At 42.2% G+C, this 144179-nt stretch overlaps 4 protein-coding genes across 10 annotated transcripts; 2 read left to right on the top strand and 2 right to left on the bottom strand.

The window, feature by feature from the left end:
* Positions 1-39301: 39301 nt before the first annotated feature.
* GNE (glucosamine (UDP-N-acetyl)-2-epimerase/N-acetylmannosamine kinase) lies at positions 39302-74158 on the top strand. 5 transcript variants are annotated; one of them, XM_021533868.2, is made up of 12 exons: positions 39302-39374; positions 53166-53374; positions 55729-56180; positions 57152-57304; positions 57754-57966; positions 58200-58287; positions 64788-64998; positions 67330-67459; positions 69198-69419; positions 70279-70461; positions 71033-71149; positions 71829-74158. In XM_021533868.2, exons 1-12 carry the CDS (start codon positions 39324-39326, stop codon positions 72062-72064), a joined length of 2265 nt encoding a protein of 754 aa, XP_021389543.1. In that variant the 5' UTR covers positions 39302-39323; the 3' UTR covers positions 72065-74158. The 5 variants fall into 5 exon arrangements, with proteins under 5 accessions (XP_021389543.1, XP_021389544.1, XP_021389546.1 ...); XM_021533869.3 differs by lacking the exon at positions 39302-39374 and adding an exon at positions 49719-49759; XM_021533871.3 differs by lacking the exon at positions 39302-39374 and adding an exon at positions 49759-49798.
* Positions 74159-77780: 3622 nt separating this feature from the next.
* Positions 77781-92339, bottom strand: CLTA (clathrin light chain A). Of its 3 annotated transcripts, XM_021533865.1 has the most exons (7): positions 92066-92339; positions 85352-85389; positions 83336-83453; positions 81873-81984; positions 80472-80525; positions 79267-79302; positions 77781-78224 (listed from the first exon to the last, which is right to left on the bottom strand). In XM_021533865.1, the coding sequence occupies exons 1-7, from the start codon at positions 92274-92276 to the stop codon at positions 78053-78055; spliced, it is 741 nt and encodes a 246-aa protein (XP_021389540.1). In that variant the 5' UTR covers positions 92277-92339; the 3' UTR covers positions 77781-78052. The 3 variants fall into 3 exon arrangements, with proteins under 3 accessions (XP_021389540.1, XP_021389541.1, XP_021389542.1); XM_021533866.1 differs by lacking the exon at positions 79267-79302; XM_021533867.3 differs by lacking the exons at positions 79267-79302; positions 80472-80525.
* Positions 92340-108135: 15796 nt separating this feature from the next.
* On the top strand, positions 108136-117480 carry NANS (N-acetylneuraminate synthase). Its single transcript, XM_021533864.2, has 6 exons — positions 108136-108328; positions 109609-109824; positions 112924-113023; positions 113278-113432; positions 114432-114698; positions 115739-117480. The coding sequence occupies exons 1-6, from the start codon at positions 108197-108199 to the stop codon at positions 115946-115948; spliced, it is 1080 nt and encodes a 359-aa protein (XP_021389539.1). The 5' UTR covers positions 108136-108196; the 3' UTR covers positions 115949-117480.
* Positions 117481-118300: 820 nt separating this feature from the next.
* TRIM14 (tripartite motif containing 14) lies at positions 118301-142175 on the bottom strand. Its single transcript, XM_077790187.1, has 7 exons — positions 142083-142175; positions 128025-128216; positions 123696-123791; positions 122574-122807; positions 121413-121575; positions 120255-120347; positions 118301-119226 (listed from the first exon to the last, which is right to left on the bottom strand). The coding sequence occupies exons 1-7, from the start codon at positions 142173-142175 to the stop codon at positions 118691-118693; spliced, it is 1407 nt and encodes a 468-aa protein (XP_077646313.1). The 3' UTR covers positions 118301-118690.
* Between the last annotated feature and the right edge of the window lie 2004 nt (positions 142176-144179).

The raw sequence follows: 144179 nt of genomic DNA, 5'->3' as shown, positions 1-144179 counted from the left end.
TGCACCCATGGTAGAGCTTTTGCTAGACTTGGAAAAGGATTTTCTAATGGCAATAACAATGAGAGTCAAACACTGCCTGCCTGACAAAGGATGATTCCCATTAGAAAAGGTAGAAAGAGAACATTAAACAAACAGCTGTCAGCACTGCTTTAGAAAGAATCAATTCTGCCTTGGAAAGCTACAGGCTAAATCAGCTCTTGTCAGAACTTATAGACCAAGTATCAGTCATCCCATCCACATGCCTTTTGACATTATAAGGTAGATCAGGACCTGTATTTCACACTGGGATGGCTGCTTGGTGGGATCTTAGTGTGTTCTGTGCGTGTTCTGTGCATGCACACGCAGGAGCAAAATGCTTTCACAGCACACCAGCCCAGACAATAAAGCCCTGATGCAGCCTCATCTTGTGGCACTGTGGGACTATAATTTTGATTTGCGTGGCCAGCATCAAGCCAGGCACTCTCAGGCTTCCCTCCATAGTGCTTGCCTTACCTCTGGAGCCTCCCATGCCAAACTCAGGGGGCAGAGCACATTGTTGTGATATCTCCACTGCAGTCCCATACCCTGTCTCTTACCATCCCATGCCCATAGCCCTCCTCTTCACAATATTCTCTGTCTCCATTCCCCAAGGGTTCGGCTGTCATGCCAAATATGGTTTTCTCTACACTTCATAATTATATTAGTGATTAAACCACAAAAAGCTAAGAAAAAGTAAAATAAAAAAAATAGCATCTGGTAAGTCAGAAAAATTCCTGTTACAACTGAATTGAGTGAAATAAACTGCAGGCAGACCTCTTTAAGCTGAGGTGAAGTAAGCCTGACTGTAACTTACTGCCAAAGGCTAGGAGCAATGGCAATACCAGCTTATAGGACTACACAGTAGTGGAGTACAGCAAAGTTCCTCAATACACCTCTTCAATCAGAAGGTCATCTGTCCCAGAATCTCATCTCATATGATGGCCAGAAATGTGTATCTGCAGACTAATTCAAATCCAAAGGAAATAAACCATCCTTTCCCAGAATATTCTTTCCATCTCCTAAATTGTATTGCCTAGGCTTCCAGCAGTAAAATCTACATTTGATTTCCAGCAAAATAATCTATATCTCCTAGGGCTGCTGGCATGAACATCCTCTTTCAGTGGAGGAAAGAAAATAGCTAAGGAGCAATCTCAAATTTAGTACTTATATTTCTTTAAGGAATGGAAAATAATCTGTGTCACTTTCCTGTGTCAGGGAGGTCATTGAAAGAGGACCTATTTGGAGTTCTTCTACTGCTTTTTTCTATGTTGTTTTATATGTATATACCTAGACAGTGCCAGGAGCAGCACACAGGCTCTTTGCTGGATTTAACTCATGTGCAGTTTGAGGACAGAGTGCTCGCAACAGGCAGCAACATCTCAGCAGAGAAGATAAGAAGAAATAGCCAGGGCCTATATTTCACTGTCAATCTGCAGATGTTTGCAGAATAACCAAAGTCTTTGAAGATCCCAGGCTGCTGAAGTCCCAATCGCCTCCTCTTTTTTCAAAGCACATTGAATGCTTCAAAATTTGCTTTCAGAGAGAATTGCTCTGTGTGACTCAAATCACAAATGACCTGAATGCTTCTCATTTTGGAATTTCGTTCTCAGGCAACAAATTATGTCCTGGGAGGAACACAGCTTTTAATTCTTATAAAAGCAACTTGATACAGTCCATGAATGAAGTGTTTCATATCCAAAGAAATTTCATATATCAACCCAAGTATCAAAAAATCACAACCATAGCAGGATGTTAATGCCCTCAATATAAAAATACAATACGGTGTGGTGGTTGTCATGGTGACTTTCCATCACACTGGGCACTTGCAGCAACTTGAGAATGATTCAGAAGTTGAAATGTAAGGTGCTGTTTCGGAGGAAGATATTCTTTAAAACACTTTTTCTTTGTGTTAAATAAATTCCCTTTTTTCAGATTGTCTATTCTGATTTACTGTTGTGGCTTAAAGTAATAGAACAAATGTACTTGAATCCTATCTCTTGGTTTTTTTGTAAAGAAGAAAATCCCCTCTTTATGCTTCCTGCCACCAGAGCTCGTCTTCCTGAGTCTATGAGTTTTCACGAAGTTTGCCTTGTGAAAAGACTTCGGGGACTTCTTGTATTTCTTACCTGCAACATAAAAATTTATTACATTGTTCAGTTGAAGAATACTAAAGCATAACAAAAAATAGTTGCTTTTGAAGGAATTGTCAAGATTTTTTGAGTTGGAAAAGTAAGAGGACCCAGGGCACAAACTATTATTTCCCTTCAGAAAAAAGGACAGGGATTTGTGTACAGTGGTGCTAGGAATCAACATACCAGTTTCAACTGTGCTCTAAGGGTGAGCTTAGAACTAATCCAGATTTCTGTAATAATGCATCTCCTTGAAAAATTCACAAAGTTGTTAGGTGTTCTCTAAAGAATTTCACTGAAGATATGTGTCTTTCTGTGTTACCAGAAGTCTCCAAAGGGTGACTTTGTTTCCTGACTGGACACTGCAGGATGGCTAAAGCTAATGTTGAAGAAGAGGTTTATGCCAAGTCCAAGTTTGCATAGCTATGGCTTAACAATTGTGTGTTTGTATGAGAGTCACAAGTATGGGCGAGGCTGCCACCAGGACACAAATACAGCATAGGAATCTCTCACTAAATATAGGATTTAGGATCAATGTTTCCCAGCTGTCAAGGAAAATATTTAATGCAGGTAGCTCGGGGTACAGCTGCAGTGGGAGCTACAGATGGAGCTCTGGGTGGGTGCTCGTGGCAAAAGGACAGGAATTGCCAGCCCTTGTCACAACAAACAGCACAGGGACCTGTAGCACCAGCCAGAAAACCAGACACTGAGGCACTGCAGGAGCTGAAGACTCTGTAGGAAGAGGTCAGACTTTCACACACACAGACTACGAGGTATTAAAAGCTCAGGATTTCCTTTGTTTGGGGTCCCTCCTTGGAGGCACCAGTTTGAACTGTGATTCTTTTGCTGCACAAGCATCAATTTCAGAATCTAAAGGTCAGAAACTTTGCTGTGGGAAATGTGGGGTCAAGCCAGTAAGGAAATCATGTCCAGCTGTATGAATGAGGCAGGAGGGGTTGTAAGGAGTCAAATAAGCCAGCTATTATGTCACTGGAGGCACCAATTGCTCGGTTTCAGCTCAGGTGGTGAAAGCCTGACTGCCAGAGTGGCCAGTGGATGGTTAGTCAGGGAAGTTTCCTTTAAAAAGACAGTGGTAATCTGATGTTTTATGTCCCAACACTTCTGTATAAAAAGGTAGGCTTTCCCATGGTGTGGAGCAATGAGTGGGAAAAGGAGAGCCTCACCTTGTGCTGTTTCTCTCAGTGCTGTGTGACCAGGGCAGAGATGAAAGGAAAGATGAGGCTGAGTCCTTCACAGAGTTGTCATTCTGTTCCTGAAGACATCTCCAACACCCATGTTCTTTCCTGGCAGGGATGAACTCAAGGACGTACAACAGGTTGTCAGCATGTGTGGGAGCAGCTGTTTCCCAAAATATCCCCAAACTAAAACACTCACGCTTTAGCTGCCTTGGCACTTGACTTGTCAAGATGAAATCATCCAAGGAGATTATTCAGGCTCCTCACAGGAAGGGGGAAATAAACCTCTCCAGTTGCAAAAGGGAAGCTAAGGGAATCACCCTCCCACAAAGAAGTATCTCACAGCATAAAGGGTGGGATGGAAGGAAATGAGGTCACCACAGACTTTCCATACTGTCTTGAGCCCTGGCTCAGAGCACTGGTTGTTTTACCAGTAGCAAAGTCACAAACTGGTGTCAGGATCACACTTACCTGGGGAGTGATTTGCCAGGTCCAGCATTTTGCTCTGAGTAGTGCTTGAATATGAAACAGCGGGGACATAAGCCAGTCAGGAGCCAGACTCAGTCAGAGATCATAAGAACTCAGCAGAAAAGAGATAATATCACTGCAGAAAAAAGCTTCCAATTCAGTAGGAATTGAACAGTGACCAGTACTACAGAATCACAGAATCACCAAGGTTGGAAGAAATGTCCAAGATTATCTGTCCAATCATCAATCTGGCACTACCATTATCATCCCAAGCCATATTCAGATGCCAGAAGTGCCACATCCAGATGCCACCTGAACACTTACAGAGAAAGTAGCACCACCACCTGCCTGTGCAATCTATTCCAACACCTAACTACCTTCAATAAAAAAAAAAATTCTAGTATCTAATCTGAACCTCCTGAGATGCAACTTTAAGAGCATTTCCTCCTGCCCTTTCACTTGAGACCTGGCAGAAGAGACTGACAGCCTTGCTGAAACCTCTTTCAGATAGCTGTAGAGAGCAGTAAAGTCCCCCCTCAGCCTCCTCCAGGATAAACATTCTCTGGTCCCTCAGCTGCTCCTCATGAAACATATTCCCTAGATTCTTTACCATCTTTGTTGCCCTTCTCTGGACATACTGCAGGACCTCAATGTCCTTCTCAAAGTTCAGGGCCCCGAACAGGAGGCAGACTTGAGGTGTGGCTTCACCAGTTCTGGGTACAGGGGACAATCAGCTCTGCTCCTGCTGGCCACACTACTGCTGGTACAGACCAGGATGCCACTGGCCCTCTTGGTGCCCTGGGCACACTGCTGGCTCAAGCCCAGGACCTGTTCAGGCAATTCACCCTGTGGAACATCGTACCATGGCCTTGGCACAAAGATCCAGCCTGTCCAGATCCCTCTGCAGAGCCTTCCTGCCCTCTGGCAGAGCAACACTCCCACACACCTTGATGTCACCTGCAAACTGACTGAGGGGGCACCCAATCCCCTCATCCAGATCATCAGTAAAGATATTAGACAGGACTGTTCCCAGTACTGAGCCCTGGGGAGCAGCAGAAGTGACCAGCCCCACCAGGATTTAGCTCCATTCACCGCCACTCTCTGGGCCTGGACTTCCAGCCAGAGTTCCACCCAGGGAAGAGTGCACCCATCCAAGCTATGAATGGATTGTTTCTCTGGGAGAAAGCTGGAGGAGGCAGTGCCAAAGACTCTGCTGAATTCCACACAGAGAGCATACACAATCTTTCCCTCATCCACTAAGGAGGTCCCTTTGTCATAGAAGGAGACCAGGTTGGTCAAGCAGGACCTGCCTTTCCTAAATCCCATGGGCCCACTTCTCAAGCTTGTCCATGTCCCTCCAGATGGCATTCCATCTTTTAGGATTTTCAACATTATTCAGCTTGGTGCCACCTGCAAATTTGCTGAGGATGTACACTATTCCTTTGTCTGTGCTGTTAGTGATATTAAATAGTGCTGGTACTGGGATGGATCCCTGAGGGACATTATATGAGGCCAGATCTCTGCAGGTGTACCTTCCAAGGCTACAAAACAAGGCACACAAGGGCATTTCACAGATCATCAAAATCAATCCAGCTATCATGGGAAAGCACACTACTGAATCCTTTTGTCATTTTACAGAAGGGAAATGAGCCTTATGTCATCTTTCACCATTTTTCACTGACAAACTAAAAATCACAAGACAGTGCAGAGATAACAGAGTAGCTTGGCTCAAGGCCTACATCACAGTCAAAACTATCAGAGTCTGGAATTATGAGATCATGTGTCAAAATTTGGGCTTAAAAGAAACTACCCATTTACTTCTTACTTTCCTCTGCCATCACAAAAACTGACTCCTTTGTTCAATCAGCAAAAAGCACTCTTTAAAACACACAGATAATTAGAATCAGGAGGTTAGGCTGGGTTTATGTCATGGATAACCACTTCAGCTTTGAGTCCCAATCTCTATCAGCTTAATGTGCTTGTGAAATCGCAGCCAATGTTTTATCTCATACAATAAAAGTCTGTACAAGAAAGACAAAAAAGACAGAATTAGAGTATCTACAAAATTAGAGTATCTAGAACAGCTAGATTTTAGAACATCAATTCACTTCCACAAAATCAAGTGCCAATTTCACACAACTCCAAGATCAAAGCTGTGTGAGGAAGCACAGAGCTGAACAAGGCTATCACAAAGGCAGTGAATGTCCTCTAAATAACTACTTAGATCATCACCAAAATTCCCAATCTGCTGTGTTCAACTTATTCAAACTCTACCTTCACATGTAAAGTGAGAGCAAGGGATCATACAACAAAGGTTTTGATAAACTCTTTCTTGGACTTCATAAATTTTGATAACTCTTCAGTCATGCAAACTACATGCAGCACTTCTAACCATGCATCCTTAGCCTCTACAGGTAAGTTTACCCTAGTTCATAAATGAGTTATGAAATGACTTTTCAACACACTGCTTTTTAGCTTTATCAGATAGTCTATGCTAAAGAAAGATATCTTTTTCTTCTCCATTTCGTCATGGCAGTTTTCATTAAATAATTTAATTCTATTGTAGCACTGTGTTCTGAGTATCCCTTGCTTGTTGGAAATTTTCTCTTTAATGCAGGGAAATATAGGTAGTTTTTGTTGTTTCTGACTTTCCTGTAGGATTTAAATATCTGTGAGTAGTGGTTTCATTACACTGCCCTTAGCCAGGAGAATATATGAGGAGAAATAATATCTTTAGCTTGACCACAAGCTAAAAGGAAAGGGAAGGTTTTGGGACAAATCCATCTTCACATTACAATAGTCATTTCAGGAGATAGACCACAACAGAGACAAGAAAGGGAGAGACAGAGAGGGAAAAGGTAAGAGGAGAAAGAGAATAGAAAATGAGGGGTCAAAGAGTCGTGATATGCTGACAGGATGATAGAAACACAGGTTAGAAAAAGTGAAAAAGTGAAGAGAGAACATCAAGCTGTGAAGGAAGAGAAAAGAAGATAGCAGACAGAGAGATCAAGGCTGGGAGAGAGGATGAGACAAAAAATTGATACACCACAGCAAATACTTTGATATTCCCTTTCCATCAAGTAATGTCATCTCTGTAATTTGCCCACATTCCTTCACAAATGCCTGAGAGTTTATTTGTTATTCTAGTTATTTCTCTATATATCAGCAATTTTCTACAACAAATTTTGTGTAAACCTATTAAAGTTCAACCTATTTTTTTCCATAAATACTCCTGATCAGCCTTCAAACTCTATTTGTGGAGATTTATTTTTACTCCTATATTCAATGATCTATTTATAGATTGCTTTCTTTTCAGAGATCAAGCATGCGTATCATCTGAAATTCTCATAAACTCCATTCAGTCTATTACTCTTATAAACACTATTTCAGTCACCTGAGAAAAAAAATCAAATATTCCTACTGGGCCTTCAGGACTGACCAAAGAAGGCTGTGAATATCTACAGTGAATCAAGATGAAGTACAAAAAATACAGAAGAACATGCCAAAATAATGAGGTTTTCATTATCACTTCACAGATAATTCATAAACTAGAGTGGGGGGAGGGAATAAGTTTACTTTATTATATAGATTTTACACTATAAATAGTTAATTACTCATATCTGGAAAATACAGTTCTGGCAGAGAGATATAACAGGCAGATATTAAAGAGTGTTAGAAGGAATATCAGCACCCTCTATGGAGCATAGCAAATAATTCAGAGTAAATATTATAGTGGATGAAATTTATTTTATTTTTCTGTTTGCAAATTGCTTTGAACAGCTTATAGGTAATTACAGTTAAAGTCATGTTCTGCCCATCTAGCCCAGTAATAGTGATGGCTTTTTAGGTCTGAGATTTTTCTTCTTTTTTCCACAGTAAACAGAGATATTGAGGAATTTGTTTTGGGGTCTGGGTTTTTTCAAAATATAATCGTATGATTTTTAAAGCTATTTTAGACTGTAAAACAATATATTCAATAAATATTTTAATCTGCCAGGGTTACTAACCTGAAGCATGGCAAGAGTGACCACAGACCTATGAGGCAAGGGTCAAGAGCTGTGTTTGTAAACAGGCTTGCCAGCCTAGTAAGGAGTGCTTTAAACCCCCAAAGCTTCACCATCAAAGACTCCTAATACCACTGGATGACTTTAACCTCCTTGATGTGTGCTTAAACAGCAACACTGCTGGTGGTAAAAAACCACAATATATGCAACATGTGCTGAAGGCAACTTCTGATACATGTGGCTAATGACCTGATGGAGAAAAAATGCCCTGCTCAACCTTCAACTTCCAAACAACGTTAAACAAATTACATTCGAGGAGTTTGAGGGCATTCTTAGGCTGCAGCATACAAGGTCCTAAGAGGAATGAATAAGATAAAGAGAAGAAACACAATCCTGGACATGAGAAAAATAGAATTTGACCTGTTCAGGGACCTGCTTGGAAGAATCCCAAAGGAAGTTGCCCTGGAGGTTAAAGGAGCTTGGGAGAAGTGTTTGAGAATTTTTCCCAGGAAAGCCTTTGGCCAAAAGCACCTTCCAGCATCTCAGCCCTTTCTCTTCCTCCTTCTGGTATTCAAACAGAAGAGGTAGGGATGGAAGGGACCACAGTGAGACATCTGGTCAGACCTCCCTGCTCAAGGCTCAAGCAGGGTCATCCAAGAGGACATTGCACAAGATTTCATGCAGACAGTTCTTGATTATTTCCAGGGAGGGAGACTCCACAGCCCCTCTGGGAAGCCTAGTCCAGTGCATTGTCACCTGCACAGTAAGGATCGCCTTCTCATGTTCAAGTGGAACTTCCCGTGCATCAGTTTCTGCCTGTTGCCTCTTGTCCTATTCCTTGGCACCTCTCAGAAGAGCCTGGCTCCACCCTCATGGCACCCTCCCTTCAGACACTGGTAGACATTGATGAGATCGTCTCTCAGTCTTCTTTTCTGGAGGCTGAACAGGCCCAACTCTCTCAGCCTTTCCACCAGAGCAGAGATGCTTCAGCCCCTTAATCATCTCTGTTTCCTCAGCTGGATCTACTCCAGAAGTTTCATGTCTCTCTTGTACTCAGGAGCCCAAAATTGGGCACAGACTGAAGATGAATATTTATTGTGCTTAAGATCTGTCTGATGTCTCTATGTAGAAATACAAGATGAACAAATATGATTCTCCTTATGATTTAAGTGAAAACAAGAACAAAGAAACAAGTTTGCCTGTTGCCTCTCTACACCAGTAAGTGATAAACCATTTATTGTTCCTTGTAATATAAAACCAGAAGAAACTGTCATCTAAAGACCATTTAAGCCTGAGGCAGGAGGCAGCCTGGGGGGCAGCAACAAAATATTTTTAGATAGCGAGTTTCAGCAGCTGGGGTGTTGAATATATCGCCAGTATGCCACCAGCTTCATCAGTGTTAAAAGTACCCATTCCAGCTTCCTCTCAAGCAGTGAGAAACTCCTCTCTATGGATGACTAGGAATAAGAGGAATTGTGACCAAAGAAGAAGATACCTATGCAACATGTACAAGCCAGATGGACATACTGGAAAGAGTCAAAAAAAGGTCCATTAAGGTAATTTAGAAATTGTGTCATGCGTCATGTGAGGGAAGTCTGAACAAGCTGGGACTGTTCAGCCTGGAGAAGAGACGCTTTGAGGATGTTATCAATGTGAATAAATACCTCAAGAGAGGACTACAGATGACAGAGCAAAGCTCTATTCAGTGATGCTGATAGGACAAAAGACAATGGACACAATTTAAAATATATTACATTCTACTACACACAAGAGCATATTTTTCAGCTGTGAGGTGGCTCAACCACAGGGACTGGTTGTCCAGAAAATTTGGAATCTCAGGCCCTGAAGCTCTTCAAAATCTCACTGGACACAGTCCTGGAAAACCTGCTTCAACTGGCATTGCTTAGGCAGAGGTGTTGGAGTGGAAGTGATGTGCAAAAGTTCCTTGAAAAGGTGTAGACTAGGGAAACTGCACAGAATCTGCCAGCTTAGACCGTAATTTTGTAGACATAACAATTTGCTTGTACATAACAATTTTCCCAAAGTGAAAAGGAAAAGGGATAAAATCTACTGATGATCAGATGATTTGTAGTTAAATACTTGCCTGCTAATGCAAGGATAAGTTGGTCTCTGAACAGTATAGTGTACCTCCTGTCTTTCTCAAGGTTTGCCAAAATATTCCGGGCAGCTCTGTGGTACATTGCTCCAAATTGCCACCATTTAAATCTTTTGCTTCTTTCTGGGGATTATAAACTGTGTACAGGCACTCTAGGGTAGTCACTTCCTTTGCACACATCCTGTTGCTAGATCTGACCTTTCATCTTCCAGAAACGTTTTGTTCTTATATAGCCTACAGCAGGCACTTGATTCCACACTTCCCAGGTGACCAAAGAAATTTGTTGTTCACATTTCTTCTTCAATAGCTGAGAGAGGTGACAAGGAGCTGAAGGAGTCTGCTGAGCTTGTGAGTGTCATGTTACTGCATCCTGTATTTAATGTACCTGTAAATGTACCAAGGGCAGGAAGGAAAGCAGATGAAGGTGGAATTCGCCTGGGAAGTATTTTCCAAATTTATTTAATGGCCACCGGTGTCACTTCTACTCTGCCAGAGATGATTGCCTGCACAGTAACCATAATCGGTAATTCTAGTTTTGAAATTCAGCTGTGCTCATGTTGTCTCTGCTAAAGAGAACAAGAAACAGGCAATTCAGGGACTTCTGCACCTGCTGCAAGCAGATACTGCAGCATATCAGCATGCAAAACACAGTCCCCACACAATGATAAGGACAGAAACATTTGTTAGAAAAGCATCCACTCACTTTTTATAATATTTTTACCATCAGATTAAAATAACATGCCTTTAGATAGCAAATAGAATAAATTATTCAAGAATCAGACCATTCTTTTTAAAACAAGCATTTTGTTATAGCTTATTGCAAACTACTGTGGTTCTGTTATATTTTAGGAAGTTTGTTACATCTTTTCTCTGCCTCAGTGGAATACACTTCTTTATTTAACCAAGCAGCGTTTGCTCTTCTTTTACTAAGCCTCTTTTGTTTTCTCACCCAAAGTATGCCCCTATTTTATTTTTTAACTGTTGCAAAAACATTAATGTGTGTGTAGCATTACTTACTTTACATTTTGATTGCTAAGCTGTTGAATATAAGAAAAGATGCATGGCAAACACAGCACAATCATCAAAAAATCTACAGGTCTCATTATTGCTATGGCAACTACACATTTAACCTAAGGTCCAAAATTGAAACTTCCCAGCCAAGAAAACAAGTTAAAAGGATCCCATCCCTGGCTTTTCTGCAGTTCTCCAGAGAGTTCCATCAATTTCTGTGAATTCCATCTATTCTGTGAATAGATTAACAATGGTCACTCAGGTTCGCACAGCACATTCCCTCAGTCTTCACATCTGTGTCCATGAGCTAAAAATAATAAGTATTATTGGTCTGTTTTCCAGTATTTCATGATGTGCAGAATAAACATCTGTTAACAATCCTGTTAAAGCATTACTAGTAGCATTACTCTCTTTTGCAAGGCAACAACCTAGTTTATTAATTAGGTTCAAGGCATGCCACAAGTATCAACTGAGGCAACTAAACAACTAAAAAATCTTTTTGTAGGGTTTCAGAGTTTGGCCTCAGAGTACAGTCAGGACTAAATATCAGCATCACATTTATTTCAACTATGTCATAGTATCGAATTAGTTAGAGTTTCAAGACTGGGATGAATCATGGTAAAATGACCAAAAGCACATGAACCTTCTGCTTTTCCTGGAATGCCTTTCCATGCCCTGTCATCACATAGTAGAAATATGTTTTCAGGCAGACTTACTGCATTGATTTTTTTGGTAACATATGAGGGAGGAGTAAGACTACACCAGGCAGAAGCATTACAATAAATGCCAGTTCCACTTAGGTCAACCCCTGTGTTTTCTCCTTTTGAATCATTAGCATAATTAAGGTAAAAACATACAGGAGCATTTATAGAGCCTGGTACATCTAGCTCTTGAGGCTGCAGTGAGAGAGCAGGGAAGTTACTTTTCTCATGCCTCTATCAGTATTTCCAGGTACCATCCCACAGACTGGCCAGCATTAGACTGCCCTGATCCCAAACACCACGATGATCTACCCTTACCTGGAGTACAATCACTGGAACTGTATAATTTGTTCTGTTTGTCCTCCAACAAAGGAATGCCAGCCAGACATGATTGAAATGGATCACTAGGACTGGTCATGGATATACAAAGGGTAGATTGGTTAATTGCTGTGGCTAATGTGAGCTAAAAAATTGGTCTTTGGTTGTGGGAACCATGCCCCATTCAACATCCTCAAAAATTCACTGAGAATGACAAAAAAGGCTTCATATGTTTGGACTTAACCCATAGTAGCTGATTACCAAACTAAAATTGTGATGCCTTCAAGTCTTCATCCCTTCTACAATAGGTTTGATGTTCTTTGCAGGTAGCCAATGAGCTCCTGTGGATAGAGAAACACAACCAAAACCTCACCCCCTTGTTAGCAAAAGCACAGGGCCTAGCCATTGTCTGCTCTGCAAGTCTTTAGCATCATGGGAACACCTTTTTTCACTTGCTGTTTTGTTATCAAATCTGGAAATATTTAAGGAATTTAAAACAAATGTTTCTTTGTCCAATTGTTTCTGAGATGTTAGACTAAGGGGATCCCTCCTTTTGTCTTTAAGAAGCGTGTTCTTTAAAATGGCATGTGTTCATTCCACAGCAGCTTGACCTGCTGAGGAATGAGGTACACCAGATAAGTGATGTCACCCCAACAATGAAAAAAGGTTTTCATTAATTGTGAAACATATGCTGCACCATTATCAGTTTTCACTATTTTACGGACTTTCAAAGTAGCAACAGTTCACATGTGCTAATGGCATCTCTTCCCTTTTTCTCCTTATGAGTGGAGGCAACAAAAATTTGGAATATGTGTCAACTGATACATGCACATATTTTAAGGTGCTAAAAGAGGAAATGTGTGTAACATCCATCTGTCAAATTTCATTGGCACTTAATTTTTTTTTCATTTGTACTTATTGTAGTAGGTAAAGGTGTTAAGCCAAACAATCAGGGCAAGAATGAACAATTTGTTTAGCTTGAAAAAAAAATAAAGATTAAATTGTTTACTTAAAGTTTTTGCATTCTGGTGATAAACGTCATGTGACAACTTTGTTTGTGTAATTTGATTCAGAATTGTTGCCATCATTGTCAGAGCATCAGCAGCCACAGGTTTTAATTCCTTTGCTCTTTCTTTGGGCACTGCTTCCTCACATGACCTTCCTCTCCACAGTCAAAGAATTTAATTGCTGCCCAAGCCACTTGTAGCTGTTGAGCCAAAGCAGCTGCCAACAGATCTGCTCTGTATTGTTCTGTACCAATATGTGCACAGGTCTTGATAAAGTCAGTTATTGTAAATATCAGGTTTGTTTCTGATTGGTCCAATTGCCTTTTGACAGTCAGTATTAGCATTTTCATAGGCTAAGGATTTCAATAAAGCTTCTGCTGTAGCTTGTAATTCAACTTGCCTGTTCACAGCTGTTTGCAAACAAGCAATAAAAGTGATGTAATGCTCTCAGAGTCCTTGCCTTATGGTGAAAAGCCCAGGCTCAGTCTTATTAACATCTGGCACTCTTCTCAGAGCTTTCAAAATGAGCCCCCTCACTTGCTTAAATGTTTCTGGGGGCATTCTTATTTGATCCCTTATAGATGCCTGAGCTCCCATCCCTGCCAGGGGATCTCTTGTTATTTCAGCATTATGAGTGTTCATATTTGTCAGTGCCTGTTCTTAATATACATTTTGGTATTCAGACCAGTCAATTGAATACTGTCCTGGTGTCATAAGAAATCTAAATAAAGCTTTCCAATTAGCAGGTATCATTATACAGCTTTCTGCAATAGATTCTGCAAGTCCCATCATATAGGAAGATTGGAGACCTTTTTCACTTATAGACTTCTTTAACTCCTGAGCCATATCATAAGAAATTTCATTACAAGGATGCTTGTTGTGATAAATTGAGCAGTTCAACATCCCCTTGATCGATCACTTGTTTTTCACAAGTATCTCAAAGGTGGCTCAGAGAACAGCAAAGCTTCATTATCAGTCCCACAGGACAGAGGTTTAATTGCTGTTTTAGCAGTTTTGTGTCACTAGATGGTGGTGCAGCCATAGCTTTCATTGCCTGTGGTTTTACAGTAGCTTCAAATTATAGTCTTTCATTTATGGAATCACCCTCTGGTTCCTCCTCATTAATTCCCTCCTTCATTTGCAAAACTACTGGATCATGACACAAAAGTGGTGATGTTGACTCGGAAGAAGTATCTGCTGACAGATGTACTGTGGGCCGATCAATTTCATCCAAATCATGAAAAGATTGTAGTGCAAAATAAACAATTTGCCATGTAATAAATTTATCAGGATTAACCTCATGGTTCTCTGATTGATGAGTCTTTAAAGAATTACCCACTTGCTTCCAGTTTTCAAGGTTATACAATTCCTTTACTTCATACCACAGACAGTTAGCCTTCACCACATAAAAAATTGCATAAGCTTTCTTTCTTGAATTCTATACGCTTGCTCCCTTGTGATACATAATAAACAGTTTTTATGAATGCTTTCTAATTTAATTATGTTATTCCACATCCTATATATATAAATATATATATTAGATAGATAGATAGATACATAGATAGATACATACATACATAGATAGATAATAGAAAGATAAATAGATCAGAGTTTTGTTTGTTTGCTTGCTTGCTTGCTTATTTGGGTTTTTTGTTTATTTTTCCCCAACTGCTCTCAAGGCTGACCTGCAATCATTCCTTAGCACACAGCAAGGACATCCTCAACAATTCTTGAAATTCACCCTTCAGTTTGGTTGGGAATACACTGGTTCAGTTGGAAATGCACCACAGGTCCAGAATAGTCCTAGAGAATTCAGATCCCTGTTAAGACGGTGCCATTTTGCAGCATATTGCAGCACAAAGCACAATTCTCAGACAGTGATAGGCCAGAAATATTTATTGTAAGGCATACACTTTTAATAATATTTCTACCATCAGCTTCTAGACAGCCAATAGAATAAATTATTCAAGCATCAGACCATTTCTTTCAGAAGTTTTTGTTGTAGTTTATTGCAAATTACTGAGTTTCTATCTGTTACATTTTAGAAACTTTGTGACATCTCTTCCCTGGCTTCTTTTCTTTAACCAAGCAGTCTTTGTTCTTCTTTTACTAAGCCTCCTTTGTTTTCTTTCCCTACAAGATAAAAGGGCTGTGACCACTTGATGAGAAGTGAAGGTGAACTGGAAAGGAATAAGGCCTTCCAAGGAAAGAGAGCTGCTTATGATATAGGAATGGGCTGGAGGGATTCCCAGAGACCACTGGATCTCAAAGTGGGGTAAATGTTAACCTTAGTTTAGAGAATGGGGGTTCAAGCAGGTGATCAGCAGATAAGCTGGAAATCCAGACACAGTTTAGGAGGCTGCAGCCTCGCTGTCAGCATTGCTCAGCGCCGTGTGTGTACTTGCACTTCCCATCACAGCATGGGCTGTGCCATCCTCACCCAGACAAGCTGCAGCCGTGCTCTTCCTGAGGCTGGCCTCTTCCTCACAGGGACACAGGCTGCATCTCCTCAAGTCCGGATCCAGCCACTGTACCAGCCTGTCTAGGCCACGGAGAGAAAGGTCCAATTGCTGCCCAGAGTCCTGCCATTTCAAGTGACTCTTGCTGAAGGTGTCACAAGGTGCACCTGATACTGTCAATCCACCATTCCTTGCCCATGACCTACCATCTTCTTTCAATAGATCCTTCTTTAACTGTAAAACATCCTCTCCTTATGTCAAGTATGATAACAAGGGCTCCCAGAATCCTTCCATATTCTTGGGAATGAATGGGTTGCAACATTTTAGAGATGCCTGTCACTCAAAGAACAACACTCTGACAAAATAAGCATAATGGTATGCAGTGCAGCATCTTTGCAATCATAATTTTATTTGTACCAAGCAGATTTCAAAATGGCACTCAGTTAGTGTTGATGGTAGAATTAGCCTCTGTGGTGAATGACCACAAGCCTGAACACAAGCTGTTTCTGGATTCTGTTATGTGAGAAGCTAAAGGTGACTGACACTGGCACGTAGAGGGAATCCTCTTTTTCTGACAACAGTTTAGTTCCACAGCTGTAAACCTTATTTTGTAGACCAAAAACCATGGGAGATTCAGAGGTGACTACTATGCTAAATAACAAAGCATAAGGAGGCAGAAGAACCCAAAATATAAGACTGACATTCCTAATGAAACAACATTTAGAACCAAATTGTCACCTAATAGGAGCCAGTCTAGATTCAATTTCCCAAGTTTGGATCAGCTCAGCCTTTCACTCCAGAGCTTTATTTACCTACAGCCTCTGTCAGTATATGTTTGTCTTGTGTAACTGAAGTACCTTGCTAAAACCTAGAGCTTTGACAAGTATTTCCATTAGAAATAGAAGGGATGTGGGGGGGAAGGAAACTCAATTTCCAAAGGAGACACAAAGAATACATGGAATAAGAAATGGGAGTATTAACCAAAATCACTCACATCAGCCAGGCCCTAAATCATATCTCTCTGTTCCTCCTTGCTTCACTGCCCCTCACCCTTATATACCTCCCAAGCCAGGACTCCATGCACAGCTCTACCTTTCCCAGAAACTGCCTGGGCTGTGGGTGAGAATGTGTCCCTGTCTAGGGTGGGTGACACTTTTGTTCCAGTTTTCTGACTCCATCAGAGAGTGTGGCTGTCAGAAAAGGGTGGTGACCAGAACTGCCTTGAAGCCCAGTCTAGCCATTACGTAGTTTGTTAAAGGCCATGGTCCAAGTAATGTTCAGGGCAGATCTTTGGGATGATGGAAGGATGAAGGTGTCCTGCCCAGACTCGCTTTTTCATACACCTCTTCTACAACAGCAGGAAACCCAAGGAAGGGGGTGGCTCTGAACTGGCCTGAGCTGTCTGATTTCTGTACCCACTTTGTCTTGGCATTTCCCCAGAGCTGGTGAAAGCTGAACCTGCCTGCTTCTCTTGGCTGCAGAAATGAGGATTACTTGCTTGCTCCTTCTGGTTGCAAGCCAAATGAGACATCCCCAGACTCAGTGTGTCAAGGGAGGATTCTAACTCACAGGAACTGAGTGAGTCTTACTTTTCCTTCACTGTCTGAAGTGCCTTACACCTCTCCCAGTGTCCCATAAGCTGCTCTGTCACACCCAGGAGTCTCTTCTCTACAATTTAAAAGTTCATCTACAGACATTTCCTGTGGCTCCCCATCCCAGTTCTCTAATCCTGGTGTTGTTTAATGTTCTCAAATAGCTTACATTCGAAGGGAAGAGAAACACTTTTCTCCAGCACAGAACTAAGATGCACACACAGAATCCCCTAAAACAGCAACATTCATCTGTCTGCAACTGGTTTCACAAATAATGTGAATTTTTAAGAAAATCTCAAGTCCAGTTTGGAGAACAACGCTGCTTTCTCAAAAAACATAAATAAATTAAAAAAAAAAAAAAAAAAAGCAAATAAACCAGATAAGATTTGTCACAGCTGGCAGAGAAGAGAAAGTTTCTGATCAGAACTAAGTGGGCTGAATGTCCTTTCTGAGCACTCCCCCTCAAGATTGTTTGAAAGGCTAAGGTGGGAGCTGGGCAGGAAGTCAGCTTCCCAAAACAAATAGAAATTTCAACTTTATCAAAACCAAAAAAATATATTGACTCATAGCAACAAACAGAAAAGGACATTAGCAAATTTGCAAGCAAACTGTCCCATTTTGCTAGAACTACCCCTCAAAATACTTTAAGTTCAGAGAGGAGCAAAGGACTCCCTGAAAATGCTCCCTCTTAACTCTAGTTGACACTACAGAAGTTTGCTGACAGCAACTCCCCAGAAGTCTAGCATTTCTCAGACCAAAACCTTGGCAAACTGATGAATCCCCTCAACTTTTAAGGTCTTTGACTCTGAACAAGTTCCATCAATCCCCCCCTGTCCCCATGGCATGTGTTTGTTTATGTGTCCATGATGATTATGTGACCCCAGATGAGTACCACTCCCTCTAAACCACACCCCAACATCAGAAAACCAGAGCAGCACCCAGGCACTTATGCAATTTCTTCATGCTTGCTAAACTGAAGTAGGCTTAGATCCCCTCTGACCACCACACCCCCACTGCCTTTCACCCAGAAAGAAACATTTTGTGAGCAGTAACCCCTATCTTTGGTGGTACCAGCAGGGTTAAAAAAGAGTGACACTGGATTCAGAGAGGGGCAGAGTAAGAAATGCCCTTGTTGGAAGCATCACTGTTTTTTCCTTTCTCCTTGTGTAGGAAAATTCAGATAGCATGCTGGCTTCCATAGGTCTGCTTCCCTATTTTTCACTCTCCTATTTTCATCAGATTAGGAGTGGTTGATGGTATTGATAATGCCTAGTATTTACACTAGGCTCTCATAGACCAGTTGAGCCAGTTCAATTACAATGACAGCACAGTGCATGTGATACTGCCATACTCTCTGCACACACCTCATGGTTTTATCTGTTACAAGGCACACACAAATTACTTGAGGCATTCTCTACAATATTGAGTACAACTGAATGCCACCTCTTGCCTTAAAAAAAACACCCCCAGATTTTAGTCACATTTCTCAAGCAAATCTGTAATAGCAAACAGAGTTGCCTGCTGAGTAGGAGAAATAAACTACAGGAAGCAAAAAAGGAATAAAGTATCACTGAAAATAAGACAAAGAAAAATAAAATCATTATCTACTTTTGAACATATTTTCTTTTTAAAATATCAGTATTTCATGGCACCAGTTTATAAAAAAAGTTTAGGCAACAAAGGAGAACAGGTGCTTTGAAAGAATCCCAATATTCTCTTCAAAAAGAGGAATAAGATAAAATCCAATGAAAGTTCAGGGATTTCACTCTCTTAGGACTCCTCAAAAGATTTCAGGTGGCACCTCCTAAGTAGGTTGAAATTGTCATATGACAAGATAACTGTCCATCAAAAAATGAAATGAGCCTTGTCTTTTTTCTGACTGGTCCATCTGGATAAAAGCTGATGTCCTGTCTACAGAGGTTAGCTTTTCTCTGGGTCTGTTCCAGATATTTTCTCTTGCAAATTCTGCCTTGATTTTTCATATTAGAAATATGGTGCTTTTTTGGAAAAAAGGAGGGAAAAAATACTTTTTAGCCCATACAAAACCAACTCAGTTTCTGTATCTGAAAATTATTTATGCATAAGAAGGTGCAGGCTGTCAGCCAACATTCCCTGATATTCACCAAAGAACATCAGCTGCAGGCTCCAAATCAATCCCCTTGCACAGCCTGAAGTCTGCTACCCATGTTGTGATGATATCTCTACTGGGTTTAATCTGATCTTCAACCTTTGGACTTTTGTAATCACTTGAAGAAGCCTGCAAGCTCCAGCTTCAACACATAGGTGTCAAACATCAGAAAAGCTCTGCTAGGGACAAGTGTGACCATCCAGGACTCATGGTTGTCAAGATCAGGCTCAAAAGATGACCCCAGTGCCACTTGAGAAGTACTGCCCAGGCTCTACCAGCATGACAGACCCATCATGTTAGCATCACTGCCATCACTGTCCAGCCTGCCTGCTTTCAGCTCAACAACATAATCAATGGCAGCCTCATTTTCTACATGAGTAGTTAGTTGGAAATATTATGCTGTGTGCTTCTGCACGATATTGTGAATGGATTTTGAAAAAAAAAGGAAATATTTGATGCTATGAAAGCATAGAAAGAAGGGAAGAAAGGAAAATAAAGCTTTGCTTGAGTGTTTCTTTCCTTACTCAGAGGACTTAGCCTTCCAGGGTTTAAAAATTAATTCTCTGCTAAGTATGTCTTGCAACATGAGACAGTTGTTGCAACCTCGCTGTTATTCTAAGTGTTGTATGATGAAGTATTACACTAGACCTTCATTTCTAGGAAAGCAGATGGATTTTCAGGTTACACTATATACTGACTCAGAGCTACAACAAAAAGAAAACCTTGGAAAATGCTTGATAATTCATATTTCATATTCATATATTCATCTCAAATTGAGATAAAAGACATCCAACTTGCTCTTATTTCTTCAACTTAATTTAGTGAAATAAACTGAGTCAAGTTTTTATTTTATTATTATTTTATATTTATTTTATTTATATTTATTTTATTATTATTATTTACTGGAAAAGTACAGCTTTTAGGATCAATTTTTATTTATATTTGGGTTTTTCTCAGATAAACTTTATTGAAACTATTCCAATTTAGTGGATCATTTTACCTCCTTTAAAATTTTATTTCCCAGAGGGTATTACTCCAATGAAAATGTTCTATGAAGTTGTGCTCTGTGGTCTGTCAGAAGAAAAAAAAGGCCACCAACAAAGGTATCTCATTTCCTACCTAGTGAAAACTTAGGCCACCAAACATACCAATTTGATTTAGCAAAATAATGGATTTCTTAAGGTGCATGTGATTATAGTGGCTTCAGATCCAATCTCAGTTATTCATAGTTATTGCATCCAGTAGAACAACGACAGATTTCTGTTACAAGCATTTTAAAAAATACATTGCAGCACTGGAGACACCAAAAAAATCTCATTTATGTTTCACTGGACTTGTCTGCAAATTTCTCACACACACCTTGCAAAACATTTTGGAGGGAATCCCACTTATCTTCCTGGGAACGGCCCATTCCCATTCCCTCTAAACTGAATTTAGGATGAATGAGGTTGTCACTGAAGAATGTAGTAGGAATGAAAGACTGAAGTAAATACCAAAGAGTCTAATCCTTCTTCTATAACACCACAAGTCTCTGCCTACCATCCCTACTATATCTGCACCAACATAGTACCCAGGGGATAATAACAGAGGAATTATAGGAATGAGACTCCAATTAGAGGAAGGGATTTCTCTCTCAACTGGGGTGAAAATGAATGAGAGAAAGTTGACACTATTGTCCAATTTCCCTGCAGATTAATAACAAGGTAATTTCATCTTTCTCTTCAGTGCTGGGAATGTGTCAGGGTTTGGTTGGTTTTTACCACAGTCAAACAGGAATGTCTGCCCCATATATAAAAAGGAGTGCTCTGTGCAGAGTTGCTTTGATTTGTGATTTATACAACCAACCTCTGAGGCACATTGAGTAGATAACTCAGACCATTCCAGGAGACTGATGTGGAGCCTCAAACACAGTTGTTACAGTTTGAAGACAGGATTCAATTAACTATACTGGCAAGTACTCTGGTTTTGCCTTAAGTCCCAACTAGTGCAGACACATTATCTGACTTCCTCCTTATTAATAAAAACATTAAGATTCTGGTCTTCAGAGTGGCAGAGAAAATCTTGAAAAATCAGGGTATACAAAAGACTCAAACAAAACAAAACAAAACAAAAAAAAAAAAAAAAAAACCAGTAAGAAGGTAAAATACATTGATTTAAGATTTTAAGTAAATGTCAGTAGCTTTTCAATGTAAAAAACTGAAAATACTTTTCAAAGCAAAGAATTTAACACTACTTCACAAAATAACTGATGCTTTCTGAACTCCTGGAGATTAGAGACACACAGGTTTGCTCAATTTCTTTAGTAAGCACTGAAAGTTAACTTCCACCAGGGAACTCTGTCACCTGACTATCAGTTTATAGATAAAGGTTTCTAGGCGAAATTTTGCTGTACCCTTTAAACAGAACATGATAATAAAGCACTGTTTAAATGTACTTTTCAGAGTGTTTGAAAACTTTTCCCTTTTCTGAACAACAGACTACAACAGACCTATTCACAAATTCTGAGCAATACAGTATTTCGTGGCACTTACTCTCTACATTAATACAGGTAGTGAATGCTCTTGAAGCATCTGAAACACAAACCAAAACACTAAAGGATCATAAAGTACACTGAAACTCCTGTGTTAAAATATCCCAGGCTTGTCAGAAGGTAAAAAACTCTCAAGACAAGATTCCTATTAGACTAGAAGAAATGGGAATTTGGCAGAATGCTGTTACTGACACAGTGCTTCAGTTTACAAAGGTGTGCTGTTGAGCCAGCACTTGCAGGACTGGCTTTGAGATTGTCACAAGGCTGCACATCTGCAGAATTTCCACTGTAGGAGCAAGAAGCACTGCTTGGAGGAATACCAAGGTGTTTGCTGTACTTTTTCTCAGATACAGCAATAACAGTGGACCTTTTTATGCCTTTGGCACTGCCTCCTCATGCTACTCATTCCTTCAATCCACCACACCATTCCTCCTCTGGAGCAACCACAATGAGCCGAGCCAACCTGGTCCACCTAAAAATAAAAAGCCCACCTATTTTCCCTCAACAATTCTGGTTGCTAGATGTGAAATTGTAACAGTGCTTAGCCAGGATTTGACTACAGGAGGAGGAAGAAAAGTCCCATGGGGGTATCCTTGCCCTGTAATAATGCATCATTTTTCTGAACAGTCTCAACCACTGGAATTTCCTCTGACGTCCCACTGTCTCATTTGGTAGTTTATTCTGCTGAACAGCAAATCACATTAAATAACTGCAAAGGTTTGGTTGGGATAATTACACATGATTCTTTTCATTGTTGAGAGACAGCTTTTTATATCACATCAGCATCCCTGAATTTACAGAGACTAGAATATAGTTCAACAAGACACATTTAGATTTGCCATGTCAGGCAGGATTTTAGGAGCTGTTCCCAGAAGGACCTTGTGAATGTTTTCTTTAAGCCTCATCTGAAAAGTCAAATGAAACAAAAATATTTGACTGACTTTTCTTTTCCTTCCTGAGTAAAGAAAAAAAAAGTAGTTTGTTCAAATGGAAATCTATATGGTCTGCAAGAAAGGAGTTTTTGTTTTTCTCCCAAGGTGTTCCAAAAAAAAAAAAATATATCTTTTTCAGGATTCATTATTCTAGTTCAGCTGAATATTTAACTCACAAAAAAGGAAAGCCATGCTGTGCTTTTGACTTTACTTTATCCCTGGAGAAAACTCTTAATGGGCACTGGCTGGTCAGAAAGACAGAAATTTTTATTTGGTCTGTGAGATGTGTTGGTCAACAAAAAATGGGAACATCTATAAGATTGGCTGGTATATCAAAATAAAAATCTCTGTCGAGCTTTGAGGATGAGTAGTCATTTCACTATGAAATACTCCATTTCTAGTAAAGTTCACCAATCTCAGGACAACTGTGGCGGGTTTTATACAAGTCTGCAAGCTAAAAATAAATTTCTTGCTCTGGAATCAGGACTCCAACCTGCTAATTCCCCAAAATACTATGGGAACCTCAAAGGACCTGTAGTGAGAATACAAAGGACTACAGTGAGAGTGCAAATGTGAATAAATAGTCTGAATAAAAAAAAATCTCATGAAATGGCAAATGGAAATATACAGGAATAGAAGAAAATAGACAAAAAGAGAAAATAGATGCACTGGAGCTTTAATGATATAGCCTCAGCCAGCTCTGAATACCTTACCAAGATGTGATTCAGCCAACGTGGCAAAAAAGAAACACTCAACATTTCTGCCTTTAGACAGGACATGGCAACCTGAATATTCTGTATCAGAGCCAGCCTGCTGATGCATATGACCCTTATCTCTGCTCTGCTTGGCATGAGAGAGGAGCTGCTGTCCTCCAAAGCCCAGCTCAGGTACAGGATGTGAGAGGGAACTGCTGCCTGCAGGCTGGCACAGCTGCATATCACAGGCCTGGCACTGCCTCATCTCTCTGTGCAGACAGGAAGGAGATGACAAAGATCCAGAAATTACAGTTAAACTTTTAACACAAATATTTGCACAGAAATAATGACTTATAAAGATCAGACAAGTCTGTCTGGCATAGAAAATTTTCATTAGTATCTTGAGAAAGATCTTTTAGTCTCCTTGTTTAAACCAGATGGTGTTATCAGAATTACTGTAGCACGTTTATTTTTAACTAAAGAAGTTCAATAATTGACTGCTCTAAGATGAAGGATAGCAAGTGGAAAGATTCCTACAGTCACAGTAGCCCCAATAGCTGAACACTGCTTAGAGGCAGGAATGAATGTGCAGAACATAACATTTGGAACCCTTTCACATTCTTTTTAAACAACTGACCATTGTCCATATGGTCTCCTGCCAATGTCCATATGTTATTTCATTCTCTCCTCTTCACCTCACATCTGGCCTATCCCCATGACAGTAGCACTAATACTGAATATTATTGCTGTCTGAGGTAGGAACAGGGCCCTGAATTTCCTGTCAGTACCCTGCACCACGGGACACCATCATCTTCATCTTCAGAAATACGAGACTAGTAAAACCCAGACTGTAAAACAAATATAGCTCTACACTTACAAATGGGATCAACTAATCAATACCAAAAAAAAGTAGATATAAAGAAACATCTGAAAACATAAAGAAAAACAATTTTTTTGGAGGAGAAAACCATTTTTTGCCTTAATATATTAGTTTTAGCATGTGTTAAGGCTGCATGTGTCTCCACAGGCTTAGGTGCAGATTTTTCATTAATTACTCTGCTTTCTTAGAAGTGGCAGTTCCTGTTTGCAAATCTAATTTACTTGTTGTGGGAATGCAGGGCTTCCCTCTGGCTGCCCTGGCAGGTCTGGGACCCTGGCAGGGGTCAGGAACCCCCCTGGACAGAGCCCCCAGAGACACTGGCTGTGATCTCTGTCCATGGAAAAGAGTTTTCAATCTTACAGGATGAATTACAAGCTCTGAGTGTTTGATAAAAGTAATATTTAAGTGTGGCAAGGTTAAAAAAGTAAAATTTTAGGATTCTAGATGAGGGGTTCAAAGGGGACAAGATGAAGGAAATTGGGTGTGTCTCATCCTTTTTCTCCTTCTTCATGCCCTCCATGTCTCACTGTGGTGTTGGCATTTTTCTGTTGGTTCAGGCTGGGGACACACTGTCCAACGTAGGTGACAGATATTGGCACGTTATTGTAAATCCAGCCCAGGGAGTTTCTGGTATTTAATGTTTGTCACATCCCACTGAGGGCAGAGCCCCACACGCTGCCCTGCAGGACAGAGCTGGGCAGGGCAGCAGAACATGTTAGAGATAAACAGAATAAACAACCTTGAAACCATCACAGACCAATTATGACTTTTTCTTTGCAAATGGGGCTGACAGACAGAGACTTTCTACAATCTCAAAATCATCAATACCTCAGATCCCGACAACTTATGAATGCTGAATTTATCACTTGCATATACAGTTCCATCACTGCTTTGCTCATTAACTGTCCTGGAAAGAGAAGAAAGGCACTGAAGAAAGAATACCTAGCCCATAAGTTTAAAGCACACATTGCTTCACACTGAAGTGCCCTCCAAGTCTTGAACAAGTGTCACTGAAGTCTTTGTGTTATGCAATGCTTGCAGGTCGAGTTGGAACAAAATCTTGGACTGGCAGATGAAAGGAGCAGTGATAAAATATTTGGGTTAGTTGTCTCTCAGTAGGCAGCCCCATAACAAGCTGCACCTCTCAGCATACTAGGCTGTGAGTCTCACCATTCTGTCAGTGAGCAGTTGTACACCTGGAGTGCATGATGTCTTTTCAATATCAGAAGGGCATACACCAGAGATCCAAAGGTCCAGCACATGGATTCCAATTTTGCCTTGAAGGTTAGCATTTGCTTCAGTCAGGACTGGAATATATGGGAAGGAAATGAGGATTAGTCACCCAGGGATGCAAAGAGAATACCAGGATCACAGAAATTCTAATCCCTGTCAGATTGACTTTTGGCTTTTTAAATTATTTTGAGTCTATTTAGGTCTTACCTTTCTCCTTACCTTCAGAGAAGATTTCTCAAATCCCAGGCCCAAGAGCTACTAATTCATTTTGACACTTTCTTAAAGTCCAAATTGAGATCAAGTACAATGGGACTGGCATTTAGACCTCTAGCACGGACAATACCACGCTTCTTGGCACCTGTCCTTAGAAGACAACTCACCTAACCCACCCCGGATGTCTCAAATGTGAAAGACTCAGCTTGATTCAGGTAAAGCTGCCTACAGCTTCCCTTGTATACCTGGCTTTCTGTCCATAATCTGTTCTCTGACTTTCTGAGGAGGCCATGCTTACCTTGATGGGTCATGATCCTCATGTTGGTTTCAAATGCTGTCCTCATTGCAGGGAGACCCAGTAGCTGTGTGAACTCTTCCAGGAAGACCAAACTGGCCTGCACTGATCTGTGTTCAGACACGTTGAGAAAGAGGTACCCAATGTAAAGAGGTCTTGGCTTTCTCTACTTCAAGTCATTTCTTTCTGGTCCCTTCCCTGATGCTGTAGATGAATTCTGGACACTTGCCTACAGCTCTCCTCAGTCCTTGCACACTTAGCTTTGCCTTGACTTCTTACATCCCAGCACAGTTTACTTGGCAAGACCTAAATAAAACATACCATGCAGCTTCAGAGAGACACCACACAAGTACCCCCACCCTGCTGATTTGCAGCAGTTGTAGTTCACACTAGTTCAGAATATTTTGTTCTGACAGGGAAGTCCCCACCCTAAGTTATCAAACAGCACTTTTCAGAGCAATCTTTTTTGCAAAAGACCATGGTAAAGTGCCCATGGCCTTCCTCACTGTCCCTCAGCTTAGCTGATTAAAAAAATAACTGAAGGACTCCCTTGCTCCTGCAACTGAAGGCATGCAGACTCCCAAGGTACAGCACAGGTCTTGATAGTCTGTTTAGGTCATAGGGTCCTCCCAGTCTCAGGAAATTTGCTTTCTAAAAAAAGAACAAAGCACAAATGAACTGAAGGAGAGCAATGGAATATGGAGAGAGAGGAGAGAGTCCAGATACTTTATTTTTTTTTCTTATTCACTAAAAAGACAATGGAAGATTTTGATGCCATGTATTTTAGATTTTCTTACTTTGATCTGCTCTCTCCCGAATGTTTGAGGTATGCTCTGTAAGCTGTTTTTGACTCATTCTTATCTGTGTTTTCAAGGTTTATGCCAGGTATAATACGCCACAGATTTTAGCTAAATACTGGCAATCTTGAGTTGTTTAGTTCTATGTATGCAATTCTCACATATGTGTTACATCTTTCCTTCCCTGACAGCAGATGTTTACCATGCAACTTATTCTTTGCTGCCCCTTCACTAAGAGAACTGAGTGCTCTCGAGATCTGAGGCTCAAACAAAGACTCACACACTGGAAGCAAAAGCACAAACAGACATTTTTATTCCAAGCCATTAGACTGGCTGCAGAACACTCTGCAATAGTTTGCTAAGCAGAGTACTCCTGTGGGACTCCATGCTCCAGAGGGTGGAGTTGTGGCTTGGAGTAAGAAGAGTGCCTCTTTGTTAAAACAACTATGTGACCTAAAGGGAACAAGGAAGGAGAAAACATGCTGTTCACCACGCTCTGCCTCCTATTGTGCCATCCTGTGGAACCCCTGGAAGACTTCTGACATAAAAAAAGAGGCAAGAGTCTGCACAGGTGGTGCCAAATCCCAAAGTCTGGCCAGGCATCCTACAGGTTTGCTAATACTTTCCCTACTTTCAGCCAGGGATGAAGTCAAGAATGATTGCACTCTTAGTTTCTCAACAGCCTCAGAAAGGATGTTTCAGGCATCACTCCCCTTCCAGGAAAAATTGGACATCACACTGTTGGCTTCTCAAACAGTGGTCCACATATCAGTGGAGAAAGGTGCTGGTTGAGTTAGACCCCAGTTGGCTAGATAATGAAGGGAAAGGGAGTTCTGAATCTTATCCCCTTCCAATGCATTTTCAAAATTCTCTGTGGTGTTTTCATACATTTTAAGTGCCAAAGTACCTTTAAAAACTGGCCTTCCTAAGTTAAAATCCACCAAGTCCTGCCTGCCAAAGGTGGTTTTCAGACTAGGCTGAGAAGAATCCAGCTAGGCCTTTTACAATTTTCAGCACGTCTAACTTTCTTTATTGTACATAACTTCCTCAAAAAAAAAATCTATTTCAGCCTGCAATATTGCAGTGTAATATCTCAGTGGCGATTTTCCTGATTTATGAAGAATTTCAGTTTGGCTTTTTGTGGGTAACTGATGTAGAACATTCAGAACAGAATATTTTCAAAAACCTTTCATATACCAGCAAGCCAATATACAGATAATTGCAACACATATGAAGCATTAAAACTTTCAATAGGTTTAATGTAGGAAATTTTTGAACATACTTTCTTGTGCTTTCTAGAAGCATGTGTGACATTTATGAAGATGGACAACTTGAAGCACTGGGAAAAGATTCTGCTTTGAAGGCTTAGAGGGGAATTTACCTTAAGACTCTCTGTGCAGAGGGTCTGTACAGCAGTGAATGTCACTGCAGAAGTTTTGAAAGAGATATCACTTGTACACTACAACTTTTTTCCTAAATTCTCCCTTTAAGCTGATTGTTGGCTTCACCCAAACAAAGGAATCTGCTAGGGTCCTCACTTGGAGTAAAAACTCAATTAAAACAAAATATAAGCTAGAATTTCCTCCAGAGCCTTCCTGTCTCTCTTTTGCTCTTGAAGTAAAAGCATTAAAGTATGGCACATTGACTCACAGAACTGCAGTGATGCCAAAGCACTTTGCTTTTTTTAATCATCATAATTTGGATGAGCAAAGAGCTGAAGTAAGTAGGCATCTCCCTTATTCATCAGGTAAACTAAAAAAAAAAAAAAAAAAAAAAGCCTCAGTATGTAAGCAGGGTTTGTATTTTCTTTGCAGCACACTGCCAGCTGCACAGCTTATTTGCCAAGAACAAAAAGTCCTGCTTTGTCCCCTGTTCATCTGAAAGTATGAACTCACCTTCAGGGCTGCTCTCACACAGTACAATCTGTGTTGCTCCCATTGCATTTAGCAAAAACAGTGACTTGCAATAAGATGCCTCTCTCTTTTTGCCTTCCAAGGAAAACTTGCTTAAGAAATACACCTGAGTTTTTTTAATATATTCCCCTCACTATGATGCCCACAAATATTTCTATTTTACCCTTATATATAGAAAACCTGTGGAATTTACAAGCTGTTTTCCTATCCCTGGATTTTCAACAATCTGTTGTAGTTGTGAATATAGCACATTTCAGACCAAACATATCTGAGATCCTCACTTAAACTCTTATGTCAGAATTTGGCCTTTTGGTTTCGGGATAGTAAAAAATGGTCATGCAAGCAAGGATGCCCTGTCACAATCATAGTTTGCACCAGGAAAACAGGCAAATCAAACAGCGGTGTACATTTCTTCAAGAGAGGAAAACCCAGTAAAATGGTATCTGCAGTAACTTTCTGTTATAATTTATCTTATAGTCAGAAACAGGCAGGATAAGATTGCAGGTGATCTGGGATGGAAAACTAGCATGCCTGTAGGCAGCAGCAGTACAGTCCTAAAAATTTTCTCTCATAAGTAGAAGGGTTTTTTCTTGCTACCCCATATTCCAGCTGGACTCTTAAGCCTAGATTCTCAGCTGAAAGACAGCAGTGACCAACCCTGATTTCAACTCTTCTGTCAAAGTCTCCTAATGGAGACCTCCCTAAAAACATGAAGTCCCAAAAACTTGGCTCAGAGACACTCAGATTTTATTCTCCACCTCTGAAGTATCAAGCTGCAAGGTTCAGATCTGTAAGGGTACTCAGGCTCCCAGATCCTTGCTACCTTCATACTTGAGGTCATATATTTTAAAGTGTCCCTTTCCACCACAAATCTAAGCACATATCTGGTCTGACAAGGATACAAAACAGCAAAACAGTAGAATCAAAAGCACACACCCCTCCCCCAGAAAAAATCAACTTTAAAAAGTTCATTCCTGGGGAAAATAAAAATACAGGAATGTCTGTAATGCATCATTTCACACACCAAACAAGCCAACACCTTTAAGACAAATATTCTTCCTCTTCAACAGGATCCACATCCTGATCCTTTCCATCTACAGATACAACATTGAATGGAACATGTTTGCTCTGTGTAGAAGTTACTGCCAAGTCACTAAGGAGTAGCTCAGCATTTAAACACAGGTATCTCATATAATTTAGAGACCTTTCAGCAACCCTCAGTTATCAGTACACAACCTGTAGGAACTTTTACGTCTTCAATATTTTATGACGTTCTATCACAGAATCTTGGAATGGCTGAGGTTGGAAGCAATCTCTGGAGTACATCTGGTCCAGCCTCCCTGCTGAGACAAGACCACTTCAGGCTGGTTGTCAGGACTATGCCCAGATGACCTCTGAAGATACCCAAGGCAGGAAAATCTACCACCATGATCACTCACACAGTAAAAAAGTCTTACTTGATGTTCAGAGGAAAATTAAAGCATTTCAGTTTGTGCCCCTTGTCTCTCACTGGGTATCACCAAGAAGAGGCTGGCTCCTTCTTTTTGCTCTCCCTTCAGATTTTGGAACACACTGATTACCCCCTGAGCCTTCTCTGAGAAAGCATACCAGTTCTCTTGGACCTTCTTCATATGAAAGATGCTTCAGACCCTTAATCATCTTTGAATTCCTTCTAGACTCTCCCACTGTTAGCTTTTAGGAACACACATAATCACGGGATATGATTGTATGCAGGTGCTTTTATTAAGAGCTCTGGGAATCAGGGGTACAGACCCAAATCTGACTCCGACATGGCTTTTGAGCTGAACGTATTTTATATTCTATCATTATATAACTTACATATTAATTATTAAACTTATATTGTTCTACTGTATATATTGACTTTAATCAAGCATGAGTTTCTCATTATCTTTCTTAGGCCCCTGACCATAGTTTCTCATGATTATTCTTATGATTAAACAGTAATTATATTTAATTACTTAACAATCATCACATCTAACAATTATATCATTTATCATGTACTAGCAACACAGGTTCTAGAAGGTACAAGGCCTACATATTCCCAGGGTATTTTCTCAGGGCTTACTAAGCTTAATTTTCCTTCTAACCCTAAATCCCCATGATTTTAAAACCCTTTTACTATCACCAGCAGCTCCGTATCTCTGCTGTAGTGGGAAGCTCAGAGCTCATCCCAGCACTCCAGGTGTGACTTTACCAGTACTGAATAGAGGAGAAATATCACTCTCTCAGCCTGTTTGTAACACTCCTCCTAATGTAGTTCAGGATACTGCTCAACTGCTTTGGCACAAGGGCATGTTGATGGCTCTTGTTCAACTTGCTGCCCACCAGGACTTTAGGTCCTTTCTCACAAAGTTATTTTGACCAATTGATCTCCAACAAGTACCAGTGCATCTGACTGTTCGTCCCCAGATGCAGGACTTTGCACTTCCCTTGGCTGAACTGTATGATGTCAAACTCCCACTAAAAAGCAGAAGGACACCCTGGTGTGCCAGCCACCCCTCCTAGTTTGGTGTCATCAGTGAATGTGCTGTGGGTGCACTCTGTTCCATCATCCAGACAAATAATGAAGATTAAACATGTTGGACCCAGTATGGACCCCTGGGGTGCACTATTAGTTACTGTCATTGAATAATAACTACCCTCTGGGCCCAGACATTCAGCCAGTTTTCAATCTGCCACACTGTCTGCTCATCAAGCCCATATGACAGCAGTTAATCCATTAATTTTATGGGAGTATCTAAAGCCTTACTGAAGACAAGTTAGGCGGTATCTACTGCTACGCCCTCATGTATCAAATGAGTAATGAGTGACCTTCATCACTGAAGGTTATTGGCTTCATTAAACAGGATTTCCTCTTTGTATATCTACACTGACTAATCCAAATCACCTTCCTTCCAGGAATAGTTTCCAGAAAGCTGTTTCACTATCATGTCAGGAGACAGAGAACCACAGAAAGTGTTGACAGGGACACTAAGTATCATCTATTTCCATCCTCCTTGCCATGGGCAGGGACAATTTCCACTTGATCAGGTTGCTCAGAGCCCAGTCCAGCCCAAGGATTAGGAATATGCCCAAGGATTAGGCATCAAGAGCTGCTTTGAGCAACCTGTTCCAGTGCCTCACTACTCTGACAGTAAAGCATTTGTTCCTAACATCCAATCTAAACCTACTCTCTGACAGTTTAAAGCCATTCCCTCTTGTCCTGTCATTACATGCCCTTGTAAAAAGTCCCTTTCTGTCTTTCTTGTAGGCTCCCTTCAGGTACTGTAAGGTCAAAATTAGGTCACCCCAAAGCCTCCTCCTTTCCAGGCTGAACAATCCCAGTTCTCTCAGTTCTTTCCTTATAGAAGTTCCTTATAGAAGTTTTCCCTCACATTGTTCATCTTGGTGTCCCTCCTCTAGACTCATTCCAGCAGTTCATGTCCTTCCTGTGCTGGGACCCCAGAGCTGATGCAGGGTTCCAGGTGGGCTCTCACCAGAGCAGAGCAGAGGGGCAGAATCCCCTCCCTCCCCTGCTGCCCACGGTGCTTTGGATGCATCCCAGGACACCTTTGGCTTTCTGGGCTGGCAGTGTCCATGGCTGGGTCATGTCCAGCCTCTCACCCACCACCACCCCCAAATCCTTCTCACAGGGCTGCTCTCCATCTGCTTATCCCCAGCCTGTGCTGTAACTGGGGGTTGTCCTGACCCAGGTGCAGCACCTAGAACTTGGCCTTGTTAAACCTCATGAGATTCCTATGGGCCTACTTCTCAGCCTTGTCCAGGCTCCTCTGGATTACATCCCATCCTTTTAGGAGTGTCAACAGCACCACTCAGCTGGGTTTCATTAGCAAGTTTGCTGTGGGTGCACTCCATCCCCCCAACTAATGAGTCAGGACAGGGGTGACTGACCTATAGTTGCCTGGATATTCTTTCTTGTCCTCCCTGAAGACAAGAAAGACAGGAGTGACATTCTTTTTCCTTCAGATCTCAGGAACCTCTCCCAGTCACTATGATCAGCCTAAGATAATTGAGAGTGGCCTCACAATTATATCTGCCAGCTCCCTCCACACTCATAAGTACACACCATCAGGGTCCATGGCTTTAGGTATTAATTTAGTTAAATATTGCCTAATCTGAATCTCTTCCAACAAAAAGAATACTGAATCCTCCTCCCTTCAGACTTCCCCCCACTCTCACCAACATGTAAACAAATTAATTCCTACAGAGCTTGACAAGCAAGCAGTCATATTGTGGCCAAACCACTCCTTGTAAACCATGAGGAAGCCATTGTTTACTGATACAGACCAAGACAGGCAAGGTACAGAAATGTCTTCTAAGTGTTGGCACTACATGAATGGCATCTTCAGCCTCCTGTGTCAAATTCTGAGCTCCTTGGTTTGTTATTTAGCACCCAAGTGAGATAGTTTTGATTGTTCCCAAGTGCTGGGAATTGAACAAATCTACTAGCATCAGTAACACAATTCAACAGCAAGAATAGGAGAATAGAAAGTGTTGTTTCTTGTGTATGCCTGTGTTTTCCTAGTATGCCTGTGTTTACCCATCTGCGTAAACACAGGCATACTAGGAAAGGCTGGGACAAGTCTTATTGCTAACAGTGATGACCATTCTTTAGAGAAGAGATCCATGTATGGATATGGATCACTGTTGTTTTCTGGTGGGAGTGTGTTTTTTCTCTTGTCTTCTGCTACTAACCAAAAACCTCTATATTTTCATCCTTAGCTGTCCATTCCTGCTCAATAATTTAAACTGTGGAAGAAAATCTTATGCTTCCCTTGCTCTGACCAAAGACAGAGAGTGAGCAGTCCTCAGTGTTATACCAGAAGAGCTGGCTAAATCTTCCCAGGGTAGCTTTCAGCCTAGACACATGATGACACAGCTCATCTCAGAGTGGGAACAGAAGCACTCAGTGCTTCTCACAGCTCTGTCAGGAAAGACATGACAGGCAGCTCTGAGACCACCAGCCAGAGCTCTCTCATGCTCTGACACCTGACAACAGTGCATCTTTCATAAAGAGCCAGCTCTGTGAAGAACCAGGGTTTATTGGAAAGTGCTGAATCTTGACTGGTGCCTCTGGTACAACTCATCACAGCCCTGAGGTAGAAGGCAGGTAAAGGTATTTTCCCAAAATTTGGTTAAAGGCGGCAGCTGTCTAAGGACCATCCCAAGACAGGTATGTTCTGTCCAAAATAAGCAAGTGCTCTTTCCTGTCAAAAGTCAGATCTGACCTGGATTAACAGACTATGGATCTGTTTCCTCAATTAGCTCTCATGACTCCTGCATAATGGTCACAAGCCTCCTTAGAAAATTCTAAGCTCCAAATGGCTTTCCTGGAGCTAATAATTCACCTTCCTCAAGGTGAGGAAGGTGAATTATTTATTGCTCTCATTTCCCTTCTGGAGCACCAAAAGAAGCGTCAACCTAAGTAACCAAGCAATCTGAAATCTTTACAGGTAAAAACTTGTAAGTAAAATGTGACCTTCTTTAAATACAGGACACCAGACAGGCCTTTCTTATTTTCTAGGTAAACACTCCATACCACTCAAATGAATCCCACCTTCAGCCTGCTTCATACATACTCAGCTGTATAAATCTAGTGCTTCCAGACTCCTGCTTCAATAAAATGTACTGCAGGTTTTTTGCAGTTTATTTCTGCCTGAATAGTCAGAAGATGATCACCATACAAATACTACACTGCACTCCATCTGTGCAGGATCCTTCAGAGCTTGAAGCTTTTGAAAGTAGAAAAGCAGGGGTAAATGTTTTCCTCTAACACCACATAGATTGTGTACTAAACCTTTACTCTGAGAACCTTGTTACATACAGCCACATTATTGGAATACAGAAGAGGACTTAGCCAAAAACTGTCTGAGGAGTAAAATCTGAATTAATGGACTGTTGTAACAGGCTGTGAACATGTAACAAATGTGATATTGCTCCTGCTAGCAGGAAGATGCTACTATACTGTGGAGGCTAGTGGTTTTATTTTAATGAGCTGTGTTCACCTTAATATATTAACCATTCACCATACTGTATGTTACTAGCTATAGAAACATGGCTTTTACCACATGAACACACTTGGACTTTTATGAAGTACTGGTCTTTTTGGTAAATATCAGTAAGGTCTTTTAATCATCATCTGTTTGAATCTGTGTAAATACTGGGTCTTACTAAGTCTGCAAATCTGGGGATTTTCTACACAGAGCTTTTCCATTCACCTCCCTCTTGACGCAGAGTCTCTGCTGTTGTGGGTCCAGGATCCACATTCCACTTCTTTCAGGCACTCATGCAGCAGATTAAAAGGGAAAGGCCTCAGCTCATCTACCTCATCCACAGTCCCTCGTGGCAGTGGTTGGTAGAAATCACCTCTATTTCTGTCATTCTGGAAGTTTAGACCTTCCTTTCTCCTTCAGCAACTTTACTGTGCTGTTGTAATGAATTCCTCCAGTGTTTGTGGTGACATTTTTAGCTGAGCCTGCATGAGCTATATAACAGTAGTCTGCTCTTAGTGGACGTTCTTCACATGTTTTCTTACAGGAACAGCCTGGAGGCAAACAAAGGAGGGTAGAGCAAGAAAATGTAGTAAAGCAGGGTTAATTGTTTAATCAGAGATTACTTGAAAGGTTCCTTCTGTCCCTCTTTGCCCTAAAGCAGAGAGAAGTACCTATATCCTAGAAGGGTTTAGAACATTTACTCTTAGCTTCCTGTAACAGCAGCTCAGTGCTCTGAATGCTCACAAGGAACAGAAAAAAACTTCTGCAAATCATCCACGTCCATATTTCAGCTTCCTCCACACCTAATACCTCATCACTTGGGCAGGGCATAAAGTCCCCAGAGTGTATAAATTGCCAAGAGATCAAGTGAACCTGTAAGATGTTGCTGAAAGCCCAGGCAATACTAGCAGGAAAAGGGTGATGTTACCTCTCTTTCAATAGGAAAGGTCACTGAAGATGTGTGGAAAACAGACATGGCTGTGTGAATTCATACATGTATAGTCATACATATATATGTAGGTCTATATGACTACACTAATTTTAATAAGACATACAGCTTTACAAAGACAAAGCCTTTTTTATTCCCCTTTCATTATCCAGCAGTCAGGCTGCAGTCAGCTCCATGTCAGCTGCCCTAGCTGGCCAGCAGAAGGCAATGCAAGAAGCTCAGTTTGAGTTCCTTGTGCAGTTTCCTCTTCCCTAGAACACCCTGTTCAATGGGGTTATTGCTATTTGCAAGTCACTGATCTCATCAAAGCAGGGGAAGAGAGGGAGAAATTTAATTTTCTGCCAAATTGATAAATATTGACCAATATGTTATTTAAAATGCAATATTTCTTTTAGATTGTAGATGGAGTTGACATTGGGCAACAGCATTTTACCAAGACTTGTTTCTTAAAGGAGAAGCCAGAAGACAAGATAAGGCACTTGAAGGTCTGGTTTTGTGTGAGAAGGCAGGCGCTCAGTTAGGTCCAAGCAGCTTGTACAACCTCAGGTGTCTCACAAGCCTACTGAAGATTAAGGAGAACACAACCCTCTCCATTTGTCTTACATGCAGAGGAGTGGTGGATTGTCATGGTTTAACCCCAGTTTGCAATGAGGCACCACACAGCTGCTCATTCAGTCCACCCTCTAACCAGGAAGGGGCAGAGAATCAGCAGACTCAGACTTCTGGATTTACATAAGGACAGTTTAATGGGGACAGAGAGAACATATTAGTAATGATGGTGGTGATGACTAATAATAAGTACAAGAACAACAACAGCAATGATAATAATAATTATAATATATAAAAGAGTGAGTGATACACAAATTGGTTACTGTCTCCTCACTGATTCTGCCACTTCCCAAGCAGCAGGCCCCAGATAGCTTTCCTCCCCAGTTCATATACTAAGCATGACATCATATGGTGTGGAATATCCCTTTGGCCAACTGGGGTCAGGTGTCCTGGCTGTGTTCTCTCCCATCCTCTTCTGTCCTGCCAGCCTTCTTGATGGCAGAGCAGGAGAAGCTGAAAATTATCTAATTTAGTATAAACACTACTATAAATTTAGTAACAACTGAAAATTTAAGTCTGATATCAACATTAGTCTGATTATCAACATTAGTCTCATACTAAATCCAGAACACAACACCATACCACCTACTAGGACAAAAATTAACTTATCCCACCTAAAACCAGGATGTGGACATATTACGGAAATTACCTGTTGCTATTCTAAATCAAGGGATAGTGAGGGGAAACCTTGTTAAAGGTTTATTTTATGCACCCCCTGCCTTACACTTATGAATTACCACATCTACACAGACATGTCTGTAGAGGCTGCCTGAGAATAACAATCATCTTTCAGCTGGGGAAGCCATAATACTGAGAGCCTCAAACACTTTGGGGATACTTTACTGCACCTCTGAAGACATAATTTTTTGCACACTGGGTAAAACACCATTACAACTCACATGGCACAGGGGACCAGGACAGGAACACTTGACTGTCCCTACAAGCACTCAGGTGTGCTCATTTGTGTGAAGGAGTTGGTGACTTTTCACAGCAGACTCAATAAAGTCCCAGGCTGACAACCCAAACTCTTGGGCTCCCGCTTTTGCTAAGTTTCAGGAAAAGTAAAAAGTCCTGTAGCACAACAGACACAGTTCCTTGCAGACAAGAATTTTCTGCAATGCCACAGAATACAGTACTGAAGGAAAAAAAATTAGCTAAATAAATGAACTTGCATTTGTATCAATCCAAAACAAAGGCCTATCTCTAATCAGTAGAGTAGGAAGCACAGGTCCTATGCCAAACAAATGATCAGTGACATTTGAAGAAACAGGATGACAAATGTTTGCAAAAGTGGAAAAGTACAGTAAGAAAGGAACGCAGCTTGGAGAAGCCCAAGGGAATTTAGTCTATTATTTTAAGTAGTCTTGTCCCAGAGGAAAAAAATAGAGCCTCAAGTTCTAAATCTAAAGTTCTCTTTTTGTCAACAACAGAGACATTTTAGAAACTAAGTATCTCACAAAGGGAAATTTCAATACAGATTGTTTTCTCCCACAGCCAGCAAGTATGTTTAAAACATATATACCTACATATATATTTATGTGTATGCCAACTCATATACACCACTGTAATGCCCTGGGGGAAGAAAATCTGTTAACTGGATGTTTCACTGCTGAGAAGAAATAAGAGCTGAAAATACATATGTGCAGGATGAGACTTCAGTAGAACACAGTGTAACACTGTGGGGTTTCAGATTAGACTAGAGACAGAAGAAATTATGTATATTTCTGAGACAAAGAAAGAACAGCAAAGAACTCACAGTGAAAATATATTGAAAGGAGAATCACACCGATCGGCACGCTGTGTAAAATGGGGGGAAAATGCAATGTACAGTTTACAGCAAACTAAGAAAATGCCTCCTTCTCCAATTCTACAAATGCCCACCTTTTAGAGCCTTTTGTGCTGCTTTATTGCCCTTCCTTTTGTTCTGATGTTTTATTTAGTAACTTACCTTGTAGATATTTAACAGGATAAAATGAGCATCTAGGAAAACATTGTGGTAACAGAATGAAAAAAAATATATAAACTGCCAATTATAAACTGCCATGACTACAAGGGAGGTATCAAAACAGATACCAGTAGAGCACACTGATGTGAATTAAAATATCATAGCAACAGTTACGGCCCCTATGTTGAGTTGTTTGTGTACGGGTGTAAATCTGGTCACAGATCCAGTCAGTAGAATTTACAGGTGCTGTGGGCTGACCTGGAGTAAAGTGCTATAAATTTATGTGTTACTTTGAACATCTGTGCTCCAGGAAAAACATGCAGGAAAGGAGAGAACGGTTGGAGACAAGTAATTTCTCTGCAAATACTAAGGCACATATCTCAAAAATGAAAAGACATTCACAAAAAACCTGCAAGCACCCCAAGATGACCCAGAAATTCGTGGTCACACAGGTGTCTAGATCAGCCTGGGGCTCTGTATGAGAAGGGTAAATTCAGGGCTCCCTTCAGGATGGACACATGGAGGCCCCAAGACTTCCAAGGGGCCACAGGTACAGCTACAAGACACAGCATGTCACAGCCTTGAAACATTGTCCTGGGGCAAGAAGGAACTGGAATCAGGCTTGCGAAGAAGCTCTGGCTGCTGCTGTCTTCCAAACCTGCGTTTGGGAAGACTCACTTGACAGGTTCCTTGCCTTGAGACAGCTGCAGATTCCTGCTGTTCTCACCGGAGCTGGGTAGCCCTGGTGACGTTGAACACACTGGCTGTCATGGATATTGGCGGGTGATGCCCACAGAGATGCCTGGCAGCAGGAAAGCTGCCTGCATCTCCTCAGCGCTGTGAGGGTACCCATCCGGGGAAGGGCTCCCTGCGGGGAGCACAGGGAGGCGATACCGAGGGATACCCGGCAGGACTGCGCTGCCCTGCAGGGGTAGCGCACGGCCTTGGGCGCACCCAGCGCTAAAGCCCCGCACCCCGTCCCGGAGCACCGGGGAACACCGAGAAGCCTCCGGCTCCCATCCATCCCCCGACCCAGCGCCCAGCGCGCCCCTCCCGGCGGCGGGCGGAGCTTGCGGGCGGTCCCGGCGCGGCCCCGGCTCCGGCCCCGGGTGTGTGTGGGCTCGGCGGCGGCGGAGCCGGCCCGGGAGAGCGGCGGGGAGCGGCGGCCGCCATGGGGACGAACGCGCCGCCGCGGCGGGAGCCGCTGGCCCGCGGCCCTCACGTAAGTCGGGGCCGGGCGCGGGCAGCGGGCGGGCCGGGGCGCCGCGGGGCCGAGCCCGCTCCGGCCGCGGGGATGCGCCCGGCCGGGAGTGCCCGCCCGGCGGGGAGCTGCCGTGCCCGCCCGGCCGGGAGTGCCCGCCCGGCCCGGAGCCGCCGTGCCCGCCCGGCCCGGAGCTGCCGTGCCCGCCCGGCCCGGAGCCGCCGCGCCCGCCCGGCGGGCACACGGGGTTTATTTGAGGCCGTGCCGGCTGCTGTTCTGGTGGGCGTTTGGAAGTTCTCCGTGCTGAATGGTTGCCCATTTGTGCCCTTTCTCTCTTTTTATTACCCAGTCCATTGCAAGATGTAGGGAGCCAGTAACCTTCCCAAAGCTAGCGCCGCTGTTCCTTGTGACTGTGACTACATTTCTGTTATCTGGGAGATGAGGAATTCACCCACATCAGGTTCACCCACCCTGGAGTGTGGTGTTGCCTGGTCTCGGCAAGAATAATTTTCAGTTTTATTTTGTTGATGTGCCTGTGGCAATGACGAATGGCCCCAGCATGCCAGGTGCTACACAAGCACGAGGAAGAAAGGCATGCACGCTCCAAGGATTCATTTTCAAGTAGGATGTGGACACGGTTTGGGAGAAGAGATGTGAATACAGGTGGTATAAAAAGGAGACTTGAGCTCTGTGGGCTGCTTTTTCAGGTAGGTTTTCTCAGAAGACGTTCAGCCAACAGGTGAAGTAACACAGCGTTGAGGGGAAGGCAGAGGAGAGCCATGGAGCAGGGAGGGTAACAAGTGCAGAAAAGCTGGGAAGATGGGGGCCAAGGCTCATAGGAGGGAGGGTTCCAAAATCCCTGCTCTTTGGCCACTGCAGGAAGTAGTCCTGTTGATGCTGTTGCCCCCAGCCACTGACTTTGCCACCTGTAGAGCAGGTTTTGTGGCTGACTGACAGCTGTTTTTAATTACCAGGAGCTATAGCTCTCTGCATGCTTGAAGGGTATGGAACACATATCAGAGGTGATGCCTGCCAAAATACAAAACAAAAGGTGCGTGCTATCATGCAAGCAAGGCCTGTTCTATTTCAGTCTGAATGTCCTACCATGTCAGTTCTTTCTCTGAAATTTTTCTTTACCTATTCTCCCTTTCCTCTTGCGTTCCAGCCAGCTTTGACTTCAGATTTGGCACCAGGTCTCCCTGAGATTTGGAGGTGTTGAGAAATATCACCTTGGGTATTCACTAGTGAAAATATCCATCTAGAACTCAGATCTAGGCTTTAAAGAAACTGATTTCCAAAAAGCACTGAAAAGATATCTGTTGTATTTATTTTTTAAGTAGGAAATTAATTGACATTTTTTTGCTGTCTGGCAGCAGTGCTTTCCTATGGTGGTCTGAGTCCAAATCTGAAACCACCATGATGGCACATCAGATACTGAAGATTAAAACAACTCAAGGACAAAACTGAAAATTAAGAAAGCTCCCCATTCATATTAAGGAAATCAAGGGTGGTGATGGAAATTATACAATGTTTGCATATCCCACAAGATTTTAAATGAGAGAGTCAGTACACAGGAATTGTGTGGACTGTCTGACTTGGGAGCACTCTTCTAACAAAAGATTTCTCACCTCTGCTGCATTGCTCCTTAAGCATATCACACTTAACAAGCCTACCTGCAGCCTGGAGAATTTTTACTAGTAAGAAGGTTGGTGGTCCACACTTAGGGACATGAGTCCCATCAACACTGTGCTGCCTGGGGAAGTCAGATTTTTATGGGCTATGTAAAACTGATTCTAGGGCAGAGTCAAGGATACCCGTATTATTTTCTGTAAATAAGCATGATTTAATGTAGTGGAAGCCAGTCATAGGGATTCTTCCACTAAGTACTTAGCTTTGAAGACACAGGATTGTCCTTTTCAAAAGCATTGTTCAAATTGTATGATTTTTCTTACAGTTGTAATCAAATTTTAATTCTAATCAAAAGATTGAGCTTGATCATTGGATCTTTGTATGAGAAAATGCAGGCATGAGAGCGTGCCACACACTGCCAGTATTTCATAACTGCCTTTCAGAGACACACAAGAGAGTTTCAAAAAGCACAGGAAAAGTAAAAGGGAGAGCCTTTCACAACCTGGAGTCTCATTGTCAGATACATTCAGGCTGAGTTTTTTATTAATACTGCCTCAGCAGCCAGACCAGTCAGAAAGTGGTCTGTGTCCATGTGATTCTGAGTAACTTCCTACACCCTGGCACAAAAAAGGCCTTGGGAAAATAGGCTGCTGTTCTCTTAATAGTGCATGGTCTTTCCCAGAGGGACTCTGCACAGCCTAAGGACATGGGTGTCTGTTAGAACCTCTGTTGTAGCGTTGCTCTTCCTGCACAAACCAGGGAATATTTTAGCAGTTACTTATATGTCTCTGTAATTCTGGACAATTTTTCACTAAAACATCTGGTACTGAATCAAAGCTTTATTAAAAGAACGTGGATAGCAAATCCAGCTGAGAAAGTCAGACTATTCTAGAGCAACAGCTGACTCAGATGCTCTTCATGTGACTTTTTTTCCAGATTAGTATCAAAAAGCCGGAAGGAAAGAAGTAAATGGTAATTTAGCATGTAGGGTTTCTTGAGTTTTTCTTTAAATGTCATCCTGAATTCCAGAGATTTACTCTTCATCATTAAGATCTTGATTTTCTGCCCAATCAGAGCAAATTTACTGAAGGTTTTTTTGTTGAAGGCTTTAGAAACAGAGCCTATTTTTAAAATTGTGTGCTTGTTTTTAATTTTACTTGATTTTTATTTGTTGTTTGGAAAAAACAGACTTTTTTTAGACATTTCTGGTAATGAAAATAAGGCCTACAGTTACTTCAAAAAAAAACAAGGAGATTTAATTCTTGACCCAGAATTAAAAACACAGATGTACTTTGTGGAATACCGGGTACCATTGTGCTTTTGACTGGCACTTAAGCCTTCTGTTGCATCTCTACATGCTTCTTCAAATGGAAAATCTGAAATTGTTTCAGGGAATTATAGTAGCCATGTAATAGATTAAGATTTAAGATCCTTCTGAGGGTCACATGATTAAAGGAGACATTTCAATAACTCATCTAATAATACCTAGTGTGCTAAAAGACAGGAGAATCTAGACTTAGTGACTAGTAGCTACTACTACATTTTCTTTGTCCATTTTATATTCTGTCTTACAAAATTTCCTCATCTGTCTTAGTAAATGTAAATTGACTATCTGCTTTGTACTGTACTTTACAATCTCATTTTCTTCTTTCATCACAGTTTTTGTCTTAGTTAATAGCCAAAATCCACAAACTAAACATGAAAGAAATTATTTTAATATGGCATAAAGAGTGAAAATACATGTTTACTATTGTAATTCTTTAGTCCTGATAATAGATCACTTCTTAATGGATTTTTTTTGTAATTATGTAGCCTTTGTAATCTGATAGTCACATTAAAAAACACAGTTGCATTCAGGTAGGATGCCAAAGAGCCTCAAAAGGATTAGAAGAGATTAAAAAAAAGAACAAACCAGTTGGACAAAAACAGCAAAGAGGAATCTCTAGACCAGTGTGTAACACAGGAGCTATTTATTAGTAGTGAGAAGCTTCCAGAGTTTGATTTCTCCTTCCTGCCAGACTTTTAACTTTCTTTTCAGCACTTCATGTCAAATTGAAGTGAAAAAAGTAGGCAGTCTTAATGTCAGAACTGGGAAAGCTTAACAGAACTTTCTTTCCAGACTTGCACAAATGAGAGACATTTGCATCTTTGGTTGTTGCAAAGTTGGCTCTTTCTTCTGCATAGTTTCCTTGACCAGGTATAATTTTATATATATATTCATATATAACAAATAATTCTCCCATCTGTACCTGAGATGGAAATTGGGATCTTGTATTTTGCAAAATTACCCACTGTTTTACCTAGTGATGACAGCTTCCAATCAAATTCATTCTGCTCTGGATCACATCCAAATACTCTTGAGTATGTACAGCAACTCTACTCATTCCATTTTGAACATACCCCAAGTTGTTCTAACTGAACCACATTGTCTACTGATCAAGGGGTGTAGATGCACAGCACAGTAAGAGGAAGAATTACACCACAAGAACCACCCCAGCCTAGGCTGCCATCATTGTTCAAGACCAACTGGTTTTGAAGCCAGCTTGGGTATGTTGAACTGCATCAGGTTTCCCCATGGATGTCTGATGTGTGTCAAAAAATCATCAGCAGCAATCATTCCAGCAGGAGTGAACAAGAAGAAACAGACAAGCCGTAACCTTGACAGCTTGTAACTTGTAACCTTGGTTACAAGTGAGGAAAACAAGACCCTTTTGAAGAATTTAACAGATCACATAAGCAGAATTAGTCACGTGATGAGGGCAAAAAGTAAGTCAGTTCCACTATTTTTAGATAGAGTGGGAAGGAAATGTTTTGTGGCTTGGTGGTTTTTTTAGCAGAAATTATGATAAAGGCTCAAGACATAGAACAAACTGGGGAAAAAAAAAAAAAAAAAAAAAAAAAAAAAAAAAAAAAAAAAAAACAAAAAAAAAAACTATTGAGGTTTCCAGTATTCTTTCCAGTGCTTTGTATGGATTTCAGACGGATATATATTCAGATGGATATATAGCCTAGCCTACACACACACACTCCTGATCAAGGAATTCTCTACAACAGAGACTGCTTTTTTGCCATGCATTTATCACATTCTAAAACTCTATCTAATTATAATAAACTTTATTCACATTTTATAGGATATGTGCAAACTCCATTATTTTATAACACACCAGACACCAGAATATGCCATCCTTCCAATATGAAAAAAAGGGATTGTAATCTATTACAGAACATTGGAAACTCTGAAAAAAAGTATAGGACATTTTTAACCTAATTCTTAATTATGTCAATGGGATTCACAATTCTGCTTGTTACCTGGGTTTTTGAAGCACCTATTTTTAACACCAAGTTATGGAATATTTAGATTGGAAAAGAACCTTAAGGTCATCATGTCCAACCATTAATACAGCACTGCCAAGTCCAACATTAAATCATGTCCCTAAGTGCCACATCTATGTGCATTTTAAATAATTCTAGGGATGATAACTCCAGTACGTCCTTGGGCAGTTGTTTATAATGCTTTCAGTAAATAAATATTTCTGAATATCCAGGAATAAACCTCCACTGGCACACCCTGAGGCCATTTCTTCTTGTCTATCACTTACTACTTGGGGGAGAAACTGATCCCCACCTTGCTACAATCTCTCTTCAGGTAGATGTAGAGAGTGATGAGGTCCCTCAGCTGCTCCTCGTAAAACAGGAGCAGCCATCCCTGCTCCTGCACCAGTTTCATTTATTTCTTTGGACAGTATCTTTTCAGAGACAACAAATTTTTATGTAATCAATTATTTCCTCTCTCTTAGCTGGGAATTCTGTGTCTCACAATCTTAGCTACATGTAGATGCTCATTTTGTGTTAGCAAATGCTCAGTGTCTTTGTTATGAGACACTGACCAAAGATATATGTTGTGATGAGAAGAGAATAAATCCCCAAATTTCCCTCTTCATGGCATCTATGACATTGTCTTATCCCTGATCTCTTCCTCTTCTCTGGAACATCAGATATGAACTGTGATGTGGTTGTCCACAGTTGCTATTAATTGCACACCTCACCTGGTAGTTTTAACTGGGAAGAACAAACAGGAAAATACAGAAAGGTAAAATTTGTTAGGCTTTCCTACTGCGTGTAACTTTATATTCTACTTAAATCATGTAGTCCATTGTACTACAAGGGATATTTGTAATGGAGTGCATTCACAGTAGCTGAACACTGCTGTGCCAGAATCTTCAGAGGTTATCGGTTCGGCTGTGTCAGAAGGGCCTGCTTTTCTGAAAGCCCTATCTTTAAAATTCAAGCTGCTTTCAGGTGTTTTAGGCTGGACAGTACAGAATTGATATGGACAGCTGCTTTTGAAAATCTTAGTGGAAGTTTTCACCTTCAAAGACACTTACTCTCAACATGTATCTTTTACATAAATAAATGGACTTAAATGAAAAATTAAGAAGTAATAAAAGATTCACGTCATTGTAGATGTTGAAAAGTCAAAATGCTGTGCTTTCAGAAGGGAATAAGCAACACAGTGCTTAGCACCAGTGCAGAAGATCAGAGTGCTACTGATTCTATCTGTCCACACTATCCATCTCCCAGGCACAGTCATGCACTGACCATCCCTGTTAAGCATCTTTCACCTTTTGCAGGATAGGTTTCCAACTAATCCAAACCAGCTGCAAACCAAACCCACTAATTTTGGTTCTTCTGTTCAGATCTTAAGCAACATGATGACCTCTCTCAAAATTAGTAAGCTACTCATCTCCAACATTTCCCAACACTTTGACACTAATGTCCATTTAATCTCTGCAGAGCCTTTACTATTCCTGCAGAGCTTTCTGATGAGGGAAGTGCCAATGAATCATCTGGATACTGAGACCCTACTCCTCTCATTAACCCCTTCACAGCCACAGGCCTTGTCAAGGACAGGAGGCCCTCTTCACAGTGTCACAGGAGATTTTGAGCAGCAAAGCATAAAACCAACTGGAGCAGGCAGATTATGAGCTGAGGCTTCTCCTCCCATCTGACTTCTCTGCACAGCATTTGTCTCTCTGCTGGGAAGCCTTGAGGAAGGGCTCACTCAGTAACAATAAAAATCTAATCTAGTTTATGTAGTATGTGAGGTCTGTGAGAAATAACCAAAAGGAGCATGAAGTTTCTTGTTTCTTCACCTTTTACTGCAACATGCTGAAACACCATTAGAACATTTACAGAAAAGTCACATGAAGAGATGCACTGATACTTTTGTAAGAGTAATTAACTCTCAATGTAGTTGCTTCTAGCTGTGTTAGTACTAATATAAACCAGAGTCTGTCCATATGTTCACACTTCCATACACTCATGCTCAAATATGATTCAGGCTTTTCTTCAGTGTTTCAGTGAAACTAACCATAGATATGTTGGTAAGCTTTCATAACCTGAAAGCATTTATATAGGAGACAATTCACATTTATTTAATATGGCATTTCGAGAATGTGCATGGGTTTTTAAGCAATGTGCATAAAGTAAATCTAGTGGTGCAGAGAACAATGAAAATCATTTAAATTGGACATGAATTGAACCTAAGGTGCCTTCCACTTGCTGTTACTGCATGTGGTCAGTATTGCAAGCAAAGATGCCTGGTAACTTCAGAAGCAAGTGTGCTGCAATACTCTCAAAACACCAAGTCCTTGCAGAGCTGTGACTCATTGAACCGCAGCTGTCTGAGGACTGTCTGAACATCAGCATAGGATAAGATCCTTTCTTGGATACCTCTCTTGGGAAGCAGTCAAATCATCACTTTCAGTTTCCAAGGGCAAATCTTTTAAGAGTTTTTTTAGTAATCACTAATGAAGATATTTTTTCTTTTAGCTGAGACTTCACTACTTGTTTCTTAACGCCTTTTTAAACAAATACTTGTAACTGCTGGAAAGACAACCATTTTCTCCCTGGTAAAGGTCAGAAATGCAACTATCTCATTCCTTGCACCTACTTTCTTCTAGGTATGTCAGACATGAGTCACTCTTATAGCTAATTTTTCTAAGAATTAAAGGGCAAAACTAGAAGGGATTTGAGACCCCTCAGGTATTATATGGATGAACAAGGACACAATCTGGACTGAAAAACTGTGGCAAGGTGCAGGTACCAAATAGCTGAATGCTGTACAGACTTGTTCAGATGTATCGCCCTACTACACTAGACTGAGATTTCAGCCACACAAATCTGAAATCAGAGAGATAAAAATGGGCAAAGGATTGTCCTTTTACTAGGACTGTGTGAGACCATTTCAGCTACTGAAATGTTTTCGTAGTTGTTTTCATAGCAGAATATAGTGGGCACATGGTGCCTCAGGTATTGAGCTAGAATCCAAGTCACAGTCACTTCACTAATGTGAGACTTGACCTTGAAACGCCTCCAGCTTGAGAAAATAAACCAGGACTCTGTTACAGTCAGCTGGAACACAGATGACAGCAATACCTGGTAGTTGGTTTTATAGCTTTTTTTATTGTGCTTCATGCCAATGAAGTTGTCATTTGATGACACTCTGAGCTAATGCCAAAATTACAAAATTCTGCATCACACCCATGCACTCTCCATGGCTGGTGCCCAGACTGGAGGGCTGCAGTTCCTCACAGCCTGCACCATCAGGCAACTGCCTTATTCTTCCATACACCCCTGTAGGCCATTTGTGCATCTGTGCATCCTAACTGTGCATCTCCTACAGCCCCACAGCCCCTAGTTCTATGACAGCCCTCACTTTAATAGCTCTTAACATGATGGCAGTTGCCACTGAAGCTGTGAGATCATCAGCAGTTTTAGCTAGCTAGCTTAAATGTGTATACATGGAGCATTCCATATATAAACAGACAAGAAGAGACTGCCCCACCTCAACGACATAGCTCCTCTTTAGGAAGAATTTCTTCACAGAAAGGCTGATTAGACATTGGAACGGGCTGCCATTGCAGTGGAGCCACCGTTTAAGGAAAGAATGGATGTGCACTCAGTGCCGTGGTCTGCTTGACAGGGAGATATACTTTTCCAACCTCATTGGTTCTGTGATTCTCACAGAATCACAGAATAATGAGGTTGGAAGAGACCTCTAAGATCATCAAGTCCAACCTATGCCCTAATACTTCAACTAGGTGCTATAGTATAGCACCGAGTGCCATGTCCAGTCTTTTTTTAAACACATCCAGAGATGGTGATTCCACCACCTCCCTGGGAAGACAGTTCCAATACTTTATTATTCTTTGGGTGAAAATTTTCTTTCCTAATGTCCAACCTTCCCTGGCATAGCTTGAGACTGTGTCCTCTTGTTCTGTCAGTGCTGCCCGGTGGAAGAGACCGATCCCAGCTGTCTACAACCTCCCTTGAGGAAGTTGTAGAGAGCAATAAGGTCTCCTCTAAGCCTCCTGTTATAAATGAAAATTTGTCCAGCCAAATTAAAATTAAAAATAAAATATTTATTTCGCAATCAAATTCTAACTAGCCAGCCACAAGGAAAGAACAGAGCCAAGCCCGGGGTCGGCCCTGGGTGTTCAACAAAGAGATCAGCCTCAGCAGAGGTTTTCCTCTATGCCCACACACCTCCATCCTGGCACAAGCAGTTTTTATAGGGAAAATTCCGCCTGAGGCCAAGATTTCAGCAGTCAGTCTTTTCTTCCATTCAGAGTCCATAGGTTAATAAGATTTTATTTTTTGGTTATGAGGAAGAACAATTCAGTGTACGGAGTTGTTGAATCCCTTGATGAAATTTACTGAACACTGCATTCACATGTATTTGCCCGAGGATTTCCGTGATATCCATCTCGGGTCGTTCACGCGATGATGTCCCCGTATCCCTCCAGACATGGCCCATCTCTTGGCCGAGCCGCACCCTCTAACTTGTAAATCAGTTTCCAATATACACCCGGTCTCGCCTGCGGTGGAGGGGGGAGCTAATACAAGCGAGCATTATCTTACAAGTACCCAATATTACACATTTCATACAAGGAACGGCGCGAATTATGTTTACTACACATAACACTCCTCTTTCCAGGCTGAACAAACTCAGCTCCTCCAAACGCTCCTCACAGGGCTTGCGCTCCAAGCCTCTCACCAGCCTTATTGCCCTCCTCTGGACGCGCTCGAGCATCTCAGCATCTCACGGGGCGCAGAGATCCTGCGGCGGCAGCCCTGCGCGCCTCCCCGCAGAGCGCCGTGGGGCGCCGAGCGGCGGGGCGCGGCGGGGCTCAGTGGGCTCGGCTCGGTGCCGCGGCGGGGCTCGGTGCCGCGGCGGGGCTCGGTGGGCTCGGCGGGCTCGGCTCGGTGCCGCGGCGGGGCTCGGGGCCGCGGCGGGGCTCGGCGCCGCGGCGGGGCTCGGCTCGGTGGGCTCGGCTCGGTGCCGCGGCGGGGCTCGGTGCCGCGGCGGGGCTCGGTGGGCTCGGCTCGGTGCCGCGGCGGGGCTCGGTGCCTCGGTGGGCTCGGTGCCGCGGCGGGGCTCGGTGGGCTCGGTGCCGCGGCGGGGCTCGGTGGGCGCGGCTCGGCTCGGTGGGCTCGGTGCCGCGGCGGGGCTCGGCTCGGTGCCGCGGCGGGGCTCGGTGCCGCGGCGGGGCTCGGTGGGCTCGGCTCGGTGCCTCGGTGGGCTCGGCTCGGTGCCGCGGCGGGGCTCGGCTCGGTGCCGCGGCGGGGCTCGGTGGGCTCGGTGCCGCGGCGGGGCTCGGCTCGGTGGGCTCGGCTCGGTGCCGCGGCGGCTCCGCGCTCACTTCCTGCGGGGGCGGGCCCTGCTCCGGCGGATGCGGGCGGGCGGGGCCGCCGCGGCCCTGGCGCTGGGCAAGGTGACTGCGGGGCGGCCGAGCCGAGCCGGGCCGAGCCGGGTCAGCCGGGAGCGGGGCGGGGGCGCGGCTGTGCCTGGGGACGGGGCGGCGCGGGTCCGGCGAATCTCCGCGGAACGCGGGGTGCGCAGCCACGGAGATGCGGGCGCAGGTCCCCGGGAAAAGCGGGAGCTCCCCCGGGGGAGCGGAGAGAGCGGCGGGGCGTTCCCGGGATGTGGCGGGGTGTGGAAGATTGGGAGTGCCGGGGCAGACTCGTGCAAGTGTCAGGGCGGGTTTGGGCTGGGTGTGAGGAAAAGGCTCTTCGCCCAGAGAGTGGCTGGGGCGGGCTCCCCAGGGAATGGTCACATCACCAGTCTGACAGGGTTCAGGGAGCCTTCGGGCACATGGATACTTGTCCTGTGCAGGAATAAGAGTTGGACTCAATGGTCTTTGTGGTTCCCTTCCAGTTCAGCGTTGGAGCCGTCATATTCTGTGATTCTTGGTGTATCAGTGTTTGAAGAAGCAGAGGGGGTGGGTGATGCCTTGCGCCGGGAAATGCCTGGTGGAGACATCACCCACATTGATGGAGGGAATGGTGGAGAGTGTTTTTTGCCCTAAAACACGTGCAGGAGGGTGGATGCTTTTCCACCCTCACCGAGGGGCGTTTGAGGGTGTAGTTTGATGTTCGGTCACCTGCGCTGGGCTCTAGGAAGAGGCCCTGGGTGTGTGTGCACACAGGCGATGTAGAACCGATGGCTCGGCGGATGTGTGGAGAAGAATGGTGGGAAAACACTGGTGGAGGGTGTGGGAAGAGGTCAGGGCAGAATAACCTGTATGCCACATGGCCGAGCAAGTGGAAAGATGAATAGCCCTCAGCACAGAGTGTAGAGACTGGGTCTTTGATTTTATAACCCAGTGTTTCGGAGGTGTGAATGTAGAATATAAAGCATACAGGTGGTGTTGTTTGTGAAACAGTGATCAAGGGGTGTCTCATGCTCTGAGGACTCCTAACAGAAATAGTAGCTGCTTGGCTGCTGTAAAGTCTGGCCCAGAATTTCCCAGTCTTAAAAAGTCCTTGAATCTGTAATAATGTAAAAGCTTTATGATGGGATATAGAAAAGCAGTAGACCAAAGCACATGGAGATTAAGTATTTCAAGTAGTCCTTCATGGAAGACTGTTTTATTTCTTCTCTCTTCTGCTAAAGATTGCTAGTCCGTGCAAGGTGGAAGAAATAGGCCTTGGAACAGGAGGATCCCCCAGCTGGAGAGTTCTATGTAGATCAAACCCAGTATATCATCAAACTTCTAGAAACTAAGAGTCAAATGTTAGTGATTCATTATTTCAAATAATTTTGGTGAACAGTCCTGAAAAGAGATGACTTGCCTGCAAAAGCTGATAAGAAATGTTAAAACCACAGCAGTAACAAAATTTTGTAGCTAGGGTGTCACAGCTCTGTTTGAAGGGATTTGCTGTTAATGGCTGAAGGGATTTGGCCATTGCTTTTTGACTGTGAATAATGTCTGAAAATACAGAATTATTTTTGCATTTAGGCTCAGAAAAGTTGGGAGTCAGGATGGAATAATGTCTTTTATTAAACTGTGGTGTGGTAATTCATCACATGTTTCTTTAGGAAGCATCCAAGTCATCCTAGAAAACAAAAACCAATTTAATTAGTGGCAAATTTCCACATGCAGATGATAATTATATTGCATTGTTACCTGCCTTATTCTAGGATAAATATTTTGGTTGTTCAGATAAGCAGGTGTTTAAAATTGACAGCAATGGAAAAACCTGTCTGCACCAAGGCCAGTGTGTGGCTCACTTGGCAGCTTTTTGAAACTACTGTGTTACAGAGTTTTAAGACAGTACTAGAAATAATCCTGCTTTGAAATGTAATGTTAACAGAAGTTGAAATGGACAAATATAGGAATTGCCTTTGATTCTAGTCAATTCAGACAGATTTGGAGTGTCTCAACATCTATGTCTAAAATTATTTCGAGAGACCATTATTACAGCCAAATACTAGCTCTAATTAAATGTGATCTTCATGGCTGGAAAGATGTGTGGGCAAGTGATTCAGTTCTGTTGGATCTGTAGTTATGGTGAAAAAAGAAATTTTCTTTTTTCTCAGCTCACAGACCTGTTTTAGGAGATGGTATGTTCTACGTCTGCATGGAAGGTTTTTAGAATTTTAGACAATGCTTGAAGAAAAAAGGAGGACATAAAACTATTCTGCTTCTTAAAAGACTGCTTTGCATAAATGAAAAGAACCTGCTTTGTCAGAGGGGGTCTTGGTGGTCCTAGCTTAGACAGGTAACTTGGGGTTAGCAGGCTTTGGATAATTTGCTTTGTCACTTCCTTATATTGCAGTTTGTACTTTGGCTTCTTGTTTTATGTAATATAGGATAGGTGTGCAGCAGTGGCCAGCTGGAAGAGATTTATGAGAGGTTTGTTTTGTCACGTGTGATGAAACCTAAACTAATGTCTTAAAAATAGGAAAATCTTGAAAAGTTGCTGAATTTTGTAAGTTTCATGAGAGTGTTACGTCATAGTAGCCTTTTTTTAGAACTTTACTGAAAAAATCTGAACGCAGTCTAAAAGGAGCATGGAATTGCTCCTGTTAATATAATCATGTACTCTCTAGCTTTTCTAGCTGGCAAAATCAGTAGAGACATTGATACTGCTTTGAGTCAAGGATAAGCAAGCCTTGTCCATTAATCCAGAAAAAGTTCCATCTGCCAAGTGGAGCAAAAATCTGACTTAACTTTAGATTTATACCAAAAGGATGTTACTTACTTAAACTCTTGCTAACACCTTAGTAATTCTGTTTGAGACGAGGGGAAATTTTGATTATTTTGATTTTCTGAATTATTGATTTTCTTAATGTACTTTGGCCTACAAAAGGGCATGTAAGGCTTTAGAAATGAATGTTTAATTTGCTTTACCTCACAAAAATATGTTTAATGTAAGTACATAAACTGTCCTGGTCAAAATCTTTCTCTTTTTGTTTACTGAGTCTCAGAGGATGCATCTCAGCAATTTGTTCCATTCTTTTGTTTGGAATATGAGATTTTCTTTCATTCGCTAAGGCAGAATAGTTTTTCTACCTATACCATCAGAATAGGGAGAAGTCATTTTACTGTTTAATTACAGTTGAATTTCATAATACTTAAATATTGTTTATACAGAATTTTTTATACTATTTGTAGAAATAGAAGTATTAAAATTGAGTTTTAACTAGGAAAAAAATTTCTATTCTAAATTTTGGAAACAGAGTTCCATTTGTTCTGTTAGGTACTAGATGTCCATTATAAGTGGAGTAGTTACTGTGTATCAACACAGTGTGTACTGTTCATGAAGTGTATACCATTTGATGTAAGTAAATTACTATAATTGATGACACACTTCTTGTTTTCTTTATTATGTCAGGAGGTCTACTTCAAGAATCTTTCAAAACAGAAACAAAAGGAAGTCATGGAGAAGAATGGAAACAACCACAAACTTCGTGTTTGTGTTGCTACTTGCAACCGTGCTGATTATTCAAAATTGGCTCCCATTATGTTTGGTATTAAGGCAGAACCACAGTTTTTTGAGCTTGATGTCGTAGTGCTTGGTTCCCACCTGATTGATGATTATGGGTAAGGTAAATTTTTATCTACCGGTATGTTTCTGAGGCGTTAGCAATGATAATATGTACATTCGTAAAACGAACTCTTGACATCATGAGTGTACACAAAAAAGTTTTACTTTTTTTTTCCAGAATTTTATTTTGCAGTTCCATATGAGAAATATTGCATATTTCATGCATTCATTTTTTTCAGCCAGTCTGGAATTCTAGAAAGTTTAGTGCAAATGCTGTAATTGAGACCCCAAAAAGGATCACAAACTGTAGTAAGTGAGAAACTCATGTCCTGCATTTTTCCCTGAAACCTGGTGACTATCAAATGGAAATGTGGTACAGTTTTTAAATTTTCGTAGAGGAAAGAGCCTCCTCAGTAATTTTAAATTGCACCTCTTCTGCTTTACAGTTATTGAAGGAAGTACTTATATATTGCATATCTCAGGAGAACACTGTTAGTTCTTACTTCCAGTATTGTGGAGGCAGAAAAGTATGGCCATATGTTTCTGACAAAATTAATAAAAAAATGATAGATATATGGGTATCTGTGGTATATGGGTAGGTGGGAGAAAATAGAGTCCCTGTCCATAGCTCTCCATAAGTAAGGAGTCAAATCACCCACCCAGGAGGATGAGATGTTTTGGTCTGAATCCCTTCCCTTGGAAGGACTTCCCAGATCCCAGGTGGATATTCTCCTGGTTGCTGGGGAAAAGATAGAAGAAACAGCATGGATAGTCGTTCTGGGACTGTGGTTGATTTTCCTCAGGCAGCATTTACCAGATTGAACCCAGTAAGTGAAGTTGATATGAGAACACATATTCTGGAAAAGAAAATCAGACTTTAGCTTTGATTGGCGTTGTCGAACTTTAGGACATGTATAAGCATATAGATTATACAAATAGAGATACTTTTTTCAAGTAGAGATACCTTTTGTACTTTCCACTGAGAAACTTTGGCATTTTGTAAGCCAGGACAGGAGGAAATTATATTATCTCAAACTGCTAAGACAGGATGTTCCACTGGTGACTGTTCTCTTTCTGCACATCATAGCACTCTGTTCCTTCCTTTGTTCCAGTAACATGGCAAGGTGAATTCAACATCACAAAACTAATTGATTCAAAAGAAAACCAGACCAAAAAAAAACCAAAACAAAACAACAACAAAAAAAAAAAAAACCCCACACAAAAAAAAACAGTTGGACCTCTTGACAGGTTAGTATGTTGAATTGCACCCTGTCTGATTGGAGAAATACAGTAATACCGTTTCATTTGCTAAAAAGGACAAACACAGTCCTGATTTCTCCATATCACACAACCCTTGGCTGTCTGCAAGCCTTGTGCAAAGTAATACAAAATACTACTTTTCCAGTTCCAAGGTGTTTAACATTTGTCTCTGTATTGTGAATGATTTGTAATGCACAAAGCAAACAGTAGAGATTTTGATCTGGCAAATGTTTTTGCTGTTAGTCACTTTGTAGTAAGTATTCTAAAAGCCAGGTACTTCTTGGGTTTTTTCAGGGCCTAGCCCTGCACCCCTTAATCTGGGTCATCCTAGGAAAGTAGTGGGTCCTCAGAACATATATGTTCTAATGATGTGAATGGTGTAATCAACAGTAGCAGAAGTCAGATGACAGTGATCCTGTGAAGTGTCTGGTACTGAAATGTTTGGAGAATAATAAAGGAAACAAAACCACCAGAAATGCACAGTCTTGCTTGTCTCCTAGACTTTCAGCTTTCAAAAGGCAAAGAATACAGAAACAAAGAGAAAAAAAGTTTCTGAGATAAATGTACATAATTAAGAAGATAGTAGGTCTGTGAAGGATATTTGTAAATGGAGTTGGAAATGCAATGAAATTTATGCTATATAAATGCAAGCCCCTTTACTTGGTAAAATAAAAAGGATATGCTTTGAAAGATTAGAGAATCTGAAATAATATATGCTACCTGCAGGATGTTTTCTGTAAATATACTGGCCTCAGCTTTGCCTCACATTGGTTGTTGTATTTATAGAGTTGTTCACAGAAGAGTCAATAAACATACCCTTTCTGACAGGAAATCAGGCCACATCTATTCTCAGAAAGGCCCAGTGGACACATGAACAAAGAGTTTGATTTCTAAGGATTTCCACAATATGTTCAGCACAGTTCCTCTTTAAAGGTGTCTAGAGAAACTAGAATATTAGGGAGGATCTTCACATGGATGAGAATATTCTGTTAAAATCTTAAAAGCTGCTTTCCTCAGTGAAGAAGATGTGGAAAGCTGGCCTTTTTTCAGCCCCGGTACAGCTGTTGTAATTCGTGTTTATTTTGTGACACAATATTGCTGTAAAACCAAGTTGTATTTACTCTAACGACCCTTTTTCTCTGACCTTCAGCAATACCTATCGCATGATTGAACAAGATGACTTTGATATTCATACAAGATTGCACACCATCGTGAGAGGGGAGGACGAGGCAGCTATGGTGGAGTCGGTGGGCCTTGCCTTAGTCAAGTTACCCGATGTCCTCAACCGCCTGAAACCTGACATAATGATAGTTCACGGGGACAGATTCGACGCTTTGGCCCTGGCCACGTCTGCGGCCCTGATGAACATTCGCATTCTTCACATTGAAGGTGGGGAAGTCAGCGGGACCATCGATGACTCCATCAGACATGCCATAACCAAGCTGGCCCACTACCACGTGTGCTGCACCAGGAGTGCAGAGCAGCACTTGATAGCCATGTGTGAAGACCACGACCGCATCCTTTTAGCAGGCTGTCCCTCGTATGACAAGCTCCTCTCTGCCAAAAACAAGGACTACATGAGTATTATTAGCATGTGGCTAGGTAAGCAGGTCACTTTTTATGTTTTTCTCGCATGCCTTCCAACACTAGACAAGCTCAGTAAGTAGGCTGACAGTCAAAGAGTAATACGTATTTTTCAATAGTACGTGGTATGTCTTTCTACATTTGTCTTCATTCTGTATTCTGCTATGTACAACTAAAAAGCTACAAATCATTTCCAGATCTTCTGCCAAGTCAAAAAATAACTCCTTAAATGCTTAATTTCTCTGAGCCGAACAATTTAAAAGCAGAACAGTCTTACGTGAGCGGTTACCTTAGTGTAGTAGAGTTTTAGTTGAACAGAATCAAAGCTGTTCAGTCCTAACATAAAAAATCATACAGAATTTTTATTATTAACCTTTTTTTGAGGAATGCACTGAAACAGGATAACATGCATCAGAGGCTTTTGGTGTTTTATTCTCACTGATTTAGAAATAATTCCTGTAAACAGTGGAGTTTTTTGTTTTCTTTTTATCTTTGACAAAGCGGTCTCTTGTACGGCTAGGTGTGGAAGCTGCAATCTTTTTCAGTCAGTATGTTTTGCAGATAAATGTTTATCAAACGTGCTAAGACAAGTATGATTGACTCTTTTAAAGCAGAGGAAATTAAGTCTTTGCTTGAGAATGGACAATTGACAGAAAATCAGAGCGACTTCAGGAGTTACTCCAGATTTCTAGTGGTGTGAGAACAGTCTCTTGGTCCTGGTGTAGTCTTGGAAAGCTTCAGAAGTAGATTTAAAAGTTAACGGTTTGTTGACATTTAGGTAGTGGTCTCTTAAAGTTATGAGATGTGCTTAGAGAAACAAATAACAAGCTAGGCGACCCTGTAACTCCCTTAATTTTTATTTTAGCATTGATCCGTGTCAGATATATCCCTTTTCAGGATTTCACATCTGTAGTTCGAAAAGTATGTCCTTCCTTCCTCTTGCTATTCTACACTGATAAAAAAGCTTTTCTTGCTCTCCGTTTGGACAGGTGAAGATGTCAAAACCAGAGATTATATAGTTGCTCTGCAACATCCTGTAACCACAGATATTAAACATTCCATAAAGATGTTTGAGCTGACACTAGATGCACTCATCTCCTTCAACAAGAGAACACTTGTTCTATTCCCTAATGTGGATGCAGGTGAGTAGAACACCTTCATGACAGAGTGACACATAACAGATTGCCTTCAAAAGAGTGCTTTTATCCCAGGTCCTCCAGCCAGACTGAAATAGCTCGATTGTGTCAGCCTCATGGGTGCATCTGCTACAGCTCTATGTTCACATGGCCGGAGACATTTCAGTTTTTCAATGTGGGAAAGAAAATGAGAGAAACTAAGTGACATGTAGGAGTAATATTAGAGCCTCTTAAATTAGCTTAAAACTGCAAAGATACTTTTGCAGTGAATTCTTGTATCAAACTTTGATATATGTGCTCAGCTAAATTATTTACAGTGTAAGGATAAAAAGAGAGAAAAACCTGTTCAGAGCTGGCAACTTAGTGAGTGGTTGGCTACTAGATTCTTTGTGCTGCCTGGACTTTGGTTTTAAAAGTAGAACTTAAATTATTTATTCTGCTTTGGTTTTCTGTAGGAAGCAAAGAGATGGTTCGTGTGATGAGGAAGAAGGGCATTGAACACCATCCCAATTTTCGGGCAGTAAAGCATGTGCCATTTGACCAGTTCATTCAGCTGGTTGCTCACGCTGGTTGCATGATTGGTAACAGCAGTTGTGGTGTCAGAGAGGTGGGAGCGTTTGGTACACCTGTCATCAACCTGGGGACACGTCAGACGGGAAGAGAAACAGGTACATGTGTGCTTAACTAGTGTGTAATGCAGGACAGTGTACTAGGGGTGTCACCATTGCTTTAGTGGAAGCAAGGGGAGGCACAGAACTGATACAGAGTGATGTCAATCTCATGGGCAGCTTGCCCTCACAGAGGAAACAAAACCAATTTTTTTTTCGTTTCTAAAGTAGCTCATACTCCAATGCAGTTTGAGCATCTGATCTGTCCTATTATGTTAATTTTTGTCATCTAGGTGAAAATGTTCTTCACGTTCGTGATGCTGATACACAGGATAAGATTCTTCATGCTCTACAGCTGCAGTTTGGGAAGCAATATCCATGGTGAGTACATTCATCTTAATTCATTGGAGGGGATGTTAAAGCAGTAGAGTAAAAGGCATTTAGTCCTAAGGTGTTTCATCATATTTGATTGGAGTGCTTTTAATGCACTCATCTGAGGTTACAAATGATTTTTCATTTCAAAACCATAATGCAGTATCTGGTATGCAGTAGTATTTATAGAGCAAAATGTTACTAGTAATGTTTCAATACAAGTAGTCATTTAACATCCAACAGAAAGTCAAGAGGACAAAATTCATATTAACCTAGACCAGTGTGATTTGGAGAGCTTGTTCTTTAGGAGCAGCATGGGAGAGAATATCCTTTTTGCCGACTTTCACTGGTGCCTGAAGGACACTTTCATGTGGGTACAAATGATACTGAAAGCCAAAAAATTGTCAGGATCAAGGAACACTATAAACCCCTGGTTAAGCACAAGAAAAACATCCCTGCCCAAGTCACCTCCTCATATCCTACCAGTAGAGAAATCAGGACAGGCAGACACATTGTGGAGACCAGTGTCTGGGTTTGTGACTGGTGCTATCATGAAGGTTTTGGCTTTTATAACAGTGAGTTGTGTTTTTATGATTTTTAGCCTATTACAGGGGAATGGGATCCCCTGGCTAAAAGGGGCAGAGAGTCTTTGGCAGCAGGCTGGCCAGTCTGGTGAGATGGATTTTAAACTGAAGGACTGGGAGTCAGGGTGCAAATGGCAGCAATTAGACTTCAAAGTCAGGGTTCAAATGGCAATGATTAGACTTTAAGCTGAAGGACTGGGAGTCAGGGTGGAAATAGCAATGATTGTGACATTGCATCCTCCTGGGGAGCAGGTCATAGCAACCACTGCAGGGACAGATGTTCCTTGGCTGCAGCTCAGATTGAAGATCTCTCTTGTTTTGAGGCAGTTTTAAGAGATGGGCACTCTGAAATGAGTAACCTCCCCCTTGATTCCAACCAATCCCTTTCCACCAGTAAGGAACAACACACAAGTAGATGCAAGTAAAAAATAACAGTTTATTAACAAAAAAAAAACAAAAACAAAAACAGGGGAGGAAAAAAAAGTCAATAACTGTTAGATACCAAACTGCTAAATCTCACAACCCCACGGGAACAGAGACCCGAAATGCCAGAAATAACTGTTCCTGAAGTGGTGTCTGCTAGAGGCAGCTGCATGGCTGAAGGACAAAGGGAAGGTGGCATCTCACCCTTCCAGGATGGTGCCTCCCAGTGACCACAGATTTGCAGGAACAAAGAAGCAAGATGGTGAGAACCCCCACTGGGAGGGCAGGGGTCTGCAGAGCAGTTCTGGAGGCAGATGGAAACTTGCTGGTTCAAGTGGCTGCTGCCACTTCCTCCTGCTGTCCCTGGGCTCAGCCAGAACTGCTGCCATGGTCTTCTCCCATAGTCTTCTCTCATGGAGTGGCTGGGATTGAGGCAAGGCCAGCCCCTCTCTGCAGCAGCATACAGACTTTGCTCTGAGACAGCCCAGAAATGCCAGCTGGTGTCCCTCTGAGGCAAGCAGAAGGAAAACTGAAAAGAGAACCCAAAAAGGGAAGAGAAAAAAACTTTGCCAGAACAAAGATGAAACAGCCCTTAAAGCAAACACTACGCAGCAAAAGGCAGGAAAGTGCCTGGGCAAGGTGATTTTGAAAATGCCTGCAGTCACCCCCACACCTGCCACACACACACAGAGTCTCCAGCTGCAGGGTCTTGAAGAGGCAGTGATGATTTCTTGGCACAGATAGATGTGGAATTCAGTAACATTATAGATCGCTCCAGGACAGGATCATCGGGCAAAACACATCAAAGGTTTTTATTCCTATGGTGTGCATGACTCACACCCCTTCAAGCAACCTGATTGTTTGATCTTCTGTGAAGTGCCTGTATACCAATGCACACAGCAAGTGATATAAACAAGGTAATCTAATAAACTAGAAATCTGTGTGAGTTTGCAGAGCCAATTGTGATCTGATTGGAATTATGGTGACATACCTGAAATGTTGTCATGGATGGGTGTGTATTTTTTAGAGAGGACAGGTCAGAGAAGCAAGGTGGTGGAGTTGCTCTTTGTGTGAGAGAGCAATTGGAATGTGTCAGGCTGTACTCAGGGACAGATGAACAAGTTGAGAGTTTATGGATGGGAATTAAGAGACAGGCTGATATGGGTGACACTGTTGTGGGTATTTACCAGAGGCCATCTGATGAAGAGGAGGAAGCTGATGAGACTTTGTGTGGGCAAGTGAAATAGCCTTACAGTCACAGGCCCTGGTTCTCCTAGGAGACTTGTACCTGATATTTGTTAAAAGTGACAATACAGCTTGGCACCCAGTTCAGGAAGTTCCTGCAGATCAGTGAAGATAATTTTGATGCAGTGGTGGAGGAGCCAGTGAGGAAGGGTGTGTTCTGGACTTTTTACTAACAAACCAAGAGGCACTGGTTGAAGATGTAAAGGCTCTAGGGACAGCATTGGCTGCAGTGACCATTAGAGAAACTGAGAATCCTGCATTGGGGAAGCAAAATGGCAAGCAGGATTAGAACCCTAGACCTGCAAAGAGCTAACTTTGACTTCTTCAAGGGCCTATTTGGAGGAATCTGATGGCTTAGGACTCCAGATGGAGGAGCGTGTCCAAAGAGCTGGTCAGTATTCAAGCATTACTTCCTCTGACCTCAAGACAGTGCATCCCTGTGATCCAGAATTCTGGCAAAGGGGGCTGGAGACATAAATAGATGAGATTCTCGTAAAAATCAAACAGAAAAAAGAAATTTATAGGATGTGAAAAAAGGGACAGGCCACATGGGAGGACTGTAGGAACATGTCAGAATGTGAGAAGGAATTCAGTCTGGGTAGGGATTTAAAGGACAACAAGAAGGACTTCTACAAATTCATCAGCAGCAACAGGAAGAATAGAGTAGATGTGTGGCTGCTGCCGGATCATATGGGTCTTCTGGTGTTGGAAGACACTGCAGAGCTGTAGAATTATTGAATGCCTTCTTTACTTCAGTCTTTACTGCTGAGAACAGCCCTCAGGAATTCCAGACCTCAGAGGTAAGAGGAAAAGGCTGGAAAATGGAAGACTTGTTTGTAGAGGGTTGGGGTAGAGATCAGCTAGGGAGATTAAACACCCATAAATATACAGACCTGATGGGATGCACCTACGTGTGCTGAGGGAGGTGGCAGATGTTGCTAAGCCAATCTCCATTATCTTTGAAAAATCATGGAGTGGGAGAGATGCCTAATAACTGGAGGAAGGCCAGTGATACTCCCATAGTCAAAAAGGGCTGGTGGAAGATGTTGTGGTTAGGGACCATTTGGGATACAGTGGTCATGCAATAATAGAATTCTCAATTGCTGAAACAAGGAGGGACACCAACAAAACTTCCAACTGGACTCTGAGAGGACACACTTTGGCCTATTCAAGAAGCTGATTTGGAAAGATCCATAGGAAGCAGCCTTAAAAACCAGAGGGTCCAGGATGGACAGACGTACATCAAGAAATTAATCTTGAAGGCAGAGGAGCAGGCTGTCCTTGTGTGCCAAAAGATAAGCTGTTGGAGAAGATGACTGGCCTGGATGAATAAAGAACTTCTGTAGGAACTAAGGGAAAAAGAGTATGACCTTTGGAAAAAGGGGCAGGTAATTCAGGAAATGTTCAAGGATGTGGATAGATCATGTAGGAAAAAAAATCTAGGGAGGTAAAAGCCCAATTAAAACTTAATCTGGCCATGTCTGTGAAGAATAATAAAAAATATTTTTATAAAGACATTAATGACAAAAGGAGAGGCAAGGATAATCTCCATTCATTTATTAGATGGGAAACAAAATTCAGTAACTAAAGATGAGGAAAATGCAGAGATACTTAACACCTTCTTTGCCTCAATTTTCAACAGTGAGACAGGTTGTCCTCAGGACAGCTGTCTTCCTGGGCTGGTAGATGGGGACAGGGAGCAGAATGGTCCCCCTGTTATCCAGGAGGAGGCCATCAGAGACCTGCTGAGCCACTCAGATGCTCACAAGTCTGTGGGCCCAGATCGGCCACCCCAGGGTGATGGGGGAGCTGGCAGATGAGCTTGTGAAGCTGCTCTCCATCATTTACCAGCAGTCCTGGCTCACTGGGGAGGTCCCAGATGACTGGAAGCTGCCCAATGGGATGCCCATCCACAAAAAGGGCAGGAAGGAAGATCCAGGACACTGCAGACCTGTCAGCCTGACATCAGTGCCTGGCAGGATTATGGCCCAGATCATCTTGAGTGTTGTCACATGGCACCCACAGGATGGCCCAGCATGGATTTAGGAGGGGCAGGTCCTGCCTGAACAACCTGATCTGCTTTCATAACCAGGTAACCCACCTGATGGATGAGGGGAAGGCTGTGGATGTTGTCTGCCTGACCTTCATGCCTTTGACACCATCTCCCTGTAGGACACTCCTGGAAAAGCTGCAGCCCACGGCTTGGACAGGAGCACTCTGTGCTGGGTTAGGAACTGGCTGCAGGGCCAGACCCAGAGAGGGGAGGTGAATTGTGTCACATCCACTTGGGGGGCAGTCACCAGTGGTGTCCCTCAGGGGTCTGTGCTGGGACCAGTCCTGTTTAATATCTTCACTGATGATCTGGATGAGTGGATCAAGTCCACCATCAGTAAATTGCAGATGACACCAAGCTGGGAGTGAGGATTGATCTGTTAGAGGGTAGGGGGGCTCTGCAGAGTGACTTGGACAGGCTGGATAGGTGGGCTGAATCCAACAATATGAGGTTTAACAAGTCCAAATGCCAGATCCTAGACTTGAGTCACAACAAGCCCCTGCAGCACCACAGGCTGGGGACAAAGTGGCTGGACAGTGGCCAGGCAGAAAGGGACCTGGGGATGCTGGTCAAGAGGTGATTGAACATGAGCCAGCAGTGTGCCCTGGGGGCCAAGAAGGCCAATGGCTCCTGGCCTGGATCAGGGACAGTGTGGCCAGGGCAGTGATTCTTCCCCTGTACTGGTTAGGCCTTTCCTTGAGTGCTGTGTCCAGTTTCTCAATTTAGGAAGGATGTTGAGATGCTTAAATTCATGCAGAGAAAGGCAACAAAGCTGGTGAAGAGCCTGAAATGAGGTTCTATGAGGAGCAGCTGGGGCTGTTTAGCCTGGAAAAAAGGAAGCTCAAGTGAGGTCTTATCATTCTCTACAACTCCCTCACAAAAGGCTGTAGCCAGGTGGAAGTTTAGGCTAGATAAAAGAAAATATTCTTCACAGAAAGAGTGTTTTGGGAATGGAATGGGCTACGCAGGGAGTTGGTTGAGTTGCTGTCCCTGGAGGTGTTTAAAAAAAGACTTCATGAGGCACTCAGTGCCATGGTTTAGCTGGTAATGTTAGGTAACAGGTTGGACTCAACTGTGTCTAAGGTCTCTTCCAGCCTAGTTTATTCTGTGATTCTGTTATTTGGGGTCTGGAGCATCTTTCTTATGAGGAGAGAGAGAATGTGGAAGCCAGCCCTTGTCTAGACAAGACACGACACAACTGAGGGGCAAGATCTCTTCAATACATAAAAATATCTGCAAGGCAGATGCCCAGAGGATGGTGCCAGACTCTTCTCAGTGATTCCCAGCAACAGGACAAGGAGTGGTTGTGTGACCACAACCATGAACCAAAACACATGTTACACGTCAGCATGAAGAAGAGCTTTACATTGAGGGTGGCAGACCACAGGCAAAGACTGCCCAGATTGTTGTGGAGTGTCCCTCCCTGGAGACACTAAAATCCCACCTGGATGAGCTGTGTCACCTGCTCAACATGACCTGCCTTGGGGGGGATGTTGGCCAAGATGATCTCAAGAGGTCATTTGATCTCATGATGCGTAGAGAGTCCCAAGTGCAAGCTTCCAGGGAAGCTGCAGAATTCTGGCAAGGTGCCTTTCCATTCCTCAAACCCAATGATTATTGACTCTCCTTCCTCTAACATGTAAGTTCTTATGGACTTCGATAGATACTTGCTCAACTAAGGACAAGGATAAAAACAGTATTTCTTAATAATCTAAACAGAACAATTAAACTGAATTCTTTAATACCAAGTAACTGATACCGTGTATAATATTTTAGGGACAGATATGTTGAAAACTGACATTATACAGTTTATTATTACATAGTTGGCACCTGTATGGTAAGTACATCTTATTTCATTTGTAACACATGCATAAACTGTCCACATTTTTATTTCTACTTTATGGTGTGAGTCCCTTCATTACACTTAATTTTACAGGGGTTTTGGTATCATTAGTTTCCAGTTTTCTACCTTCCAGTTTCATATGCCAAAATTATTGAGCTAATGCCAGACCTTAAAGATCTGTGTGTGTTCTTTAAACTACTGTAACTACATACCATGTCTCATGACAGTCTGTCATAGTGTGAACTGCAGTATTGGCAGAGTAGCCAGATCATAATATTGTAATGACACTGTTACACTCTTCTGTCATACATAGAGATTGCAGTGTTACTTCCAATTACATTAATTCTTTTTTGTATTATAGCTCAAAAATATATGGAGATGGTAATGCTGTTCCAAGGATTTTGAAGTTCCTTAAATCTATTGATCTCAAAGAACCATTGCAAAAGAAATTCTGTTTTCCTCCTGTCAAAGATAATATCTCTCAAGATATTGATCATATTCTAGAGACACAGAGTGCTCTGGCAGTGGATCTAGGCGGAACAAATCTCCGAGTAGCAATTGTCAGTATGAAGGTAAATATTCTGTTGTGTTTCTAGATACTCTGCAAACTCCACTGGGCTTTGTGGATATGGGCTTGTGATGCAGGAGTTCCAAAACAAAGCAGTCTATTGACTTTTACTGAGGGATAAAGAAGATTTCTCCCCTTCTTTCCTGCCTCTTATAGAGTCCTGATAGAACTTGCCTAAGACTGATGTTAAACTAGCAGTGCCCATTTGGTGGTGCAAGGTTTTAGCTGATGCTTTGTGGGTTGGCTACAGACTTTGAAGAATAGAACAGCTTTCCCATGTATTGGTTCTCCTTAAAAGGTGACTCGGTTCAACCTGCAAGTTTTTGTATGTCAAGCAAAAACATGGAGGGCTCCAATAGTAGACTTTTTGCTTCCCCACTGCCTTACACTTCAATTACACTTGTAATTGACACACAAGACCATTCTGAGCAACAACCAGTATCTAGCAAATCAATTTAGTGAACTCTGCAGCATTTCAAAGATGTGAATAAAATTCATGATGAGAAGTCTTTTGCTTTTGCTCTCAACAGTATTGAATAATTATACATACAGTTACACTCCATATTTGCAGCTACATCAGTTCAATAATAGTTGCCCAGAAGGCAGAATAAGATGCCTTGAAGCATGAAGGGTTATATAAAGTGACCTGATACAGTCCAGAATTCATTTAAGAGATGTCTGACAGATCTTCAAGGCCTTAAAGACAGGTTTTAAAAGTGTAATATTTTTAGAAGCAAAATTGACACCACATTTTTCCTATGAGTCAACACAGACTGGAAAAAAATAATGTAAAAAATTCTGCCCACTTTACAGAGCTCAAAGTGACATTTGTGAAAATTGAAACACTAACAAATTAGAGTGAAAACAATCAGACTTTCATAATAAAATTTACACAACAAATGTAAGCATTTAAGAGCCAGTGGCAGAATGAGATTTAATTTTATTTTCACAAAAAAAAGGAAATTTTAAAATTCCTTTTAGAAGCCCTTATCTCTTCTGATAATATTTGCTGCAACCTTGTCTTCCAAAACAAGTTCTCTGGTGCGCCCTTGAAACTAAAAGTGAGGAAGAAACTAAGCATCCAAAATCCACAAACTCTATCACTCATGTGATACTGAGACACTGGAGCCCGGTACTCAAACCCACTGTCAGTTTGGAATTTTCCAAGTTCTTGGGAAACAGTGACTCAGCCATGTTGCCTATAGACTGTCTCTGTTACCCCTCTTGGCTAAGTTGCATTAATTCAGTGGAATTCAGTGAGATACATGGTACAGGAGATTTAACAGAGAGAATTACACTGTTACACAGGATACCTTCAGCAGTCTCCTGGCTTAATCCTGTGATGTAAACACTGAATTAAGATCAGTTCCTTAGTACCAATCTTAGTACCGAGATTCCAAGCAGGCACCATGAATACTTTCATTACACAGCATGACTGGGGTTGAAAATAATCTTCATGTCCCCTCCACACCCTCTCCAAAGTATTTACAAGGGCATGTAGTGACAGGAAAAGGGGGAATGCCTTCAGCCTTAAAGAGGGTGGGATTAGATTAGATATTAGGAAGAAATTCTTTATTGTGAGGCAGGGGGGCACTGGAACAGGTTGTCTAGAGGAGTTTGGGATGCTGCATCCCTGGAAATGTTCAAGGCTGGGTTGGATGGAGCTCTGAGCAACCTGGTTTGGTTCAGTGTCCCTTCCCATGGTAGGGAGTTGGAAATGGATAATCTTTGAGGTCCCTTTGAACCCAAACTGTTCTATGATATATGACACTTGATGGTACTACTCCAGAGATATTGCAAGTGACTCAGAAGTGTAATTGCTTAGAAGATATTTCTGAAAATACAGTCTTTTGCCTTGAAATTTCTAGCATTTCTGCTGTCTGATTCTGCTTTCATGCAGTCAGATTGGAAAGATTTTATTTTTAAAGCATTGTGGGTTTTATGTCCTTTTTAGCAATTGTTACTCTCTTTTTTTAACATTTCAGTGTTGATCTTAAGTACATTGCTCTATGATAGTTTATACCTAACAACAGTTGCAGTAGCTCTGGTGATACCTGCTCACACAAGCCATGTGTTCCTTAAAATGTGTATTTAATGTCAGATGGGAGGTTGATTACAGAAGCAAAATGTAATGCCTAATCTTATAAATTTGTCCCCCAGAGCTGTCAAGAACATTGCCTGCAGGCCCAAAAACTAAAGTATAGCATCTGTGGTTTTTTTTAAAGACATAAGTTATGTCTCTCTATTTTCAAATTGACCTGTAATTTATATGGAAGAGAAATTTCATCACCACATACATTTCTCTGGGGCATGTTTTGTTGTTTTTAATTTCTAGGGTGAAATAGTTAAGAAGTATACCCAGCTCAACCCTAAAACCTATGAAGACAGACTAGCATTAATTCTAAAGATGTGTGTGGAGGCTGCATCAGAGGCAGTAAATGTAAACTGCAGAATTTTGGGAGTAGGTAAGTTAACAAATAGTTTTTACATCTATATTTTTCAACATTAAATCACTACTCATTAATTTAAAACGCCTCTCTAAAATGAATCTCATGTACCTTAAGTTCTCACATATTCTTAACAAATAAACATTTCTAAATGGCTGAAAATGAGAAGCTGACTATAAAGACTGAAGTCTCTACAGTTTGTAACAACCATTAAACAATCTGTTAAGTTATGGTAAATGGTATCTAAAATATGTTTTTGTAGTACTCTGGATTTTGAAGCTCTCAGCAGTCTTGGCCTTGTGAATCAGATGCTCAGTGTTTATCAAAACAGAGCTTTGCTGTCTGTAAGCCTTCCTTTAGGATCAGCTGTGCAGCAGAATTTTCAGATACACCAAGGCAGACTAAAAAGGCTAGAATGTTAGGAGTAAATCTGTAGCCAACAGAGAAAACAGCAGCCCTTCTGCTGACTTCTAATTCACTTGCAGTACCCTTCTGTGTTAAACTATGCTTATATCAGACATGACTTCTTCAGTGTAATGGTGACTAGGAGATTTGGCCTTAGATACTAGTTATTTATGAAGATGTTGATTAATGTGTCGTGGATTTTTAAGAAGGACAAAGAATATTTCTTTTAGCTGAGAAATGTTCCTGAAGAAAAGTAGTTTGTTCGAGATGAAAACTTACCTGAATCACACACTACAAAGAAAAGTTAACTTGGACATGTGTTCTTTAAAAGCAATGTTAAGTAGACAAAGCTGTGAGGAGAAATGTTAGCCCTTCAAATCAGATCTTTCTTACACCTTTAATGTTCAATTCAGCTGCTAGTTTTAGAGCTTTTATGGCTGCTTTCTGTTGCAGCATTAACCCTGGAACCATCTTCATACGTGACTCAGTTGTATAAGCCCTGTACAAGAAAATGTTCAAACTTTACTGTCTAGAGCTAAATACCTCCATAATGAAGACCTGCTTTTCAGTGGTTCTTCCACCAACTCTGGGAGCCTCTCCAGCTAGGGAAAACTGGGTTGGCTAATGGAGCCTAATACTGGCCTACTCTATTCAGTAGACAAATCTCTTTCACAAAAACAGTGTGTTTTTAAGAAAAAAATCACTTCTCTAGGTCTAGTAATTATTTTTAGTCATTCTAAATCTTGAGAGTTACAGCAGAATTCTGGACACTAGCAGTATTCCAGGGTTTGAATCATTTATTTTTTGCTGTTATGTCTTTTGTACATCAGTAACAAGAAACACAGCTGTTATTTGCCACAGTCTTGCCTGAAGTAGGAACATTAACTCCAACATTAACCACTACCTATCTAGCTAGTCTTAAGATACTTGGTGCATTGTGGTTAGAGGTGTGGTATTCTATGAACTATACTTTTGAGGGTGACTGAGCACTGACACACACTGCTCAGAGAGGTTGTGGAGTTGTCATCTCTGGATATACTCAAAACCCACACGGACAGAATCCTGTGACATTTGCTGTAGGTGAACGTGCCTTAGCAGAGAGGTTGGACTAGATGATCTCCAGTCGTCCCTTTTAGCTCAAACCATTCAATAATTTTGTGATCTTTACATGTCAAAAGTTGAGTATTTCCAGTATTTAAAAGTTGAATACTGCCAGTAATACTTCAAAAATTTTTACTTTCATGCTCTGCTTCAAAACCTTTGTCATTAGAGAAAGAAAAATAGGTTTTTACTTAAAGTGTGTCATACAGATTTAGATTTCATTTTTCTCTCCTGTATTTCTATGACTTAGGTATTTCCACAGGTGGACGGGTAAACCCTCGAGAAGGAATTGTGCTTCACTCTACAAAACTCATTCAGGAGTGGAGCTCTGTGGATCTCAGAACTCCTATATCTGATGCTTTGCACCTGCCAGTCTGGGTGGACAATGATGGAAACTGTGCTGCTCTAGCAGAGAGGAAATTTGGTCATGGAAAAGGAATAGAAAATTTTGTAACACTGATTACTGGTACAGGTGTGTATGTCGTAGTTCAATGACACCCAAAGTCCAGCACCATCACTTAGAGGCTCAGGTGTTCTATAGGCATAAACATTACCACTATGCCTGGAAAACCAAAAATTCTTTTGCTACACTATTTGTTTGGTTTAGGGTGCTTTTTAATATATTCAGGCAAAAAAAACAACTTCCGTAGTTTAGACTTTTTGATGAAACAAGTTCTTCTGGTACTGCTACAGAGGCAAGTAAGGAAAATCTGAGCAACTTCAACTGGAATAATTTTGCATTTTTCAGCTTTACAGCTTAATTCTCTTTCAGCTTTAGAAATACAGAATATGTATCTAGAAGATAAGCAATATAAGAAAATATGCTTAAATCTCAAATGCAAATGTGGGGTAACTTTTCTCATTTGCTAAGTATATAGTCCTTTAGATGGTGGCAGTAGGAACTTGCTGGTGAATCTACACCCAGTTTGGGAAGGGGCAGCAGAGGCCTGCACATTTATCTGTCCTGGCCCTTTAACACACAGGTTTAACTGTCTAAATACAAAAATGTAAAATTTTAAGGCAAATTTGGATAGTTTTCTGTGTAAAGAGCATGACTCACAAGCTTAAAAGATCTGTCATAGTTCAGTACCATCCATAGGTTTAAAAAAAAATAAAAGCATTATATATCATTTTGATAAATATATGAACAGGAGGGAGCTATGAGCTTGTCTATAAGGAGTTTCAAATCACTGAAGCAAATTATTTTATCTTGTCTGTATCCGAATAAGCAAATATCAGTGTCTTGTAGAACTGGGGCCTTTAGAAACTGTTGGGGAGCAGGGGGTGTTTATCTTTTTTTGTAAACAAAAGAAGTCTTAATATCTTTGCAGGAATTGGAGGTGGAATCGTGCACCAACACGAATTGATCCATGGCAGTTCTTTCTGTGCTGCTGAGCTTGGGCACATTGTTGTATCCTTGGATGGACCAGAGTGCCTGTGTGGCAGCCAAGGATGCATAGAAGCCTATGCCTCAGGAATAGCACTGCAGAGAGAAGCTAAGAAACTGCATGATGGTATCTATTTACTCTGGGGTTTGAAAACACACTTACTAAACTGCAGTATAGGAAGACATTTTCAAAGAAGGTATTAAGAAAATAATTCTGCCTTCTTTTTTCTAAGAGGAGACAAGAATAGGTGCACAGATCTTTTTCAGTAGCAAGGAACATTTGGAACCACTGGTCTCAGAATTCCCAGAAGCACACAGTAGAGCTTGTCTCTTCTTTTGAAGCTTGACATAAACTAATCTGTTAGGCATTCTGTGACATTTAGTTTCACAGTGATTGTCTTTCAGCAAAAGCTTTTCAGTCTTAAAGAAGTTTGAGAATATTTATATTTTATTTAATTTTGGGTCTAACAAGACTAATGAATTACCACACTCTGACTGTTCGAGTTTGATTCTCTGCTTCTGCAAGTAGTGTCCTGAATAATCCTGATATGATTACTTCAGCTAAACTCAGGGTTGGACACATTGTTCAGGATTCAGTATACAAGTTAAAGAGTTGGGAAATGTTTTAATTGCCTATTTTTTCACCCTCTGACTTGCCACATGATCATGTTTTGCTCTTGGCTTTCTCTTCTTTTCAGATGATCTGCTTTTAGTAGAAGGTATGTCAATGAAGGAGGAGGAGATTGTTAGTGCTGCACACCTTATTCAAGCAGCTAAACTTGGCAATACAAAAGCAGAAAGCATTCTCAGAACAGGTGAGAACATAGCCCAGAGGGTAAACACTTCCATGATTGTATTTTAGAGGGTACAGAAATGGCAGTGCACTGTAACACTGCAAGAATCCTGAACATGTTGAGGCCCTCTCAATATAGAAATTAGTAATGGTAATGAGATTTTAAATAGAAATGTTGGAGAAAAGTATCTGTTCAGAAAAGAAAATATTAAAAGGCTCTGCAAAGATCAGTTTAAAAAAGAAGTCTCAACATTATCATAATGGAAAATTCTGGGGACATTTCTTTGTAGGTAAGTGAATGGCTGGTCTGAGGTAGCAAAGGCAATTTAAGTTATGTGTTACTTTACATGGAGGATTTTACTGGTTTACTAGTTTTAAGCATAGTTCTCCCTCATACATAGTGGTTAACACCAAGGTGTTAGAGCGATGCTTTCCTATTTTCTCCTTGCTTACAAGCATGCTTAATGCCTTGTTTTGTCTTCATATCCATAATGTTGAATAATGCATTATTGTGAAAAAAATTTGCCTTTCCTTTTTTTACTTTTGAAAGAAAATTTAATAGCAGACATGCATTACCTAATAACATAAAACTCTGTGGAACAAAACACTTGACTGACTTTCCAATGTTATTTGCTGCTAACAGATAATGCCAGAACTGCTCTTGAGTATTCTACTCATTTCTTGTTACCTCATCTTTTCAGCTGGGACGGCACTGGGCCTTGGCGTTGTGAACATTCTGCACACCGTGAACCCGTCCCTCGTGATCCTCTCTGGAGTTCTTGCTAACCACTACGTCAGTGCTGTCAAAGAGGTGATAAATCGACAGGCGCTGTCCTCGGTGAAAACAGTGGATGTGGTGGTCTCCAATCTAGCAGATCCTGCTCTTCTGGGAGCTGCTAGCCTGGTACTGGATTATACCACACGTAGGATATACTAAAGAATTACAGAAGAATCAGAGAATTGGACTATTCAGATTCCTAATGGGTGGAGGGAATACTTTGCCCCCAACTTTTCTTTGATCAGAGCAGCTAATGAATCAAAGTAGTGTTCTGAGTAATTAGTGACTACTTTAGCATTTCCTAATTAAGGTATTATCTTTTTGTATTTTTCCTAAATTTCAACTGACTTCATTGGAAGTAATGTGCAATTCTGGTTTTTTAAGCACCTCTGTTGTTAAGCCTATACATTACTTTTGAGTGTGGCTGAATTATTTGAGTATCTCTTGCTGTATGGGGATAATGTGTATGGTGTGTAAAATTATTACAACTCTTGGGGATCCGTATCTCATTTCCCACTTATGTGAAATGAGACGTTTACCAGCTTTTCAGTTTCCAGGATTCCACCCACAAGGTAAATATGATGTAATCACCAGTAGCAGGTAGTAATTTCAGTGGGTGGAAATGAGGGCCTTTAGAATTAAAAAAAGGCTACACTTAGAAATTTCTTTTCATTAATGACTTGGTAGAGGCAACCAAGTTTATTTATTATATTATCTCTAAAGGCCAGTGTTTCATTTTAGAAGCTTTACATATGAAGGAAAAAAACTACAGTTTATTGAGGTTACAGCCTGCAGAGCAATCCAAACAAACTAAGTAGTTGCAGTGATGCAGTGAGCATCTTTGTCTTCTGGCTATGGCCAATAGTAAATTGTTTGAATTTTAATCCTGGGGGATTTCTCAAGAGACTTCATCTACTACTTTCACTGAGGGGGGCTGCTTATTCTTTGGTAGCCAGTTAGCTGAAATTCAGCCACATGGCACAGCTGATTATGAAGAATCTGCCTTTCACTGGTGAGTGACACAGTGCATCCCCTCAGCCATTCGGGTGGCTGCAGGTGCAATGTTCTTGTCCTGCTCTCACCATCAGCTTTCAGGATGGAAAGTCAAATCTGATCCTTATCCTTGCCTTCAGAGCATTCAGAGGCCTAGGGGAAAAGTATGTCAAGTGCCAGTGAAGGCTTGCCTAAGTAAGCTGTGGTTTGTATTTCTTTCATGAGTCCTTGATATACAGTGGTGTCTTTATCCAGCTGCTTTTTTAGCATACTTTCAAGATGCTGGAGAAATTGAAAAACAAACCCATCTATCAGCTAATTCAGAAAGATAACTCTGGAGGAACAGTCACAAGACTATCCTGTCCTGAATTTGACCTATTTTAACATCTAACTCAACCACTGTTATTCTAAGAAGTCCAGTAATGTGTCAGTACAGGGGCTATTTCCACACTTGAACTTCTCTTCCAATTAAAATGAAACAATCTTCTGCTATATAATGAACTTGGACTAAATAGCTCCTAGTTCACTCACTAATTCTGGGATATAATCTATACAGATTGTCTTTACTTCATCCCTCTTCCACAAGGAATGCTTACTGGTAACTCATATCCAGTGTGGATTTCAGGACCACCAGATCTCCCTTCTGATGTATCCATGACAATCACACAGCCTCTACACCACTGGCAAATAACTGGTTCTTAACTGTTTGCCAAGTTATACTAAACTTTATGTAACCAAGGAGTTTTAGTTCCTTCCCCTACACGTTGTTGTTTACTTGATGATTCCCATTACCTTCAATACCAGAGCATTAGCTCTGTGAGCAGCTCAAGGAGAAGCTGGCATTTCTCTGCAGTGACAGCAGCTCAGATCAGGAGTACTGAGGTTCTAACAGTGAGGAGGACTGTCATTCGATCTTTCCATCCTCTGCTATCACAAGGAATGCCTGGCTGGAATGCTTGGCTAAAAGTGGGGACCAAGCTTTTGCTTTCCAGACCCTCTGAAGCTCTGTATTTTTGGTATCTCAGACTCAAAATCTTTTTCCCTAGCAGCTGAAGGGAGGGTGCAGGCACAGAAAAACCACAACTGACTAAAACACAAGTTGAAAAGTTTTACACCTTTAACATCACGTTAAGAAAATAATTCTTCAAATGATTTTGAAAATGCTTTTTTTTTTTTTGTCAATTGTCCAAGAACTTGCTGCATATGTACAAGCAGTTTATAAAATCAGAAAGAATAAAAAAATCATGTTTAATAGCATAATAGTGGTTTTGTTTGTCTCTTCTTTACCTGTTCAGAAGCGTCCTTTGAACTTCAGGTACTTTAATGTGGACCAGAGATTTTATGGATATTAGCCCCCCTGTTGTATCCAGTCCCAGAAGGAGCAAACATGAGATGTTCACTGAATATCTGCAGCAGTGTGCTTATTGATGCTGGCCCAATGTCCTTTAGAATAGCCCATACCATCCACTTTAGTTATTCAGTATTTTGAATCTTTGATATGTCAACCAGACACTTGGAAATAACAAATTCATTCATTTTCTGGTGGTCTTGAAGCACTCGCCTTCCTCCATTGTAATAAATTTGTCAAAAGCTTGCACTTATTATCAATGTAGGCAATGGCAATTTTATATTAAAAAACACAGCACAGAGTAAGGTGCAGATGGAATTTACACTTGGATGCAGTGAAATCTGATCACTGTGTCAATTTCAAATGCCATGGAGATACCACAGGCATTAGCAAGTACAAAACACCTGGGCTGTACTCCCCTTGGGCCATTACAGATAATTGTATCTGGATTAGAACTAGTGCCATAGCACAGTTCTGCAAAGGAATATGCTTGCTTGCATGACAAGTACTGCTGGAGGAATCCTCTTGAAAAAGACCAGACACCCATGTTGTCCATTCTGAAATACAAGCCAGTAATCTGTATGTCTCCCTCTTAACTGGTTGCTCAGAAAAAAAAAAAAGAAAGAAAAAAAAAAAAAAAAGGCATCAAGAAAGAGAAGCTGCACCATGTTTTTTTATGGCTGCTAAAAACTTAACCATGTTCCACAGGCTGAGAGGATGAATGCACAGAGCTGTTGTTTTCAGGCTCCCTGTTTTCCAATAAACCCATGACCTCTCCATCCCCCTTCTTGACAAATGCTCATTGTAATTTCAGACTGCCTGGCTGCCAGCTGCCACCTGATCAGAAGCTAAACAAAGCAAGGTCTATACTAGGAGGTATTCAGCAAGAGTTCACAGCTTCTCCCTCCATACTGCCTGAGATCTTCACAACATCCAGCCAGGAGTATACCTAAAGGATAGGAACTGCCCAAGTTTTTTTTCCAGATTCCACTGACTAATCTATGGAGATAAGCAGCAACAGTGAGAAGATAATGCCAGTAAACAGGACTGAGCACACACAGGACACCAGAGGTGTAGCACAATACTATCGCATGAAGTTACAAAACAGTGACAGACACTGACCTCTGCAAAAAAAACAAGTCAGTGTTTAGAAACACAGATAAGAGGACTGTTTCTCCCATATAAACCTGAGAATTCTTTTGCTCTGTCACAAGGTCTAAGTATCTAAAACAATTGTCAGACACAGAAAATGTCCTGATTCCAGGAGTGCTGTGTTTGGTTCTGAGCTCCCTGGTACTCAAGAGACATAACAATACCAGAGAGCTCAGCAAAGAACCAGAAAGATTACAAAGCAACTACAGCATTTCTCCTATGAGGGAGGGCTGAGAGCTGGAACTGTTCAACTTGGAAAAGAGAAGGCTTAGGAGAATCTTACCAATGTCTATAAATACCTAAAGCAAGAGTGCAAAGAAGATGGGCTCCTTTCATTTGTACCACGACAGGAGATACTGGGCACAGAGTGAAACACGGAAGGCTCCATCTGAACATCAGAAACACTTCTTTACTGCACTGGTATCCAAGCACTGGCAGAGGTTGCCCAGAGAAGTGGACTTTCACTTCTTGGATATCATCAGAAGCTGTCTGGATATGGTGACAGGCAACAAGCTCAGTGTGGTTTTACTTGAGCAGAGGAGCTGAACTACATGACCTCTAGACATCTCTTCCAACCACAGCCAGTGTATGATTTTGTGACAGCACTGATAAAGACAGTGAGCTAGCATACTTGAATGTAAAATTAAGGCAGAAGAAGTAATCTGCAAAATCTCTGCACCAGAGTTAGTTAGCAGAGGTAATCAGAACCCACAGAGCTGCATTTTAAGTGTTGCAGCAGGATGAAATATGTCAAAAATCTGAAAACACATTCTTAACCTCTGCAAACCCAGCATATAAAATACTGCTTTAACTTCTGTAACATTGCTTTAGCCTTGAAGTTGAGTCTTTGCCCATTTTCTTGGATTGCAGCTCTAAGCCACCTCTATAGCCAGATAAAATATTCTGTAAGATAGGAAAATGTAGTGGTCAATAAATATCACAATTCAGTGTTCAGGAATCACTCTAACCTGTGATCTGATCTTTCACATTCTCTTAAATTCATATTAATACGTTAAAGACTGTATATTTAATGTAGTGGATTTTATTAAATTATCAGCACATTTTGAACACCTTTCTTTTCAAAACTTTTGAGTGTGCAGCAAAAAGGAAAATTTTGGTCAAGGCATAACTAGTCAAGGCTAGGAATAGTATCAGCATTTTATGGACTTGCTCTGTGCTTCAGTCCTGTTGGACTCAACTGCCATACCCTTGTGCAGTTCAGAAGATATCTTGCCTTAATCTTCCATGGAATCAAGCTTTCAGACTTGTAAGCTACTATCATTCTCATCACCACCCATCAGCAGTGTGTGAATGCACTTGAAAACATGAGACTAGGTCCAGTCATTACAGACAACAGCAAGGTACAGTTTAACAACTGCAGCCCAGCTGGAAACCATTTATTGACTGCCTTACCCATCAAAGGGACACAGCTGCTGTGCAGTAACATCCTGAGCCTTGGTCCATCATAGTCTGCATCTGCAACCCTTTTCAAACTGCCTGGAATAACCCTCCAGCTTGTACATAAAAGGTATTAAAGCAATTAGTCTGCACAGTGGTTAAGATATTGTGTCTTTGATGAACATGGTGACATAAGGTAAGAGATTGAACAGATTAGTTTTAGAGAATAAGACAGCTATGGTAAGGTTTAGCAGAACAAGGCTAGAATACAGCTCCTGTGACTGCTGGGTGAGCAAAGGAAACAGAACAGAGATTTTCTAGATCAGTTTGATTCAGATTCAACCACCTTGGTAGACAGAGCTCCAACCTAGAGATGAGCAGCAGTGAGAGCAAGTCTTCCCTTCTCTTGCTCTCCAGCTCTTCAGTTCACAACCTAGCGGGAGGAAGTGTCTGCAAAGGTCAGTGAAGACAAGCACACAGTTCAAAAACATCCAAACAGCCTCTATACCACAGATCTTTGCATATGAAGACAGCGTTGAAAAGCTCGTGGAACACAATAAGCAGTAAAATACCAAAGGTCTTAACTGCACAGTGCCCTCTCCTGTGTGTTGAGCCTCAGAGAGGCAGCCAGAGTGACAGCAGAAAATTATACAGAACTACTTACCTGCAGAAGGCAGCATCCTCAGTCCCACTAGAAGCAAGATAAGCCCCTTAACAAGCCCGCTGTTTAAGTTTTCTTGAGCTGCTGTCTAGTGTGATAAATTGGATAGGGGAGAAGTTTTTTAACTAAACCCTCAAGAGCTTTAAGAAAGCTTAAAGAAACAAGGAGGACAGCCTTGCAGAGACCAGAAGCACTGCTGGCTGGACATTCACCAGCAAGGTGAAATCACTAGCAATCAAGAAAAATGTTTCCTCATACTTAATTCAAACACTCTCTGTGAAAAGGAAGCAGGAGACCTTCTCAATTCATTCACAATCAACACATTTTGCTGTTTAACAGATCTTTAATATCAGTAATGTAGGAAGTGACACCTCAAGTGCACAAAGCACAGAGACTGTAGTTTTGGAGGTTCTCCCATTTCAGACACAGAAAGAAAACACCAGGAAGAACATGCAATCAAACAATGATCACCTCTAGATACATCATGATGTGGTCCAAAAATACACATTGAAACAATTAATCAAATTACTGCAAACATAGCTTCTCTGAGTAAGGTTAAGATATTGCATTTGTAGTGTCTCCATCCAGCTTTGCTTCAGCGAACCAGTGGAGCCTGCTTGAGTGAGATGAGGACTGAGCGCATGCGGGACACATCTTTTGCCTGCTTACTAGACTTGGGATTAAAGTCACAGAGCTGAGCCACACGTTCCCACTCAGTGCCCGGAAAAACTTCTTCTGCATCATTCACAAAGGCTTCTTCAGCTGCCCTAAAAGCAATGCAATGCACCTCGTGTTAATGCCCAGCATAAAAGGCACTCCTACCCTCCTACAGGATGCAGTTTCTTCCAGCATGTTTTGTAAGAAATGTGACCTGACAGCTGCTTGTGGACATTATGGCCACATAAGCTCCCACTGCCCCAATCCTGGAGATGAAAGTAGACTGCAGTACTATGCTATGCACAAGCAGTGCAGAGGATCGCAGAGGATTGTGTAAAATGTTGGAATACAGGTGTTTGGTTTTAAGAATACTTATTGAGTCTTTGCCTAAGGAGTCGCCACACAAGCTTGTAGGAATTAAGGCACTTCTATGTAGGCATTTTATTTATGGAGAAATGCCCAGGTCTTAACTTAAGCCTCTGCCACTTATGGCTCATACTGGACATTTGCCAACTGGAAATTTACAACAGCCTGCAAGCATGTCTTTAACAAATGCCATTTGAGGATTTAAATCAGCCCCAAGGCCTACAGGCCATCATAAAACTATCTGCTGATGATTCCCAATGCTGTAGTGAAGCAGCATGAATCATAAGGAATTTAAGGCAGGAATCCCATGCTTGTGAGTGAAATAGACTACAGTGTTTCTTGGCAGAGGAGATGACTTATTTGAGGTCCCCTCACAGAACAAACATACTTCCCCTGCTCTCACCCTAAGGATACTCTAAGAAGGCTTTGTACATTATATACTGGATAGTGCCAGTGGCGTCCCAGCTGTATTATTTTGGCTTTTCTATACTGCCAATAGAACTGCTTCAATGCAGGGATAACACTCCAGCATCTAGTTTACATGAACTGTGGGGCCCTGGTAGCTGCCTGAGTGCAGAAGCAGTAAGCATCAAAGGATCAAACCAAATCCATCTACAACAACAAGCAATACAGAGAAAGCAGTGAAAATGACTCTCTCATGAGGGTTCAGCACTATTCACAGGGATGATAAGGTTACAGACACCACTGAAGACAAGGATCACTACAACACTGCTACTTTATGTGACATGACACTTTTAAGGGGCAGTGAAGATTTTTTTACTTAACTGTTCTAGGCTGTAGCAAGGATGATTTATGTTTGTGCTTAAAGGTGAAGAGAAGAAAAGAAACAAGGAGAGAAAGTTTAAGTCAGATATAGAAAATGAGAATGAGTTTAATGCAGATGATTAGCTGGCTGAACATGCACTAGTAGCTTAGCCTACATTCAGGAAACAGGCAGCCAGTTTTATTAGGCAGCACTTACACTGCACATTTGCATTGGACATATAACAATAAGGGTTTTATTGAAAAAAAATCTAACAAAACCAACTCCAGGAGATTTCAGAAAAATTAAACACCACCTGTAAATCCATCATTTCACAAGTCTTGGTTTACATCTCCCTACAGTTAGCTGTGAATTTCACACCAAACCTTCAATATTAATGCATTCAAAGCCACAACACGGCTCACCAATACACCTTCTAAAGGTGTCACCTTAGAATCTGTGACATGTCCATCTTTCAATTCAAGTCTACAAATTAAGGGAAGAAATTAAAATACATGATCAAGCCAATGAACATTGCAATCCTTCTACCCCTCAGAAACTAGCATACTCCCTGGGGCTTGAAAGTCACAGCTCTGTTGTCACTGACCTATTAAGCCTGGCAAAACATCTACACTGCTCCTAATGTCTTCCCAGCAGTTTACATTGATTTCCCCCAATGCCACCTTCTTGTACTTTCTATCTGTTCTCTAACAGCCTCCTATTTCTACATGCATGCATATTTTCTACCCTGATTCATGTCAGGCAATGCCTTTCTACCTTCCTTGGCTTGTGAACTTTTATATGCAAGCATTGCTTAAGTATTTTTCTGATAAGTACGCAAAGCAGGTTGTCACTGCCTATTACACAGTTAAACACTGCTTCTCTGTGGAAGGACTAAATACAGCACCCATTTGAAACTGCAGGCACTAACCCACACCCCCAACAAAGCATCTCACAATGTTCACTGGCCTGGAAACAACTGTAAACCCTCAGGTCTAAAGAGTACTGAAGTCATTACCATAATTCCAGTGCTATGTACACTACATGACTTAATCTGAAAGTGCTAGGATTTGTGCAGTGCATACAGGAAAACTGCACTTAATACTCCAGACAAGAAGTGGTCCAAAAAGTAAATATTCAGAAGGCACCTTCAGACAGTCAGCACTATTTCTAATCCTGCTTATTATCATGTTGACTAGCAAACAGAATTAGTAGTTAAGCAACATACACATAACCAATCACGTCAGCGAAGGGTTGTTTGTAGAAAGCTTCATCTGCCACCCTAGGTAGCAAGTAGTCCAACAGGCAGGCAAGCAGGCAGGAGAAAAGAGATAAGGATGAGAAGTACGGAACACAGCTGCAGGCAGTTTTAACAAGCACATTAACCTTGCATCACCTAGACTTACTGTAACAGGAAAGCAGTTACCACATGGAATGGATCAATCAAGCCATTGGTCAGAGGGGCAACACGGAAATTCTGCTATATCCTAGAAGTCTGGGTCTGCTAGTGTTAGCATTAGACTACTCCCAGAGGACAGAAACTACCATCAGGCAAGGGATCTCACCAGGGTGATGAGAATGCCAAACACTTCTGTGCAACACCTATTTAATGAGCTCTGCTCCAGACTCCATATCCTGCACTCAAACACTGGCCATAATAAAGCTATGAGGGTATCATGAATTCTGGCCACCAATTAGGACACTACTAATCCTGTTTCCCTTTCTTCACTCAACCAAAAGGTAGTGAATTCCTCAGTGAATGGAAGCGGCAAATCCATAATTCTGAAATTTAGAAAGAAGAGTAGTCTACCTAGGATTTTATTTTAAAAAGACAAACCTGATGGCCATTTTGATAAGAAAAGCAGTCTTTCAAAAAAACAAACTAACAAAAAAACACCAACAAAATGAACAAAGCAGCAGTTCATCTTGAACCCTGTGAGTTTCCAAAATATAAAGCAGTCTTGATGATTACCTGCACAAAATGAAGTGGGGATTTAAGAAGCAGTGGGTCTGTTCCATCACTTTTACCATCACCTAGCTTGAAGTCAAAATTCCACAGGGAAGTTCTAAGAAAGTGTAAGAGCTTACTATTCCAGCAACTGAGTTATCACTTTCTACCACAGGACAAATAATTAGACCATTCAAACCACCACAGACACAGTCAGCATTTAGTTTTTCACTAGCAGAACTGAGTCATGTTTATTTCTGAACTGCTTCCAAAAAAAGCAGCAAAAGATTTTAAGATATTTAATAAAATGACCTGCAGCAAAGATTAATTAGAATGCCACTTCCATAGGTTCTAAAGTAAGCAAGTAAGAATGCTAGTCTCAGGGTAGGTAACTGCAGACATTGAAGACCTGTGCAGCTGGGAGTATGACAACAAGCAGGTAGAGTAAAATATTTTCTGGCCCTGTTCAAGCTTCATGTCCTAAGGAATCTTCAGTAATACCTGACCATCATCTTAATGCTTCCTGGATATTTAATCTAGATTATCTAAGGAAAAAAGGTAGGTAGTAGGAGTGTTTACTTTAATGATCTGAAGGACTATTGCCTTAGGACATAGAAAAAGTATTCTAACCTCCCTTCCTAATTATTTTCATAACTCTCCTGATGGCTGGAAAAACTTTACCTGTTACTGGCTTTTGTTTTCTCAAGCTTTTCATCTTGCCTTGCATACCACTCTTCCAACTCTTTTATGGCTTTCTCTTTCCATTCTGCTTCCTGCTTTCGTGAGTTTGCATCTGAAGATTTAAGAATTGCTTTGTCAGTCACGTTTGTATTCAAATGCATCTTGCAAACATTTCAACTGATAGTTTAGGGTGTACTCTAGTTCAGGGTGTACTCTAGTTCATCAACTCAGGTAAGGGTTAGAAGATTTCCTGATTTACACTGTGAGAACTCTAAATACTACGAACATTCAAAGGATTCCCGTGCTGCGTAACTGGGACAGTCCACTTCAGTTTAGGACAGGCATTTTGCAGAGTAGTCCAGATTCAGTAAATCTGTAGGTCTGCAAACTGCTCAAACCAGAAATAGTCACCTTGCTATGCCAGTGCCAGAACAAGCTTAGTAAATCCTCTATGCTTAAACCAAGTGAAGGAACCTGGCACTCCACATACTTTTACACACAGCCTCCAGCTCAGGACAACCTCATCTGCTGTAACTAATACAAAAGAGGAGTAAAACGGTCAACTCTATCCAGAATTACATTTTACAGAAGTTTCTGTCCTAACAATTTCAAGCAAAGGCTCCCTGACCATATAAGTGGGAAGCACACCAGTGTGTAGTCCCTTAGACACTGTCTATGGGTAGGTACCACTGCATTTGATAGCTGTATTTAGTTTAGTTAATAATCCATTACTTTCTTAATTTAGTAATTAGATTAAGATCCATGTGACAACAGATGGCCTTAGCAATTACAAAATGAAAAACCTTTATCCCTTGAGATAAACTACTATTGCCTGCAGTATTTATTATCATCAAAGCTTAAAAAACCTTTTCATTTTCTGTCAGCTCATCTGTAAGTAAAGGTTCAGAAAGCCACTTGCTTGCTGACTCCCACACCAGTCTTAAGTCTGCTTACTACAAGACTTATCCAGGCTTGCTCCCTGAACTCAGGAAGCATGTTAAGACTTTGAAGAGGCAGTATCATGGTTCAGAATTCTACTGCTTAAGAATCATAGAATGGCTTGAGTTGGAAGAGGCCTTTAAAATCACACAGTTCCGCCTCCTCTGCTGTGGGCACAGACACTTTTCATTAGACCAGACTGCTCAAAGACCCCATTCAGCCTGGGACGGAGCATCCACAGCTTCTCTGGGCAGCCTGTGCCAGTGCCTCATTACCCTCACCATAAAGAATTTTTTCCTAATGACTAATCCAAATCTACCCTCTTTCTTTTTAAAGCCATTGCCCCTTGTAAACTACACACCCTTGTAAAAATTCCTTCTCCAGCTCTTCTGCAGATCCCCTTTAGGTACTGGAAGGCAGCTCTAAGGTTACCCCAGAGCCTTCTCTTCCCCAGGTAGAACACCCTGACCTCTCTCAGCCTGAGAGAAGCTGACATTAGGTTACTCAATAAATACCATGCTTACCAAGTTGCTCCAGGCGCTCCTTTTGCTTCTCTCTCCACTTACGAATACTTTCTGGTTCTGATTGCAGTCGATCTGCTTGGGAGATGGCAGAATAGCAGTCTGTGGGACCATTACTCTCCTTGGAGAAAAGGAATAGTAAAGTCATTTGTGCATAACAAGCAATTTCAGATAACTGCCTGCCAGCTATATAAAATTAAACTCTATTTGAACTGAGCCAACTAATTTGATGTTACAATGCATTTCCACTATTGAAAACATCTTACTACAGCTTACAACAGAATCAAAGGAAATTAACACAGGGTTTCCTCCAGAAATCAGAGATCAAACAAAAATTCAAGACAACTGGAAATACAGTGCCACAAAAACTTAGTGCCAGAACACTAAGCCTGCAGAACACAGAAGACAATGCCTAGCACCTCACTACACAGCTGTAGGCCAGATATTCTCTGAGTTCATCTCACCTTAAATATTTACTGAGAAAGCAATTTTCTCTATGGTTTTGTGCACAAGAGTACAAAACATTCTTTGCAGCTTATTTGTCTACTTCAAGAGACATTACCATACCACATTACAAAATTTGGATCGATGTGTGCCACTTATAATGCATTTCAATATTTAATCACCAGAACAGTGAGAGTACTAGCATCCTTTTCACAATGTAACATCTCAAAGACTTGAAATTAATAGGGCTAACATTAATACACCAGATTTACAAAGCTAATTAATATTGTGGTATTTGCTACAGAAGATACTCTAAGTTTAACAACTTCTATTGCTTCATCCTACCCCTACCAGAGTTAAGAAACACTTCTAAGAGTACCAGGTTGATTGCAGCTGACCACAGATTTGCCTGTACCTTGCCCCTCTCTGGACTTCTGTAGCCCTCAATGAAGGAATAATGCAAAGAGAAAAGGCTAGGCTGGTGCGACACCACCAGGCTTCACATTTCATCCAAAGCAAAATCAACTGGCCAGCTGCAGGGCCAGCTAGTTACAGGTAGCTAAAACCTAAGTTATGTATAGCCCATTTAGCCTCTTCTTTCTGATTGAGAGGAAGCTCTGTCAACAAAATCAACTGATCTCTTAGAATTCCAAATACAAAATCAAGGTATCTAAAGAGGGAAGTCTACCTTCTGTTGTACAAGGAAGCACAAAGGGCCTGTAAAATACAGGTTGTCCCATCAATCTTACAGTAATGCTGATACAAGAATGCCAGCAGCAGTGAAAGCTGTTTGTGTCTCCACAAAGCTCAGCAGTCACTTAAAACTCTAAGGAGAAGTACATTGCTCACATGTTGCTTCTTTCCCAAGTATTCATTTAATCAGGCTAACGAACCAACTGTGACACCAGGCAATGATGACATTGACAAACTGGTGTGAAATTCAATTACAACAAAGTGTTTGCCTTAGCATGCCTCATTCCTCCCTGACACCAATAAAGCAGGTATCTCCTCCTTTTGTCATTACCATGGCTGTCTAACATGCTTTTTCACACTGTGATTGAGCTTTTTAGCCATCAGCTTAATTTCATGCAACTTCATGTCTTCATGTCAGTAGGAATGTATGCTTTCAGTCCATTCCTCGTAAGACTATCTTGATAAGAAAACCAGGATGCATGAATTATCTTTAAAGAGCAAGCAAATCTGAAAACTCTTCTTTAAACTAGGTAATCAGAACACACTTTCTTCTTTAAACTAGGTAATCAGAGCTTAGCAGCCAGTGCAAGCCAATGTAAAGTTGTATCACAGAGCCTGACAGTCAGCTTTACAGTGCTTATGTACTGCTAAGCCACATTTCAAAATGAACTGCTGCTTTAAGTGGCATCTAAGTTCAGAGGATGGGCATAATTGAGAAGACTGATAACTCCATTAGATGAGCTACCAGTATAGAAGACCATCCTCAGATACAAGACAAAACTACTACAATTACTTTAAAGAAATGGGAAGTATTAGTCTATATTAAGATAAAGTTGTCAGAGTAGAACAGCACATTCTAAGTACAGAATACTTCTATCTTACCTGATAGATATCCCCATTAACCACTCCATGAACAGCATCTGTAAAGAGGTGATTTGTTTAGTCATTTGAGAAACATAGAACAGCCAGAGTTACTGATTTCTGTATCTTATATAGGAAGCTTTACTAAAGGAGGTAAAATGTAGGAGTTGTGAAAGTGAATGTTATTTGATACCCTGCAGGGACACTTCCTTGTCCCTGCACTTTTTTGGACAGGCATGAAAAACCAAGTGAGCCATCGTTCTGCAGAACCAGAAATACAAGGTCATTTCTTCATCATGAGATATTGCTTCTAACAACATAAAAAGCAGAGCTGATACTGGTGAGAAGCTGCTACAGACTGTGTTCTAATGCTACTCCCACTCTGTCCTCCCTCTCTTAGAAGCTGACTACTACACAACTTTTGAAGTTAAGAAGGACGACTACCAGTTTTTTAGTGTCTACCTGGAAGATTAACAATGCTGCAGCCAACAACTGGTAATTCTTATCCTAGTGTTGTTAACTCCTAATTAACTCATAGATAGAGCTAAAATTCCTAGCAAAGTCATTTTTCTGCTACCATCTGTGATGACATGCTTGAGAGCTTCTACTTCAGTTGCAGCATTATTATCCCTAAAGGGACAGTGGCAATACAGCCGTAGGGAACAAATAATAAAATAAATAAAACAAATAATAAAATAATAAAAAAGTTTGTGAGTCAAACTTTTAAGTTTTTGAAACTATTTATATCTCTGGACTATACAAAATAAACCAAGATTTTCAGGACAGGATTTTTTTGCTAAATCTCAGCAGGGCATCTCTCTGGAGCAGTGCCACGTAACATCTGTCTGCGTGCTATACCAAGTAGTCATGTTACTCATACCACCATGAATAAATCTCTCACACAAAAGTGTTTCCACCATAATACACCCCTCAGTCAGAGAAGTGACTGTACCAAAGAGTAAGCAGAAAAATCTTATCAAAAGGTTATTTTCCACCACCTTCTTAAAAACTGATAGCTGACTGTCCCAAAACTCAGCAAGTTACTGTGTTGTATCCTCTTGTTTGTGGCTAGGTATGCACCAGTCTCATAGCTCTAGAGAATGGCACACAGGAAGTTCTTTAAACTCCTTTATCAGTGAGCTAGGCAAGTGTTTTAGGTCTTTATCTCTGAGCCCTGAAGAGCAATCATTAACTGTGTTATGTAGAGGACTGTAAATTCATCAGTTCAAGAACAGTAGTTAAGTTGGAGGATACTAATCCCCAAGAACATAGGTACTAACTTTTGCATGGGAAGATTGAGATTAAGAAAAAATAGCTTTTCAGTTATATTTTATATATTTTATATTTTATATTTATATTTATATTTATATTTATATTTTATATATTTTATATATTATATATTTTATATTTTATATATTTCAGATATTTTATAACTAGATTCCCATAAGTGAGAGATGGTTGTTACTTTGTCAGATTCCTACTCCTTTGCAAGGTACAGGAGGCCTTTATAAAGACCCACTGGGTGAAATGGCTCATAAATGTTGAGGATGCTTCCAAGAACAGTGATAATATGATTTTCTTGTCACACCATTGACAGGAAAACACATCCACTATGGTCTTCACTACCCAGGCTGACAGGTAAAAGTAACAACATCATTGTCTAAGGCTGTGCCTGATGAAACAAACACATAGGTTTGTCTAAGGGCCATTTTTCTACACAGAAACAGATACTAACAGACACTGAACTAAGTGTTTCCAGAGGGCACCCAGGCTACAAGCATTATCAGGATTACAACAAATTTCCCATCTGTTCTGAGCTCCCTAGAACTTGCAATTAAGCTGCAGAGTCAGCATGCTGACTGAGCTTATCACAAGCAAAAGAGGAAGCAGAATTGTACCATCATGCTGTCATATGCCAATAGAAGTGTCCTAACTGGAACAAGACCAATAGTCAAGCATTTCTTCATTTCAGCTCTCCAGTCTTCATGCTTGTATAACTAAGTATCAAGTATAGAAAAACTACCTGTCTGTCAGCTTTCACATCAATAATCAATTGTGTATCAGGTTTTTCTGTTCACAGAAACATGCAATTTCATAAGCTTCCCACAGAAAAAGCTTAAATACTGATAGCACCATCATAACATTCTTAGCAGCCATGAACAATGAAACCCCTCTAAAGTTTTCAAAATCCATCCAATTCTATCATAGTACTGTATCTCCTGAAGTTAAAATCCACATATTTAGAACCATCTCAGTTAGCAATGAACCATACTCCTTGTTGTTAGCTTTTGAACTTAAGATAAACTCTTGCAATGAACACATATAAACATCTACAGTTCTGCAACACATGCTGACAATATGGTAATAATGAACATTCATACAGCAACACAGATAGTTTTTAGAGTCTGGAAGAGTCTGGAGAGGATAAGTCATATCAGCTGCCTCGCATTTACAGGAGATACAACACCCAAGCTTGCCAGAAATAGAAAGGTTGCATTAATGCCCTCCACATTTACTACAGCTTACAAAAGAAAAGGCTGGGTAGTTGGAAGATAAATACAAAACCCATTTTGTCACTTTCTAGAAGTTCTAGAAGTGAATATATGGCCTCAGAGGTTTATCACAATGATGATCACCTATTCTGAAGGCTGCTTCTGTCATTTATTACCATTCAGTACCAGCTGGACTAAAAAGAAGTTAGCTTAGCCTTGTTCACCAGCCTCTCTAAAGTCTTATTATCAATGCAAAAGAGGACTTATCTCAAACGTCAGAGGCAGGGGTTTGCAGTACACTGAAACATTTTTCTGATACTCTTTTAAAGTAGAAGTATTTTTAATGAGTTACCTTCAGCATCTCTTTTAAATAATAAGTACTCTAAGTACAGCTACATTCAATGAGCTAACACCTCTAGCTAAAGTGACAGAAGAACATAAAAGTTTCATATATTCTGACATAAAGTTAAGTAACTTCACCACTCAAGGCCTAGTTTACCATCCTTTTTCTTTTAGGCACAGTCATGTTTTCCTTTTACCTACCTCTAACCCATAACATGATAAGAAAGAATCTTTCACAAAACTTTTGTTTACATAGTTATGCAAGAACCTAGAGAATAAACAATTTTTCTAGCCACAACTTAGTCTTGCACCTGTGTGTAAAATAAAAGCAAGCAGCTCAGGAAGAGTGCTTCTTTCCAGTTGTTTTAGTTTAATCTGCTGTCCTATCAAAATCCATTAGTTCCCTCATTTTCAATACAATCAATAGGCTAGAATTAAAACACACCTGCAATAGGTTCTATAATTTTCCAATAGAACAGCTTCTGTAATTTCCACCTTCTGTACATTTCCGCTAGTATTCTCTTGAAAATAAAAAAATATAGATTTTTCTGTCCTGATTTCATAATAATGCAGAATCACTAACACAAGTAGACAGATATCATTCCTCTATCATGCTTTTCTCAGTGCTGTCTTATGGGGCTCTGAAGCCTCAGATGTTGATTGCATAGCAAAACCCAGATCAATAGGTGTTCAAACAATTAAGAAAAAAATCAATTGTCACAGACAAGAAATCTTTCTGTCTGTGGTGCTAACTACAGAGATGGGAGGAATCAATTCTTTCCTAAACTATTTTGAAGCAAATTTATACTCAGTTCCTGACTCAGTTCCTGAAAGGCTATTAAATGAAATACCTAGACAAACCACCAGACACAATTAATTTTCTTAATTGCTAGAGGCTCATGAACATCTTTTGAAGACAAATATAGTTCAATCATATAAAGTTCATCAGTCATATAATTAAGTTCATATAAAACTTACAGAGAGTGAAAATGTGAAAGTAATGTTTGAGACTAGTCAGCCTGCATTAAACTTGTGTTTTGCACACTTGTTAACATACATAACTGCTTGCCTCTGAATGAAATGCCCCACAAGAAGCTGCTCAACAAACTGCCATGACAATTTGTATTGGCTTACAGGATCTAGAAACTACACATTTCCCCTTAACACTTTCTTGCTCAGAGAACACAGTAAGTGAACCAATACAACTTCAAGACATCCTATTGTCAGAATCCCACTGCAAATACACGGACATTGATTCATCACTGAAAAAGAAATGTCATAAGACATCACATTACCCATACCTAGGCAACAGCATTGTATTACTTGATTTATGCAGTACTCTCTGCCTTCTGAAGCAGGGATTATTCGCCTTCCAAGGGAAATAAGATTAGTTTTTTGCATGCTCAGGCAGCTTGAATGACATGGCTGTTTACATAATGAATGGCCTACTGGATCAGGCCTGGATCAGTATTGCCACCATGATCATGGCAACATGAAATTATGCTGTGTGAGAGGCACAAGCCTGGCAACGTTCCACCATTCCCCCATACTCACCCAGTTTCCACCATTACAACAATTAACAAAATTCTAAAAATTGATCTTTTCAATTCATGAAGCTCACTTCTGTCCATATATTTGTCTAATTATTTACCAAGAGACTGAAATGGAAAGAGTGTTGATGAAACACTATAGTTCTCAAAAGTGTATTTCAAGAAGCTGATGACTGCTTGTCATTACATCTCAACTTAAGATCTTCAAACTTCAGTTGGGAGCTGCCCAAGTCATTACTTTTTTCCCAGTATTTAGAAAGAACTTATCCAATAGATCTGTAAATAAATAAGGAGTTCAGAAAAGGTTACGGTTAAAAAAAGTAAATCCACAAATCCCTGGTCATGATGCTTAAGGATTTACATAAGAACTTGCATTGTTTCAAGACGAAACTTGCATCCACCTATTCAATTACAGAAGAGTTTAATGAGCTAATATGCCAGAGACTACAACTGTCTGATATTTATTAAGGTACTGATCAGATGATAAGAAATGTCTAACATAAATGGAACAAAAGTCATTAGATTATTTGTCACCATGCCTGAACCATTACATTTTGCATGGCTGAAGTCTGTGCTTTTCAACATGGAGAGAGTGTACAGGCTCTGACAGTCAATAAAGATCGATTTTTGTTATGTTTTGTTTTTTTTGTTAAAAAACAGGACCACTAAAAGTCCACAAGCATCATCTACCACACCTATTTAACAGGCCAGAGCATAAATGCAATCCCAGTGTATAAAAGAAAGCAAAATGACATATAGTTCCTGCTTAAAGTTCCCAGATCTTTAGATCATATTATTGTATTTATTATTTTATTAACTTCTTCCTAAAGTTCTCCAATAACCCTTTTTCACTTCATGACAAGTCAACTTACATGACTTGAGAAAAAGAGCTTGAAAGGCAGTTTAAGAACTACGTTTAAATATCAAGCCAATCTAGAAGCATTGAACAAATCAACCTTTTAACAAGAAAACACTTTGCAATAGTCAGCACTATATGTATGTAGAGAATATACTCTTCTAGTTGTTCTAGTACATTGTGGGAAAAGTCAGTGATAGATTTCCCAACAAAATTCATTTTCAAACAGCCACTTTAATGTTCCAGAGTCTGTTTGGAACATAAAGCCCATGTAAGGCAAGATATCTGTCTAAAGATTCTGAAAGTAAGAAGGGAAGTGACCATTGTGTCTGTTTCTGCACTATACATAGAATACGGAAGTCAAATTATGTATGATACCAAAACAGGATGGTGTTCTGATAACAATTATCCTCAAGTTCTTGTGCTGGGCAAAATAGTCCCCAGTAAATACCTTTTTTTCAGGAGTATGTGATCCATATGTTTTTGACTTTATGAGTGAGCTGATGTTAAGGGCAGTGCTACCTCTAAATAAGCACCAGGAGGTCTGCATTACCCAGTTTATCTAGATGAGTTTTATTCACTGAGATACTACAAACCTGTCCCCTCATACATAAGATACACCAGTAATTTCTGAAACCAGGTTGTAAAATGAAGACTTAATTCTAAAGATATTTCGACAGTGAACTGGGGAGCAGTTCAACTTAGAAGGAGAGTGGCATCCTACTGCAAAGACAAACGGATGTCACATGAGAGCAAATATGCCCCTGTGGCTCTGGTGACAAGTAGCAGAAAAGTCTTCTGAGAGTGTTGTAACATCAACCCCTTTCTACTCAGGCTTCAGTTAAAACCTTTCATAAGGAGAAGTGCTTATTTTGGACTACTTTAGCCACCATCAGGCTATAACCCACACTCCTCAACACACAGCTCCCACCCTTCTCCAAACGCGGGTTCTGCAGTGTCGGGTTTGCTACATTAAGTACAAAGGTTACCAAGGAACAAAGGCTAAAGGTTTAGTAAAATTAAACATTAGCTTAACTGCTCTTATGCTTAAAGCCTAAGATCACCCCCGCCGAAGACAGAAACTCAAGTGGCGGATTTATCCAGCTTCCAGAAGCCTCCCTTCAGACAGGCTCCCGGATTAGCCGAGATCAGCGCCACTCGCTTAGGACACGGGCACTCCTTAGGCATCTTCAGCGGACACCAGCCGTACCCCAGGGAGCAGGAGGGCGCTCCCCGGTGGCACCGCGCACCCAGGATGGCTCCGACCCACCCCAGGACCACCCCCGGGCAGCGGGGCCCGCTCGGGGCAGGGTCCCGCCGGGGCCGGTCAGGGGGAGCCGGGACCCCTCAGCCCCAGCCCCGAGGGTCAATGGAGCCGGAACCCTTCAGCTCCGAGGGTCAGGGGGAGCCGGGACCCCTCAGCCCCAAGCCCCGAGGGTAAAGGAGACCCGGGACCCCTCAGCCCCACCCCGCCCGCCGCTCCAGCAGGGCGTACCCGCGCCGAGGCCCTCGGGACCCTGCAGCGCCTGGGGCACCTCGCCGTTCTCCAGGATGTCGTAGCCCTCGTCGTTCTCGATGCCCGCGATCTCGTTCTCCTGCTGCGCCAGGAAAGCGGCGGCGGGATCCTCCTCGCCACCGTCGGGCATCCCGTTGCCGGCAGGCGGCTGCTGCGGCTGCTGGGCACCGAAGAGCTCCATGTCCGCCATGGGTGAAGGTGGGCAGGCGGCTGCGGCTCCGCACCGCGCCTACGCCGGGCGGCAGCGCGGAAGGGGCGGGGCCGCCCGGCCTGCGCCAATGAGCGCCGAGCATCGCCCGCCTAACCCAATCAAGCGAACGGCTGTGGCGGGGCCTGCGGAGCGCGGGCCAATCAGCGCCCAGAGAGCAGCGAGCGGGCGGGGCGCGGCGCGGCCGCGGCGGCCGGACCGCCGGGTGGTACCGGCGGGCTCCGCTCCATCGGGGTCCGCTCCTGCGGGATCCGATCCTGCGGGCTCCGCTCCATCGGAGTCCGCTCCATCGGGGTCCGATCCTGTGGGATCCGCTCCATCGGGGTCCGCTCCTGCGGGATCCGATCCTGCGGGATCCGATCCTGCGGGCTCTGCTCCATCGGAGTCCGCTCCATCGGGGTCCGATCCTGCGGGCTCTGCTCCATCGGAGTCCGCTCCATCGGGATGCGCTCCTGCGGGATCCGATCCTGCGGGCTCCGCTCCATCGGGGTCCGCTCCATCGGGGTCCGCTCCATCGGGGTCCGCTCCATCGGAGTCCGCTCCATCGGGGTCCGCTCCATTGGGATCCGCTCCTGCGGGATCCGCTCCATCGGGGTCCGCTCCATCGGGGTCCGCTCCATCGGGGTCCGCTCCATCGGGATCCGATCCTGCGGGATCCGCTCCATCGGGGTCCGCTCCATCGGGGTCCGCTCCATCGGAGTCCGCTCCATCGGGGTCCGCTCCATCGGGGTCCGCTCCATTGGGATCCGCTCCATCGGGGTCCGCTCCATCGGAGTCCGCTCCATCGGGGTCCGCTCCATCGGGGTCCGCTCCATCGGGGTCCGCTCCATTGGGATCCGATCCTGCGGGATCCGCTCCATCGGGGTCCGCTCCATCGGGGTCCGCTCCATCGGGATCTGCTTCATCGGAATCGGCTCCATCGGGATCCGCTCCTGCGGGCTCCGCTCCATCGGGGTCCGCTCCTGCGGGATCCGCTCCATCAGGATCCGCTCCCGCAGGATCGGCTCCATCGGGGTCCGCTCCCGCGGGATCCGCTCCATCAGGGTCCGCTCCATCAGAGTCCGCTCTATCGGAATCCGCTCCATCAGGGTCCGGTCCCGCGGAATCCGCTCCATCGGGATCTGCCCCCGTGGGCTCCGCTCCATCGGTATCGGCTCCACAGGGGTCCGGTCCCGCGGGATCCGCTCCATCGGGATCAGCTCCTGCGGGCTCTGCTCCATCGGGATCCGTTCCATCGGGGTGCGGTCCCGCGGGATCCGCTCCTGCGGGCTCCGCTCCATCGGGATCGGCTCCATCGGGGTCCGGTCCCGCGGGATCCGCTCCATCAGAGTCCGCTCCATCGGAATCCGCTCCATCGGGGTCCGCTCATGCGCACTCTGCTCCATCGGGGTCCGCACCATCGGGATCCGCTCCTGCCGGCTCCGCTCCATCGGGATCGGCTCCAACGGGCTCCGCTCCATCGGGATCCGCTCCTGCCGGCTCCGCTCCATCGGGATCGGCTCCAACGGGGTCCGCTCCATCAGGATCCGCTCCTGCAGGCTCCGCTCCATCGGGGTCCGCTCCTGCGGGATCTGCTCCATCAGGATCCGCTCCCGCAGGATCGGCTCCTTCAGGATCTGCTCCCGCAGGATCGGCTCCATCGGGGTCTGTTCCCACGGGATCCTCTCCCTCTGGGTCCACTCCATTGGGATCCTCTCCCTCCGGCTGTGACTGGACTGGGGTTGCCCGTGCCAGCCTGCCAAAGCACAGGCACTCCGCTGGGACCATCAGCAACTTAGAGACAAATTCGACCCCTCAGAATATGTCCAAAATATCTGTTGTGTGAGCGAAAGAAATCATCTTTCCCTGTGTCAGACACTCTCTGTGTCTGACACAGGGAAGCTTAAGTCACAGAAGCACAGAAGGTGTTGGTAGGGGACCATAGTGTGTCATCTGGTTCAACCTCCCTGCTTAAGCAGGGTCATCCCAAATCATTTGGCACAAGATTGTGTCTATATGGTTCGTGAATATATCCAGTGAGGGAGACTTCACACTATCTCTGGACAATCTGTTCCAATGCTCAGTCACCCACACAGTAAAGCTCTTTCTCATGTTCAAGTGGAATTTACTGTGCATCAGTTTTTGACAGTTGTCTTGTGTCCTAGCAGCTGGCATCACCAAGAAGAGCCTGGCTCCATGCTCTTGACACCCCTGACTTTGGATATTTATACACATTAATGAAGTCAGTGTAACTTCAGGAAGCATTTGTTCTCTTGATCATGTGTTGACAAAATATTAATTGGAAGGGCAGTGATTTCTGATTCAATTTTTTTGACAGTTACTGTCATAATGTTCCTGTATCTGGCTTACAACACAGATAGAATCATACAATTGTAGAATGTTAAGGGATTAGAATGGACTAAGAGATCATCTAGTCCCAGCCCTTGCTGCCTTGGGCAGGGACATCTTCCACTAGAGCAGATTGTTCCAGGCCTTATCCAACCTGGCTTCAACACTGCCAGGTTTGGGACATGCACTACCTCCCTGGGCAACCTGTTCCAGTGTCTCCCTGCCAGTAGACTAAATAATGTCTTCCTCATATCATACCTAAATTTCCCTCTTCCAGTTTATACCCATTATCCCTCACCCTGTCACTACAGTTCCTGACACTGACTCCCTCTCCAGTTTCCCTGTAGTACCCTTCAGATAGTGGGAGGTTGCACAACCTTTTCTTCTCCATGATGAACACACCCAGCTTCCTCAGTCTGTCATTTTAGGGGTGGTGCTCCAGTCCTCTTACCAACATCATAACCTCCTCTGGCCTTGCTCCAACAGTTCCATGTCTTTCTTACACTGAGGGCATTGGAACAGTGTACAGTACTCCAGGTGGGGGTCTCACATGAGGAGAGAGAGGGACAGTCACCTCCTTTGACCTGCTGGCCATGCATGTAGTTTATTGGTATAGCAGAGAGGGAGGGGAAAATATTTCTGTAAAAAAGGAGAAAGTGACACTGACAGCCCTCAGGCTGGCGCAGCTGCTACAAGAAGTACTTGTTTATTTCCGTTTACATGTTGCCTATAAGTCTGTGTGTATCTTTTATGAAACGTTAGAGGTAATGCCATCCAGGCTTATGTTACAGTCCCACACAAAGGTTAAGACATATTTCAGAAGGAGGCCAAATTCAGAGAAAAATTTAACTCTGAAAGACAGTTGTTTCCTATGTTAATTTAATGGGAGAGATAAATCACATGCTCAGTTACACTTTTCCCCCCATCAATATAATTTGCTAGAGGAAAAAAGCACAAGTAAATTCCTATAGTATGGCAGAGAGCTCCCTTCACCTCATATAGTCAAGTAAAACATGTGCCTAGTTATTCCTATGAAAACTCAGAATATGGTATGGCAGGAGGCTAGACTTTCCTGTATTTAGTCTCTCACAGAAAAACAGCAAGGTTATTTATTTTAAATAATCTCCAGCTGCCATGGGAAAGCTAAAAAATTAAAAACGGTAGCAGTAAGCAAGCCCGTAAATCACAACAGGAGACGATAAAAATGAAATGTCATCATGAAGTGTATGCCATGCTCTCACAGAAACTTGCTGATTTTGTTCCAAAAGTTCTTCTAAAAAGATACTCCCACATTCATTTTCATCACTCTTCTTTCCTTATATGTAATAAAGGAATATTGCGATACTTCTCTTTAACTATGACTAGTGAATGTTGGATGACTGACTAGTTATTTCCTTTTTTTTTTTTTTTTGCATTACCACTGCCTCTTAGCCCTTTGGGGGATTTCTGATGGCACAAACACAAGTAGGACATTGAGATTTAAAATGAAAAGCAAATCCAGTTACTTGCTTGTCTAAAAATAGCGGAATGGGGATTAAGGAATATGAAATATAAGCATAATAGCAATTTTTCAAATGGCCCAAGAAAATTATTTTCTGTGTTCTATCAGAATGAGTAACTGAATGTTACTGCTTTAGGTGCAAAGGAAAATACAGTGAGCCATTAGATCTGTTCTGATGATGAATTCAAAAATTTTTGTGTTATCTATCATTCAGATGCACTATGAAGTGTTCTTGCACTGACAAAGCTATTATTACTTTTCTGCTTTTTTACCCTGTATAAGAAGTCAAGATACCTCCTTTTCCAAAGCAGGTGTTACTCCTCAGAGAGTAGAACAAAACATAAGAGTAGCATACCCTTTGTTATTCATCCATAGTGGCTTGTTGATATGTCACACTGAGGAGAAGAGTTTATTACAGAAATATTGCAGAATAAACCCTTATAGAAATATGAAAATGCAAAAAACTACAAAGGAGTGTCAGGATTTTTCTGCTTCTCTCAATTCTTAAAAAAATTATCAAATTTAATTCCAGTTTCTATATATACTGAGGTTTGGTTCAGAAGTAGTATAAAAATATGTTTTTGAGAATTTATGAAAATATGGGTTCACAATTCTGCACTTCCAACATTAAGAAAGTCATTGCAACAGGATAGTGGGATTTCTCTGACTCTTTCACAATGTTTTTGATTTAAGAAATTAAATAATAAGTAGAACAGATGTTGTTAGAGGAAAAAAAATTGAAATGCAAGTTCTTACAACACTCTGTAAGTATGCACATGAGAAAGGCATTACAGAGCTGACATCTGAACATGAATCACTTCTCAGGAAACCTCTCTAACTAGAAGCTCCCTGCACAAGAGCCCACAGTTGGCAGCAAGCTGAAGGTGAGAGCCCACAGTGACCATTGAAACCAGCTAAGAGGTTTCCTCAGACTGATGATGACTAGCAATTTTCAAGCTATAGACAGAATTTAGAAAAAACTCCCAGCTTTTCACTTATGAGAATCTAGTATTTTATAACTAGACTATTGTATCAGAAGGATGGTGCCTACTTGGGGTCAGATTGCCACTCCTTTGCAAGGTACAAAAGCCAAAAGGAGCTGGTTTGAGAGGCACATAATGCTACCAGCATCAGTCCACTCCACAACAGCTACCCTGCACATCACATCAATCTGGAAGCTCCCTCAAAGCAGATTTTTAAAGGTCACTGCACATACACTGACTTGGGTAATTTACAGCTAAAATTAACAGTTCTACTAAATGGGTTTATGAAGACTAAAGCCCACAAAGAAAACATTTGTACACGTCACTGTCATTCAAGCCCGTCTGCACTACAGAGTCATGCTGCAGCTGTTCACCTTGTTTGGATGGGGTTGGATTTAAAGCCAAGCCAGGGTCTATAACTCATATTGACAGTAGCAGCTTAGATAAGCCATCTGCCCGCTCTGACTACCTAGGAAGACCAAAGAGCAATTCTCCTTTTCAGACAATCAAACTGGAGACATGTTTATTTCCATAACATGTGAGAGAAGACAGTCTTTAAAAATATGTAGTTGCCATCCCCAGAAGAAAGGCAGTTTTTCATGAGAGAGGCTCCTCGGGTGCAGCAAGTCACCTGCAAGGCAGGAGGGTTTGAAGTGGCCCACCCTTACTTCACATGTATATTGACAAACGCATCTTCTGCTACAAGACCTCCAGTACCATGGCAAGACACACTGCTTTCAGTTTCTCAAGCTGATTTGCTGCCATGATAATTTAATTAAACGGGGTCACGAAGAGATGCTGCTGGTAGTGTTCACACTGTTAAACACAAACATCCCAAGATAAGAGGCGCAGCTGCTTTCCAAGGAACAGCTAATAGTCTGTAAAATAAGGAACATACCTACAACTAATAAATATGTGGTGCTATGCCACTTTTTTGTTGCTCTGACAGCTGTATCTAATAATCACAGCTGTGCAAGGTATTCAAACAGAATCTGAGTATGCAGAGAATAGACATTGTTCCCTATCTAAAGGAAGCACAGAGCTGCTCAAAGATGAACAGAGTGGAGGGTTGGATTGCCAGAGCAGAACAGTAGTAAGTAATATGACAAGAATAGTATAAAGAGGCAGGTTTGCAAATACAGGGCCAAGATACTTGAAATTATATTAATATTAATTATAGAGTAAGCAATATCATGAAGGTAAAATCTTGCAATACTTGAAGGTAAAACATTTTGTATGGATACAGTGGGCCTTTCCTTAACACAAAAGTACTTCAGTCCTTTAATAATCTTTGTTGTCTTGCCCTGGACTCACTCCAGTATGACCATGTCTTTCTTGTTCTGTGGGCCCAAAACTGGATTCAGCATTCCAGATGTGCTGAATGCAGAGGAAGGATAACTTTCTTTCACATGCTGGCAGTGGTCTTCCTAGTGCAGCCCAGGATGCTGTTGGCCTTTTTCATTGTAAGGGCATATTGGTATATAACAAGCTTCTTGCTCCCAAAGACCCCAAGGCCCTTCCTTGCCAAGTTATTCTCCAGACCCCAGAACGTACTGATGGCTGGAATTATCTTATCCCATTGTAAGACTTCATGTTTCCCATTGTTGAGCTCTATGAGATTCCCCTCTGCCCAATTCTCCAGCTTACTAAAGTCTCTCTCAGTGGCAGCACAACCCTCTGATGTAACAGTCACTCCTCCTGGGTTTGTATAATATGTGAACTTGCTGTAGCAGCACTCTGCTCCACCATCCAGGTTGTTAATGAAGAACCTCAACAGTACTGGCTCCACTCTCATTCCCTGAAGTATAATGCTAGTGAATTTGCTTCCACCTTGATTTTGTGCTACATATCACAACCCCTGGACCTGATTGCTCAGATAATCTTCAATTCACCTCAGTATTCATTTATTTATCCCATACTTTGTCAGCTTGCCTTGTTAGAACATTGTGAAAGACAGCATTAAAACCCTATTATAGCCAAGGTAAACAATGTCTCATTGCTCTCCATTCTTGCAGCAGGCAAGGCAACTCACTGTGGAAGGTTATCAAGTAGGTTAAGCATGACTTTCCTTCCCTAAGTGCATGGTGGCTACTTCTGATTACTTTTTGTCCTTCTTGAGATTGGAAATGGCATCCAGGATTAGTTGCTCTGTTATCTTCCCAGATGCTCACCTGAAGCAGGTTGGCCTGTTGCTCTGGTGATGTTATTTTTTGACTTTCTGGAAGATAGGTGTAGCACTTGCTCTCTTCCAGTCTTGAGGGACAATCTCAGTTGCCATGGCCTTTCAAAGATTATCAAGGTGGACTCCCAAAGACATCAGTCAGCTTTATCATTGGCAGAGTATGTTCGGCCTATTTGTTTACGTGCTCCTTAAACTGGTCCTTCTCCACCCAGGGAAAGTTTCTTTGCTCCAGACAATTTCTCAATAGGTTCAGCCTACTTGGTTGCGGGGCCTTGAGATTCTTGAAGTTTAGGAATTTTTTATTTCAACAGACATAATAAAGTGCTCCAAATTTACTTATAATACAAGGTAGAGAGTTTAAGTATACACAATCCAGTGTAGAGATAGGTGTCTTTTTTATAGTTGAAACAGTAGTATGTGGCTCCCCATGGATCATTACTTCCTCAGAAACAAAAGAAAAACTAGAACTAGGTTTTTGATGCCTTACCATTTGTTTCCTGAAGAGCATCAGCTTTGCTAAAAGAGTCAGAGGAAATGCACAAAATCTCTTAGAGCATGTTGCATTTCCATAAAGAAGGTGAAGTCAACATTTTTGTGGTGTTCTGAGAGGTGTATGAAATAATAAGGGAGAATATGCTTGAAGAGTCCCTTTTAGTTCTTGGTACAAGACTCATATTATCAGGAAGAAAAAGCCCTGTGTAGGGGCAGAATAAAAAAGTACCTATTTGCAGGTATTTCTGGAACACATTTTCAGGTCATTGATTCTCCTTTTCAGGATAAAGGCTTATTACAAAAAAAAACCAACCAACCAACCAACCAAACAACCAAACAAACAAAAAAAAAACCACAAAAAAAAAAAAAAAAAAAAAAAAACACCAAAAAAAACCCCAAAAAAACCCCACCTCGTTACCATGCAGAACTGCTGAAGCCTGCAAGAAGTCTCAGATTCCTGCCTTATTAAATTTGTTTAGTCTACTCTTGGCTGGCATCCATGTCAACAAGGAAGATGATTGATGTCATTGTGAGGCTACTCAATCATCTTTGAAATGCCAGTTAGGAGGGTTCCTTATGCCTGAAATGCCTGAATAAGGACAATTAACATTCACATCTTCAAGAACAAGTTCACAGAGAAACATTTTGAATTCCTCACTAGTGAAAGATTAAACAGAATCTCCGATTCCACAAAGCAATGGCTTGTATGTTTGGCTTCACAGTTTCTTGTTGTAGAATGTGCTGCATGTGAAGTTCTTACATGCAAAGGAAGACTTGTCAGCCTGCCTGACAGAACTGTCCTGAGAGAAAAATTAATTTTCCACAGATAATAATTTCCTAGCCTGTCTGACAACTGATTGCAACTGTGTAGGTAATAAACATCTTTCTATCCTATAATCTCACCATCATCTTCTCTGACATAACTAATAGACCTATTTAATTTACAGCAGAAATTGTAAATTCCCCCAACGCCATCAGAAGTATTTAGTGAAAAATTTTACTTCTGTAGTATATTTGAAAATGTATTCAGTAAATTAGTTTTCTGTCAAGTTTTCTTGACAATCTATACTACTTTTTTGTTCTACAGTTTGGATTCCCAAGGCTACTTCACAATACATTGTCTTCGTATTGTACCAGTTCTGAATGTGGAACTTCTGCTGCTCCTAAAGTAGTAAAACTAATTGAAATATTAGCAAATAATCTACCACTTCTTTTATGCATTACAGTCCTGTCAGCTTCCTTAAAAACAGTGAACCAGTGGCCTTTTCTGGGTTTGATTTACAGACACAAAAGCATTCCATGAGGTGCAGAATGAGTATTTTAACTTCCCCAACCCAACACAGGTCACAAAAAGTTGAGAAGAACCTGACTGCATAAAAACAACTCATGTAAAGAAGTATAAATAAAAGTAACTCTTTAATTCTATTTCTGCTGTAAACTGCTTTTCGAAGTGTGGGGGTTTTTTGGTTTGTTTTGTTTGTTTGTTTTTAGTAGCTTAATTGAACCTTAAATAAATGACAGCCACTTGAAATACAGGGGTTTTTGAAGCATATATTGAGTAGAAATCATAATTTACTGCAGGCTGTTGCAAGGTAAGGAAGTTAAGAAGGCTCTGGTAGAAGAGAAAAGCCATTCTTTATTGACAGAGGTTTTTGTTTTTTTTTTTACTTTTAAAATTAATTTTTAGAAGAACTTTGAAAGGTAATTTGACCATATGGAAAACTGGGTATTCAAGAGCTTTTGAAACTCTTGGATCTGTCAAAATCTTCTCATTTCCCTCCTAAAACAGCAACGGGTTTATGACTGAATTCTATACAGAAGGTGAGGTATTGCACCACTTTCCCCTACTTAAGTGTCAAAGTAATCTACATTCTGAACACATAGAAAGCACCCATTCAGCTGCCTTATCACAAAAGACATTTAACTTGACTTTTTCTTCCCCTGGCTAATCAAGGCAGTAGCATCTATGTGAATGCTTATTTTTTCAGTCAGAGTTCAGTTTTCTTTCTAATACTTGGAAGTGTTAGAGATCTATTTCCTTGCAACAGCACACCTGAGCTCTGATCTGCTGGAGGAAAGCAACGGGATCCAGATGCAAGATGTGCCTCTTACAGTGGGAACTTGTGACTGACATGTACAAACCAGCTGAGAATGGCTTTGGCCATGACCTCAGCCCCCAGACTTGTAGTGATGAGCAGGTCAATGATGAGCAATGTCATCCAGGCAGGCCAGGAGGCTGAGATCTAGACTGACACTCCTATAGCACCACTGAGGCAGGACTGACAGCCCCGAGCTAAGCTGACAAACAAACATTCTGTTTATTCTCATTGTTTTGTGTGTCACGGGTTTCTGCATCACACACTTTTCAACTGTTCCTCTGACAACAGATGTATTATTTCTGTCCTTACGCCTTATACAATCATGTAAAAGGAAGCTTCTTAAAGTAATAATTTACATTCACACACCTCTCAGAAAAGTGAGAGTATTAGTCCTCTCCCTCTCTGCCCTCAATGTACAGAGTGTGCTCTCCTCCCTCTGCTCCTACAGAGTAGAACTCAAGTACAACCAGGTTAGACTGTATGGTGTCTATTTATTCCAAATGTCAATTCAGAGATACCAAACACCAGGTATTTTATATAGGTATTGTGTTAGTTCAGCACATACTGATTTGTAGCTGTAAGAATTCAACAGACCTGTAAACTAAATAATAACGCATGAATAAGCCAGCTATAAGAATTCAGTTTGACAATTAGATATGAAAACCCAATTAGATATGATCAGCCCAGTTATCATCCAACAATTTGATAGCAAAAACAGTGACACAGAACTGGTTGATTTAGGGACTAGCTTTCTCTTCCCTAAAACTTTGGCCACTGTTTCCCTGCTGTCTTGTAAAACACAGGATATACAGACTAGGACAGTCACCTCCAGTACATCTGGTACAGTCTGGGACAAGACTTCCCTTGAGGGCAGTATTTTACTGACTGTTCACTCAATATGCTGAAAGATGATGACTGAAAAATCTTAAAACTAGCAGCCTCTATCATCTGAGGGTTGTATAGCCCTAAACATGTACTTTGTATCATAGCCCTGATCATGTGTCTTGTCAAATCAAAAATTGCAAGCCAGTGTACCCAAGTGATACACAGACGGTTGGAATATAGAGATCTCTGTCCCTTCAGCTCAGGAAATAACTGAAGGAGGGAAAACAGCTGGGCAGAAGGAAAGGGAAAATATACTCTAGGTAGACCTCTAGCTGAATTCTAAACCTTTACCAATTTTGAATATGTTCTAATGGATCATAATCCTTTGCTTGTGACTTTTAGGGGAAAAAAAAGATTATGTTTAACATCATCTGCCTTCTTCTCATGCAGACCCCTTATTTATAGCCCCATTTGTCTCATATTACTCATAGCACTAGGGAAAGGCTCTGATTTTCATAACTCAGTCCCCTCAGCTGCTACTTACAGCAGCATTTATCATTAAACCAGTACCCTTCAACTTTCAGTCCAGCTCCTTATGCTCCTCACATCTTTGGGCTTCACAGCATTCTCAGCAATCCACTGGCCCAGTATCAGCCAGTATCAATTTATTCTGTTATTCTTCCCTAGTTTCTCCTTATACTTTTTCCCTTCCGAATTCCTTCCTGCCTCTGTAACCCTTAATCCCTGTTTGTCAGCAAGAGTTGTCTCATTCATATCATCCCAGCCACCCCTCCCAAATATTGTATACAATCTCCATCTCTGACTTCTTCCTGTGGAAGTTGTTTAAAGTTACTTAAACTCCACAAGATCTGGTGAAAGGACAAAGTTAATCCATTACTGTAATTTACTGAACTATTAGCACATCTGGATGCATTCATAGTACACAGGCTTGTTCTCAAAGATGCATGAGAAAGTTGGTCAGAGCAAAAGGGAAACATGCTGGGCTTCTTAGCTTGTCAGAACTTGTGTGGAAACTAATATTCAAATGCCAGGCTGAAATAGAGAATCGGCAGAAATCAAATTCTTGCTATCACCACAAGGAGATGTACTGCCTGTTACCTATGGCCTGGATGGCCCACTAAAAAAATTATACTGTCATTGCTAGTAAGAAAACTAATGCTGGCATTGCAAGGCCACAAGAACTGGTGGGCTGTTAGGTTTGTTATTAGTTTGAGTGAATTTACTCAGTGCAAACTGAAATTGAGTACCAGGTGTCTTTTCTTATGATGAATCTGAGTGTGGGATAACACCAGAGACCTTGAAAATATGTGCACAGGCAAAACACAGAGGCCACGGGGCTGTAAACATCTCACGGGCAGTCTGCTTCTGGTTCTTGACAATTATAACCTTAAGTGCTGAGAACATTTCTTTAAACATAACAAGGAGGATGAGGAAGCAATCAACAGCAAATGCACGTAGATTAGGCACTGTTTATGAATAAAACAGATAGATTATGTGGCCACAGGAAGTCAACATCCCCAGAATTTCAGAGTATATCATCCAAGGAAAAGAGACCAGAGAATTAAAACTCACTGACAAAGTAAAGTTTTTTTGAAATGTACTAGATCTTGATATTTGAAAGGAATTGTTGCTGGCAAATGGTTGTCATCACTGGATTATAGAATTTTCTTCCTAAAAACTATATCAAAGCTGCAAGAACATAATCTCTTTCAAGGACCAAGGCTCTTCAAATATCTTTTATCATGCCTGTCAAGTTTTAGGGCTGTATAGAAGTCTGTGTCTGAGTACTTAAACTACATGCACTGCTGTTGTCTCAAACCCTGTAATTCCTGAACGAAGTATTACTGCATGTAAATTCAGTTTGCCTAGTGTGATAACTATCAGTGTGACAACCATCACACTGACAAGCCATGAAATGGTCAAGCAATTGCACGAAACAATCACTGTAGGTCCCTTCCAGCTGGAAGTATTCTGTTGTATTCTCTGTATGATTCTCATTATTGTCTGTAAATACATCCATCAAATCCTCAGTGTGAGTTGGCTCCTCCACTGAAATAAAAGACAAACCTGAAACAGAACCAGGGTTTTAGACACAGGAACATAGTTTAACAGAATATAATGTCGGAATGATTGTGCCCTGACCTTCTTTAGGAAGTATTAGGGAGGGTAAAACTGCCTGGGTTGAAAAAGTTCACAATTATACTATTATTATTTGTTTCTTGCTTTAGTGCTATATGTTAGAAATATTTATATATGTGCATTTATATATATATATATCACAGTGTGTCATCTTACCTTTCATTCTACTGCTTTAATACCAAATAATTAAAAGCACAGGGGCTCAATCTTCTCTCATTTTTAGGCTATACTACACAAAATGTTATTATGTCATTGCAAAATTATCCCAGAAGTTAGTAACTTGTGTTCTGGAGGCATTTTTTTCCTGCACCTTTACCTGATGACTGAATAAGGAGCTTGCCCCAGGAAAGAAGGGTATGTCTCTGTTCTGTGGAGCTGGTGGTAAATGTTTGTGCAGGAAGAACCTAGAGCACCTAAGGATCTACAAGAACAAACTGGGGTTTTGGCCTCAAGTAATGTAGTTTAGTTGGAGAAATGTCTCATGGGGTAGGTTGTATATTACAGTGAAAACTAAAATTCAGTAAAACGTAGCACCATTATAGGCTTGCTTCAGATATTACAATTTAGAAATACTTAAGCAGCTGTTTTTTCAATCAGCAAACTTTTGGGGTAAACTTCATTATGATTATTCTCAGTGTTTGTATGCAAGCAGCATTAAAGTTACATTCACAAATTGTTTTGCAAAGCCAATATTGAGTGTCAGGTGTTTTCATAAATTGTTAATTGTTTTTAGTATCCTAAAGTTCAACAGACTACAGTATGGCTTTCAACGCTATGTAATTCCTGAAATTATACTGTTTTAGCCCATATGGTATACATCACTAATACCTGGAGTACATATACCTTCTCTATTTTCTCTGGAGAATTTTCATAAAAACAGTAAGTATGTATTACCCATTGCATACATGCAACCTTTCCTATAGGGACTGTATTTTACTCAGCTCTCTTTCTGTAGCAGTCATTCAGCACCCCTAAAAAAGCTATGCCTGCATTGGTATCCACCTGTGACTGCATTCAATGTAATTGAGCAGTAGAAATGCTTAGTAGGAGTTCTGTTGTCAGGAAACTTTCTTGTTTATGAGACAGCCTCAGGCAACTGACCTGTTTAGAGAACTGGCTGGTTTTATACGGATACAAACATTCTATATGTTTATATTGTCTGCAATTCTTGGTCACACAAAGAGAAAAAGAAATTATATTTATATGGTGTTCTAACTATAATTTATAAAATTTATTCCTTTGTAAAAGACAACATCCTTTTCAAGAGCCACTGGCATATTGCAGTGTATCACTCATCAGGGCCATTTCTGATTTTAAATTGAGGCAATTTCTGAGGCTATCTCTCATGTAGTATTACACAGTTTAGAATCTGCTATTTGTGTTCAATCAGTCACTGCAGTCTGTCAGAAGGATGCAGTTCTCCTTGGGGAACAGTCAATACCAGCAAAAATAATTACTGTACTGTAACTGTGGTACTAACATTGTGTGTCAATGAGACTCAACTCCATATTACTCACCAAAACAAAACAAACCAGATAAAACAAACAAACAAACAAAACATTACCAGATATGTACCATAAAATCGTAACCATTTAAATGATTGTTTTTCAGTTCCATTAAAAACCTCACAGACAGGCCCAGAGTGTCACAAATGTCAGTCAGAGAGTGTGAAAAATGCATATTTTATGATTGGCTTTTTGCAAATGTTACAATGAATATTATATGTGTAATGTTAGAAAGTTATGCTGTCCTAATTCTTTTAAGTAGTGTGTTAAATGTAGTTTTAGGTTACAACATAATGTTAAAATAGAAACTCTGTGATATAGGATTTGTTACAAGCTCAAGCAGGAAGATGAGATAATCAAGAAATTCTTCACAGAGTTGTCAGCGAAGGGCACCCATAAAGAGTTACAGCCTCCTTATCAGAAAAGACAAACATTCTTCCACCTTCTCTCAGCCTTTATGGAACCAGCAAGATTAAGAAGTTGACAAAAACCAGAGAAGTTCTTAATTTGCAAGGAAGTTATGCATCATGTATGAGATATGAATATGCAATAAGCTATTGCTTTTAAGGTTATTCCTTTGTTCACAAGGGATGCTTTTCGTGACTTTAAGTGTCTTGTAATTGTCCTAACTCTAAACTTTATTATTCTAATTGTATTACTGCTTTTATAAGAATTTTTAAAATTTTAAAAACCAAGTGATTGGCGTTTTTCACAGAAGGATTTTGGAGTAAAATAATCTCAGGAGTGGCCTTAGCCATTGCTTCACATTTTACCACTTATTTCCACATATCATGGAAAAGTTTTGTGTGAACCAAGCCTCTACAACTCTTGAAATGAGTTATAGCTGGAGATGAGGGTGTGGTGAGGCGGGGGTCGGTGAGGGGACAAGAGGAAATGGCCTTAATGCGAGACATGGGAGATCCAGATTAGATATTTTTTAAAAATTAGATTTTTTTTTTTTTTAATTGTGACTGTCAGGGTGCGGTCATGCACTGGAATAGGTTTCCAGGGAGGTGGTGGGGTCACCATCCCGGGAATTTTAAACCTTTTATGTGGAGCGCCCGGCTGGTGCTGCCGCGGCGGAGGCGGGAAGCGCTGAGGGCGCCGTCGCAGCGCCCCCTGCCGGGGAGGCGGCGCTGAGGGGGGAGCGGCGGGGAGAGACGCGACCAGATGGAAAAATTGTGACTATCAGGGTGGTCATGCACTGGAATAGGTTTCCAGGGAGGTGGTGGGGTCACCATCCCGGGAATTTTAAGTCTTTTGGGTGGAGCTCCCGGCTGGTGCTGCCGCGGCGGAGGCGGGAAGCGCTGAGGGCGCTGTCGCAGCGCCCCCTGCCGGGGAGGCGGCGCTGAGGGGGGAGCGGCGCCATCGCTGCGGCGAGGAGAGACGCGACCAGATGGAAAAATTGTGACTATCAGGGTGGTCATGCACTGGAATAGGTTTCCAGGGAGGTGGTGGGGTCACCATCCCGGGAATTTTAAGTCTTTTGGGTGGAGCTCCCGGCTGGTGCTGCCGCGGCGGAGGCGGGAAGCGCTGAGGGCGCTGTCGCAGCGCCCCCTGCCGGGGAGGCGGCGCTGAGGGGGGAGCGGCGGGGAGAGGCGCGGCCATCCCGGGAATGCCGGCACCGATTGGCGCGGCAGGGAAGAGGCGCGGCCATCCCGGGAATGCCGGCACCGATTGGCGCGGCAGGGAAGAGGCGCGGCCATCCCGGGAATGCCGGCACCGATTGGCGCGGCAGGGAAGAGGCGCGGCCAGACCGGGAGCGGCGGGGCCGGGAGCGGCGGCGGCGCAGTCGCGGGCGGGCCGTGGCGCTGCCGCCATCTCAGCATGGCCGGCGAGTTCGAGCTGTGTCCCGGGCGGCGCGTCGGCGGCGACCAGCCCTGCTTCATCATCGCCGAGATCGGGCAGAACCACCAGGGCGACCTGGAGATCGCCAAGCGCATGATCCGCATGGTCAAGGTGAGGCGGGGAGCGAGAGCGCCGTGGGCTGGGTTTATTCCAAGCGCAGATTGTCTGCAGGGAGACCCTTGCGTTTGGCTTTGATAAAAGGTCTGGAGTGCTTCTCCTGTGAGGAGCGGCTGAGGGAGCTGTGCTGGTTCAGCCTGGAGGAAAGGAGGCTCGGTGGTGACATCGTCACTCTCTAGAACTTGCTGAGAGGAGCTTTTGTCCAGGTGGGGATCGACCTCTTCCACCGGGTAGGATGAGAGGACGTGGCCTCAAGCTGTGACGCAGAGGGTAAGGCTGGACATCAGGAAGAATTTCTTCGCAAAAAGGCCGAACAGACATCGAACACCACCCCAGAGAGGTGGCGGAGTCACTGTCCGTGGTGGAGTTTAAGGAAAGCCTGGACGTGGCACTTGGTGCCGTGGTGGGTTTGACAAGGTGGTGCTCAGCCACCTCAAGCACTCGATGGTCTCAGAGGTCTTTTCCAGCTGATTCATTGTGTGATCTTGTGTCATGGCTGCAGCCCCACAGCTGGGCATGAGCTTATGTGGAATTTAGGAAGTATCAGGCAGCTGCTGAACCGTCCCTAATGAACCTCCAGTTAGACTTGGTTGACATCAGACCTTTATAGCACTAAAGCTTGTGTCATCCAGTAAGACACCTACACTGCTATCAAATTTGATGTTATATTCATTAGATAGAAAATCACACATCATCACTGCTTGGGGCATAATTGGAGACTGCTCTAATCAGGATATGACTTCAAATTAATTATTCCAGGAGGTGTTCAAGAGGTATCTGGTGCTGGTGATGTGATCTAGAGGTGATACTGGCTGGTGATGTGTTCTTGTGGTGATGCTGGGAGGATAGTCGGGCTGGATTACCTCAAAAGTTTCTTCTAGCCTTGATGATTCTATTTCAGATACATACTCCTTGATCCACAGAATCCTGTGCCCTTTTTAAATGTAGAATTATCAGTGACAGTTAATCTGGGAAAAACACTACAGAAGTCAGCTCTTGAATAAGCATCATGCATAGCTAAGTAGTTTTATAGGTTTAATATGATCTCTCTGAACTGCTGCTCTACTAAGTGTTTCGGGACTTTGAAATAAAAGGGTTCATGTGTGTGTACGTCCACAGTAACTTGGTGTTCATTACCATTTCTGTGATTGCTGTGGTGATAATGTGAAAACTCCATAACAGATGAGCACATCACTTACTCACTCCTTGCACTGAGTTAGGTGAGTGCAGGTTCAGTTGCATTTCCACTCGGTGTACACCAGCTTGTTTTGCAGGAGTGCGGAGCCGACTGTGCTAAGTTCCAGAAGAGTGAACTGGAGTACAAATTCAACAAGAAAGCCTTAGAAAGGCCTTACACCTCTAAACACTCCTGGGGAAAGACCTATGGGGAGCACAAGCGCCACTTGGAGTTCAGTCATGACCAATATAGAGAGCTAAAGAAGTATGCAGAGGAGATTGGCATTTTCTTCACAGCTTCTGGCATGGATGAGGTATGTAAGCCATACTGGAGCGACAGGGGGAGTCTGGTTGTGGTGTCTGTTGGGCATTACTTAGGTGTGGTAGTTCTTACAGAAGAAGAATATATGGACAATCAATTTCTAACTGAGAGACCTAGAGTAATTTGCCCTGTGTTCATCTTTGTCTCTACAATGGTTGGCTGAATATTTTGCCACCTATGCTGAGATGCTTATACACAGTAAGTAATATTAGGGACAAGGCTTCATTTTGACCTTCATCAGCAATTGAGGCTTTGAGAGTGTAGATCAAGATGGCAATCAGACTGCTCTTCGGTGTTGTCTGGTGTGTTGGTTTCAAGCATATCAAACTTCCTTCTGTATTTAAACCAGATTCCTTTCTTGATCTGATCCCTATTATTTCCTTCCTTTTTTCCTCTCTCCTTACTGTTTTCTAGATCCCCTGTGGTGTTTCTAAGCAGCAGGTGTTTATGCCTCTATTTCTTTTATTAATTTCATGGAGGGGCTCAGCATCTTGTCCTGTTACTGCTGAATCATATACTGATTTTTGCCAGTGGGTTCTTGAACAGTCAGAAGCCAGCTTCACAACTCCATGAAACTCCTGCTGCTGTTCCCCCTGAAGATGTGTGTACTTGGAGCTGTTGCATGTCACTTGCCTCAGAATAATGGTAGTGACAGTATTAACAAATGCAACATAGAGTTGATATGCATAAGCTGTAACGGTCAGGTAACAACTGAACTTCAGTATAGATGAGAGATTGCAGATTTATTTTTCTCTGTGGCATAGAAAATACAGAGAACCAAACGGAAAGGGACCCTACCCAGAAGTAAGCTAGCCACTCTTGCATATGGCCAGCAGAGCAATGTCCCTGGCTTTCTGGAAGTAGACATATCCAGGATAGGACAAGGATGTCGTTTACTTAATGTTTTAAGGCAGTCTGTTCAGTGTCTCACTCTTGCAATCAGAGACAATTCCTGATATATCAGTGTTATTTCTTACAATTTGTTTTCCCTCTTCATCTGATGATAGACGAATATGATTTGTCTATTTGTATATAGTAATAGCTCAGTGCCACGGATTCAGAAATTGATCTGTGAAAAGAGAGTGCGATGATGTTTCTTTTGTTGCTATCTTCACATCTGAACAACATGTGCTTCTTTAAGAAAGGAGTAAATGAATCCAGGAGTCTTGGACTTCTGTATCTGGGATCTTAAAAGACCCACGTGCCTTTGGGGAGGAAAAAAACCCCACATTCCTTCTTTGATGTTAAAACCTCTGGTTTCTAAAGGCTGTAGTGCAACACAATACCTTTTATAGGCAGCCACTGAGACCACTTTCTGCTGTTGAGATCCCTCTTTTTCTCTGCTGTGCTCCTTTGTATGTGGCTTTATCAGCTAATTAACAGAAGCAATATGTTTGTGCTATTTTTTTTGAGCAGTAATTACATTATACAACTCCTAATATTTGTGGTGGCGTCTCTGCAAGACGGGTTTGAAACCTAAAATATTGCATAAAATGACATAAAAACTCTTTAAGAATACATTAAACTTCTAAAAGTTTTTATACATTACTTCTGTAAATTTAACATAATCGCCAGAAGTTCAGTTATGTCAAAGAGATTAACTTGTGTGTTTAACTGTATGAGGAAATTATTTAAGTGATGTGTGAAATAAATAAAAAAGCCTATGAATAACTTCTTTATCTATTCTGTTCCAGTGTGTACTGGAGACAAAGCAGGATCTCATTGAACCACTCCCTTTAATGTCCTTCCAGTTATTTGAAATTACTTCCTGGTTCTTGAATCTCTTAAAGACGAGCTGCTAATTTTCAAGAGATATTTACCTAATGAAGAGTGGCCTTAGATGCGAGTACCTGTAGTATTTAATTTTTTGCCATCTCCTGAGATAAGATCTGTGCCTTTTTAATATAGAATAATCGTTGTCTTTATGCACAATGCATCTGCATAAATTATACTAAATAGTTAATAAAGAGATGTTATACATCACAGGTGCAAGAAATTTAATCCCTGTCATACTGATGATAGAAAAATTAGACCAAATAAGACATGATTATCTTCATGGACATAAGCATTCTTTCTCTGGCATTAAGTAAATGTAACTGCAATAAGGAAAAAGCTGAACAAATTAAAAGTGTTTGTGGGTCATCAGTTGGGGGCATAGGTAAAATTTCATTGTTTTCTCCAGAGGTGAATGGAGAATTTAAATACCTCTTGCGTATGAGAGATTTGGAATTTAAATTTTCTTCCAATAAAGCGCTAATTTTTGAAAGGCCACTTACTGATGTAATACTTATTTTCAGGAAGCCTCTAATAATTCTTGAATTGTCTTCAATATAGCACTCACATTTTTAGGTATAATTAGCATTTAAATAAACAGTTTTATAGTCTTTGCTTTGGCATATTTTAGTGTCTAGTATCTCTCCTAAAAGCAAACTAATTTTGGATTTCCGTTTTTGGGCACTTTTGGTCTTTTTTTTTTTTTTTTTTTTTTTTTTTTTTTTTTTTTTTTGGTACTTATTTAATATTCACAAGTTTTCAGTGTGATGAACCTATTATACTACCTGTAGTTTTAAACACTCTGTGGCTTAATATTTCTGACCAGCAGGATGTGTGTGGCAGGAAAACTGTGTGCTTGTATCACATTTCTTCTTCAACAGGCAGACTTACATCTGCAGGTAGTTGCTCTCTCTGGTAGTGTTTAAAAAAACAGAGACAAAAGCAAGAACATTGGGATAGACAAGTTCATCCTGAAGCTGAGATGGAGCTCCCTAAGCAGCAGAATGTACAGCTGGTGTGACCAGAGACTGCCTTGAGACAGTGATCCCAGTCAAAACTCTGCAACAAAATAGAAGTATGAAAGAGGGCATCATAATTATACTTCACCTGGAGGGAAATCAGAAACTATAATTGTCAAGAAAGCAAATGTCACTTCCAGAGCAGTGATTTTTGTGAAGATGTCTATAATACCGACCTGTTTAATTAAGCATTGTGTTTGCTGTGTTAGAAGGTTGTTCATTTCCAAACACAGTGGTTAGTTATCCCTTTATCCAGCTGGAGTGGGGTCTTGAAACACAGCTATTTCTTCTCCTTGTAGATGGCTGTGGAATTTCTACATGAGCTGGATGTTCCATTTTTCAAAGTAGGGTCAGGAGATACAAATAATTTTCCATATTTGGAAAAGACTGCAAAGAAAGGTAAGCATTTTCTTTGAGCCATTTTGGTGAACATCAGTAGCTCAGTTGTTACATTTTTCCTCCAGTTGATTTTTGGGGAAAAATGTGAAGTTGCTTTAAAAGAAACTCACCCTTAGACTTTGAAAAAAAAAAAAGTTTTACCCAGCATTCTTTTCTAGTTTTACTGAATTAATTTACTTAAAGAATTTAATTTAATCTTCGGTAGCTTTCTTGTAGACCTAGGACAAAACTTGTGTGTATTTTCTAATGGCTAGGTCGTCCAATGGTGATTTCCAGTGGGATGCAGTCCATGAACACAATGCATCAGGTTTATCAGATTGTGAAGCCCATAAATCCAAACTTCTGCTTCCTGCAGTGCACCAGCGCGTACCCGCTTCAGCCAGAGGACGTCAATCTCCGTGTGATATCGGTCAGTGAGTAACCCCGAGCCTGCGTCGGTGGGGTAGCAGAGAAGGGCAGTGTCCTTTTACTGAGATACGCTTCCAGCTCTTAAGGTGTGCTGGAATTTGCTTCTGAGAAGTTATGTGTCACATTCCTCTAATTCACACTGAAGTAAAAAGATCCACCACGTCCTTTATTAACAGAACTCATCTTTGAGGAATATGATAAAGGATATTGCTGGAGTATTCACAGCTCAACAGGAAAACATGACATGGTTAACAGGTTAACCCTGTGGTTTATAATGCTAAGAAAAATTATGTAGACTGTGGCTGTTAAGAAGGTGCATGAAGTGAGACTGTAATCTAAATAGAGAGCTAGACAGAAATTTTATTTAAAAAGTTTCATGAAGTATCAGAGCCATGAAAAAAATTGATTCAACCCTGCTATAGTTTCCTGCATTTGAAATGTTACTTGGATACACTAAATAGTGATGTAAGAAAGTTTTCCCAAACTGTCCAGTGATCTATGCACACATAGTATATTATTTTTAATAGAATGCCACCTGGCTGCATTTAAGTGCCTTTAGGATGTGGTGAGTGCTCTCTATGCATGGATTAAAAGATTGCTTCAGATTTTAAATATAGTGTTGAAGAAATCTGTTTGGATACAGATTAAGTTTAACCAATCCACTGGGTTCTTGGATAAAAATAGGATACTATTACTGTTACTTAAACTGATACAGGCTTTGAAGACCTTGAGTAATAGAACTGAATTAAAAGGAGAAACATAGATTGTAGAAGAGAACATGCTTCCTTTTTATTGTCAGTATTGATAATATTAGTTAGATTTGGAATGTGGTGATCGGTAATGCAGTGTGACTTGTTGAATTTAAAAGGTTGCATTCTCTGCATAACCAAGTACTTGTTTTATGGCACAGTATTTGTCCACTGCAGTTATCACTGTTAAATTTACTTTGTCTTTGAAACTGCTACCGTGGTAATTCAGACCAACTCTGTCGTGATTCAAGGCATATCAGTCAGCTTTTCCTGATATCCCCATTGGCTACTCGGGGCATGAAACTGGCATAGCCATTTCAGTGGCAGCTGTTGCTATGGGTGCTAAAGTGCTGGAACGCCACGTGACTCTCGACAAAACATGGAAAGGAAGTGACCACCAAGCATCTCTGGAGCCAAATGAACTGGCAGAGTTAGTGAAAGCCATCCGTACTGTGGAAAAAGCAATGGGTTCTCCAATCAAACAGCTCCTGCCCTGTGAAATGGCTTGCAATGAAAAGGTAACTAATTTACACCTATAGCTAATAACTCTATAGTCAGAAGAATAGCTTGCAAATTGTTTGTTGCACTAGTGTTTCTGTCTCTGCACTTAGAGAATTTCACACTGCATAATGTTGTGAGTTTTGATTATAATAGATTTCTGTGTTTATAATCCAGTGGTTAACTAAGTTGAGTAACAGCATGGAATCATTTAGGTTGGAAAAGACCCATGAGGTCATTCAGTCCAACTTAACACTGCCAAGTCCAACCATGTATTTTCCTAAGTGCCATGTCTATATGTTTTAAATAACTTCAGGAATCATTTCTCAACTGCTTCCATGTTGTAGACTGTTTTGAGTGCTTGATCACCCTTTTAGAAAAGAAATTTCTCCTAGTATCCAGTCTAACCCTCCCCTGGCACAGCTTGAGGCCATTTCCTCTGGTTCTGTCAGTTGGTGCCTGACTACAAGCGCAACCCGCACTGGACTAGATCCTCCTTTCATGGAGTTGTAGAGAGTGATAAGGTCTCCTCTGAGCCTTGTTTTCTCCAGGCTAAACAACCCCAGCTCCCTCAGCCACTCCTCATAGGACTTGTGCTTCAGACCTTTCACCAGCTTTGTGGCCCTCCTCTGGATTCACTCCAGCACTTCAGTGTCCTTGTAGTCAGGGGCCCAGAGCTGGACACAAGGCCTGAGGTGTGGCCTCACCAGTGCCAGGTACTTGGCAATAGTAAAAGGAATAATATGTCTATGATTCTATATGAGCTGCTTTTACACTAAGCTAAAATACCAGTCATTCTAATCAGATTCCTTCCATTGTGATTTTGAAAAATTCCAGTGAGCCATTGTCCAGTTTCAGTAAGTATCTACATGTGCCTGGCAGCCTAGTTACATTGAAAGTAACCATGCTAAATTAATCTTCATTTGGAATAAGTAATGGAGAAGGCAGTTCTACACAACCTGTTCTCAAATAATTGCAGAATATTTTTTATCCTTTTTTGTTATACTAAGCTAGCAATATATTTAACTTCAATATTGTTTTTTTTTCCCCCTCCCTGCAGCTGGGAAAGTCGGTAGTGGCAAAAGTGGCAATTCCTGAAGGTGAAGTATTGACACTTGACATGCTGACGGTGAAGGTGGGAGAGCCGAAGGGATTTCCCCCAGAATGCATCTTTGATCTGGTGGGCCAGAAGGTCAAAAAAAATATTGAAGAAGATGAAACCATCACTGAGCAAGTAGTGGAAAATCATGTAAAAAAAGTGAAGTGCTAAACCAAAGCATTCCATTCCGTATTTCTCAATGTACTACCATGCAACATGTTTGAGAATAGCAGCATGGTAGATTAGAAGAAAGGGGTGTAATTATGAGGGTGCAAACAGGTTAGAATTTTCAGGTTCTCATTAGAAGGAAGTTTCAGAAGCAAGGGGATATAAATTATGAAGATTTTATTAGAAACTGTATAGCGTTGTGCCTAGGAATTGCCATGGTCCTCTCTTCTCCATTTCACTTAACCTAGATTAATTTGGAGTTCTGCCAAATAAAAGACCACAGTCTGCTGCTTTCCAGCTTCCCTTTTCTGTTAATAATACAGTAAATCATGAGAAATTTATCTGCACTTTGAATTGTTCTAGCCCTGTACCTTTTCATGCTCCTCTCTTTTCTGCCATTTGCTGAGCCCCTGTGATAGGAGGACTTTGCTTGGAGTTGAATACAGATAAACAAAAGTTTACATACACTGAACTGAAAACTACAAATGCAACCTGGATAGATTTATTTTTAAGATCAAAGTCTTAAAGGTGTCATGATAAAGCAGTGGGTTGCAGGAATCTGTGTTCTTTGGGAAAATGGGCTTCTTGAGAAAGCTCTCAGGAGACAAGGAAAGGAAGCATAAGGATATTTAGAAAGGTCCCGTTTAAGGGGAAAGAGAGCCTTTTGTGAACTGAAAGGCCATAAAAGGTAAGCCAGAGATTGAGCAGGGACAAAAAGTAGATCTGAGATGAATCAGTAGAAATGGTTTTAATTTATGCTTCAGAAATTGTGAAAAATATCTATTGCAAGTTGAGTGAAGTCTGGACTATTTAGTTGGTTCTGCAGAGCACTGGGTGCCTCTCTTTGGACCTGGAGGACAGCTTCTCGGGCAGGAAGCGAAATGCTGGTGAAGTCTGAGCAGCTTTTTTTTCTGTACTAACCAGCAAATCCCCTACATTGGGGTTTTTGTCCCACCACTGGTGTGTGAGATGGCTGAGGCTGACTTCCTGACTACATCACACCGTTACACTTCAGCATAATGGTCAGTACCTGCTTTGTGTGCTCTGCTCTTGCATCCCAGCTTCTCCCTTTCCAAGGGAGAAATGCAATGCCACTCCTATCACCTGCTGCTTTTTCCTTTGACTAGAAGGGAGCCATATAGCAGCAGCTGCAACCCACTAATTTTTCAACTACCTATGCTTAGCACAGAACTGCTTTGCAATAATTCATCTGCTTCTTTTCTGTGGTTGAATCATTTACTTATGATGGTTACTTGGAACTTACTACCTTTTTGTCATGAGTTGGTGAAGTATCTTGAATTTGATGGTGAGTGGTTTTGTACCTATTTGTTTACTTTGAAAATTTTCCCTTGTGCATTTCTGAGAAAACTGTATTCACATCTTTAAATGGGGAAGCAGAGGTTGAGTCATATCCTTCTCTATATGTGAGCTGTGACTGGTGCAGCATGCTTGCCTTACATTAAAAAACTACTCAATTGTTAAAAGATTTGTTTTTTCATTTCAAATTTGAAAAATAAATTTAGCTTATAAAACAAGCTCTTGTTTCTGCATTTCAGCCTATGGTCAGACCTTGCCTTCGCCAGCACTGGTGATGAAGGTCCTTTAAGTATTCGAACAATGTAAAATTACCTGACCAGTGTCAAGTCACAGTGGTTTTTTACTATGGGCTAGTCCTGGAGACTGCTGTAAACAAAAACTCCAGAAATTTCCAGGACCTTAATTAATGTATTGGGGGGGATGTGGGAAGAAAAATATCAATATACAGAAACTTCCAAGCTGTGTTCCCTAGTTCTGTATGAATGTTGCAGATTGGACACAAAGATAAATGGGCAACAGATGCACCTCTGACCTGGTGTTCTTATTGCACCTGTGAGCCCTCCAGACATTTCATCCTCTGTTAGCGGTTGTACACAGCTTTTTCTCATGCTGCCACTCAATGGAAAGAATAGGGCCACCCCAGAAGTCCAATTCAGTTTCTGTCTAATGCAAGACCAGCTAGTGACTATTAAATGTGGCCACAGAAGCTCCAGCATCAGAAAAGACCTTTCCAAGAGTCAGTGCCAGACTTTGATTTTTCCGAGATGACACTTAAATACGAGCTAATTCACTTAGTGCATTTATTATCCAAATCTGACCTTGTCAATGATAACAATATGCAGTATATAATCTTGAAGCTTGAACCAAACTAAACCTGTTGCCATACACAATTGCAGCCTCTCCAGGCTCATGAGAGGAGGGAGTTCATAAAAATTTTCAAAAAGTCAATATCCATGTTCCATTCTGAGCTACAGTATGTTTCTTTCAACCTGACTTCTTCCATTTTGCAAGTTGAAAAATACTACATACAGCACTTCATGTGGTACAGCAACACCATTTATAAGTCAATTCATCTTCCCCCATTGAAAAACACATATACATTTAAAAACTACAATTGTTTCCTTGAACTTATTGTTTAAAAAATACAATAGTTTCCTTGCATTTGCTGTTAACAAGTTGAAAAAGTACAACAATATTACATAATGCACTTTGAGTGGTATGTCAGCATCATTTCTAAAAGTCAGGTCACCTCCCCTCTGAAAAAAAATACATATTAAAAATCACAGTTAGTTTTCCTAAACTTATGTTGCCTTTTAAAAGCATCATAATTACAACTTTGATGCAACAGAGATTAATTAATTCAGATAATTGCTGAAGTGGCATTAGTAGAAAAAGCATGAAATAGTGGGCTTTATTTCACTTTGTTTCTTATGTTAGTTTGCATGTTCTAATGGACCCTTCCCAGAGCCTCAGGGCTGGATAAACTGGTTCTGTGAACTTGCAGCAGAAGGTGTGCAAATGAGCCATGCCATCGCTAACATTGTAGAATGAAAGGATTCCTGCTTCATAATCTAGGAAAATGCCAATGCAATCAGGATCATCTTCTATCACGATGGGGATTCTCTCTCCCTTGTGAAATGCCCAGTATTCAAAATCAAACTTCTTAAGGCACCAGGATGCTCTATTCCAGCCCAGGCGACAGGCTTCTGAGTCTCCTTTCCTGCCAATGGTGGGGTAGGCTGCGCCAATCCACCATCCTGCTCCAGCCCGAAGCAGGTCAACCTCCCAGTAATGGCTCCCAGACAGGAAAGCGTCTCTGCTTAGCACTTGCCATAATTTATCAAATCTCTGGGGACTACAGGGGTAAAATATTCTCCTCCAGCTACAGCTTACTTCAAGACGGTCATCTGACAATTTCAGTCTCGGGTGAATGCTGTCGTATTCCCAGGTTGGTGATCTTGCATCTGCAGTCAAAAGCCATAAACATACTTGCTGCATTTCTCATGACCCTTGGAAGAAGTTATAAACCACCTGCAGAGGAGCCCACAATTGGAAGTGTCTTGGGACAGTCAGCCTGCAGTCCCAGGAACACAGGCTGGAAAAGGCACGCCAAGGGGATCACAGCAGGGCACTAACATTGCTGCCTCCGCACCTCTGTGATCTGGGCCAACCATGGCAATGGGGACTCAGCCACAGCACCAAGGTTGCTTTACATTTAGGGCTAGGGCTCAGCCAGAAAGGTCTGGAGAAGGCATTCCAGTGTGAGCAAGGCAGGGCCCCAACACTACTGATTCTGTGTTAGGGATGGGATTCAGGCACAGAGGACACAGCTCCGGGGACACTGGAGCTGGAAAATATGCCAAGTGCATAAAGCAGTGAACCAACATTGCTGTCCCCACACCTTTCTAACCTAGGGCATCAACCACAGCACTAAGCTGCCATGTGGGCTAAGATCAGGATTCAGAGAGCCACAGAGCCTCTGGCTCCAGAGACCCAGGGACTGCAAAAGGCATGCCAAGGGAATCACAGCAGGGCACCAACACTGATGCCTGCACACCTTTCTAATTTGGGGCACTCATGGGGATGGGATAAGGTGAAGCCATACACAGAGTTACAGTCCTGTGGTCTCTTCAGCCTGGAGGAGACTGAGGGGAAACCTCATTGCAGTTCACAACTTCCTTGTGAGGGGGAGAGAAGGGACAGGCACTGATCTCTGTGGTGACAATGACAGGACCCAAGGGAAAGGCCCGAAAGTTCTGTCAAGCAAGATTTAGGTTAGACATTAGGAAAAGGCTCCCCAGAGGGTGTTTGGGCACTAGAACAGACTCCCCAGGGAAGTGATCACAGCACCAACCCTGACAGAGTTCAAGAAGTGCTTGGACAATGCTCTCTAGACACATGGTCCTATGCAGGCCCAAGAGTTGTACCCTAGTGATTTTTGTGGGTCCATTCCAGCTCGGTGATTCTAGAACTCCAGCAAAATCATACTTACGTTTTAAGAAAAGCAACCGATCAATAGGAGTCATGGTTTTCAGCACTGTCCCAGGCTCCTTCTTTGCAGTGGGATTAAGGCTACTGAAAACATCTGGGCAAAGATGAGAAGGGACAGCTTAGGGAGTCTGCCAGTTTTTCAATAATTTTCCAACTTCATGGACACACTATGTTACTTTTTCTGAGGAGGAGCTACTCACTCTGTATGCTTTCAGTTTATGCTCTTTGTAGAGCATGGAGATGCTGCTCTGGTGTTGCCACAGAAATACACAATTGAGCACAACACCAAGTAATCAGACCGGATTCCTTTAAAAGTAGCATTTACCAGATGAAAATAGCCAGGCAGCTGAAGATAGCTGCAAGTGCTTGCTGCAGAGCACCTCCACCACCACTGCTTTTTAGCAGTCCTACACACATCCTGCAGCGGTCTCTCAGATCAGATGTGACCATTTGCCCCAACAACCTGCTAGTGTCTTTTTGGTGGCAGTTCTCTGATAAGGGATTAAAAGGCAGCTGGGTGAAATGCGATGGCCAGTGTTGCCTGCTCACTCAAAGAGCAGCAGGATTTTCCCATGGTTAGTTTTGTGGCTCTGTGCCCCATTAGGGAAAATCTCCTTGCCCTAATCACGCCAAAAGTCATTTAAGGATGAAATAACAGCTCAAAGACAAAAGGATTTCTAAATAGAACACGTCAGCTCAGCTTTACAGTACTAAAAATCATCAATTTTTTGAGTATAATTTTTTTGACTGAGGCAGCTTACCATGTACATCAATTAGAAAAAAGTTTAGAGGTAGCCCAGTGCCAGAGCACTTACACTCAATTGTAAGTGTAATTGTAAGTAACTGAGACAATAGATGAATTCTATTGGTGTGATGGTTTACATTAAATTGTATTGAAATACCTGATAGAACTTGGGCGGGGGAAAGCCAGCAGACAAACCAAAGATCATTTTCAGAGTTGGAAGAGAAATCTCTTACGTTCCTAAATCACCACTGCTATAACAGCATTACACCCATGCTGTCAGAAAGCAATAAACATGCCTGAAACACTGTTGTTTCTCCAGATGATTTGGTAAAAAGTCCTGTTCTTACTTAAAAAGTACACTTTATTTGCAAAGAGAGCAGAAGAAAGCAAAATTCAGAGCATTCTCCCAGGTACCTTCTTTAAGCCGTGCTTCCAATGGTTTCTGTAGAATGGACTGAAGAACTCTGATGAAGTGTTTATAATGGTTAAGTAAGTGTTCAAATGAGAGAGGTACTGGATGCCACTTTTCTAATGGGTGCCTGGATTCCTTAATTTCCTTCTCAATTTCCGTGTACTTCTGAGTGCAGAAAGCCAAACACTACAATTAGCAGAGACTGTGACATGAATGGACTCTTCCATCCCAGCTCCCATACACCACAGAGCAAGGACAGCTCCAAACTTTGCTGAGATCAGCCTGCCTTTTAGCTCATTAGCCTGCCCATTACCTCCTCCTGCCAGTGGAGCCACACCAGACATGGTTAACCCAACAGCCATGGTTAAAGAGATCCCTCCAGGATGGAAATGAGTTTAGCCTGGCCAGGACCCGTTGTGGGAAATTCCATTAATGGCAAAATCAAACTATTAGGTTTTAAAAGCAATCTGAAGAATAAAATCCAACTTCCCACAAGAAAATCTCCACAAAATCACCAAGAGCAGCTCATGTATGGAGGTATGTTGCTAACACACACAGCAAAATGCCAGGGTCTTATCACAGCTATGGAAACTCAAGTCTGACACATTGCTAGGATGCAAAAATGCTCCAGAGGAATCATCCTATAAGAAATTGCATCTTTTGTCTTGTGTCAGGTCATAAGCACATGGCAACATAATCTTTCCAAAGAAGGTGAACATCATTATCTATAGGCAAAAAGAACAACATTGCCCCCTCCGGTGAAGTGGAGGCTTAAGGTGATTAGGATTTCTTGCAATTAAGGAAATGACATATTTTAACTTCCTCCTGAGGTTTCCCAAGGGCTGGCTTTTCTCATATCTTCATATTACACTGGACAAGAAAATACTTGATACAGCATTTGTCTTCAGGATTAAGAGACATGTATCTGTCTTTTCCATCTATGCTTAAAATTAACATGAATTTCATACATACCTGAAATCAATGCCATAGCAAGAAGACCAAATAGCTCAAAAATCAAATTTGTTCACCAAGACACCAACACAAAGCAAATTAAAAAGCACTTAGGAAGATGCTGCTTACATACAGAAGGATCTATAGAAGACATCACTAGAGAAATTCAGGACTGTCAGGGTAAGAGGTAGAAAGAGACCATACAATACCACCTCCAGCAAACGAATAGGATCACTGTCCTGTTGTATGTGTCTGATTCGATGTGTGAAGGTCTCTAGGGCTGCAAGCTGTTCTTGACAGAACCTCAAATGCTGATCATGTGTTCCCAGGGCTTGCTGAGTCTTTTCATCAATGAAGTTTTTTGCCAGACTCTCTTCTTCCCGAAGAAGTAACTGAAGCTCAGCCATTTTTTCTGACAGCTGCCGTTTCATCATATCAGCATGTGCCTATGGATAAAGCAGAAGAATGTCTCCCCCCTGCTCAACCATAAACATTTTAGACATTTCTCTTTCAGGCTTTCAGTGCTGTGTTTTGGTTGAATTTTACTGATTTTCTCCATCTCTTCAGAAACATGTCTCTACTCCTTAAAGGGAGCACAGACATGATCTACCTGCTGATGTCTAGATGGAAAAGAGTGAAGGAAGATTCCAAGATGCCTATTTATGTCAAAAAATCTGTTTTCAGCTAGAATTAACAGGGTACCAATTGCAACAATAAACAGAACTTGCCCTTCAGTAGCAAGACTTTGACTGCTTTTAAAGCAAGCTAGAGACAAGTAGCTGGTAGGAAGAGAAAGCCTCCAAAACAAAGTGGCATCAGACCAAGTCTCTAAAGCCCCCTCAAGCTCATACTGGCATTTCTGTAACAGAACTGCCTAGTGATGCTCCTTAGAGCAGAAGTCATTTCATGTTCTATAAATGAGGTGCAGCTTAGCATGCATTCCCATTCTTAAGATAGAATCAACAGAACTGTTCTTGTGTTTACTCAACTCTGAATGCAGAAAATTCAATCATGCAGTTCAGAGCAACACAAGATACATAAGCGTAGCCAGAATAACATAGCCAGCTGGGGCTACCTGCTATTCCTCTGCATAAAAATTTCACTCTTGGTCTTCCAGAAATGTTCAGCTGATCAAGGAATGAGGACCAGATCTTTGGAGACTCTCCCTCTTCCCTCTCTTTGGTAGTGTAATATATTGTGATGAACACAAGGAATACACTCTTCTCCTCAGAAGCAGCCACCCAATAGATGGCTGGGCCTTTGAATAGCTACAGAGAAGAGAAAATGTCTCCCCTTGGAAAACAACCATCCGTGGAGAACAAACCACACTTTACCTTCACATCCTTTACAGCCTGCTCAATGCTCCTTCTGTTGCCATCTTCTTCCTCTTTTCTCTCTTCTAGATTCTTCAAGCACACTGACATAAGTTCCTATAAACAATGAAACAAAATAAAACAGTTTCATAACATTTGTAAAAACCAGAAACAACTCTCCAGCTTGATTTCCATATAGGGGGGCACTGCAATACTCCATTTCAGAATCAGAATATTCAATATAATCAGAATTGGAAGGTGAAACTCTTAAACTAAAGGCCTTTTATGAGGCTTATGAAGGCCAGTATAGTGATGAACCATAAGGATTTCAGCATTTCACCTGGTGGTTATACTGGTAAGGTTTGAACTGCTGGGCAAATTAGCACCACCTTCTTAAAGCACAGGGAAACCTAAAGTGAAAAAACATATTCTATGGTGCTGCGTATTACGTGCTAATGTATTTAGCAGCTGAAGTACTTTTATTGAGAGGGTAAGTGGAAGGTTCCATTTAGCCTCAAAATCCAATTAACATTCAGGATGCTTCCCAGTGTACAAATGACCAATCAGATACCCCACTATCACCACAGTGATGCTGTAGACTGAATGTCTGCAACAGCAAACAGTGTCAGCATGGCTGGTAATCAGTCACAGTGTCTGTGACACTTGGTGTGCCCAGCACAGCATAATTAATCAATGTTCTGCTTATGTCTTGTGCCAGTTTCTCTCCTGCGGCCCTCTGAAATTGGCTGCCCTCTGCCCAGCAGGTTGAAAATCTTGGTGTGCCTCCTAAAGCATTTTTGTCATTAGTAATGTGAAGGATACAGTCAATGCTGTCCCACACTCTCAGTGCTCTGGTGCCAAACCAAGCCCTCAGTAAATACCAGGTAAGCTAGGGCCAGCTGTAGATGCTATCAGTGTCCTCTTCTGCAGCTGAGACACAGCCAAGGACACCTGCATGCAATGTACCACTTCACTGCAGCAGCCCCAGGGCAGCACAGCATTTAAACTCTGCAGCATGGACAAACAGAGCATGAAGTGTCGCCTCATGAGCAATGGTTTGCATTTCTGATGTGTCTCCTAAGAAAACACATGCAGTTAGTCATTTGAGTATGACAGAGTCAGGAGAAAATGGGCTCCCAGCAAAAGCCAGAGACTCTGCATCTGGAAGGCCCTACATCTATGCAAGCAGGTAAATGTTCTTCAATAGAGCAGGGTGCCCATGATATTTATTCAAGTCACAGTTTTATAGTCTCATCTCTGAAGAACCAGAAGAGTTCTACACCACTAGAGGATTCAGGAATTCTATCAGGTACCAGCCTAACTTAGTTTATTTTGCAGCCTATACCTCATTCCTTTCCTCAAAGACTGACAAAGATCACAGAGAAAAACCCAGTCTTCCTTCTTTGCTAGGAACACACATCACTTTGTGCACTCACAACAGTGACCATATGCAAATACTTACATTAATTCCAAGTATTTTTGGTTAAGCATTACATTCTTTACAGAGGTACATGAAAGAGCTCCTTCCTACCAATTGAAGACTGTGCCAGCACCCCATGTCATTCACATTGAGGAATCAACTCTGAAAATCTTCCTTTAGGGATTGCCTGGGTGCTTTAACTCATTCAAGTGAAAACACTGTAAAAGCAAGGATTTCTGAGATGACACTCCAGTCAAGCTCACAGGAAACCTATCAAGTGCAAAGAATGCTAATCCTGTGTGCTGCATTCAGGAGCACAGGGACCATCCTTTTCAATTATTTGAAACAATCTCTGCTCCAGGCATGAAGCAGCTGATGGACCTCGCACAATAGTTTTCATGTCTTCTTAGCACTCACAGCTAGGATTTACTGAAAGAGCTGTGGAAGATTCTCAGTGCAACAAGTGCTGCCTGGTTGATGTCATGCCACAAGGGCTGTACTGAATAACTGCTCACAGCACACGAAATCACTAGTAAAAATACCATCTCTTAGGCTAAAAATATTGATTGTTTGTGCCTAAAATCTCTGCAGCACACCAGCAGGCAGGCGCAGTGCTCTGCGTTGCTCAGACATCGTAAGTGGTTTTACCTCTGTGCTGCTGTTTGTGGCAGCACAGTGCACAGTCCTCTGCCCTTGTAATGCTCTCTAACATGAAGTGCAACAGACTGCTCCAAGGGTTTATCATGACCTGTGTACGGACTCACAATCTGTGTGAACTTCCAAGCAGGAAGTTCTGTAGAACTGTTCTTCTTAGTGTCTTCTGTAGGAAACTTCCTACACTACTAGCACTGTTCCAAAATATCACACAAGGCACGGGAAGGAACTTTCTGAAGTTGTAGAGAAAAAAGAAAGAAAAAACAAAAAAAAACCAACAAAAAAACCCAAAAAAAAAAAAAAAAAAAAAACAAAAAAAAACGAAGGAAAGAAGAAAGAAAGAAAGAAAGAAAGAAAGAAAGAAAGAAAGAAAGAAAGAAAGAAAGAAAGAAAGAAAGAAAGAAAGAAAGAAAGAAAGAAAGAAAGAAAGAAAGAAAGAAAGAAAGAAAGAAAGAAGCTCCTGAACATCAAACCTCTGTGTTGCAGTATTTTAAGTCTCCCAAGGTTAGTACCACAGCATGCTGGCCTTACTAAGCCTCCTGCAAGGCTTTCCAAGCAAAACAGCACAGGCAGGAGTATTGGCAAACTTGCAAAACTTCCTGAGGATATTTGGTGGACAGCTACACTGGGATGAAGGAAAAAATCTTAGGGAACAACCCCTGGTCTGGCTGTGACTAGGATGGAGTTAACTTTCCTCACAACAACCCTTGTGTGCTGTGTTTCAGATGTGACTATACTGTGAGCACACAGAAGACCAGAAGGGGACACAAGGAGATGACCCCTACTAATAAAAGAGGTAACATGTACCATGTAACATCATATTCTGCAAACTGCAAGAGGGCTGTTTAGGTGGGTTAGCTGTCTTTTGCTTGGGAACTGTGTGGTGAGTGTCAACCTTTGCATCACTTTTGTTCTTCTCTTCCCTCCACTACTTCTTCTCCTATTTTTTTTATCTTAATCCATGGATTTTCTTGGTTTTAGTGTTCCTCTTGCCCTGTCCCACTGGGCAAGGAAGCCTAGTGAATAAGCAGGCAGCTGTGTAGTGCTTAGCTGCCTAGTTAACCCACAACATCCTAGAGGAGTTATCAGAGAACTCTGCACAGGCAAGTCACTGTGATCTAGCCAGCTACAATGGTGGGGCCAGGGTGTAAACAGAAATGACCTTTCCCCTTCCCCTGATGGAAAGTATCTATGTTTCGGTCAAAGGTTCTTCTAGCCTGTCAATAAAAACAAATTTCCTGGGACTGCACTCCTGATTCCACGTACAAGGTCTGTGGATAAAATGCTGCTGAATGTGACCGAACAGTCAAAGTCACTTCCTCCTTGCCTCTCGATTTTTACTTCCGTTTTGTGGACGCTCAGATGTGACTGATTAACTCTTTCCTCTTTGTGAAAAACACCAATCACTTGTTTCTTAAAGATTTTAAAAGTTTAATAATAATAAAATGGTTGTAAAAATAGTAATGCAATTAGAGTAATAAAATGTAGAGTCAGGACAATTAAAAGACAATAAAAAGCAAATAATTACGGATGTGTGGATGCTCTCATACACTAAGTCATGAAAAGCATGTCTTGTGAACAAAGGAATCACCTTAAAAGCAATAGCCTGTTGCATATTCATATATCCTTCATGGTTATGCATACATTCTATTTAAAACAAGAAACTCTGTCAGTTGTATGTGAACTGTTTCCTTTAATCCCCATGGCATCTTCGAGTCTGAGCAAGACCTGAAGAAATTAGCTTCTTCTGATAAGAAAACCCTAAATTCCTATTTTCTGGAAGATTTAGGTATTCCTCGAAGCAACTATCTCATTCCTTTAAAAAAACCCCTTCACATAGCAAAGTTTCTATTTTAACATTATGTTGGAACCTAAAACTACATTTAACACACTACTTAAGAGAATTTAACACAGCACAGCTTTCTAGCATCACACATATAATATTCATCGTAACATTTGCAAAAAGCTGATCATAAAACATGCATTTTACTCTTTGTACACGAACCACATCCTTGTGCACTGGCATCAGGCTCTACAAACCACTTGTAGAGGTTTGAAACTAGCAGAGAAAATACAACAACTTTGTTCTGCTAGTTAACACAAGGCAAGTCTGCTAGTCTACGCAAGGCAAGTTTGGAGGCTGCGCTAATACTCCAGAGATGCCACCATCGCACTCTAGCCAAAGCAAACGCAGCGGCGCGCGTTCGGGGAGCAGATAACCGGCGAGACACCCGAGGGGGTCTCAGCTCCCGCTCCCACCCCTGCCGGGCACTCACCTGGGCGCGGCGGACCGCCTGCGGCAGGAGGCAGGCGCGGTGCCCGCGGTGCGCGCCCAGCGCCGGGCACAGCGCGCACACGCAGCGCCCGCAGTCCTCGCAGAACAGCTCCAGCGGCCGCCCGGCGTGCGCCCCGCACGGCCCCGGCTGCTCCAGAGCCCCGCACGGCCCCAGAGCCCCGCACGGCCCCGGCTGCTCCAGAGCCCCGCACGGCCCCAGAGCCCCGCACGGCCCCGGCTGCTCCAGAGCCCCGCACGGCCCCGGCTGCCCCAGAGCCCCGCACGGCCCCGGAGCCCCGCACGGCCCCGGAGCCCCGCACGGCCCCGGAGCCCCGCACGGCCCCAGAGCCCCGCACGGCCCCAGAGCCCCGCACGGCCCCGGCTGCTCCAGAGCCCCGCACGGCCCCGGAGCCCCGCACGGCCCCAGAGCCCCGCACGGCCCCGGCTGCTCCAGAGCCCCGCACGGCCCCGGAGCCCCGCACGGCCCCGGAGCCCCGCACGGCCCCGGCTCCCCCTCGGCCATGCCGGAGCGGCGGCCGCAGGGCGGGGAGGGGAAGGACGCGGGGCTGGGAAGGACGTAGGGAAGGGAAGGATGCGGAGAGGGGAAGGACGCGGAGAGGGGAAGGACGCGGGGAAGGGAAGGACGCGGAGAGGGGAAGGACACGGAGAAGGGAAGGACGCGGGGAAGGGAAGGACGCGGGGAAGGGAAGGACGCGGAGAGGGGAAGGACGCGGGGCCGGCGGGGCGGGAGCGCGGCGTGCGGAGGGTGTGAGCGGCGGGGCGGGGCCGCCCTCCGGGCAAGCGAGACGCGGCTGTGAGCGTGGTCGTGGTGATTTATTAAAAAAATACGGATATCGATCTAGTACCGGTATCCAACTGTGGCGGGCAAAAACTCTCTAAGAGTTTAAAGTCAGAAAGTGTGTGTTTATTGCGATGCGGGATAGCTCCCAAATACACACCGCGCCTTCCAGTTGATTACATACTTTTATCCATACAAGTATTGAATACACAAAATACAAATACATATTCATCATTTTGGTACATCCTCTTCCTCCCTTCGTATGCTAATCACTCCAAAAGCTATTATGCATGCGTAATTTGTCCCTTGAAATGGGTCGGTGTCCCTTTCATGGGGAGGGGTCCCAAAATGAGGAAGTCAATGAAGTCTTCCTCGTTCTGACCTTTCTACCTTTTCAATGCAAATATGACAAATGAACTCTTGGTAGAACTCCCATTCCTTGTCTTCAATTGGTTTCAGAACAGAGGAGGCTCACAATTGTCTTATGTTCCTAAAAGCTATTTGTCAGTTTGTATATTCTTCACTATAAACCCAGCTAACTAAACATTGTGCTGACAAGCAATCAATTATTAGTTAACTACTAACTCCTAACTTCATCAAGGGCTACTCATTTATTTTCATTAACTCTAGTGAGGCTTATCTCTGGCTAAAATCTCTAAAGTCCTTAAAATTTACATTTCATTGGCTGTGGCTGTGACTGTGGCTGTGGCTGTGGCTGTGCAGGTGGAGGGCTTCAGTGCCCCCCGTGCCTCTGGCCCTGCTCGCTTGCCCCGGAGCAAGCCCTGGGAGTGGCCCCCGACCGGGCCCGGGTTGGGAAACTGACCCATCTCTGGAATTTCAGCAGCATCAGTGTGGGTTGGTGATGCTCTACCTCTCTCAGCCCCAAATTATTAGGCTAACCCAGAGATACGAGGCTTTGAGGGGAGGAACATCAGGAGATGGGCAAAGATTCAAAGGAGACTCTAACCCTGATGTGGCTGTCCAGCTTCTTTATTCCATGAGATCCGGGGGAAAAGAGAGGGGAAAGAGAGTGAACAGGAAGGGTCATGGGCTTATCCAGGCTCTGGACAGGGAGGGCTTCTCTGGCTCTCTGCCAACCCCATCAGGGCAGGAAGGAGGGGACACTCTTATCTGATCAGAGTCGCAGGGGTCCCTGGAAATGGGGAAAAGCACAGCCCGAGTGCACTGTAACAGGGTGAGCTTCAGTGTCATGGCTAAGTGTCCCAGACTGAGAACCAAGATCTTTTCTATTTGCCATCTGTGTAGCAGTTGTCTTCTTTTAATTTTAAAGTGAGCAGCTTTCCTTATCTCTATCACAACCAATTCTCCCTCCGGGGAGACATCTGCTGATAATGGGTATTGAATGTCACTGCCTGACTGGTAAGAACTGTAACATCCCATTGGGAGGAGCCAATCATTCCTACCTGGATATAATCTGGGTCAGACTCGGCCTTTTCTGTTGAATTCCAAAGAGGAACAGTTGGGGTTTTCCACTGTACCTTCAGAAATAAACTACACCCATCTACAGCATCACTGCTCCAACAGAACCACACCTGCCACTGCAGCAGGACTGCAGCCACTCCAATTTGGATTGTAACCAACATGCTGGCCAAAGGGGTGTCAGGTTGTATTCTGACTCTTTTTCTTTTTTAATATTGGATGTATTTTGTTTCTTTTCCTTTTTCCTAATAAATTGTATTTCTGACTTAGAGTCTCTCACTGGTTTTGCTGTCAAACCAGAACACTCAGCAAAACATCTGATCCAAAAATGTGGGGGAAAATTGTCTTCAGGGTATGTTTTGTAACTTTCTATTTTTCTATTAGAATTTTGTGCTCTGAATAGTCTCATTTATGGAAATCAAAATAGAGTGCTCATGCTCTTACAGTGTTTGCACACTTACTTTCATTGACTGAAATTCGACAAAATTCATACTAGTTTTTTAAAATGCTTTGTTCTTCCTGTGAATAAAAGCAATACGGAGTATCCGCACACATACACATGCGCATACACACACAAGATGTGAAAAACAAGGAAGATATTTAAAAACCAAGAATTTTGGTGCAACATGTGGGAGTCAGAATATGTGTTAGTACATCAAAAAATGTTGAGTACTGAGGAACAGGGGCAGTCATGCCAAAACCAGGCAGAATTTCATGGCTGCAAATATGCTGCTAACATAACCAATGATTTAGAAAGTGCCTTTTGTATGTACAAAAGTCAGGTTTTTTTCTTGGAAGCGTTTTGTACAGACCCCAGGCTACAGACATGGAATCTTAGGGATCATTATGGATATCTGTAGATTGTTTGCTCTTGTTCTGCACACTCAAAGAAAAGTGCCAATGTCTGCTTTAATGAAATAAGAGTTTCACATCCTCTTTGGTGCAGTTTCACCGGCTCTGATGCTTGACCTCAGAAAGAAAGATTTTCCTACTGTCAATCAACACTTTTCTCATTACAGCTGGAGCCATGCTGTTTCACCATGCCTTTCCCAGGGGAGTTTTAATCTCATCTTCTCCACCTGTGCCCATACAGGACCTGTAGATAGCACTCTTTGCTGTGCTAAACGTTGGCAATTCCAGACCTCTTTCCTCAGGCTCCCAGCCAGAGCTCAACCTGCAGCTCCCACTGCAGCTGCACCCTGAGCTACCTGCACAGTATGTTTGCCCCTTTTTTTGGATTGAGCATATCTGCTAATATATTAAAAGGGAAAAAGAAAGCTTTCATAGCATTTTACACTGCCCTTACTTACATTATTGCAAGTAACAGAATTAAGGCTAACATTGTTGTCATAGGGTAGAAATTATTATTAAGACAAGATCAGGAAAGATTACTGAAACTTATTTATTGGTCGACTTGTTAATCATTCACTACTTGTTGGACATGAGACTGGTCTATCCAGTTTTCCTAATAAAAAATTTTAACAGAAAAATTAAAATGTTAAAGAACACAGAAAGACAGCGTATGTTTCCTCCCATTTAGAGTCTAATTTGACTTTTTTTGTGAGAATATCTTGCTTAGCACTACATCTGCAAGTTGTGTATAATTTACTTCTATTTCAAGTGGGCTAGGTTGATGCTATTGTACATACTTTCTCCATTCCTCGAACCCTTTCTGTATTTTATATATAAAATACTGGGTCAGGCGTTCTTTTCCATCCAGAAGGCTGATCTTAGGTGGAATATAAGTTCCTGACAGAGCTGAATGTCTTCCAAAGAAACTTTCTGCCAGTGCCACAGATTGTGATGGAACATTCAAAACATTCCACAAATTTAAGGTTTGTGGCCATTTCAGGTAAATTCACGTGCATATTTTTGTGTCCTGTTCATCCCCTCTACATGTCCTGAAGATTGTGGGTGATACAGTTAGATGTAATTTTCTCTGTGTTCTCAAGGACTTACACAACTCATTGTTTATATTAGCTGTAATATGAGCATCCCTGTCTGATTCAATAGACTCTGTAGAACTCTATATCTAGGTTTAACTTTTTAAGCCAAGGCCTTTTGTGCTCCCCTTGTGCCAGCCTTTTTTGCTGAAAAGGCTTCTGCCCAGCCTGGTAGCTGATCTGCTATCACTGGCAAATGTTTACATGCAGCTGCAGGCGTCCACAGACTCTACCTGTAGTCACTGAAAAGATAAGTGGATTTTTAGTTAGTCATCCTATCTGTGAGCTTGGTCTGATACTTGAGAACTTCTGGTAGACTGGGAGCCTGTTTGTGATCCTTCTTGCAGTGGCATAAATTCCTGGAGCTGCCCATTTTTTTCTATTTTATTTGGCTAGCTGTTGCCTCTGCCTCTCCACCTACTTTGTTGTGAAACCTTATAACCACACAGATTAAATACCTCTTTGGAAGAATTGGCTTCCCCCCTGTAGACCACATTCCATCATAATCTTGTGTCACCTCCCACTTTTCCCACTGTTTCTTTCCTTCTGTTGAGCAGTCCTTCTCATACATGGTCTAGGGTCTCTCAAACTTGGCCATTCACTCTGGTTAACCAGAGCCACAACAGCACATGCTCTATCATCAGGTAGAGGCTTTAGGCTCACTGGACTCCAGGTGCTACATCCTTTTAATATTATCTGCCATTGTGAAGATCAGTTCATATCTGTGTGCCCATTGCACTGTTAGACTTGGGCTGCAGCATCTCCACACCATGTGGGATAGGATAAGGGGAATAACTAATTTCTAATATTTCTGCTGTTGTTGCCACTGACTTAGGCTGGTGCTTCTGCTGCAAGTGAAGCTAATTTAACTGAGTAATATACAAATAGTCTCTGATAGGGTCCTAAATTATGTTATTCCTTTGCATTCATGTGCATACAGATTGAAGGGTTTTGTATATATAACCTAGGAGCCCAAGATCAGGAGCAGACACCAGAGCTCCTTTAATTGCTGTGTAAACTTATTTTTTCTCCAGGTCCTGTGCAATAGACTTTATATCTTTGCTCTTGGTTTCCTCAGTCAGAGGTTTAATCAATTCCTCTGCTGCAGGAATATATGGCCAACAAAATCCCACAGCTCTGAGCAAAGCTGGTACATGCTTTTTGTGACTGGATGTGATCTGTCAGGGCTCTCCTCAGAGCTCCTGAGGTTATGCTACTGCACTGGGTCCCCATGACACCCCTCCCTGCCAGCCTGGATGCAGGGATCTGAACCCAACGCCTGACTGACTGGTGGAGGGCAGGGCAGTCATTGCTCATTCATCCAGAATGGTGCTTGCCTCTTGCTCATGAGGTCTTCAGCCAGGTCTCTGGTTACAAGCATTTTAATCCTGGTGTAGCAATGAAGTAAAAGTTTGAGCTGGTGCCTCGTGGAGGAACCCTGAACAAAAGGATTACCTGGGCATTTATACCCTCAGAGTTTGTATGGCAGAAAAGTCTGGGGTCTTCCAAATGAGTCTTCAGCTCCTGCTGTGCCTCAGTGTCCAGTCCCCAGCCTGCTGCCACAGCTCCCTGTGCCCTTTCCTGTACCAAGGGCTGGCAGTCCATGGCCTCTGGCTCCCACCAGACTCAGCCTGCAGCTCCCACTGCAGCTGCACCCTGAGCTGCCTGCACTGAATGTGCTCCTCAACACACGGCTGGTCTTCATCACCACAAAGCCACACAATGCTGATGGAAGATACCCAGCTCAGGACTCTGGTTCCTTTTCTGGAAAACTTAATCCCCAGCCTCTTGGTGCCCAGTCTTAAATGCTGCAGAGTCACTCAATGGGTTGGATAAGCCCAGACACGTCTTGATCTTTGTGAAGTTTATGTAATCTTTGCTTATCCTCTGTTTTATACCCTCCTTGTTTGTAATGACAACAAACTCTGAGGGCATATTCCAACTATTGCCCTGGTTGCTGATAAGAACATTAAGGCACGTTGGGCTCATCTTCTGTCCCAGAGGAATGGCACTTGTACCCAGCTGCAGTTCAGGTGTTACAGACTATCTACCCAAACTCCAACATAAGGCTGTCTCTAAGGCCGATTACTATTTCAAGGCCAATTAATTGTAGCATTAGAATTTGCAAATTATTAGTACCTAGGGCATTTCCCATTTCAAATAAACGTACAGAGCTAGATTCTCTGTGCTTTCTAGTGTTTTAAATTGTTTACCGTGGAGAAGAGAGTTGTGATAAAACTAAGTCTGTTTTAGTGTACAGTTTACAGGTCTTGGTGCAGATCTGGACATCTTTGTAGCCATCTACAAAAAACCAACCAACCAACTCAAAACCAAGTGGAATCACCACTTCAGCAAAGACATTGAGGACTGTAATTTGAATTGCACTAATTCACCATCTAGCACCTGGTGTTCTAAGCCCCCAACAGGATCAAAGCTGCATATCCAGCAGGGAGATGCTCAGATCAAGGAAGACTGGTTTCATGCTGGAAGAAAGAGTGAGGAAGAGACAGCAAGTTTCAATGTAAACACACAGTGTGGATATGCAGCTGGGAAAGGGATTGACACTTAAGGATAGAAAATGTAGAATTTCTGCTTGGCATCCTTAGCTCTGCATCCCACATGCCCACTCACTCTATTTTGTACTGACTTAATTCTATTTTCTTCTTTTCTCTTCCTTTTTGTCTTACTTCAGCCACGGATTCTCTCTGTGACATCCTGTTTGCTACAGAGAATGCTCTAACTGGGAGTAAGGCAAAGACCTTTTTTTTTCCTCGTATTATCTTTTCCTATTTACCTCTATTTAAGACAACATTCTGATTTCACTTTCTATTTTTTCTATTTTGCTTGTTCACCAGGTTATTGATTAACACTAGCATCAAAAACACTCTCCTAGGACAGCCCTGCAAAGGTAGCACTGAAATCCATCTCCATTCATTGAGAACTGACATTTTCTTAAAATAGGTGTTCCCTGTCCTCTGCTTACCCATATTATCCTGGTGATCAGTTCTTTGTAATATTTGCTCAGCACTGCCAATTGCAGAGCAGGTGGTTCTTGCCTGAGTAACAGATTGTTGTCTTTCAGGGGCCAAAGTACAGCAGCTGAAGCTGCTACCAAAAATGCACATAACACATCTCCCCAGAAAATTTCCAGGGAAATAGAAACTGGCCCACTGAGCTGGGGCAGAAAACAAGCTGCAGATTTTTGGAAAATGGGTCCAGGAATATCAGCAGCTATGTAGGTACCATTTATGTACCATCTGAGGTGCAAGAGGTGAGTTACTATGTAATAATGTAATTATTCTATAATAAGAACAATGTAATTATTACTATGAAATAATGGTAGCCACAGCTGCATCTACATACTTATTTCAGTCCTGCCTTACTTGTATTCAAAACCACACTAATAAATCTACATCTTACCTGCCACAATTTAGATGCCCTGTCAATGAAATTATGTCACTTATGAACAACTCACATGGAAGCCACCCTTTCAAATTAAATTTGCTCCTACACACCACTTTCCTTTTCACAGAGTCTGTTGTTCATGGACAATGTTGGTACCTACTGGGCAGAAAGGATGCCAAGCAGAACACTGCCCGTTTGAGGACTGTGCCTTACACAGCCAAATTTTGCCATTTTTGCCACAGTGACCCTGTCCCTCTGCACAGCTCACTGAGAAAAGCACTCCCAGTCTCATTCACCTGAGAGCAATGCTAGCAACACCTCTGAGGTGGAAAGGTGCTACCTCATGTCATGGCTGTACCACAAAGCTTCAGCAGGACTGTAAAAGATTCAACACTTTCTGCAGCATCCACAGCAGCCTCCACAGCATCCAAGGGCGAGCTCTGAGACTGGTTTCCCCCAGCAGTACCAAGTGTCTGCACAGCTCACAAGCAGCTTTGCCACATTGGCAGCAATATTGTCCTTAGCTGTGTCTGTGCTGTGCTGCCATTGTCACAAGGGGCAGGAAATGGGTTCAGCTTGGCAATAAACCATGACCCCTGCCACCACTGAAGGGGAAACACTCCATGTGGGGAGGTGGGGGAAGGCAAAAGGGAGGAGGAGGACTGGGAGTATACAGAATTTAAACGTTTTGTGTTCTGAAACTGCAGCTCTGAGACACAGCCAGATGCACAGGGCAGTGGAGGCAATGCAGGAAGAATTAGTTTTTGAATTGCTGCTATCTGCAGTTCCTAGGGAGACTGGAAGCCTTCTGCTGGTGAATGCATTTTGCCTCATCCAACAGGCACAGGGCAGCAGGGGCTTCTTGTGCCTGGGTGGATACAGGCTTCTCAATCTCTCTTTGGCTTGTTTTTTCCTCCAGGTCCCAAAATAAAAACTAGGTAGAAGTGCATCTTTCCATTTCAACTCTCCTACAGAGCCACCTACCTAACAGTCCATGAAATGAGGGCAGAAATTCCAGTCAACAGACTCAGCAGTGTTTCTAAAGCTCAGGGATGCTGTGGTATGTATCACTTGATGCTGAGATTCCCCCTAGCATCAGATCTTGCAAAATCCATCATAAGCAAAATTATGGGCTCTCTGAGACAATCCTCAGGAAGACCAGAGCCCGAGGGTATTTGGTATAAGTGGTTTCCCAAGGAATAGTCTCTTCAGGCTTGTGCTTGAGGCCCACGAAGGACTGGAGTGGGGCTTTCCCCTTTGCTGAAGTGGCTATTTGTGAGAGCCCTGAGCAGGTGTGTTGTTCCTCCCTCACTGAGCAGTGATTAAAAGAGGCATGTGGGGAGTGCAGTGAACAGGAGAGGGCAAACAGGGCGTGGCACAGCTCAGAGGGCACGGCGTGCCATGCCATGGCACAGCAGTTCACACAGGAAGGGTTGCAGGGTTTCTTGCTAGTCAGTGTCACTGTTTGTTGTGCACGGTGTTTCTGTTGGTTGGTAGGTTTTAGCATTTCTGGTAGTAATGGTTTGTACACGATCAAAAACTGTAGTTAGTACAAGTGCATGTAATCAGATGGAACCCTCCAAAAAGGATGAGTCTGTCCAGACCCATTCCTGTGCAGACTGAGTTTATCTGTGGTTTCAGAGGGTGTTTTGGTGGAAACCTGCCTGGGGTGTGAACAGGTGAATGATCTCCTTCCACTTGGAAGGAGATTAGAGAGGCTGAGCTTAGAGACGAAGTTGAAAGTCTAAGGAGCATCAGGGAAAGTGAAAGGAAAATCGATTGGTGGAGTTCAGCCCTTCCATCCTTGAGGGAGGCCCACCAAGAATCTGAGAACTCCCGTGCCTTTCACTGTCAGACAACAGAAGGACGCCTGGTAGACGACGAGGAGTGCAAGTGGGTACCTACTCAAGGAGGTAATAATAAAAATTCCTCCCAAGCCAGGTGCCACAAATAGGTATGATCCCCTGGATCTAGAGAGGCAGCCAGATGGTTTAGAAGAAAATTATCTGCCCAGTGAGCCTCCCAATTATGATTAATCTGTGAGAAGATTCACCACCTCTAACATCAAAAAGGAAAGAAGGGTAATAGCAGTGGGTGATGTTGACTGCACCCACCCCACAGAGAAGTTTGCTGCCTCCCTGGGGCCAAGTATGAGACATTACTGAGAGACTTTCTGGGCTGACTCAGCCCTTTGATTATTATCCACTGCTGATACCCCAGGCTGGCAGTGATGAGATTGAAAAGAGCAGTGTCAGGGCAATTAAAAGGGACTTTAGGGCACTGGGACAAGTGGTTGATACGACAGGGGTACAGGTAGACTTTTCCTCAGTCCTTTTGGTGGCTGAGAAAAATGGTGAAAGCAATAGGAGAGCTCATTATCAATAAGTGGATCAAGGGTTGGTGCCATCAGCAGAATTTTGGGTTCTTTGATCATGGGGCAACTTTTCAGCATCTGGCCTGCTGGAACCAGATGGGCTCCATTTCTCTGTTAAGGGCAGAAGAATTTTAGCTTGTGAACTGGCAGAACTTTAAAGTAGGTTTGAAGGGGGAAGAAAATGCAGCTGGGCTGTCTGGAAGCAGGCCCAAGGGTGATAATCCCGAGTTAGGGGTGAAATCAGCAGCCCAGCTGAGGTGCATGTACACCAATGCACACAGCATGGGTAACAAGAAGAGCTGGAGGCCGTGGTGCAGCAGCAGAGCCATGATGTAATTGCCATCACAGAAACAGGGTGGGATGGCTCTCATAACTTGAGCACTGCAATGGATGGCTGCAAGCTCTTCAGAAGAGGCAGGAAAGGGAGAAGACGTGGAGCAGAAGCCCTTTATATTAGGGAGGCTCTGGATGCCAGTTAGTGAAACTAATGATGATGAAGTTGAATGTCTACAGGTGAGAATTAGGGGGAAGCCAACAAGGCTGACATCCTACTGGGAGTCTGTTATCATTCACCCAACCAGGAAGAAGAGGTGGACAACTCATTCTATAAGCAGCTAAAGAATGTCCCTGGATCACCAGCCCTTGTTCTTGTAGGCAACTTCAACCTGCCAGACATTTGCTGGGAACTCAGTACAGCTGACAAGAGGCAGTCCAGGAAATATTTTGTGTATGGAGGACAGCGTTTTGTCATAGCTGGGGGGTGAGCCCACCAGGAGAGGAGCTATGTTAGATCTGTTATTTGCAGATAAGTGATGAGTTGTTGGGAGATGTGGTGGTTGGAGGCTGCTTGGGGCACAGTGATCATGAAATTATAAAGTTTTCAGGATTTGGTGAAGTCAAGAGGAACATTAATAAGATTTTTACACTGGACTTTCAGAGGGCAGACTTTGGCCTATTCAGAAGACTTATTCAGAGAGTTCCTTTGGAAATAGTCCTTAAAAACAAGGAAGGGTAGACGTACATCAAAATGGAGATTTGAGGGCACAGGAACAGACTGTCCCCAAGTGACAAAAGACAAGTCAACGAGGCAAACGTCCAGCCTGGATGGGCAAGGAGGTTTTGAGTGCTGTGTCCAGTTCTGGCCCCTCAGTTTGAGAAGGATGTTGAGATGCTGGAGTGTGACCAGAGGAGGGCAACAAGGCTGGTGAGGGGCTTGAAACACAAACCCTGTGAGGAATGGCTGAGGGAACTGGGGTTATTTAGCCTGGAGAAAAGAGACTCAGGGTGACCTCATCACTCTCTACAACCCCTGAAAGGTGGCTGTGGTCAGCTGGGGTTGGGCTCTTTCTCCAGGCAGCACTGACAGAACCAGAGATCACAGTCTCAAGCTGCACCAAGGGAAACACAGGTTGCATATTAGGGAGAAATTTTTTACAGAAAGGGTGATAAAGTTCTGCAATGGTCTGCCTGGGGAGGTGGTGGAGTCACCATCCCTGGATGTGTTTAAGAGAAGATTGGATGTGGCACTCAGTGCCATGGTTTAGTTGAGATGTTAGGGCATGGGTTGAACTCAATGATCTTTAAGGTCTCTTCCAACCCAGTCATTCTGTGAATTCTGTGTGAATTAATTAGCAAATAGTCTCCTTAATTCAGCAAATCTTGTCTGTGCTCCAAATTTCTCATATCCAGAAAAAGATTTACCAAAGCAGATCATTGATTATTTTCTTAATGGATTCAGACAGGATGTACCTTTCACTTCAGGTATGGAGTTCTGTCAAAACAGCACTCCTACCTGCTACCTCAGGATGAATTTAGCAGCTAATCATTCCACATGACCTTTAGTTAATCTGAAGGCTTGTGCTTCTGGCTCTCATCCCTAGCCCCCCATGGTGGTAAACTGAAGTCACACAACAATTCTTTATCTGCTTCTCTCTTCTTCTATTAGTAAATTGATGAAACTTGACTTGTGAGGACATTACACAAAAATGAGGGTACACAGAATTATATGACCATACAAATTCATTACTGTGATTGTGTCCCTTGTGACTTCCTCAGCATCTGGTATTGATATTCATGAGTAAACGTCAAACCCTACAGAAGCTGTATGGTTTCCTGTCCTTTCATGTACAGTTAATGATTGTGCACTGTAGAAACACATGCATTTGTTGAATGAAACACCCCATAAAAAACAGACAGATGGTTTGGTCACAGAACTCATTTTAGCATGTGAGTGAGCAACCATCCAAGACCAAAACCGACATCTTTTATTTTTTAATGCTATGTAATTTGTAGTATTCAACTGCATTTACCCCTTTTGTGGCAAACTGATCATTCTCCATGCTGAAGTCTTCAAGACCAAGTGTAATCACTTCTTTTCATGCTCTGCAACCTCCTTTACCTGCTGTTTCCTTAAATCTGCTCGTGCTGGCCCAAGATGCAATGGTATACAGAGGAAGATGAAAAGCAGCAACAAGTTTTAAAATTTGGCCTTGCTCTTCAGAAGGAAAAGAAAGACATAGCAAAATGAAATCAAAGTGCTCCTGGCCCTGCATGTTGGACTAGATTTGGGGAGAAAGGAAGTGGATTTTGCAACAGTAGCAATGACCTCTGTACACAGAAGGGATGTGGTCTATGATCAACAGCAGGTCAGTAAATGACAGAGCAAGAGCAAGCTGAGAGAGAGAACCAATACTTCAGATAATGCAAAAACATGTTTTAGCAGCACCACTATGCATAATTACTTCTTTCAATTAGCATGATTCTTTAGTGATTTTTTACAGAAATACTTCCTAATTACTATGTAACACTATCACAGCTACTTGCTATGGATTTTTTTGAAGATGGTGGACCATATAAACTTGATAGTCTGTACCTCATCTCATTACTAGTCTGTTGCACATGAAAAAAATTCCATTCCTTGTTTTGAGTACAGCTCCTTCTCATTTCTCTTGCTGAACTAACAGATTTATATTCAGTTTTTAAATAAGACTATATGATGGCTCAAGCTTTTAGTACTCAAATGAGCTGTGAATTGCTGCTTCTCTCTCCATATTCTTCCCTTAACTGCCTCTCAAAAAAATTAAACATTCTCCAAACGCCAGCAAACATGGTGTGGTGAATATTATTCTCCTGCAGAAATCTATGGGAAGAAACAGTGAGACAGAGGAACTTGGTGGGGTATCTCCCAGGACATTTATAATGGAAGAAATAATGTTAACTTTAGACTCTTCTAGTGGTGCCAGGATGAGCCTTTCCAAGATGTCCATTTCAAGATGAGGATTTGCTGAGTTTTGTTCTAGGTACGAGAAGTCTGACAGTACCAGAGTTCTCTTACAAGTGGAAACTGCACTTTGAGACACAGTGATGTGTTATGTGGCACTGTGCAATCCACTGCAAAGGCCAGCATGTGCGACTGTGTTAGGCAGAATGTGCATTTCAAAACTGATGGCTCACAAATAGAGTATTTGTGTGCTTGAACAAACACAGAGCTTTGTGGCTGCAGTAATTCACAAACTCATATAATATGCTGAGTTGGAAAGGACCCATCAGGATCATTCTGTCCAATTCCTGATCCTGCACAGCACCATCCCCATGAATCACACCATGTGCCCAAGAGTATTGTCCAAACCTTTCTTGAACTCTGTCAGGCTGTGACCACTTCCGTGGGGAGCCTGTTCCAGTGCCCAACCACTCTCTGAGTGAAGGACCTTTTCTGATCATGCAGCCTAAACCCCCCCTGACTCAGCTTCATGCCATTTCCTCAATTCCTGTCACTGGCCACAAGAGTCAAGAGATCAGTGCCTGCCCTTCACTTGTGAGGATGCTGAAATCACAACGAGGTCTCTCATCAGTCTCCTGCAGGCAGAACAGCACAAGTGACCTCCAGCTGCTCCTCATACGATCCCCCTCCAGACCCTTCACCAGTTTCACTGCCTTTTGAGCATTCTCCAAAAGCATAATGTCTTTTTTGTATTTGGTATAGGTGAGGCACCCCCAGTGCAGAGGGGGACAATCCCCTCCCTTGCCCAGCTGTGATGCTGTGCCTGATGCACCCAGGACATGGTGGCTCTCCTGGCAGCCAGGGCATTGCTCACTCACATTCACTTTGTCAATCAGGACCCCTAGCTCCCTTTCCATGGAGCTGCTCTCCAGCCTCTCATTCCCATCTATACACATACACAGCGTTGCCATGGCCCACTCACAGAACCTGGCACTTTCCCTCATTAAACTTCACACAGGTGATGCCTGCTCAGCCCTCTCATCTGTCGAGGTCTCTGCAAGGCCGCTGAAGGAGTAGACAGCTTCTCCCAATTTAGTGTTGTTGGCAAATGTACTTAGTATCCCTTCCAGTCCTGTGTCCAGGCCATTTATGAAGCTGTTGAAGAGCACAGGACTGAGGACAGAGCCCTGTGGAACCCCACCAGTGACAGGTCACACCAGTCTGATGTCACCCCATTTCCAGTTCCCCTTTGTGCCTGATCCTTGAGTCAGCTGCTCACCCACCACGTGATGTGTTTATCCAGCTGTGGGCTGGATGTTTTGTCCAGAAAGATACTGAGACAGTATGGAAAGCTTTACTGAAACCCAAAAAGATTTCAGCACCTGGCTTTCCTTGCTCAGATAGGTGGGTTATGTTGGTGTAGAAGGAGATCAGGTTGGACAAGCAGGACTTTCCCCTCATGAAGCTGTGGTGGCTGTGACTGAACACTGGGCTGTCCTCCAAGTGTTTTTCAGTACTCCCAGAATCATCTTTTCCACAATTTTACCTGGCAGTGAAGTGAGACTTCACTGTAGTTTTAGGGGTCTTCCTTCTTTTCCTTCTTGAAAACTGGGATAAATGTTCACCGGCTTCCAGTCACCTGGAACATCTCCCGATTCCCAAGACTGCTCAAAAACCATGGAGAGAGGCTTTGTGATGACATCAGCCAGCTCTTTGAGGATTCCTGGATGAATCCCATCAGGCCCCATAGATTTGCAGGGAGCCAGATGGAGATCTTGCATAAAAGGATCTTCAGGGTCAAAAGGGAATTGATCTTTCTCAGTCATGGTTCTCCAGCTCAGGGCACTGAGACCTCCTTGGGGTCAGTCATCCGTGGCCCATCATCCATGTTAAAGACGGAGGCAACGAAAGCACTGCACACCTCTGCCTTGCCCCTGTCCCTGCTTGTGAGATTACTTTCCTCATGCTCTAACAGGCTGGTGTTATTTCAACACTGCCTTTTGCCATTAATGTAGTTGAAAAGACTGTTTTTATTGTTCCTGTTTCTGGCCAGCTTCCACTCCAGTTGAGCTTTGGTTGCATAAATTTTCTAACTACAATGGGAAGCAGCATCTCTGCATTTTCCCCATGTTACCTAACCTTCATTGGGCATATACTTTACTTTTTCCCTTATTTCCAAGAGAAGATGCCTCACCTGCCTGACTCCCAACATTTAGGAATTGCCTGCTACAGTGCCCCTAGATAATGTCTAAAAAATGACCAGCACTGATGGACCCCAGCACCTGCCTGAACATTTTCCCAGAGGATTTTACTTACTAGTTCCCTGAGCAGTCTGCTCTCCTCATGCTCAGAGCTGAGGTTTTGCTGAGATTTTCCCTCACATCAACAAAGATTTTAACCATTTCATGGTCACTGAGGCCAAGATGGAGCCAATCTCCACTCACAAGATCCTCTCCGTTGACAAGCAGTAGGTCAAGGAGGGAATCTTTCCCAGCTGGCTCCCTTCACTTCTGTAAAGCTGTGACCAAAGTTTTTAAGAATGGTACAACCTGGGTTGGACCAGCTGTGTGATGGCTCCCAGTTGATTTCTGGATAGTCCCCTATAAGGCAGTTGATTTGGAAGTGTCCCCTAGATCCTCCAGTCTTATGCTGTTAAATAAATACATCTACCAAGGTTAGCAAACACTAGAATTGGAAAAAAGCTGCAGCAATGCCACTGTTCCTGAAAAGCCAAGCCTGTCTATTGTGTATGTAAGACTAAATAAGAAATGAGGAACTCCATCCTTTGTTAAGCAAGCTGTCATTCCTGAACCAGTTGATAAGCACTGTGGCATGCAAGTCACAAATCTGCAAGGTGAATCAGTTGCAAGGAAATGCCACATCTGAAAGTCAGATGGTTGTGTGCACCACAGTGTGAGCTGTGGGAGACAGAAAGTTACAGCAGCCACATGAGATAGAGAACTGGGGCTGCAGGC

Source organism: Lonchura striata, chromosome Z (genome assembly GCF_046129695.1).
Source record: "Lonchura striata isolate bLonStr1 chromosome Z, bLonStr1.mat, whole genome shotgun sequence".
NCBI classification, from domain to species: domain Eukaryota; kingdom Metazoa; phylum Chordata; class Aves; order Passeriformes; family Estrildidae; genus Lonchura; species Lonchura striata.
Note: the sequence above shows the minus strand (reverse complement) of the source record. Positions and strands in the feature narration are given on the sequence as shown.

Bases quoted from the DNA above. Each gene is read 5' to 3' on its own strand.
- GNE (XM_021533868.2), top strand. From the start codon at position 39,324: ATGGGGACGAACGCGCCGCCGCGGCGGGAGCCGCTGGCCCGCGGCCCT. The intron at 57,305-57,753 runs GTGAGTAGAACA...GGTTTTCTGTAG, and splicing joins ATTCCCTAATGTGGATGCAG to GAAGCAAAGAGATGGTTCGT. The intron at 71,150-71,828 runs GTGAGAACATAG...TCATCTTTTCAG, and splicing joins AGAAAGCATTCTCAGAACAG to CTGGGACGGCACTGGGCCTT.
- CLTA (XM_021533865.1), bottom strand. From the start codon at position 92,276: ATGGCGGACATGGAGCTCTTCGGTGCCCAGCAGCCGCAGCAGCCGCCT. The intron at 81,985-83,335 runs GTAAGCATGGTA...TTAAATCTTCAG, and splicing joins GGAGCGCCTGGAGCAACTTG to ATGCAAACTCACGAAAGCAG. The intron at 80,526-81,872 runs GTAAAGTTTTTC...CTTGCTACCTAG, and splicing joins AAAACAAAAGCCAGTAACAG to GGTGGCAGATGAAGCTTTCT.
- NANS (XM_021533864.2), top strand. From the start codon at position 108,197: ATGGCCGGCGAGTTCGAGCTGTGTCCCGGGCGGCGCGTCGGCGGCGAC. The intron at 108,329-109,608 runs GTGAGGCGGGGA...CTTGTTTTGCAG, and splicing joins GCATGATCCGCATGGTCAAG to GAGTGCGGAGCCGACTGTGC. The intron at 109,825-112,923 runs GTATGTAAGCCA...TTCTCCTTGTAG, and splicing joins CAGCTTCTGGCATGGATGAG to ATGGCTGTGGAATTTCTACA.
- TRIM14 (XM_077790187.1), bottom strand. From the start codon at position 142,175: ATGGCAACGCTGTGTATGTGTATAGATGGGAATGAGAGGCTGGAGAGC. The intron at 121,576-122,573 runs GTGGTATTGTAT...TTCTGCACTCAG, and splicing joins ATCCTATTCGTTTGCTGGAG to AAGTACACGGAAATTGAGAA. The intron at 119,227-120,254 runs GTAAGTATGATT...TTTTGACTGCAG, and splicing joins TCGGTTGCTTTTCTTAAAAC to ATGCAAGATCACCAACCTGG.